Source organism: Halichoerus grypus, chromosome 11 (assembly GCF_964656455.1).
Source record: "Halichoerus grypus chromosome 11, mHalGry1.hap1.1, whole genome shotgun sequence".
In the NCBI taxonomy this organism is placed as follows: Eukaryota; Metazoa; Chordata; class Mammalia; order Carnivora; family Phocidae; genus Halichoerus; species Halichoerus grypus.
Genome location: NC_135722.1, coordinates 10,431,411 through 10,571,280, shown reverse-complemented (window position 1 = coordinate 10,571,280; position 139,870 = coordinate 10,431,411). Strand labels below are relative to the sequence as shown.

General features: G+C 51.3%; 6 protein-coding genes and 1 long non-coding RNA gene across 9 annotated transcripts; 5 read left to right on the top strand and 2 right to left on the bottom strand.

Annotated features, from left to right (window-relative positions):
• The first annotated feature begins 24,156 nt into the window (after positions 1-24,156).
• On the top strand, positions 24,157-39,096 carry LOC118547213 (membrane-spanning 4-domains subfamily A member 8-like). The gene is made up of 7 exons (XM_036110554.2): positions 24,157-24,212; positions 24,956-25,178; positions 33,835-33,957; positions 36,327-36,386; positions 37,436-37,573; positions 38,693-38,806; positions 38,992-39,096. Exons 2-7 carry the CDS (start codon positions 24,960-24,962, stop codon positions 39,094-39,096), a joined length of 759 nt encoding a protein of 252 aa, XP_035966447.1. The 5' UTR covers positions 24,157-24,212; positions 24,956-24,959.
• Positions 39,097-48,710: 9,614 nt separating this feature from the next.
• On the top strand, positions 48,711-64,838 carry LOC118547262 (membrane-spanning 4-domains subfamily A member 15). Of its 2 annotated transcripts, XM_078059143.1 has the most exons (7): positions 48,711-48,730; positions 57,433-57,685; positions 60,107-60,229; positions 61,277-61,333; positions 63,251-63,343; positions 63,677-63,790; positions 64,722-64,838. In XM_078059143.1, exons 2-7 carry the CDS (start codon positions 57,461-57,463, stop codon positions 64,836-64,838), a joined length of 729 nt encoding a protein of 242 aa, XP_077915269.1. In that variant the 5' UTR covers positions 48,711-48,730; positions 57,433-57,460. The 2 variants fall into 2 exon arrangements, with proteins under 2 accessions (XP_077915269.1, XP_035966517.2); XM_036110624.2 differs by lacking the exon at positions 48,711-48,730 and having other exon boundaries at positions 57,461-57,685.
• Positions 64,839-74,211: 9,373 nt separating this feature from the next.
• MS4A10 (membrane spanning 4-domains A10) lies at positions 74,212-87,054 on the top strand. Its single transcript, XM_078059121.1, has 8 exons — positions 74,212-74,241; positions 74,605-74,823; positions 75,264-75,383; positions 76,709-76,756; positions 78,239-78,370; positions 79,468-79,578; positions 81,897-82,015; positions 86,930-87,054. The coding sequence occupies exons 1-7, from the start codon at positions 74,212-74,214 to the stop codon at positions 81,996-81,998; spliced, it is 762 nt and encodes a 253-aa protein (XP_077915247.1). The 3' UTR covers positions 81,999-82,015; positions 86,930-87,054.
• A 19,714-nt stretch (positions 87,055-106,768) lies between these two features.
• Positions 106,769-108,024, bottom strand: LOC118547264 (uncharacterized). The gene is made up of 2 exons (XR_004923025.2): positions 107,755-108,024; positions 106,769-107,516 (listed from the first exon to the last, which is right to left on the bottom strand). It is a non-coding gene; the product is annotated as an uncharacterized LOC118547264 (long non-coding RNA).
• Positions 108,025-112,800: 4,776 nt separating this feature from the next.
• Positions 112,801-118,899, top strand: CCDC86 (coiled-coil domain containing 86). The gene is made up of 4 exons (XM_036110631.2): positions 112,801-113,623; positions 116,251-116,380; positions 117,831-117,905; positions 118,060-118,899. The coding sequence occupies exons 1-4, from the start codon at positions 112,869-112,871 to the stop codon at positions 118,174-118,176; spliced, it is 1,077 nt and encodes a 358-aa protein (XP_035966524.2). The 5' UTR covers positions 112,801-112,868; the 3' UTR covers positions 118,177-118,899.
• PTGDR2 (prostaglandin D2 receptor 2) lies at positions 118,775-123,602 on the bottom strand. 2 transcript variants are annotated; one of them, XM_036110630.2, is made up of 3 exons: positions 123,463-123,602; positions 122,621-122,747; positions 118,775-121,415 (listed from the first exon to the last, which is right to left on the bottom strand). In XM_036110630.2, exon 3 carries the CDS (start codon positions 121,405-121,407, stop codon positions 120,211-120,213), a length of 1,197 nt encoding a protein of 398 aa, XP_035966523.2. In that variant the 5' UTR covers positions 121,408-121,415; positions 122,621-122,747; positions 123,463-123,602; the 3' UTR covers positions 118,775-120,210. The 2 variants fall into 2 exon arrangements, with proteins under 2 accessions (XP_035966523.2, XP_077914074.1); XM_078057948.1 differs by lacking the exon at positions 122,621-122,747.
• Positions 123,603-131,067: 7,465 nt separating this feature from the next.
• On the top strand, positions 131,068-138,058 carry ZP1 (zona pellucida glycoprotein 1). Its single transcript, XM_078059120.1, is given in 10 exon segments — positions 131,068-131,195; positions 131,382-131,629; positions 132,835-132,956; positions 133,244-133,364; positions 133,367-133,489; positions 133,492-133,554; positions 133,684-133,824; positions 135,562-135,726; positions 135,809-135,998; positions 136,087-138,058. Coding segments are annotated over 10 exon segments (1,515 nt in total). The 3' UTR covers positions 136,301-138,058.
• Positions 138,059-139,870: the final 1,812 nt, after the last annotated feature.

Here is a 139,870-nt window from a genome sequence, read left to right as displayed (position 1 = left end):
AATCAAAAGAAATAAAGAAAAGCCCAGTCCCAGGTAGCTACACTGTAAATTCTACTAAAAACATTTTTAAGAGAGAGAGAGCATGTGCACATGCATGCAAGTGGGGTATGGTGGGGGAAGGGGCAGAGGGGAGGGAGAGAGAATCTTAACCAGTCTCCATCCTCAGTGCAGAGCCCGACATGGGGCTCAGTCTCACGACCCTGAGATCATGACCTGAGCCGAAATCAAGAGCAGGATGCTTAATTGACTGAGCCACCCAGGCACCCCTCTACTAAACATTTGAAGAATTAGCACTAATATTTTACAAATTGTTTCAGAAAAGAGGAGGAGAGAATACTTCCTGACTCATTCTATGAGGCTAGTATTACCTTGATACCAAAACCAGACAAATACATCAAACAAAAGGAGAGTATAGACCAGGATCCATTATGAGTATAAATGTGTAAAACCTCAAAGAAAAAAACGTTAGCAAATGGAATCCAGCAACATTACAAAAGTGTCACACATCATTACCAATTAGGATTTATCTTAGGAATTCAGAGCTGGTTTAACATGAAAATCAAATGTAATACATGCTGATAAATAGCATGTTCATAAAATAAGAGACAAAAAAACACATGACTATCTCAATAGGCATAGAAAAAGCATTTAACAAAATCCAACACCCTTTCATGATTTAAAAAAATTCAACAAACTAGGAATAGAAGGGAATTTCCTCAACCTGAAAAGGGGCATTTAGTTGTGGGGGAAAAAAATCCACAATTAACATCATACTTGATGAAGAGATACTGAATCCTTTTGCTCTAAGATCTGGAACAAGACAAGGATGTCTGCTTTTACCATTTATATTCAACATTGTACTGGAGGTTCTAGCCAGATAAATTAGGCAATAAAAAGAAATGAAAGTATCCAGGTTGGTTGGTCAAGGAAAAAGTAAAACTAACTCTCTTTGTAGCCAATATGATCTTGTGTATATAAAATGCTAAGAAATCCACACAAAAAAAAATCTAGTAGAACTAATAAACAAGTTCAACAAGTTGGTAGGATATAAGATCAATATATGAGAAAATCAATTGTTATTTCTATAAATGAAAGCACAATTACAATAACATCAAAAAATAAAATGCTTATATAATTTATATTCAGGAATAAATTTGACAAGAGGAGTGTAAGACCTGTCCACCACAAATTAGAACACATTATTGAAAGAAATTAAAGAATATTTAAACAAATGGAAAAATCCCATGTTCTCAGAAGATTTAATATTAAGATGGTAATACTCCCCAAATTAAATCTGAGATTTAACACAATCCCTTCCAAATTCTCAGCTGATTTTTTATAAGCTTATCATAATATTCATATGAAAGTGGAAAGGACACAAAATAGGCAAACCAATCTTTAAAAGAGAAAACAAACCACTACACACATATTAGAAAGACCAAAATCTGGAACACTGACAACACCAAATACTGGTGGGAATATGGAGCAACAGGAAGTCTCACACATTGCATTGCTGGGAATGCGAAATGGTACAACCACTTTGGAAGGTAGTGGTTTTGATGGTTTCTTACAAAACTAAATATACTACCATGCAATCTAGCAATCATATCCCTTGGTGTTTACCCAAAAGAGTTGAAAACTATATCCACAGAAAACCTGCACACAGATGTTTACAGAAACTTCATTCATAATTGCTAAAACTTGGAAACAACCAAGATGTCCATCAGTAGGTGAATGGACAAATAAACTGTGGTCCATCCAGACAATGAAATATTATTCAGTGCTAACAATAAATCAGCTATCAAGCCATGAAAAGACATGAAGAAACCTCAAATGCATATTACTAAGTGGAAGAAGCCAATTTGAAAAGTATACATACTGTATGATTCCAACTATACAACATCTGGAAAAGGCAAAACTATGGATATGTTTACTTTTTATGGAGTAAAAAGATCAGTGGTTGCCAAGGGGCAGGGGACATAAACAGACAGAGCACAGAGATTTTTAGTGCAGTGAAAATATTCTGCATATTATAATGATGGATATATGTCATCATACATCTGTCCAAACCCATAGAATATACAACACCAAGAGTTAACCCTAAAGTAAACTATGGACTTTGGGTGATTATGATATGTCAATCCTGATTAATCCTTGGTAACAAATGTACCATTCTGGTGACTCGTGTCAACAATGTGTGGGGACAAGGGATATATGGGAAATCTCTGTACCTTCTTCTCAATTTTGTTGCAAACCTAAAACTGATCTACAAAAAAAAAAAAAGGAAAACAAAGTTGGAATACTCATGCTTCCCAATTTCAAAAGTTACTACAAAGCTATAGTAATCAAGACATCGTGGTACTGGCATAGGATAGATGTAAAAATCAGTGCAGTAGAATCAAGAGTCCAGAAATATATCTTGAATAAATCTGAAAAGGATTTGTTACAAAAACAATTCCATTTACAATAGCATCAAAAATAATAAAATACTTGGGAATTAACTTAACCAAGTAGGTGAAAGACTTATACAATGAAAACTAAAAAACACTACTGAAAAAATTTAAAAAGACATAAGTAATGGAAACATATCCCACATTCATAATGGGAAGAATTAATGTTGTTAAGATGTCAATACTACTCAAAGAAATCTACAGATTCAATGCAATCCCTATGAAAATCTCAATGCCATTTACACAGAAATAGAAAAACCTAAAATTCATATGGAATCTCAAGTGATCCCAAATAGCCGAAACAACCTTGAAAAAGAAGAACAAAGGTGGAAGACTAATACTTCCTGATTTCAAAACTTACAACAAAGCTACAATAACCAAAACAGTGTAAGTACAGTCTTTTCAACAGATAGTACTGGGAAAACTGAGTCTCCACATGTAAGAGAATGAATTTGGATCCCTACCTCACACCATATTCAAAAATTAACACAAACTGGATCAAAGGCTTAAATGTAAGACCTGAAATAATAAATCTCTTAGAAGAAAATATGGGGCAAAACTCCATGACATTGGATTTGGCAATGATTTTTTGGATATGATACCAAAAGCACATGCAACAAAAGTAAAAACAGACAAATTGGACTTCATGAAAATTAAAAATTTTGTGCATCAAAAGACAATACCCACAGAGTAAAAAGGCAACACATGGAATCAGATAAATATTTGGAAATCATATATCTGATAAGGGGTTAATATCCAGAATATAGAGAGAGCAACAGAAATTAACAATTCAAAAATGGGCAAAGGACTTGAATAGACATTCCTTCAAATAAAGTATACAAATAACCAATAAGCAAAAATGCTCAACACCACTGAACATCAGGGAAATGCAAATCAGAACCACAATGAGATACCATCTTACACCCATTAGGATGGCTACTATCAAAAAATTAAAAACTAGAAAATAACAAATACTGGCTAGAATGTGGAAAAATTAGAACACTTGTGCACTCTTGGTGGGAATGTAAAATGGTACAGCTGCTATGGCAAACAACATGGTTGTTCCTCAAAAATTTAAAAAGAGAATTATCATAAGATCCAGCAATTCCACTTCTGGATATATACACCAAAGAATTGAAAGCAGGGTCTCAAAGAGATATTTGTACACCCATGTTTATAGTAGCATTATTCACAATAGCTAAAATGTGGCAACCCAAGTGTCCATCAGTGGATGAATAGATAAGCACAATGTGGTATATCCATACAATATAATATTAGTCAGCTTTAAAAAGGAAGAAAATTCTGACATATGAAACAGCATGGCTAAACCTTGAGGACATTATGCTGAATGAAATAAAGTAGTCACAAAAAAGCAAATACTGTGTGATTCCATTCCATATGAGAGAGTTAGAGTGGTCAAAATCCTAGAGACAGAAAAGAGAATAAAGGTTGCCAGGGGCTGGAGATGGGGGAGTGGGGAGTCACTGTTTAATGGGTCTAGAGTTTCAGTTTTACAAGATGTAAGGAACTATGAAGATGGGTGTGGTGGTGATGGTCGCACAACATCATATGTGTATTTAATACCACTGAACTGGGCATTTAAAAATGGTTACAATGATAAATACTATGTGTATTTTAACAGAGTTTTTTCATTGGAAAAAATCCATCAATATAATACACTACATTAATAAAATAAAGCATAGAAACAATCACTAAATAGTGATGGAAGGAGATTGATTATAATGACTGATAATCTTATCTCCTTACCTATATGGTTTGTCTAAGTCCTTCCAAAATAGGTCATTAAATTCCCCCCACAAAACCTGCATATGGTTAAGTCAGCCTCAAACTCTGCCTGGAGCCAGCAGGGCAGGTTCGCAGAATTCCTGTAGGATGGTTGTAGAAGAAAGTGACGGAAAATGAAGCTGGAGAGGCAAATTGAGGCCAGATCCTAATAGGGCTCAACCACCCCACTAAAGAATTTGGAATTTAGCCTGTAAGTATTGGGTGCTACTGAAGCATTTCTAGCAACAGGGTTTCTTTGTCAAACTTTATGGTCATATACGGTAGTTCCCCCCTTATCCATGGTTTTGCTTTCCAAAGTTTCAATTACCTTCAGTCAACTGCATCTGGAAGTGGATGACCCTCTTTCTGATGGTAGCCTAATGCTGCCTCACGATGCCTACTTCATTCACCTCGCTTCATCTCATCACGTAGACTGTTCCCATTAGAATGCCTTCTGCAGTGACTCCCCCAAATCCCGTAGTCTAAGCCAGACAATTCTCTGCTCCATGGGTTGTTCAGCTATTTCTCCTTCTGACCTAGAATATGAAGTAGAGGACCCAAGAGGAATCTTAGCACTCACCACAGGCCAGCTCAAGGTCAAAGTCATTTTCTGAAGAGTAATATTTTAGTTTAATGCAGTGGTTGTAATTCACTGAAACACTGATGGGCCAGAGGTCTCTTGCACATTTACCTCCCCCCCCCAGGACAGAGTGGGTGGTTTCGCCTGGTCACATTCTAGGTTTACATATTTGTTTGTTTGTGATTGCTGTTGTTTTGTCTTGTTTTGACTCAGTGGCTCATGATGAAGCTCTTATTTTATGGTATAATAGTGATCAGTCTGCTCTCACCCACTCATCCCAGGTCCTTCACTGTCGGAATCCAATGTCTCCAATCAAAGGACCAGCATGACTCCAGTCAAGAACAGAACATAAACTTAATTAGTGAAGAACTGTAATTTTTTTCAAGAGGGCTCATGGAAAAGACATGCTAATGAAGTCCTTACTGGTACACCTTCTCCCTACTTCTTCAATAAAGGATGCAATTTGATCACAAGTTGATTCTACCCCTTTTAAAAACGATCTGAGTTAACATAGACAAATACAGCCAGCCCAGGGGACATGGGAAAGTAAAGTTGAATACCCACTTTGTCTCTGGTTGGAGGAGATTGGCCTGAGTGAAAGGACTCCTTCATCCGAGAGAAGGAAATACTCTGACTTTGGAGGCAGGCATGATGTCAATGCAGCAACTGCAAGACTTCATTTCACTGTGCTTTTATTTCCTCACCTGTAAAACAAAAATAATAGTTCCTAGCCCACAGAGTAGATGCAAATATTAAATTATAATACATCATTAAAGGACTTAGAAGAGCTCCTAGTTTATGCTACTCCCTCAATAAATTATTATTTGTCATTTATTAGCTCTTATCATTATATCTGTAGCACGATGATATAGAAGGCTGGATGGAATTTTTGTTTTCCAAGCATTAGTGACCAGAGTCCTCCTGTGAAAGCAGAAAATGTGTTCAACATTCTAAGTCCAAAAAACCACTTGAGAGCTTGCTGGGGCGTGCTGTTGTGGGTCACATTGTGCCCCCCAAAAAGATATGTCGGGGTCCCAGTCCCCAGTACCTCAGAATGTGACCTTATTCGGAAATGGGGTCTTTATAGAGGTAATCAAGTTAAAACGAGACCATTAGGGTGGGCCCTATTCTAATGACGGGTGTCCTTAGGGAAAGGGGAAATTTGGACACAGAGGCACACATACACACTGCGAAGACCACGTGAAGACTTGGGGAAACATCATGTGAAGACAAGAGGATGTGCATCTGCAAACCCAGAAATGCCAGATTGCTGGGAAATCACCAGAAGCGAGGAAAAGGCAAGGACGGATCCTTTCCTAAAGGTTTCAGAGGGAGCATGACCCTGTCAACGCCCTGATTTTGGACATCTGGCCTCCAGAACAGGGAGACAATAAAGTTCTGTTGTTCTAAGCCACCTGCTTTGGGATACTTTGTTACGCTAGCCTATAAAACTAGCACAGGTGCCTTTTCATTGTACTGAGCACTATATTGCCCCCTCTCCCAAAGGGTGTTAAGTTTAGGAAGGTTTATCCTCTCACCTCGGCATCCCACGGTAGGAGTGTGGCATTTGCAGGGCTCTACTCTCTGAAGCTGAAGGAGCAGAGAAGCAGCTGTAAGGTTTGTGGGTCTCTACAGGAAGAATCCCATTCCCAGCTGAGAGTCGTTGAGACCTGGATGGAATTGGCTGAGCTGCTCCAGAGCAACTGGGGCCAGAGCTAACAACATTCAGAAAAGGCGTGGCTATGTAAGCATGCAGAGGGTCATGGACCAGCCCGGGAGTTTGGAGTTTGCAGGATGTAAAAAGAAGGACCCCACCACTGCCAGCAGTCCCTGGCATTGGGGACCCTGGAGAAAGAAGAGACCGGAAGCCCCAGGGCTCCCGACAGTTGCTGCAGCATGGAGAACCTTACCTACCAAAGCACTTCTGTAAAGTTCTGCCGCTGACATCAGCAGGAAGATGAAGCCAAGCTGCAAGAGAGGACACCTCCACCCAAAAGAACTGCTCAGAACTGAATGGCTTGGCATTGTAGACAGTAGAAGCCTCCATGTACCCACCTAGATTGAAGATAGAACCTCCAGAAAGAGGACCATATCCTGACATGGGATTATATGCATAGGGAGTAATGCATGTAACAAACAGGGAAGACGATCACCTCTCCATGAGCAGTCATGGTTCAGTATCTCCTTGGTGCCAACGAGGTGGGGGTGGAGGGTGGTCCTCCGCCCTCCCACCAACCATCCTACAAGCCGATGGAGCCAAAAGACTGGCCCACCCTCATTAGGGCAGGGAGCAAACTTGGACTCAGATGTGAAACTCAAGGCTTAAAATGGCCAATTCTGAGCCTTAAGAGCTTAAATGAGGATGTTTTAATAACCAGAACTGAAACACTATAATGGGAGGCCCATCCACTGGCCTCCACTCAGTATAAGAAATCCTCATTGGTTCCAGTGTATGAATCTGAGTGCCCTTTCCGGGTCCCACTGCCCGGCCTTCACACAGCAGCTTCGCACTACCTTGCGTGGTCACGATTCTCTGCCTTCTCGTGAGTTCTCCTCTCACATGAATAGGTATTCCTAAAAAAATTGGAATACGTTGGCAAACTTAATTCTACTTTGTGATACCTAACACAACATTTCCTAGCCCATGCGTTCCTGCCAGTGGGCAGTGGCCAGAGGAGGAATCAGCAGCCACACAGGCCTGCTCATTAACAATTCATGGGGGAAGAACTTAAGTGTAGTGTTGGCCACCGATCTCAAGCTCCTAAGAGTGAGGGCAATGCCTCTAGACATTTTAGCTCACATTCTGCTCACATTCTGACTAGTTATTTTTTTTTAACTCCATTTGCATACTTTACTGCCCCCACTGATTCCGGATGGTATGCACAGTTGAAAGCATTCATGAGTTTCTGTAGTTTTACAAACGTCCTTTAGCATCTTCCCATAAAGCGTGTCTCAATTACTATTAACAGAAAAAGGTTGTCCAAACCTAGGATAGACTTTCAGAAGTATTTTGCTGCCTGTCATGATGTTAGTTCTTGCCGATAGGCCTGCTTCCACTCATCCTGAAAATGGCACACTGTAGCCATTCTTCAGCAAAGGGAGTACCATCCCATAGTGGGATTTCTGCAAAATTCTGAGCATGTCATTTTTTGTCACAGTGAGTGAAGGAGGTGACAAGTCAATAAAAGCATTTAGAAAAGATATCCAGGAATGCTATTTCTATAATGTTCAGGACAGTCTCAGACAATGATGAATTGTCTGTCATGACTTTTGAATGTCCCACCAGACATTCATGAAGAAGATAAACTTATTTATAATTATCTAAGACCAGAACTTAATGAACAACTTTCAGGCTTTATCCTATGTCAAAGTGCCCTGGAATGGAGCTGCCATGTACTTTGTTTTGCTTGGGACTTCAGCAAGAGTGACTAACCATGTGAAATAACAGAAAAGGCCAGGGCACCTGTGGGATTTAAGTCACCAGTAGGACACTCCTGTATCAGCCTACATTTCTAACTGTCTCATGCAAACATGTCACAGAAGAGATCTAAGACAGCTTTAACATAAAATGAATTATCAAATTGGAAAAAACACATGAAATACAGGGAGCTAATTTAATTTCGTGTAATTTTTTTAAAAACAATAACAAAGATTGTTCTCAAATTGGTTCATATTATGGCCATCTGTGGTGGTGAATTTTATGCATCCACTTGAGTGGGCCACGGGAGGGCAAATGATGTTTATCTGGTGAAGCATCCTTGCTGGGTATGTTGTAAGAGTGTTTCCAGAAGTGAATGGCATTCGAGTTGGTGAACTGCGTGAAGCAGACAGCCCTCCCTGGTGTGGGTGTGCATCATCCAATCCACTGAGAGCTTGAAGAGCATGAGAAGACCCAGGAAGGTTGAATTTGCTCTCTGCCTGACCGACTGAGCTGGGACATCGGAATTCTGCCCTTGGCACTCCTGGTCCTCAGGCCTTCAGACTCTGACTGGTGTCTACACCATCAGCCTCTGACTCTGAGACCTTCAAACTACACCCCCAGCTTTCCTGGGGCTCCAACTTGCAGACAGCAGATGATGGGACTTCTCGGCCTCCACAGTCATGTGAGCCAATACCTTATAATCAATCTCTTTATACATATGTCTGAAATATAAAGAAATATAGACATATGCTCTGTTTCTCTGGAGAACCCTAATAAATCATCCTATATGCATATTTTAATATTTTATGACACATGATAAAAAATCTCTCTGGTGAACATCCCATATTGAAGTTATGTATCTGGTTTTCCCTGTTGTTTTTCAATTGCATTCTGATGTTATCTGCAGGGATCCTCCACCAAAACTTCTACAAAGCCTCTTTTATAACCATTTCTTCTTTCAATCTGCCCTTGATACCCCATTGCCTTTTTTTTTTTTTTTTGATGTAGTGTTCCATGATTCATTGTTTGCATATAACACCCAGTGCTCCATGCAGAACGTGCCCTCTTTAATACCCATCGCCGGGCTAACCCATCCCCCCACCCTCCTCCCCTCTAGAACCCTCAGTTTGTTTCTCAGAGTCCATAGTCTCATAGTTCATCTCCCCCTCTGATTCCCCCCCTTCATTCTTCCCCTCCTGCTATCTTCTTCTTCTTCTTTTTTTTTTTTTTAACATATAATGTATTATTTGCTTCAGAGGTACAGATCTATGATTCAACAGTCTTGCACAATTCATAGTGCTCACCATAGCACATACCCTCCCCAATTTCTATCACCCAGCCACCCCATCCCTCCCACCCTCCCACCACTCCAGCAACCCTCAGTTTGTTTCCTGAGATTAAGAATTCCTCATATCAGTGAGGTCATATGATACATGTCTTTCTCTGATTGACTTATTTTGCTCAGCATAATACCCTCCAGTTCCATCCACGTCATTGCAAATGGCAAGATCTCATTCCTTTTGATGGCTGCATAATATTCCATTATATATATATACCACATCTTCTTTATCCATTCGTCTGTCGATGGACATCTTGGCTCTTCCCATAGTTTGGCTATTGTGGACATTGCTGCTATAAATATCGGGGTGCATGTACCCCTTCGGATCCCTACATTTGTATCTTTGGGGTAAATACCCAGTAGTGCAATCGCTGGATTGTATGGTAGCTCTATTTTCAACTTTTTGAAGAACCTCCATACTGTTTTTCAGAGTGGCTGCACCAGCTGGCATTCCCACCAACAGTGTAGGAGGGTTCCCCTTTCTCCGCATCCCTGCCAACATCCATCATCTCCTGACTTGTTAATTTTAACCATTCTGACTGGTGTGAGGTGATATCTCATTGAGGTTTTGATTTGGATTTCCCTGATGCCGAGCAATGTTGAGCACTTTTTCATGTGTCTGTTGGCCGTTTGGATGTCTTCCTTGGAAAAATGTCTGTTCATGTCTTCTGCCCATTTCTTGATTGGATCATTTGTTCCTTGGGTGTTGAGTTTAAGAAGTTCTATATAGATTTTGGATACCAGCCCTTTATCTGATATGTCATTTGCAAATATCTTCTCCCATCCTGTTAGTTGTCTTTTGGTTTTGTTGACTGTTTCTTTTGCTGTGCAAAAGCTTTTTCTCTTGATGAAGTCCCAATAGTTCATTTTTGCCCTTGCTTCCCTTGCCTTTGGCGATGTTCCTAGGAAGAAGTTGCTGCGGCTGAGGTCGAAGAGGTTGCTGCCTGTGCTCTCCTTTAGGATGTTGATGGACTCCTGTCTCACATTGAGGTCTTTCAACCATTTGGAGTCTATTTTCGTGCGTGGTGTAAGGAAATGGTCCAGTTTCATTCTTCTGCATGTGGCTGTCCAATTTTCCCAACACCATTTGTTGAAGAGACTGTCTTTTTTCCATTGGACATTCTTCCCTGCTTTGTCGAATATTAGTTGACCATAGAGTTGAAGGTCCATTTCTGGGCTCTCTATTCTGTTCCATTGATCAATGTGTCTGTTTTTGTGCCAGTACCATACTGTCTTGATGATGACAGCTTTGTAATAGAGCTGGAAGTCCAGAATCGTGATGCCACCAGCTTTGCTTTTCGTTTTCAACATTCCTCTGGCTATTCGGGGTCTTTTCTGGTTCCATACAAATTTTAGGATTATTTGTTCCATTTCTTTGAAAAAAATGTATGGTATTTTGATGGGGATTGCATTGAATGTGTAGATTGCTCTAGGTAACATTGATATCTTCACAATATTTGTTCTTCCAATCCATGAGCATGGAACATTTTTCCATTTCTTTGTGTCTTCCTCAATTTCTTTCCTGTGTATTTTATAGTTTTCTGAGTACAGATCCTTTGCCTCTTTGGTTAGATTTATTCCTAGGTATCTTATGGTTTTGGGTGCAATTGTAAATGGGATCGACTCCTTAACTTCTCTTTCTTCTGTCTTGTTATTGGTGTATAGGAATGCCACTGATTTCTGTGCATTGATTTTATATCCTGCCACTTTACTGATTCCTCTATGAGTTCCAGCAGTTTTGGGGTGGAGTCTTTTGGGTTTTCCACATAAAGTATCATATCATGTGCAAAGAGTGAGAGTTTGACTTCTTTGCCAATTCAGATGCCTTTTATTCCTTTTTGTTGTCTGATTGCTGAGGCTAGGACTTCTGATACTATGTTGAATAGCAGGGGTGATAGTGGACATCCCTGCCGTGTTCCTGACCTTAGGGGGAAAGCTCTCAGCTTTTCCCCATTGAGAATGATAGTCGCTGTGGGTTTTTCATAGATGGCTTTTAGGATATTGAGATATGTACCCTCTATCCCTATACTCTGAAGAGTTTTGATCAAGAAACAATGCTGTACTTTGTCAGATGCTTTTTCTGCATCTATTGAGAGGATCATATGGTTCTTGTTCTTTCTTTTATTCATGTATGGTATCATATTGATTGATTTGTGGATGTTGAACCAACCTTGCAGCCCAGGGATAAATCCCACTTGGTCGTGGTGAATAATCGTTTTAATGTACTGTTGGATCTTGTTGGCTACTATTTTGGTGACGATTTTTGCATCCGTGTTCATCAAGGATATTGGTCTGTAATTCTCCTTTTTGATGGGGTCTTTGTCTGGTTTTGGGATCAAGGTAATGGTGGCCTCATAAAACAAGTTTGGAAGTTTTCCTTCCATTTCTATTTTTTGGAACAGTTTCAGAAGGATAGGTACTAATTCTTCTTTAAATGTTTGGTAGAATTCCCCTGGGAAGCCATCTGGCCCTGGGCTTTTGTTTGTTGGGAGATTTTTGATGACTTGCTTCAATTTCCTTAGTGGTTATAGGTCTGTTCAGGTTTTCTATTTGTCCCTGGTTCAGTTTTGGTAGTTGATACATCTCTAGGAGTGCATCCATTTCTTCCAGATTATCTAATTTGCTGGCATATAGTTGCTCATAATATGTTCTTATAATTGTTTGTATTTCTTTGGTGTTGGTTGTGATCTCTCCTCTTTCATTCATGATTTTGTTGATTTGGGTCATTTCTCTTTTCTTTTTGATAAGTCTGGCCAGGGGTTTATCAATCTTGTTAATTCTTTCAAAGAACCAGCTCCTAGTTTCATTGATCTGTTCTACTGATCTTTTGGTTTCTATTTCATTGATTTCTGCTCTGATCTTTATTATTTCTCTTCTCCTGCTGGGTTTAGGCTTTATTTGCTGTTCTCTCTCCAGCTCCTTTAGGTGTAGGGTTAGGTTGTTATTTGAGACCTTCCTCTTCCTTGAGAAAGGCTTGTATTGCTATATACTTTCCTCTTAGGACTGCCTTTGCTGTATCCCAAAGATTTTGAACAGTTGTGTTTTCATTTTCATTTGTTTCCATGAATTTTTTAAATTCTTCTTTAATTTCCTGGTTGATCCATTCATTCTTTAGTAGGATGCTCTTTAGCTTCCATGTATTTGAGTTCTTTCCGACTTTCCTCTTGTGATTGAGTTCTAGTTTCAAAGCACTGTGGTCTGAAAATAGGCAGGGAATGATCCCAATCTTTTGGCACCGGTTGAGACCTGATTTGTGACCTAGGATGTGATCTATTCTGGAGAATGTTCCATGGGCACTAGAGAAGAATGTGTATTCTGTTGCTTTGGGATGGAATGTTCTGAATATATCTGTGAAGTCCATTTGGTCCAGTGTGTCATTTAAAGTCTTTATTTCCTTGTTGATCTTTTGCTTAGATGATCTGTCCATTTCAGTGAGGAGGGTGTTAAAGTCCCCCACTGTTATTGTATTGTTGTTGATGTTTCTCTTTGCTTTTGTTATTAATTGCCTTATATAATTGGCTGCTCCCATGTTAGGGGCATAGATATTTACAATTGTTAGATCTTCTTGTTGGATAGACCCTTTAAGTAGGATATAGTGTCCTTCCTCATCTCTTATTACAGTCTTTGGTTTAAAATCTAATTTGTCTGATATAAGGATTGCCACCCCAGCTTTATTTTGGTGTCCATTAGCATGGTAAATGGTTTTCCACCCTTCACTTTCAATCTGGGGGTGTCTTTGGGTTTAAAATGAGTCTCTTGCAGAAAGCATATCGATGGGTCTTGTCTTTTTATCCAATCTGATAGCCTTTGTCTTTTGATTGGGGCATTTAGCCCATTTACATTGAGGGTAACTATTGAAAGATATGAATTTAGTGCCATTGTATTGCCTGTAAGGTGACTGTTACTGTATATTGTCTGTGTTCCTTTCTGGTCTATGTTGCTTTTAGGCTCTCTCTTTGCTTAGAGGACCCCTTTCAATATTTCTAGTAGGGCTGGTTTTGTGTTTGCAAATTCCTTTAGTTTTTGTTTGTCCTGGAAGCTTTTTATCTCTCCTTCTATTTTCAATGACAGCCTAGCTGGATATAGTATTCTTGGCTGCATATTTTTCTCATTTAGTGCTCTGAATATATCCAGCCAGTCCTTTCTGGCCTGCCAGGTCTCTGTGGATAGGTCTGTTGCCAATCTAATGTTTCTACCATTGTAGGTTACAGATCTCTTCTCCCGAGCTGCTTTCAGGATTTTCTCTTTGTCTCTGAGACTCGTAAGTTTTACTATTAGATGTCAGGGTGTTGACCTATTTTTATTGATTTTGAGAGGGGTTCTCTGTGCCTCCTGGATTTTGATGCCTGTTTCCTTCCCCAAATTAGGGAAGTTCTCTGCTATAATTTGCTCCAATATACCTTCTGCCCCTCTCTCTCTTTCTTCTTCTTCTGGGATCCCAATTATTCTAATGTTGTTTCATCTTATGGTATCGCTTATCTCTTGAATTCTGCCCTTGTGATCCAGTAGTTGTTTATCTCTCTTTTTCTCAGCTTCTTTATTTTCTATCATTTGGTCTTCTATATCGCTAATTCTCTCTTCTGCCTCATTTATCCTAGCAGTTAGAGCCCCCATTTTTTATTGCACCTCATTAATAGCCTTTTTGATTTCGACTTGGTTAGATTTTAGTTCTTTTATTTCTCCAGAAAGGGTTTCTCTAATAACTTCCATGTTTTTTTCAAGCCCAGCTAGTATCTTTAAAATCACCATTCTGAACTCTAGTTCAGACATCATACTAATGTCCATATTGAGTAGGTCCCTGGCAGTCGGTACTGCCTCTTGTTCTTTTTGTTGAGGTGATTTTTTTCCATCTTGTCATTTTGTCCAGAGGAGAATAGATGAATGAGAGAATAAAATGCTAACAGGGTACCAATGTCCCCAGAAAATATACTCTAAAGAAATCAGAAAAGACCTGAAACCGGGGGAAAAGAAAGGGAAAGAAAGAAAAAAGAAAAAGATAAAAACAAAGAAAAACAGAACAAAACAAAAAAACAGAATCTGATCAAATATGATCAGGCTGGTGCATAGATCGGTGCCACACACTAGATTTTGGGTGTATTTTGGTCTGTTAGAAGAAATGCCTCCCAAAATTTTAAAGAAAGAAAAACTTATATATGTACAAAAATAAGGGTTAATACGATGAAGGGATGGAATATGACTGTAAAGATGAAAATTATAAAAGATTTTATAAAAGGAGTTGATAAGAAGTTGCTTGAAAAAAGAAAGAAGAGGATTAAAAAAACAAAGAAAAAAAGGGAGAGAATGTGATCAGGCAGGAGACTAGAACAAAGCCATACACTAGAGATTTAGGGGATATTTTGATGTTAAAGAAACTGTATCTCAACGTTTTAAAGAGAGAACAACTTATGTATATATGCCAAAAATAAGGGTAACTACTATGAAGGGATAGAATATGACTCTAAAAATGAAAAATAAAAATGTTTTTTAAAAAAGGATTGATAAGATGTTGGTTGAAAAAGGGAAAAAGAAAAATTTAAAAACAAAAAGACAGTTAAAAAAAATTTTTAACTTTGAAAGACTAAAGAATCATGGTAAAAAAGCCATGGATTCTATGTGCAGTATTCCCCTAGCATGGGAGTTCTGCAGTTCTCATTGATCGGTAAACTTGGTCTTGGCTGGCTGTTCTCGCTGATCTCCTGGGGGAGGGGCCTGTTGCCGTGGTTCCCAAATGTCTTTGCCGGAGGCGGAATTGCCCCGCCCTTGCCGGTCCGGGCTAAGTAATCTGCTCGGGTTTGCTCTCGGGAGCTTTTGTTCCCTGCAAGCTTTCCGTACAGCTTTGGAGGCGGAGAGTGAAAATGGCGGCTTCCCAGTCTCCGCCCTAGAGGAGCCGAGAACTCGGGGCCCCGCTCCTCAGTGCGCCCCCAGAGAAAAGCCGTCAGTCACTCCCGTCTCCCCGGTCTCTGGCTGCACTCCGTGCTCACCCAGCTTGTGACCGCGCATTTCTATCTCTGGCCCCCAAACCCGTGTGGAGTCTCCAAACCCAGCAGATCCCTGCAGTGCGCTCCCGCGCCACTCCTCCCGGGGGAGGAAGGGGAGTCTCCCCGGATCTGCCGCTTGTTGGGTCCCTGCTGGAGGAGCAGTGGCCCGACTGTGCCGTGGATCACGGTTTATGGCAACCCCGAGCTGAGAGCCCACGCCTGGGCTCCGTCTCTGCAGCCGGCTTCCCCGCTCCAATCCCTGGGAGCTCTGCCGCACTCAGGCACCCGCGGTCTTTCTGTGACCCCGAGGGTCCTGAGACCACACTGTCCCACGAGGTTTCCACCCCCCGCTTAGCCACCAGAGTGACGTCCCTCAGCGGAGCCGACTTCTAAAAGTTCCGATTTTGTGCTCCGCGGCTCTATCACTTGCCAGAAGCGGCCGACGGAGGCCCCCTCCCCCGCCATCTATCCTCCCAAATATCAACTCGGATTCACTTCTCCGCACGTCCTACCTTCCAGAAAGTGGTCACTTTTCTGTTCAGAGAGTTGCTGCTATTCTTTTCTTCGATCTCCTGTTGAGTTCGTAGGTGTTCAGAATGGTTTGATCCCTATCCAGCTGAATTCCTGGGACCAGACGAAATCCAGGTCTCCTACTCCTCCGCCATCTTGCTCCGCCCCCACCCCATTGCCTTTTGAAAGCGATGGCACCCAAGATCATATGAACATTTGTCTCAACGTGTGGCAGGATCTCTCATAGTGAATACATATCCCCATCCCATGTCATAATACAGGGAATCAACATTGTGTTTGCCCTGCTTAATGATGAAACTATTCCTCATTCTCTCTACATCAGCACTCTGTAATTGGCCTTGCCCTGGTCTGCCTACATAGATTAACATTTTATCCTTCTTTCTCCTATCTTGAACTACAAAGTCTGTTCTTTTTTGATTCTCTTTATCACTTAGAGTAATAATTCTCATTCATACCTCTCTGCTCCTTTCTTTTTTGTTTGTTTTTTGCATTTCTTGTATAGATGGCTTCTGATTTTCTTACTTCTCTTAAATCCAAACTTATGATTATAAAAATATTCAAGCATCTAACTGTTATGTCTTCTAATATATTCAGCCCTGAAATTTACACAATGAAATAGATATCTTATTATAAATGTTTTTGCATGCTTTATGTTACAGTGAAGGCCTTACACTGGGCTGGAAGATAGCAGGACAGTCCTGGTTTTGCCACTAACCAGCTGCACCATGGTAAGCAAGTCACTGCCTTTCTCTGTGTGTTAGTTACTTCGTGTGTAAAATAAGAGGGCTACACCAAAGAATTTCTAGGTTTTCTCCCAAATATATCACTCAAAATGTAATGTAAGATAACATGCTGGATAAAGGACTTTATTTTCTAATTTCATGTTATTCTTTTGACCCTTTTAGGAATTATTTTTGTAAGTTTTACATACAATGCTTGCTCTTCTGTGGCTTTATCTAAGCTCGCTTTTTAACTAGTGTTTTTAATACACAGTACTGGTGAGCAGTCTTTGACTTTCAAAGAAGTGTTGTTCATCACCTTAGTTATGCAGTAATTTCCCTCTCCATAATATAAACACTATGTTTCCCGGCTGTGGGTGAATCATTCCAGTAATGTTTGCTTATGCGGAATTCAAAATAGACGGAAGTATTAGAAGCCACAGGAACATCTGGACTCCCCAGATACCACTGAGTATTTAACAGTCGACATTTCTTGTATATATGTACAAAGAAGGAACTGATCTACAGGAAGGAGAGCATTCTAAGCACATCTTTGGGAATTAACAGGGCAAGAGAAAGCCCATCCTTGTGTTCTAGAACATGAAAAATTGACTTAGCTCTATATCCTGATATTTGAGATTGAATTTCATGCAATAAAACTGCACTCCATAACTAAAAAAAAAAAAAAGAATATACTACAGTCATGTGTTTGTCTTTTTTTTTTTAATTATTTTTATGACTACAAAGTATTAGTGTGTTGTCAATTTGCAAGTGTTTGTTTTTTATAACTAAGAGAGAACCTGAGGCCATCACTATTAGATTGTCTCTTTCTCTTATTAAAAAAATTTTTTTAGGCAAAGAAGGCTTTGTGCTTTTAAAAATGGAATCCTATTTAAACTTTTATTCCATACAGTATTTATACATTTTAAAAAATATTTATTTGGGATGTCTGGGTGGCTCAGTCAGTTAAGCGCCTGCCTTCAGCTCAGGTCATGATCCCAGGATCCTAGGATTGAGTCCTGCATCAGGCTCCTTGTTCGGTGGGGAGCCTGCTTCTCCCTCTGCCTGCCCTTTCCCCTGCTTGTGTGTTCTCTCTCTCTCTGACAAATAAATAAATAAAATCTTTTAAAAAATAAAAATAAAAAATAAAATTTATTTATTTATTTGAGAGAGAGAGAGCTCATGCATGGGGGGTAGGGGTAGAGGGAGATGGAGAAAGAGTCTTAAGCAGACTTAAGCAGACTCGCTAAGCATGGAGCCCAACACAGGGCTGGATCTCAGGACCCTGAGATCACAACCTAAGGTGAAACCAAGAGTCGGACCCTTAACCAACTAAGCCACCCAGACACCCCTAGATAGTAGTTTATTTTACAATTTCCAAGTGTAATCTTTACTTTCAAACCACAGCTTTATTACTTAGTGTTTCACTTGGGAAGTTTCTTTTCTAACTGGAAAATCATTATAAGATTCAGTTATCTGACAACAATTTTTCTAGCCTATTTAGCATATTTGTACAAATTCTGGAGTGTAATTCACGATTTGGCTCTCTTTGTAAACAGTGACTACAAAGTCTGTATTTTAATTTTATCCCAGCCTGGAGAGATTTTCTTAAATATTTTTTTTTCCTTTTTCTTCTTGGGGGTTTTTGAAATCCTCTACCCTTTTTTGTATAGAAGGGCTAAATAATTTCTCGAAGCCAATTGAAATGGAGCTCCAATGTCTTGAGAGACTTTACACCTGGACTCTGCAATGCCCTCCAAGGGTGGTCCATCAATCCCTTCAAAGGAAACCTTCTAAAGGAGATGTTTCCTTCATCACCCTTCATAAATCTAACATAACCTTGAAGAACAGGTACCTTTTACAACTGTATTGCTTCAGCATTTGAATCTCTTACATTTCTTTGGGGGCAATGGAATCTAGGCCTTTCTTTAAACTTGAGAATTCTAGAATTCTATAAACCTAACTGATTAGCCTCTGTATACTTTGGCTCTCTTCAATGTTCTTTTCTTGGAAAATATGCAGGTCCTGCAGATATGATGCTGGCATCCTAGCATCCTCCTGGATTCCCCACTCCTAGCTCTCAATCCATAAGGGCTTTCACTAGAGGGAAAAGAATTTGCTCAAACAGTGGAAAAATATTTTTTTATTTTTATCCAAAGAGAAAATTGAAAAAATGTATCCATTAAATTTTGTAAAAAATCATATTCACACAGTTGTTCTGAGCTTTCCATGAGTCAGGCCTTCTCCAAGAGAGGAAAAGTCATCCTGTATTTACTGGGAGCCTTGTGTTAATCCACATGAGTAGAACTCCAAGTTCAAAAGTAGAGTCATAAGTATCATGCCTGCCTCCATTTTTGGGGGGGGGGGGAGACCAAAGAAGGAGACTTGCCCAACCACATCCATTTTCTGCTCTTAGAGCAGTTAGGTAAATGGTGAATATTCCAGTGGGGTAATTTGAGGACATTTAATATAGGGGCTTTCTGCAAAATGTGGGTAGGGTATAGAGAAACCACAAGTGATAGGATAATATCCCAAAGTTGTTAAGATCAGGAGCAAATCCTAATCCTGGAAGCCCGAATATGCAAGTGAAAAGTGTGGTTCCCCAGACCCAGGAGAAGAAACTCACAGGGCCACTTGGACAGTTGTGACCCATGGTCAAGGGACCCACCAGCCCTTGGCGAAAGCACAGGGAGGAAACAGAGAATAAATCATTTGCCTTTTCTCCCCTCCAATTTCCTAACAGGAAGTCCTGTGGTTGGAGACCAATCAGAAGCCAGAGAGCAAGGGTGCCTGTTGATGAAATCCATATAAATATTACTCTCCAGGGACACAACAGAATAGAGAAGGATGGAGAGGAGACCTGGAGAGGCAGGTGAGAGATAGCCAGCATAGCCCTCTGCCCGGCTCTGTACCCGGGGAGGCCGACCTATGTGGACTGCCTCATCTATACTCCCTTGTTCTTGTCCTTCTGGTGGTGTTCAGCCAATGAAATTGAAAAGCTGGAGGACGGAGAGAACAGAGTTTACCCTCCCCTTTTCTGCTCAATTTTGGCAGTAGCTGTGACAAATTAGGCAGCTCACATCCTTGGCTATGCTCTTGCTTCTACAGCTACACAGTCCCTGCCTCTTGCTCCTTACAGCTTTAAGGGAAGTAACAGATGTGTCAACATCCCCTTTGGCTCCCATAACTCTGCCTACACTTCTGTAAATAGTCCCTTCATTAATATACAACTAAACACTTTAAGACTGCCTTTTGTTTTCTTTCGGGACCCCATACGGTACAACAATGCACAAAAGTATGCACAAAGATACACATAAGCCATCAGCATACCCAGAATGGGTGGAATCAGTGTAAGGAGACTGAATCTTTTTTTTTTTTTTTATTCTAGTATATTAATATAAATATACTTAGTATAATTCTATATTAGTTTCAGGTATACAATATAGTGATTCAAAAATTCTATACATTACTTAGTGCTCATCATGATGAGTATACTCTTAATATTCTTCACCTGTTTCAACCATCCCCCTCCCCACCCTGGAGCCACCTCCCTTCTGGCAACCATCAGTTCTCTATATTTATATTTGTTCCTTTGTTTTGTTTCTTAAATTCCACATATGAGTGAAATCATATGGTATTTGTCTTTCTCTGACTGACTTATTTCACTTAGTATTATACCCTCTAGATCCTATCCATGTTGTTGCAAATGGCAAGATTTCATTCCTTTTATGGTTGAGTAATATTCCACTGCACATATATACCACATCTTCATCCATTCATCTATGGATGGACAACTGGGTTGCTTCCATAGTTTGGCTATTGTAAAATAATGCTGCAATAAACATAGATGTGCACATATCTTTTTGAATTAGTGTTTTCATATTCCTTTTTTCTTAAGTTTATTTTTTTTAAGTAATCTCTACACCCAACATAGGGCTGAACTTACAACCCTGAGATCAAAAGTCACATGCTCTTCTGACTTATGCAGCCAGTCACCCAGTGTTTTCATATTCTTTGGGTAAATACCCAGTAGTGGAATTATAGGATCATATGCTAATTTTATTTTTAATTTTTTGAGGAACCTATGTACTGTATTTCACAGTGGTTGCACCAGCTTGCATTCCCACCAACAGTGCACGAGGGTTCCTTTTTCTCCACATCCTCACCAACACTTACTGTTTCTTGTGTTTTTGATTTTAGTCATTTTGACAGGTGTGAGGTGATATCTCATTGTGATTTTGATTTGCATTTCCTTAATGCATCCATTGAAATGATCATACGGTCCTTATTCTTTCACTTGTTGATGTGATGTATCACATTGATTCATTTGCAAATATTGAACCACCCTTGCATTCCAGGGGTAAATCCCACTTGATTGTGTGAATGAATTTTTTAAATTATTGTTAGATTCAGTTTGCTAATGTTTTGTTGCTGATTTTTGGATCTATGTTTATCAGAGATATTGGCCTATAGTTCTCTTTTTTTGTAGTATCTTTATCTGGTTTTGTGTCAGGGTAATGCTGGCCTAAAGAGACAACATTTTAAGGATACTCAGTTCTCTCTAGGTCAATAGGGGAAGGTAATTCATTCACTACCTTTTCCTACCAGGTGATGGGTATTAAGGAGGGCACATGAAGTGATGAGCACTGGGCGTTATATGCAACTAATGAATTGTTGAACACTACATCAAAAACTAATGATGTACTATATGTTGGCTAATCGAACATAATAAAAATAAATAAATAAATAAATAAATAAATAAATAAAGTTAAAAATAGAGCTACCCTATGACCCAGAAATAGCCCTACTAAGTATTTACCCCAAAGATACAAACATACTGATCTGAAGGGGCACCTGCACTCCAATGTTTAAAGCAGCAATGTCCACAATAGACAAACTATGGAGAGAGCCCAGATGTCCATTGACAGATGAATGGATAAAGAAGATGTGGTATATATATATATATATATATATATATATATATATATATATATATACAGTGGAATACTACTCAGCCATCATAAAGGATGAAATCTTACCATTTAAATTGAAGTGGATGGAACTGGAGGGTATTATGCTGAGCAAAATAAGTCAATCAGAGAAAGACATCATATGGTTTCACTCATATGAGGGTTATAAGAAACAATGCAGAGGATCATAGGGGAAGGGAGGGAAAAACAGAATGGAAAGAAATCAGAGAGGAAGAAAAACCATGAGAGACTCTTAACTATAGGAAAGAAACTGAGGGTTGCTGGAGGGGAGGTGGTGAAGGGATGGGATAATTGGTAATGGGCATTAAGGAGGGCATGTGATGTGATGAGCACTGGGTGTTATATGCAACTGATGAATTATTGAACTCTACATCTGAAATTAATGATGTTCTATATGTTGGCTAATTGAATTTAAATTAAAAAAAGAAAATGTAAAAAGCTAAATCACATAGTGTATTATTCTTAAAAACCAAATTAATAGTTTGGGTAAAGAAAGCATTGTGTTAGGAAAAATGTACTTTGACACCAAACACTTAACTGTTGGAGGGAAAAATAAAGCTTATTTGGATTATCTATGAATTTTTTTTCTTTTTTTTTTTTTTTTTTTTTTTTTTAAGATTTTATTTATTTATTTGACCGAGAGAGACACAGCGAGAGAGGAAACACAAGCAGAGGGAGTGGGAGAGGCAGGCTTCCCGCTGAGCAGGGAGCCCGATGCGGGGCTCGATCCCAGGACCCTGGGATCATGACCTGAGCCAAAGGCAGACGCTTAACGACTGAGCCACCCAGGCACCCCTATGAATTTTTTTTCTAATTAAACCATCCAAGTACTAGAAGAAAACACAGGTGAATTCCTATTTAATCTTAGTGTTGGGAAGGCTTTTTAATAAAGACTCAACTCCATAGGTCACTTTCTTACCCTGTTTTGGCTGCTGTAACAAAAATACTATAGACTAGGTGGCTTAAACAACAGGTTTATTTCTCATGGTCTGGAGACTGGGAAGTCCAATATTAAGGCATCTGCAGATTTAGTGTTTGGGAAAACCCACTTCCTGGTTCATAGATGGTCCATCTTACCCTGTCTTCACATGGCAGAGGAGCTAGAGAGCTCTCTGAGGTTATAAAGGTACTAATCCCATACATGACAGGAACAGGAAGTATGAATCTCATTCATGAGGGCTCCACTCTAATCACTTCCCAAAGGCCCCATCTCCATATATCATCCCTTAGGGAGTTACATTTCAATATATGAATTGGGGAACAGGGTAGGGATACAAACATTCAATCTATAACAGTAACAAAAGGTTGATAAATTTTACTACATACATATTTTAATTTACATAATTAAAAACTACTCTAAACAAAGTCAAAAGACAGTTGTCAAACTTGGAGAAAAGATATTCCCAGATGAAGAGTTAATATACCTAATATATAAAGGATTCTTGAAAACCGAAAGACAAAGATCCAGAAATCTGATAGAAAAATGGGTAAAGACATGCAGTTTGGTTCCATCTATCTTTTCATCCTTATTACTTTCAAAGTCCTTCTCCCACAAAATGCTCTGCCACTCTCAGCCATACCCAAAATATATCCTTTACCTCGCTCCTCCATCCTTTGCCCTCCATACCCTCTGCCTATAATAATGTCCTTTCTGTTGACCATTTTACAAAGTTCTAGCCATCCCATCAACTTCATTTGTTCATTTAATAAGCATCGTTGAATGCCTGTTATATGAGAGTAGGAATACAAAGGTGAATGTGATGGGCTATTCCATCGAGATACTCATTGCCTAGTGCAGCAGTTCTTGTTCATTTTGCCTGTGCAAGTCACATGATATACACCATGGATACATCACAGGTGTTTTCTGATTTCTTATATGGTCTGGCATAGATAAAACTAAAGTTAATTGCAATTCTCACTTAACATGCTCTGACTCCCTTTTTCTCATGCAGTTTATTGATTTCAAAATTCCACCTTCCCCTTCTTCAAATCCAGTAAATCAGTTTCTCCTCTTCTTTGGGACTCTTGTTTCTCTAACCGTAGCATTTATGTCATTCTGTCTTGTGTTACAGCCATGTACATTACCCCTGAGTGCCCGGTTCATTCCACGTCTCCAAGAGCATCAAGCACAACCCTTTCTTCTCCACGCAGATACCATTAAACACTGCCCAATTGAATTGCATTTAACTGCTGCCTTGGCCAAAACAGGAAGCAAATATAGGAGGGGAAGCTGAGCTCTAAGCAGTTGGTGACCTGGCCTGCACCTAGGAGAAAAGTGAAAAGGACTTTGGATCCTTCTGAATATATCATCCAACAGAGCCTAGTTTGTTCATTCTTTCAGGAAATCGGGTTGCCTACAGCAAAGAATTGGGAACAGGAGCAAGACAGCCTTAGCTGCTGGCAGAGCAAAGTGAGTATGTATAGTCTAATGGTTTTTATGAATAATGGAGGGATGGTGATAAGATTTTTCTGCCAAATGAGATATGATGAATCTGGGTGTGGGGTGGGGCACGTGGCAGGGTTTATTGTACAAACTTTTTTAGGGTCTGCTCCAAAAAAGAAAATAAATTTTAAAAACCAGACCAGAATTCATAAGTAGCCTAGAAAATTGGACACCCAAAGTCCATAACAGCCACTAGCAACAGGGCTTCTTCTGAGGAGGATGATCCCCATTTAACTAATATTTATGTGACTGGGACCTTGGGAAATTCATGTCCACTCTCCCAGCCACAGCTTCCTTTTCTAGAAATTGAGAGAATTGGACTCACAGTACTCCAAAAGACTTTCCACCTCTGAAGTTGTGTAATCAGATGGTACTACTATATGCAAAGTACCATGCTAAGTACTATGAGAGATTCAAAAATGAGAAAGACACAGCCCTTGCCTTCTGGCAGAGTTTAGCTTCTTTGAGCCTTACTTTTCTCACTTATAAAGCTCATCCAGTGTGAGGATGAAAGGAGATGTGTTTGTAAAGCTCTGACTGCCTGGCACTTCATAAGTGTCCCATAAATGGTATGTCATAGTATCTCTAAAATGAGACTAATCAATGGCATTAATAAATGGGTTAAGATGCTCAAATGAGCTACTGGAGGCAGAAGTGCTTTTTCAATATAAACATCAGTGCCTATGTGAGAGACTAGTCTATCACATTTGTGTTTTAGCAGCATGGATCCGATGGCTTCAGCAGGACCCATGGACAATTCCGTGTTTGTGCAAGCACCCCACAACAGCTATCCTGCAACCCAAGAAGGCATGTGTCAGGTGGCCCTGTATCTAAGCAACCAGCCCCAAGTACACCTACTTCCTGTGAACCCACCGGGTTTGAAGCCATCTGTGAGTGAGCAACCTGTCCTGAGAGCTTTGAAGGAGGGCAAAGCCTTAGGGGTAAGAGAGATTTCACTCTGCAGGCCAGGGGTCACTGGCTGGAGTCAGACGAGGGGGGAGGCTTGGCAATACAGAAACTCCAAATCCAGCAAGCAGCATTGGAGCTGACCCAGCCTTGCCAAACTCAGGTCTACCAGAAATCTCAGCTGTGCAACATCACCAGGGTCTCAGTATGGGGCCTTGTATTTTCTGCCTTAGGCATTTTAAGAAAGAGGAAGAAGAGTAACCAAAAAAAATGTGGTAAATTTGAATGTTAGTCCTTTCTTTTATTTATTCTATTTATATTAAATCATCAGAATAGACAAATCCATACAGAGAGAAAATAGATTAACTGTTGGGGGTGGGGTTGCCAAGGGGAGACTGAATGGGGGCAGTGTGAGAGGTAAAGGGCATGAGGTTACCTTTTTTTTTTATTCTTTATTTAAATTCAATTTAATTACCATATACTGTATTATTAGTTTCAGGGGTAGAGTTTAGAGATTCATCAGTTGCATATAACACCCAATGCTCATTACATCACGTACCCTAATGCCCATCACCCAATTATCTCTTCCCTTCACCCAGCTCCCCTCCAGCAACCCTCAGTTTGTTTCCTAGAGTTCAGTGTCTCTTATGTTTTGCCTCCCTCTCTATTTTCATTTTATTTTATTTTTCCTTCCCTTCCCCTATGTTCATTTGTTTTCAACGTTGGTCTTGTTGCCAGTGTCCATGTTGATCCATGTGGCCTCTGGAAAAAAGTGGGAGTACCAAGCCACAAGGTGGAGTCTAAACCCAGCATGCTTGAATGGAATCTTTAGCCATTAGGGGAAAAAAGCAGCTTAGACAACCAACAAAATAACCGTTCACAGTAGTTTTCTCCTGAAAAGCTGTCCTGGACAGGACCAGGAGAGGCCCATTTCATTGCATAGCTGAAAAATGACAATCACGGATTCCAATCCAGACGGCCTAAGCTCAGATCTTAGCTCCACCCCCACTCAGTGCTCATGGGGGTGTCAGTTGATACAGCCTGTATAGAGGGCAATTCGTATCTGCCAAATATACAAGATACTCAATAATTCCATTTCTGAGCCTCTGTCCTGCAGATATGCCTGATGTGTATGAGCTTATTTACTGCAACATGCTTTGTGATGACAACAGAATGGAAACAATCAAAATATCCATCAATATAATACTGGCTAAATCAATGTATTATTCAAAGGATAGAATGATGTACAGCTCTAAAGAGAACAAGGTATCTCTTTGTGTGATGATATGGACATCCCCCAGGATATATCTTTGATGGAAAGAAAAGATAGGGGGCAGACATTGTATACAGGCTGTTACCATTTGTACAAATTTAAGGAAATAGCCAGGCGGTGGGGGCAGTGGCGCCGGCCAGGTGCGCAGTGAGCGCACGGAGGGGCGCGCACCCAGCAGATGTCCCATCTGGGGCCAGAGAGCGCCAGATTCTATTCATTGGTGGAGGAGTAGGGGACCCTATTTCAACTGGTCCCCGGAATTGAGCTGGTTATCTACCAGACCACTCTGAGCACCCACGAAACCAGCCTGAGATGTAAGAAGATCTGGATCTCTACAAGCAGAATATTGCAGGCGGTTGGTTTTGAGGTACGAAGTGGGGAGCCGTGATTCCGTGGGCAGATATCAGAGGATAAACGGCAGTGGGAGGGAGCCTGGCTGTGGGGATCCTACACCGCCGGTGAGCGACAGCCTCGCACGCTGCCGACACCGCGGCGGTGAAAGGACTTCAGGGCAGCCCCCGGGGCGGAAACCTGGAGCAGCGGGGTCGTGCCTGTGAACTGGGAGTGGCTGGCGGTCTTAGAAGCATAAAGGGCAGAGACAGGCCCCGACCTGGAGGCAGGACTGGGAGCGCTGTGGAGGGGCGCACAACCCAGGCCGCTGCAGTTTATAGCAGCACGGACAGAAACGGAGACGGTGTGGCCTGGAGAGCTCACTGAAGAACAGACTGTGGTCTCTCTGCTCTGAGGCAGAGGGTTGGAAACGGTCTCTTCTGCTCTGACTCGCGGAAGTGACGCGGAAAGCCGCCAGGGAAAGCCTCCAGAGAACAAAAGCCCCAAAAACTGATTCCCGCTGAGCCCATCCCCCACCACAGGGGAGCAGGGCAACTCCGCCCAAACAGGGTTGCCTGAGTAACAGCACGGCAGGCCCTTCCCGCAGAAGACAGGCTGGGAAAACAAGAGGCCAGCAACCCTAAGGTCCCAAGAAAACAGGTGCATCTTGCTTGGGTTCTGGTCAATAATTTGGACTCTATACATTCCCTCAAACACCCATCAACAGAATGACTAGGAGGAGGAGCCCCCAAAATAGAAAAGACTCAGAGATTATGACTTATGCTGCAGATTTACAAATGGATGCAGATATAACCAAGGTGTCAGAGATGGAATTCAGGCTAGCAATTGTGAAGACAATGGCTAGAATGGAGAAATCAATTAATGGCAACACAGAGTCTCTAAGGACAGAAATGAAAGCTGAATTGGCAGAACTTAAAAATGCTATCAATGAGATCCAATCCAATCTAGATAATCTAACAGCTAGGGTAATTGAGGCAGAAGAACGAATAAGTGACCTGGAAGACAATATAATAGATAAAAAGGGAAAAGAGGAGTCTAGGGAAAAACAACTCAGAATCCATGAAAATAGAATCAGAGAAATAAGTGACACCATGAAGCATTCCAATGTCAGAATAATTGGAATCCCAGAGGGAGTGGAGAGAGAGAGAGGACTAGAAGATGTATTTGAGCAAATCATAGCTGAGAACTTCCCTAATCTGGGGAATGAAACAAACATTCGAGTCCTAGAGGCAGAGAGGACCCCTCCCAAGATCAAGGAAAACAGGCCAACACCCCGGCATGTAATAGTAAAACTTGCAAATCTTAGAACCAAGGAAACCATCTTAAGGGCAGTTAGGGGGAAGAGATTCCTTATGTACAGAGGGAGGAATATCAGAATAATGTCAGACCTATCCCCAGAGACCTGGCAAGCCAGAAAGGCCTGGCAAGACATATTCAGGGTACTAAATGAGAAGAACATGCAGCCAAGAATACTTTATCCGGCAAGGCTGTCATTTAGAATAGATGGAGAGATGCAGAGCTTCCACAACCAGCAGAAACTGAAAGAATATGTGACCACTAAGCTGGCCCTGCAAGAAATATTAAGGGGGATTCTATAAAAGGAGAAAGACCCCAAGAGTGATATACAACAGAAATTTACAGGGACAATCTATAAAAACAACGTCTTCATAGGCAACATGATGACAGTTAATTCAAATCTTTCAATAATCACTCTCAATGTGAATGGCCTAAACGCTCCCATAAAACGGCACAGGGTTGCAGATTGGATAAAAAGACAGGACCCATCCATATGCTGCCTACAAGAGACTCATTTTGAACCTAAAAATGCATCCAGACTGAAAATGAAGGGATGGAGATCCATCTTCCATGCCAGCGGACCTCAAAAGAAGCTGGGGTAGCAATTCTTATATCAGACAAATTAGATTTTAAACTAAAGTCTGTAATTAGAGACACAGAAGGACACTATATCATTCTTAAAGGGTCTATCCAACAAGAAGACCTAACAGTTGTAAATATCTATGCCCCCAATGTGGAAGCAACCATCTACATAAGCCAACTGTTAACCAAAATAAAGAGTCATATTGATAACAATACATTAATTGTAGGAGACCTCAATACTCCACTCTCAGCAATGGACAGATCATCTAAGCAGAAAATCAACAAGGAAACAAGAGCTTTGAATGATACATTGGACCAGATGGACCTCATAGATATTTACAGAACATTCCACCCTAAAACAACAGAATACTCATTCTTCTCGAGCGCACATGGAACTTTCTCCAGAATAGACCACATACTGGGTCACAAATCAGGTCTCAACCAATGCCAAAAGACTGAGATTATCCCCTGCATATTCTCAGACCACAGTGCTTTAAAACTGGAACTCAGTCACAAGAAAAAAAATTGGCAGAAATTCAAACACTTGGAAGCTAAAGACCACTCTGCTCAAGAATGTTTGGGTCAACCAAGAAATCAGAGAAGAACTTAAACAATTCATGGAAATCAATGAGAACAAAAACACATCAGTCCAAAACCTATGGGATACTGCAAAGGCGGTCCTAAGGGGGAAATACACAGCCATCCAAGTCTCACTCAAAAAAATAGAAAAATCCCAAATTCACCAACTAACTCTACACCTTAAAGAACTAGAGAAAAAGCAACAAATGATGCCTAAGCCACGCATTAGATGAGAAATAATTAAAATTAGAGCAGAAATCAATGAATTAGAAACCAGAAACACAGTAGATCAAATCAACGAAACTAGAAGTTGGTTCTTTGAAAGAATTAATAAGATCGATAAACCACTGGCCAGACTTACCCAAAAGAAAAGAGAAAGGACCCAAATTAATAAAATTATGAATGAAAGGGAGAGATCATGACTAACACCAAGGAAATAGAAACAATTATTAGAAATTATTATCAACAACTATATGCCAATAAACTGAGCAATCTGGATGAAATGGAGGCCTTCCCGGAAACCTATAAGCTGCCAAGACTGAAACAGGAAGAAATTGACAACCTGAATAGGCCAATAACCAGTAACGAGATTGAAGCAGTGCTCAAAAACCTCCCAAAAAACAAGAGTCCAGGGCCTGATGGATTCCCTGGGGAATTCTACCAAACATTCAAAGAAGAAATAATACCTATTCTCCTGAAGCTGTTTCAAAAAATAGAAACAGAAGGAAAACTTCCAAACTCATTCTATGAAGCCAGCATTACCTTAATCCCCAAACCAGGCAAAGACCCCATCAAAAAGGAGAATTTCAGACTGATATCCCTGATGAATATGGATTCCAAAATCCTCAACAAATTCCTAGCTAATAAGATCCAACAATACATTAAAAGGATCATCCACCACGACCAAGTGGGATTTATCCCCGGGATGCAAGGGTGGTTCAACATTCGCAAATCAATCCATGTGATAGAACACATTAATAAGAGGAGGGAGAAGAACCATATGGTCCTCTCAATTGATGCAGAAAAAGCATTTGACAAAATACAACATCCTTTCCTGGTTAAAACTCTCCAGAGTATAGGGATAGAGGGAACATTCCTCAAGTTCATAAAATCCATCTATGAAAAACCGACAGTGAATATCATCCTCAATGGGGAAAAGCTGAGAGCCTTTCCCTTAAGATCAGGAACACGTCAAGGATGCCCACTCTCACCACTATTATTCAACATAGTACTAGAAGTCCTAGCAACAGCAATCAGACAACGAAAAGAAATAAAAGGTATTCAAATTGGCAAAGAAGAAGTCAAACTCTCTCTTTTCGCAGACGACATGATAATTTATGTGGAAAACCCAAAAGACTCCACCCCCAAATTACTAGAACTCATCCAGCAATTCAGTAATGTGGCAGGATACAAAATCAATGCACAGAACTCAGTTGCTTTCTTATACACTAACAATGCAACTGTAGAAAGAGAAATTAGAGAAACGATTCCATTTACAATAGCACCAAAAACCATAAGATACCTCGGAATAAACCTAACCAAAGAGGTAAAGGATCTATACTCTAGGAACTACAGAACACTCATGAAAGAAAATGAAGAAGACACAAAAAGATGGAAAAATATTCCATGCTCATGGATCGGAAGAATGAACATTGTTAAAATGTCTATGCTACCCAGAGCAATCTATACCTTCAATGCCATCCCGATCAAAGTTCCAATGACATTTTTCCAAGTGCTGGAACAAGCAATCCTAAAATTTGTATGGAATCAGAAAAGACCCCGAATCGCCAAGGAAATGTTGAAAAAGAGAAACAAAAAAAATTGCTGTGAGTGGGGTGTTAAAGTCCCCTACTATCATTGTATTATTATCAATGTGTTTGTTTAGTTTTGTTATTAGTTGGTTGATATAATCCACTGTTCCCAAGTTAGAAGCATAAATATTTATAATTGTTAGATCTTCTTGTCTCATAGACCCTTTAAGTATGATATAGTGTCCCTCTTCATCCTTTACTACAGTCTTTGGTTTAAAATCTAATTTGTCTGATATAAGGATTGCTACCCCAGTTTTCTTTTGATGTCCATTAACATGATAAATGGTTCTCAACTCCCTCACTTTCAATCTGGAGGTGTCTTTAGGTCTAAAATGAGTCTCTTGTAGACACCATATGGATGGGTCTTGCTTTTTTATCCAATCTGATACCCTGTGTCTTTTGATTAGAGCATTTAGCCCATTTACATTCAGAGTAACTATTGAAAGATATTAATTTAGTGCCATTATATTGCCTGTAAAGTCCCTGTTTCTGTATATTGTCTCTGTTCCTTTCTGGTCTATGTTCCTTTTGGGGTCTCTCTTTGCTTATAGGATCCCCTTTAATATTTCTTTCAGGGCTGGTTTAGTGATCACAAATTCTTTTAGTTTCTGTTTGCCCTGGAAGCTCTTTATCTCTCCTTCTATTCTGAATGAATGGATTATCCTTGCTGGGTAAAGTATTCTTGGTTGCATTTTTTTCTCATTTAGTACCCTGAATATATCATGCCAGCCCTTTCTGACCTGCCAAGTCTCTGTGGCTAGGTCTGCTGCCAGTCTAATGTTCCTACCTTTGTACTTTAAGTACCTCTTGTCTCAGGCTGCTTTCAGGATGTTCTCTTTATGTCTGAAATTTGCAAACTTCACTATTATATGTCTGGGTGTTGATCTATTTTTATTGATTTTGAGGGGAGTTCTCTGTGCCTCCTGGACTGAATGCCTGTTTCCTTCCCCAGATTAGGGAAGTTCTCAGCTATGATTTCCCCTAAGATAGCTTCTGTCCCTCTCTCTCTTCTTCCTCTGGGACACCAATAATTCTAATGTTGTTTTGCTTTGTGGTATTGCTGATTTCTCAAAGCCTCCTGTCATGGTCCATCAGTTGTTTTTCTCTCTTTTCCTCAGCTTTTTTCCATAATTTTGTCTTCTATGTCACTGACTCTCTCTTCTGTCTCATTTACCCTAGCTGTTAGAACATCCATTTTAGACTGCATCTCAGGTAAAGCGTTTTTTATTTTGGCCTGATTAGATTTTATTTCTGCATTAAGAGATTCTCCAGTGTATTTTATGCTTTTTTCAATCCCAGCTAGTAATTTTATAATCGTTATTCTGAATTCTAGTTCTGACATTTTACTTATATCCATATCAATTAAATCTATGGCAGAGTATTACATCTGGTTCTTTCTTTTGTTGTGAATTTCTCCCTCTAGTTATTTTGTCCAGGGAAAAACAGATGAATGAGAGAATAAAATTAAAAATATCAACCATGACCCCAGTGAAATACACACTAGGCAAATCTGAAGAGGTCAGAAACCAAAAAAGGGGAAAAAAGAGAGAATATAATCTCACAGCTGGACAAAACAGGATGATCTACTTGGACCTAGGTGTATTTTGGTCTGTTTGTTAGAAGACACTAAATCCCACAATTGTAGAGAAAGCAAAAATTATATATATATATATATAATTGAATACAGTAAAAGGAAGCCTGAAGGCTTTTCATCCTGCTTTAGAGGATTAAAAAAAAAAAAAAGCAAAAATGGCAGTGCCCCATCTCCAGCCCTGGAGCTGAATGATCTCTGCCCCCACTCTTCAGGGCACCCTCAGGGAAAAGCAGTCAATCCCTATTGTGTGTGCCAAACTCTGTAGACTCCTGGGGGGCACACCCACACCAATCCTCCTAGGGGAGGGAGGGGATCTCACCAAGGCCCTGCTGCTTTCTGGGCCCCTGCTCCAGGAGCAGTTGCCTGATTGTGGCAGGGTCTCCCAGCAGTTGTCACTTGGGGACACTTGTAGCTTGGAGAATAGTCACCCAATCATGCCACAGTTCGAGATTTATGGCAACACTGAGCTGAGAGGCCACTCAAGGGCTCCCTGATTGTAGCCAGGTTCCCACTCCAATGCTTGGGAACTCTGCCACTCTCAGATACCCCCGCTCTTTCTGTGACCCTGGGGATCCTGAGACCACACCGTCCCACCTAGGATTCTGCCCCACTTCACCACCTGAGCACCTTTCAGGCAGGGATATCTGTCACAAACGCAGACTTCTAAAAGTTCTGATTTTGTGCTCCACTGCAATATCATTTCCCCTAGCCAGCTTACACAGGCTCCCTCCTCCCATGGTTTATCTTCCGATATATCCCCTCACATTCAGTTCCCTGGACCTCCTACCTTGAAATAGTGATCGCTTTTCTATCTGTAGAATTGAAGCAATTCTTTTCTTAGATCTCAGGTTGAATTCACAGGTGTTCAGAATGATTTGATAGCTATCTAGCTGAATTCAAGGGAAATGAAACGCAGGTCCCCTACTCTTCTGCCATCTTCCCTCTCCCTCTCCCTCCCAGAACCATCTTGTGTTATTGGTATTTACATTTGAAAAGAATAATGGAAGGTTATATACCAAAATGTAAGTGGGATGTTTTCTCTGAGTAGAAAGTAATTATGGGAAGTTTTTATTTCATTTTTATATTTTTCATATTACTTTTTAGACTAGGAAAATAAAAGATTTATTAAAATAAAAAGGAGGCACAAAGGGGAGGCAGGATCCAGCCTCAGAAACAAAGGCTTCAGCCTGTGGCTCTCCTGACAGGCCATCCAGATCCTGATTGGCCTGATACACATCGGCCTCGGTTCCATCATGGCCACCATACTCTCTGGACACTACATAGCTATCTCGCTCTTTGGAGGCTTTCCCTTCTGGGGAGGCATCTGGGTAAGTAATGTGAGTCACCCCACCCCACGAATGAGTTCCCAGAATATGCCAACACACTCAAGGCCACCTTGTCAAGTTGTGTGGCTTGCACCTTGCAGCAGGTTCCCAGCCAAGGGAACAAGCAGGGTGTGAATCCAGCCCAGGCCTTGTTTACCAAGCATGTTAGTTTGCTAAGGCTGCTGTGACAAACAGCACAGACTGAGTGGCCTACACAACAGAAATGCATTCTCTCACAGTTCAGAGGCTGGAAGTCCAAAATCAAGATGTCACCAGGGTTGTTTCTTCTGAGGCCTCTCTCCTTGGCTTGCAGATGGCCACCTTCTCTCTGTGTCTCCATGTGGTCTTAGTGTGTCCATGTCCTAATAATCCCCTCTTCACATAAGCACACCAGTCATATTGGATTAGAGCCACCCTAATGATCTCACTAAGACTTAAAGGCCCCATCTCCAAATATAGTTGGATTAGAGCCACCCTAATAATCTCACTAAGACTTAAAGGCCCCATCTCCAAATATAGTCACATTCTGAGGTACTGGGGGGTTAGGACTTCAAAAGATGAATTTTGAGGGGACACAGTTCAGCCATAACACCAAGTGACAGCCCTACAAGGTGCCATTCACCCAGAGTGGGCACATTTTCTAATTGGCTCACCCCACAGGTCAGGGAACTTTCTTCTCATTCATCAACCCAGGAGTGGCACCTTTTTCCAACTCATACAACAATGTCCATGTGTAAAAAGATGTATTGGTAATAGCTTTCAAGTGTTGTTCAACATAGGCCCACAGCCTGAGCTCCAGGAGAAGAACACTTGACCAGTGGTTGAGAGTGACTGCCCAGACACAGAACAGTCATTAAGCAACGGGCACTCAACCTGGAGTCCACAGATGGGCTTCAGAGTCCCCATTTTGGCAAAATATTTGGTATGCTAGATATGTATTTTTTTTCCTGGAAAAGTCCATAGCTTTCATCAGATTCCCAGGGTGATTTATGACTCCATAAAAGGTTAAAAACCACAGATCCTTTCTCTTCTCCAATTTACTGCCTTTTTGATTCTTTTGCATTCTCCCTAGCATCCTCTAAGCTACACACACACACACACACACACACACACACTCCCTTCTCCCTGTCCTCCCTCCCACATCCTTTTTCTCTCTGCTGTTACAGTCTTTGTCTCTGGACTCACACACCTATCTATGATTCAAATGCAACTTTTCTCACAAATAGCAAAACTCCAGAGTAACCTAGATAATCAAAGTCCTCCCCTTATCCCATGACATTTAAATAAAATCGCCTAGTGTTATCCCCCACCCTCATACCCACATAACACCTGCAAAATGGCAGGCTCATGTTCTTGGGAGAATCTTTCTCTGAGTACCTACTCTTTCTTGTTTCCTTCTGGGTCTCATTTACTGAGGCTGTGGTCCTCTCTCTGCTTTGCATGGACTCAGACTTGGAACTCAGCCCCTTTTCCTCTCCCCCAGCCCTGCGTTTGTATAACCCATTTTAATGGAGTTTGGGACAATGGAGTGGCTAACACCATGGCCACAGAATGGCTTGCTATTGAGCATTGGATGCTAATGAGTACTTTTAAGTGCCTGGAAATTTCCCTGGCATCTTCCCTTCTGCCAGGTTGATCAGCTCTCGTGACCATCCCCCCCTTTTATACCTGCAGGGCAGTTTTGTTCTTGGTTGCCTTTTTGACTCCAGGACTATGTATTTCCTAAAGATCATTAATGTCCTTTTCCAAAACAAAGGCCCATATTCTTTGGCACCTTAAAAGGACCCAAAGGGACCTCAGAAGGCCAGCCTCTTGTTCCCTTCCCTCCCCATCAAGTCTCTATAAACAGAAGGGTATAAGAATGAGATTTATTTTTCCACATTTAGGAAAAAAATACCATTCCCTTTAAAAGGCATAGGAAGCTAGAGTAACTTTTCATTATAAAACCATTTCCACCCCATGGCACATGCATCTACCCTGAGTGGGAGGGTGTGTGGGATAAGGGTTAAGAACACAGGGTCTGGGGGTACCTGGGTGGGTCAGTCGGTTAAGCATCTGCCTTCAGCTCAGGTCATGATCTCAGCATCCTGGGATCCAGCCCTGCGTTGGGCTCCCTGCTCAGCGGGGAGTCTACTTCTCCCTCCCCTTCCCTTCCTTTCCTTCCCTCTCTCCCTTCCTTCCTTCCCTCCCTCCCTTCCTTCCTCCCTCCCTTCCTCCCTCCCTTCCTTCCTTCCTTCCTCCCATGTTGACTTGGAGGCCCCAGCACAGGAACCTAGCGTGTACGAGAGAATGTGTGTGACCAGAATCCTGGAAGCCGGAAGATGGAACCCTAACCTGGGGACTTCTTCTAAACCTCCTCTCTTCTGTGCCAGTTCATTGTTTCAGGATCCCTCTCAGTGTCAGCAGAAAATCAGCCAAAATCTTCTTGCCTGGTAAGTCACCTCCTGACACAGGCTCTCCCAGCAGAGACCTATAGGAGACACACTCTGGGGAAAAGAAGGTTAACACACAATCCCTCCCTCATCCTTGCACTTACATCTAACCAGACGCAGGGCACTGACACACGTGCTCACTCATACTCACATGCAGGACCACACGAACGTGGCCAGAGTCATGGTAGGAAGGAGTACAGAAGATTCTGGGGAGGGAAGGGCAACACAGCCACCTGAATTAAGGCAGAGACAGAACAGTGTCCCTAAGAGGTGCCTACAGGACGAGTCACAAAGCTCCTGGGGGCTCAGGCTCCACTCCAGATGAGCAGGCACTGACGGTGCCTGGGGCACACAGAGCAGGCCTCCAGCCATTTCTGCAGAGAAGCCAGGGGAAGCTCAACCACCTGCTTCCCTAAGGAATCCAGCCAAGCGAGCTCTGCTAATCACGTGAGCAAGGTCCCCTAGCAATAGACCAAGAAAGTACCTTTTTTTCTTTCACAAGCAGGTTGTCTAGGGTGAAGGGCGTCAGGATGGCCAGGTCCCCGTGCCAAATGAGACCTATTTGAAAATCTCCGAAGGGAAGCTCAAAATTCTGGGCATGTCTTTCTGCACATGGCCCAGAATCATGGAGGATCAGAGCCTGTCATATCCCAAGACACAGGGGCTGAGCTTCCTACCTATCTCACATGGGATAAGCAGGTTGAGTGTTTCCCAAAGATTTGTCCTAGGGACACTTGTCCCATGAGATACTCTGTGAAGATGAGTAGGTAAACTTGGGGAAACCTCTATTTAGTAGTCCGCTCCCTGGAAGATCCATAATCCTTGTTAAAGGCTCTGATAAGTCTTACAGCAAAGACCTATTTAACTTTGTTCAGCCCAGCTTTTTTTCAAAGTTAATTTACCCACACACTTTTTTGCACAGAACATCTCTTTCCTTGCTACAGAATTAAGGTTCTAGAGATTCACATTAAGAAGCACTTGTTTAGTCTCTGTTCATCTCAGCCACAATAATTTTCCTCTCCCACCCTGACCCTCTGTGTCTTCTTCAGCTGAATGGCAGCTTGGGCTTAAACATCATCAGTGCACTCTGTTCTGTGGTTGGAATCATACTCTTCATCATGGATATGAGTCTCGTCCCCACCTATGCCTACTCTCTCTCTTATTCCCACTATGCCACCTGGGGTGTGGTGAGTACCCCGCTGAACCAACGTTCCTCTGAGTTCTGATTTAGCTAGGTTTACCAAATTATTAGAAGGCCCAAACCAAGCTTCTTCACCCAGCACTGTAGAGAAGAATCAGAACAGTGTGTAAAGCCACCGACCCATAGCTTTTCTTAGTCTTAGTTTCTACCTTTATAAAACAGTATCTACCTTATAACATTATTGGCAGAATTAAATGCAATTATAACACACATGTGCCTCCAGCTGCTCACATTCTCACCTCCCTGCCCGTGACTATGGACAAGGGGTCAGCAAAAGTTTTCTGCAAAGGGCCAGAGAATAAATATTTAAGGCTTTGCAGGCCCTCTGGTTTCTGTTGCAACTACTCAACCCTATCCTACAGTGGGAAAGCAGCCATAGAAAATACATAAGCAATGAGCATGGCTGTGTTCTGATAAAGCTTTACTTACACAAATAAGCAGCAGCCAGGATTTGGCCCATGGATCATAATGTACCAACCTGTGCTGACCAATAGAAATATAACGTGAGTTGCATCTCTGATTTTAAATTTTCTAGTCACCACCTAAAAAAAAAAGAAGAAAAAGAAACAAGTGCAATTAATTTTAGTATTTTATTTAACCCAATATATCCCAAATGGTCATTTCAACATGTAATCTGTGTAAAAAATTATCAATTTGATATTTTGCATTTTGGGTACTCGGTCTTTGAACTCTGGTGTGTATCATGCACATCTCACTTTGGGACTAGCCGCTTCCCAAATGTCCAACAGCCACATGAGACTCGTGACTCTGGGACTGACAAGTGAGCGCAGCTGCAGACAAGTCCTTGTAGATTCAGTCCCTCCATCTGCCCGGCAGCCCATCCTCTCCTTCCCAGTCACATGATCGAGGTGTTTTCCTAAAAGATGACTACCCTTCCCCTTAGAGAAGGAAGTAGTAGTGCCAGTAGTAAGTGTTCAAGTAACGATTCTTTTACAAACACACTTGACCCTCACAAAAACCTGGTGAGACGAGGTTAGGGGACTTCCTCAGAGCCACAGGGACAGTCCCCTGCAGAGCCCCACTTGGAGCCAGACCTCGGACGCCTGGACCAGCACTCCTGACGTCCTACTCGCTCTGGTTCCAGACCCCTGGCATGGCTATTTCTGGTGTGCTGCTCATCTTCTGCCTCCTGGAGTTCTGCGTAGCATGTGCCTCTTCCCGCTTTGGCTGCCAACTGGTCTGCTGTCAGCACAACTACGTGAGTCCAGAGGCTCCTCGGTGGGTGGGAAGATTCCCCAAAGAGGGTGGAGACTAAAGGGATCTCCATGCTTCCCCTTCCTGCCCAGGAGCAGGAGAAGTCTCGCAGGGCGTAAAGGCCTCCATGCCTGCCTGGTCCTTCTCGCACCCTTACTAGTGCACCTCCTCTGCACCCGTGTTTTCCAGGTGGGTGTGGTCCTCCCGAATATCTGTGTGGCAAACCCAGGGGTCATCCCAGAACCGGTGAACTTGCCACCAACTTATTTCAACGAGGTCCAGGGCTCCAGATAAGCAAAGCCAAAGCTTCTAGAAGCAACTTTCAAAGAGACCAAAAGAAGACCTCCCCTTTCTGGGCTTCTGAAACCCAGGATCCCCCTTCCTTGACAATCTAAGGGAAATGTTTCTCTAACTGCATGCATCTTGACTTCATTCAATTCAGCGTGGTAAATCTTGCAGTTCCTCTATTAAAAAGGAGACAGAAATTTAAAGTGGATTTTAACAAAGAGATCCTCCTGTGTGAGCTCATGGGTTGGAAGTGCCAATGTCTAGACAACCCAACCTTCACTCTTTCAATCATTCGTTTGTTGATTAAATATGTACCGAGCATTTGATATGTTCAAGGAAGTTTAACATTGGGGAACACAACAAAGTCCCTGACTTCAAGGAACTTCTGGCCTCACAGAGAAGACAATTATGCAAGCAATTTTCTCTAACACAGGGCAGAATGTGGGGACTCACAGAGAGAGAACAGAGAGGGCTATGATTTATTCTGACACTGATCGGGAAAGCAGACAACAAGCCTGGTTGAGGAAGCAACACTTGAGTGGGGCATTAAAGGGGTTTTTTTAGTGCAATAAGGAACCACACTGTTGGGGAGATCTTGGGACAGAGTGAGTCATCCACTACCATGACCAATCCTTTTATAAGTCCTTTTATAAGCACAAGTACTGCTGCATCCACTGATGTAGCAGTGCTCGTGAATAAACATTGTCTTAAGATAAGGTATCTCCCAAAGTTATGAGGCTAATATATCTTTATTTATAAAAGGATAGAGACTAATTCAAAGAGAAATGGCTATGTCTATAACTTCTAGATCTACCCACATTAATCTAAATATTGTTATACGTGATGGCAATTGGCTTCGAAAAGTTTATATGCTGGCAGATAATAGCAACAATCTCTGACATCCAGGTGCCATCAAATTTCCCTTCACTACAGAAGCCCTGCAAGGACTCTCTGTTGTTGTCACTAAATACAGAACATGATTTTACTCTTGTAAATATTTTTAGCCTCTGACTTTATCCAAGAAGTTTCTTCTAAATGGCTTGCGGTTTAGAGCTCCATCTCCTGGGTGGCTCAGTCGTTGAGCGTAGCCTTCGGTTCGGGTTGTTGTCCCAAGGTCCTGGGATCGAGCCCCACATCAGGCTCCCTGCTCCGTGGGAAGCCTGCTTCTCCCTCTCTCACTCCCCCTGCTTGTGTTCCCTCTCTCGCTGTGTCTCTCTGTCAAATAAATAAATAAAATCTTTAAAAAAAAAAAAAGAGGTGTGCCTGGGTGGCTCAGTCGTTAAGCGTCAGCCTTCGGTTCGGGTCGTGGTCCCAGGGTCCTGGGATCGAGCCCCACATCAGGCTCCCTGCTCCACGGGAGGCCTCCTTCTCCCTCTCCCACTCCCCCTACTTGTGTTCCCACTCTCGCTGTGTCTCTCTCTGTCAAATAAATAAATAAAATCTTTAAAAAAAAAAATAGAGTTCCATCTCCTGCATCTGTGTCTTCTTTGACCAGGAATCCTATGGATGCCCATCAGCTGGTCAGGAATGACTGAGATTCCAAGACTGCAGGTGCGTTTTCATTTGCTAGAACTGAACAGGTCTTAGGAAATCATGGACAATAAAAATGTAATATGGGGCATGTAATATCCTAGTTTTAGACCAGCCCTTCACCCAACTGTTTTGTAAGCTGAGATGTTAGTACGTTGGGCTCCCCAAAAGGGACTGGCCTGGTTGGACCTCTCTTGGAGGTCTGGATGGGCAGAGCAAGTCTGGCCTTCTTTCTGCCCCTTCCTTACTGCTGCCTCTCACCGCCCCATCTGATTCCACACCTTCTCACTCAACAGAACTGAAACCCTCGACTATGATCTCCCACTTGGTTCTCAGAGTCTCCTTCCTGACTTGTCTGACCTGTGAGTTAACTCAGACACTCCTGATGAGTCTCACCTCCTACAGTGCAGGTTGTCTTGGAGAGCATATCTTCTCGCACACCTGGTGCTTCTCTGGACAGGTGGCACTTGCCACCTGCCACCTGTCCTGCCACCTGAAATCACTCTGGGGCTTGGTGGAATAGAGTAACTTTCCTATCCTACCACCTGCCCTATTAGTCCTGGGTGCTAGACCGTTCATTCCAGATGGCCCCTTCACCAGCCTGAAGTGACAGCATGCTGCCTCCCGTGGACAGCAAAGTTTGTCCTTGCTCTGCACCGTTCCACAAGATGTTCATCTGCACAACTCCATTCACTCCCAGCCTCCCCAGAACAGTGGAGCATAGACACTGGAAGAAACCTTGGAAATTTACCACCATCAGCCCAGCCAGGAGCACAAGCAGGACTAGAACCAAAACTCCAAATGGCCCATCCAAGGCTTCTTGCAGAAGCAGGGACACATCATAGAAAAATAGGGTGATTACAGTCAGAGACACTGTCTCTGCCTCCTGAGCTGCCACCACACTCCTGGCTTTCTCCCCCAACTCCCCATCCAGTGACGATTTTGCTGTCCCCAAATTCACCAGTACCCTCCAGTAGCTCTTTTTCCATATTTATCTCACTTGACCTCTCTAGGATTTAACCCAACAAACCACTCTCTCCTTAAAACACTAGGCTAGTTCTGCACCAGCTTCTCCAGATGCCCTTTTCATTCTCCTATGTGAGCTCCTCTCTCTCTCCTTGGCCCTTGAGCATTGCTCTCCAATATGGCACTGCCCTTGGCCCCTTTTCTCAGCCCAGGTACTCAAGCTCGTCTCCTGGGAACCTAAGATTCAAATCTGAAGGGAGATGGAGATTCAAATGTGCTAATCAGGGCATGAAAGCGCTATAGAGTGTTTATACTGTTTTTCAGTCAGGCCTTGAGTCCCAGGGCTCATCACTCCCCAGTTGGGGATTTCTGATGAAAAAGGTCGTTCTATTTCCTAGTTGATATGCCTGCCCCCATCTCCTCCATCGGCAAGTTCAATTGCCACCTCCACAGGGAAGCTGTCTTAGGTTCCCATGGCCAGAAGCATCCAAGGAAAAGCAGGCCTGTGGTGGGAGCAAGAGGGAAGTGTACAATGTGACCTGGCAGTGATGATGTTCAGGGTTTAACCTTGAGGGGTTTTTTTTATCTTGACTGAAAAAAAAATCTGATTTTTGTGTTATTGTTGAAAAAAACAGTAGAAGTGTGGCTATGTGTCCCAGTAGCGACTTCACACTTGGAACATTTATAGCTCCTGCCAAACACCCTAAGACCTTCGGGATTCCACTGGGGAGGTATACTTAGTCTTTGGAGGGTGCATTACAACATCAGTAGGTGTGTCGTGTCAAGGAAAGACCTGTTTCCCAGGACCCCAACCCCAGTGTCATGTTATAGCCCATACTTCCCTGACTTTTCCTTCCCAGGACTCTTACTGCCCACAGTTTACACCATTCATATGGAGTCAGTCTTCCTGGGTACAGACACAACATCTTCAACAGCTCCTAGCTCTCTTGCCAGTCTCAGGATAAGACTTAGCACATAGCAGTGTTACCGAACACTTCCTAGAATGAGAAGTACCCTCTTGCTTCCAGGAATGAGTCCCTTACATACCCACTCACTCAGTCCTCCAGTGACAGGAAGTACCTACTGGATGCCCGGTGCTGGATGCACAGTGGTGAACAGAGCAGATGTAGTTCCTGCCCTCCTGGAGAGGACACACCTGAGTGTGTGACAGGCAAGTCACATGATCGGTTAAGTGATGAAAGTGATGGGGAAACAAACATGGTGTTCGTCTAGACATTACTGGGGAAGGGGAAGAGGGCAGAGTTTCTGAATGGAAGGCCCCTCTAAAGAGGAGATGTGAAGAATAAGAATAACTAGCCATACAGAAAGTGAAGCAAAAACCAATCCAGGCAGAGAGAAGAAGCCGTGCAAAGCTGTCCTTGTGGGAAAGAGCTTGGAGTGTCCGGGAAACTGGAAAGAAAGCCAGTGCAGCTGGAATCTAGTGAAGGAGATGGGGAATGTCTCAAGAAGGGGCTGGAAAAACAGGCAGGGACCACAGAGGGCACTGGATTTTATTCTAGGGCTAAAAGCCATTTTAGAGCCATTGGGTGGCTTTATGCGGGAGAGTGATGTAATCCGGTTTACAGTTTGAAAGATCATTCTGCCTGCTTTGTAGGGAAGGGATAGGAGAAGGGTGAAGGCAGGAAGCAGGGGGTCCCAGAGGAGATTTAGTGATAGTCCAGGACAGGAGCTGGCAAACTAAGGCCTGTGGGTGAGCCATATCTGGCCCACCACTTGTTTTTGTCAATAAAGTTTTATTGGAACACAGCCAGGCCCATTTGTTTGCTGGTTGCTTCTGTGCTACAACAGCAGGGTTCAGTAGCATGACAGGGACCATACAGTCTGCAAAGCCTAAAATATTTACTATCTGGTCCTTTGCAGACAAGTGTGCTGACCCTAGAGATAGATGGTGATGATGATACAGTTATTGTCCTTCGTGTACCAGAATCATGATGTTCCAAGCTATTCACTCACGGTGGGAAAGAATTGGCTATGACCCACTTATCTTCTCTTGCCCTTGGCAATCAGACTCTCCCAGTGAAATCAATTAAGATGGGAGCTGTAAGCACATGACCACAGTTAGAGGAAGTGCATGGGGAGATAGGTTCCCATTAACAATCCACTGAATGCCTGGACTAGGTAGTTGACAGTGGAGACAAAGAAGCGGGTTTGGGACATGGCTTGGCAGGGAGATCTCTAGGGTTCATAGACTGTGTGGGATGGGTGGAAGAAGAGGGGGAAATTGAGGGCAATGTCAAGGTTTCTTCCTTAAGTAACTGGGTGAACAGCCGTTTACTGGAATGGGGAAGACTGGTGTAGGAAAAAGATTCAGGAGAAAACCCAAATTTCAGTAATATTGTCCTCAAAAGTTTATAGGAGCATACCATTCCAGAGGTGGCCAAGAACTTAAAGATAACCTCTATTTGATACTTGAATATCCTCTATCATTGCCCCTATATGTATAATATCAGCATCACCTGGGAGCCTCTTGGCCCTACCCCAGACCTGCTTAATTAGGAACTCTGAGGGTGGGGTCAAGCAATCTGTGTTTTAGCAAGCCTGCCGGGTGATTCTGATGCTCGGTCAAGTTTGAGACTGCTCCACAGAACCTTCTCAAATGACTTCTCCTTCTCATTTTGAGCACCGTACATGGTGCTGTATATTATGCGTGTCTCCAAAGGCAGCCCACGCCATCCTTAGACAACTCTACTGAGAAACTCTGCAAAAGAATGAACTACGTCTAAGTTGAAATTCAGATAAGACACTCCCCAAGTTATCATCTAGAAGATAAAAGGGTGACCCTCCCCTTTGGAGTTGAGTCCAGAGTGCTGGATAAGACTCAGTCCCAGCCTATCTATTTCCTGCCGAAAGCTCCCATCGGCCCAAGTCCCTCACATTCCCTTTGGCTTCCTCTTCCCCCCACTTCCCACCCAAGTGATGCTACTGTCAAGTACACCTTTTTATTATTATTATGTTATGTTAGTCACCATACAGTGCATCATTAATTTTTGATGTAGTGATCCACGATTCATTGTTCACATATAACACCGAATGCTCATTACAACATGTTCCCTCCTTAATACCTATCACCGGGCTACCATTCCCCCACCCTGCCTCCCCTCTGAAACCCTCAGATTGTTTTCAAGTCTCTCATGGTTCGTCTCCCCCTCTAATTTCCCCCCCTCAGTTTTCCCTTCCTTCCCCTATGGTCCTCCGTGCTATTCCTTATGTTCCACATATGAGTGAAACCATATGATAATTGTCTTTCTCTGCTTGACTTATTTCACTTAGCATAATCCCCTCCAGTTCCATCCATGTCGATACAAATGTTGGGTATTCATCCTTTCTGATGGCTGAGTAATATTCCATTGTATATATGAACCACATCTTCTTTATCCATTTGTCTGTTGAAGGGCATCTCGGCTCCTTCCACAGTTTGCTATTGTGGACATTGCTGCTATGAACATTGGGGTGCAGGTGCCCCTTCTTTTCACTACATCTGTATCTTTGGGGTAAATACCCAGTAGTGCAATTGCTGGGTCATAGGGTAGCTCTGTTTTTAACTTTCTGAGGAACCTCCACACTGTTTTCCAGAGTGGCTATACCAACTTGCATTCCCACCAACAATGTAAGAGGGTTCCCCTTTCTCCACATCCTCGCCAACATTTGTTGTTTCCTGCCTTGTTAAGTATACTTTTTAAAAAAAGATTTTATTTATATATTTGTCAGAGAGAGAGAGAACAAGCAGAGGGACCAGCAGAGGGAGAGGGAGAAGCAGGCTCCCTGCAGAGCGGAGAGCCCAATGCAGGGCTCCATCTCAGGACCCTGGGACCATGACCTGAGCCGAAGGCAGACGTTTAACCAACTGAGCTACCCAGGCGCCCTCAAGTATACTTTTTATGTCTCATAAATTTAAATCAGCAACCAGGAGTCAATAGAAAGAGACTGGACAGATGCCAGGGCCATGAAGGCAGGAGCAACAAGATTGGACTTTGCCCAGGTAAGAGGCCAATAAAACTCTCTAAAGGACTCCCCCCAGGGCCTGTCCAAACGCTGCCAGAAGTCATTCACCATCAAAGACTACCCCCCACCCTCCACTACAGAACACAGCGCAGGGATGTGGGTGCCCGTGCAGGATGTAGGTGCCAGGCAACTGGAAATGCCATGCCATGGAAAACAGTCTTTCGATTATTACAAAGTTACACGGACGCTTACTCTGTGACTCAGCAGTCTCTCTCTTGAGTATTTATTCTAGAGAACACGAGATTTCTTTTCACGCTAAAACCTATACACAAATGTTCATGGTAGCTCTATTTGGAAGAACCAAAAACTGGAAACGATGCAAATGTGCTTCATTGGAAGAACACTGGAGGTTCTGTGGGCACATCCATCTGGTAGAATACCTCTCAGCAAGGAAAAGGAGCGAGCCACGGACACGCACAACTTGGGTCTCAAAAGCATACCATGAGTGGAAAAAGCCCATCCAAAGGGGTGTATCCTGTAGGAGTCCATTTTATGATGTTTTCTGGAAGTGACAAAACTAAGGAGCAACATGCGGGAGCTTCTTCGTGGCAATGGGACAGCTCTGTGTCCTGATCGTGGTGATGGGGACAGGAATCCACACATGTGATCCAATTACATACAACTATACACTCCGAAAAACAGGGTTAAACACTGGGAAAGCATAAATACTCGAAAGGAGCCTGTCTTCTAGTATTAAACAAATTTTGAATTAGAAACACAAAAGCGTATTTTATTTTTCTCCTTCTAACAAGAAAAAACAACTCTTTCCACTGAAAATGCACTAGAAACAATAACCACTCGGCTTGATGGATACCCCTGATGCCCAGATTGTAGTCTCTAAACATTTCCTGTGAAAAAGAAGCAGGGCTCCTTGGAGAACAGACTAAGTGTAGAAACACGTTGTGCCAGAAAGAGGAAACCTCCAGCGGCCACAGGGCTCAGCTCCCAAGGACGCCGGGGCCGGTTTGAAGGGGCTCCCACCGGCCAAGAAAGGCACAATTTGCTCATCAAGAACAAGGACAAGCAATCAGAATCACAAAACAGTGCCCACGCTGAGCTGAAACTCGTGGCTTCATCATGATTATTTTTTAAAAACCGGTCACCTTGGGGCGCCTGGGTGGCTCAGTCGGTTAAGCATCTGCCTTCGGCTCAGGTCAGGATCCCAGGGTCCTGGGATGGAGCCCCGCATCCGGCTCCCTGCTCTGCGGGGAGCCTGCTTCTCCCTCTCCCTCTGCTGCTCCCCCTGCTTGTGCTTTCTCTCTCTTTCTGTCAAATAAATAAAAAAATCTTTAAAAAAATAAAATAAATAAAAAATAAAAACCGGAAACCAAAAGCCACACCCACTATTTCTAAAAACTGGCAACTAACAGGAGAGAACCGAGCATTCGAGAAAGGAAAAGCAAGGACAGGAATCACTGCGCTCTGTCCACAGCGGCCCAGTCATGAAAGGAAGCAGGTCGGCAGCGGGGGCGACAGCAGGGAGCCGTGGGAAAGGACTGGCTGGGGCTTCGTACCGGCTCAGTCTGGACTTTGCATTTTCCCTGCTCTTTCTCGTTCTCCGAGGGTCAGCTTGTTCGGCCCCTGGCCTCTGGTCGCTGATGTGAGACAGGAAAAGGCCACCGTAAAGACACAGATGGCTTCAGTCCGCTGCCCTCACAACAGGACTGCGTGACAACCTCAGGGCGGACCGCAAGAAGTCACGTGCTTTCGCTCGCAGGTCCGTGGGTCGCAGGGCAGTTCTCCTGACCGGATCTGGGCTTGGCAGCGCTCCCGCGTGCGTTCGCCCTCAGCGGAGGGTCAGCGACATGGCCCTGCCCGCCTCGGCGACACCGTGTCTCAGGCGCGTGGGCCCGCGGTGGGGCCGACGGGACTGACCTGGCGTTGCTCCACGCATCCGGTGCTCCGGCAGCCTAGCCCGGACATGTTCTGTGGCCACTGCCGATTTCCAGGCTGGAACAGAAGCAGCCAAGCCTCCTGAGGCCTCAGGTCAGACCGGGCACGAGGTTGCTTCTGCCTGATGGCGCTGGCAAAGGACGTGCCCAGGCAGCCCAGACTCAAGGGCCTGGGGGAGCAGACCCCAGTTCTAGAATGGCCGTGGATACATGAAGGGGTAGAGAACGGGGGCCATTTTTCAGTCAACCTGCCGCCTGTTCTGTCCCTGGTTTAGGAGACAGCTGGCCCCGGCTAGGCCCCTCCAGCCACAACCTGCGCCAGCCTGAGCCCACGAGTCCCCTGTCGTCTTCCTGCCTTTGCAGAGGCCTCTGGCGCGATAGTGGTGCCAACCTGAATCCAGAAACAGAGGCACGAACTCTGTGTGTGTGTGCTACTCGAGCACCACCCTCTGTGCACACGCACACTCTCTAACATACACACGTGCTCACACACTTCCACAGACACTCACACACGTTCGCACACGCACACTCGAGTGCGGTCACTGGTGCCCATCCACACGCACACATCACACGCGCTGACACCCACACACTCAGGCTCATGCACGCCCCACATGCTCGCACTCACACATCCAGACACGTTCACACGCATGCTTCTGACATCCTCCCACACCCGAACCCTTACACACCCACTCTTCTCTCACTGAGACGCCGTCACGCTCAGGGCCTCACGCTGACACCCGCATGCCCACACCTGCACACACGCTCACTCCTACGCTCACACACGCCGTGCACCGGGCCCCTCTTCTCTAACGGGGCACGAGTTCAGTGGGAGGAAGTCGGGCAGCCTCCTGGTTACCGTCGAAGGGTCCCTCCTCGGCTGCAGGAAGGTGAAGGCCAATGTGGATCCCACTCGCAGCTCTGGTGCTAACCGGGGGACCCCAGCAGGCCACCTGCTTCTCTGGGCCTCGGTTTCCCCTTCTGGGTGCTGAAGGAAGGAACTCAGTGCTCTCCCACCAGCAGCTGCCTCAGCCCCTCGGCCGGGCCAGGTGGGTGGAGGCCTCAGAGCCAGGAGGGGCTTGCGAACTTCCCAGAGGCAGCAGCTCACCGCAGAGCGGATTTCCAAGCCCCACACGAATAGGAAGGCTTTCACATGAATATGTGTGAACTCAGGAGAGGCAGCTGCGGGCGAGCAGAGTGCGCGGCGCGGGCACAGCGGCGGAGGCAGCCCGGTGAGTACCCACCGCCCTTCCAGGTCCCTGGGGCGCGCTGGGAAAGGGGGCAGGGGCATTGGATCCGGCAGGGATGGGGACCACTGGGCCAAGAATGCTGTGACCTGGGGGTCTTATCCCACATGGCACTAGGAGCTGGGAGGACACCTCCCAGGGCCTCCCACTGAGAGGCACCTGCCGGCTCAGGACCCACCAGTGGTGGGGGAAGGAGGGGCGTCTGTCTTCTATCCTCAAAGCCAGTCTGCGATGACTCAGGTATCCCCTAGAGGCCCTAGGGCCCTTTGCGGAGCTTGTCATCCTCCCAGGGAAATGGAGTCTTCCTTTCTGACCCCAAGTGGGGCAGAAAGGTGATTCCAACCCAGATATAGGCACCCTGCCCTTTTGCTTCTCCAAGGGAAAGAGACGGACATGCAGGGATACTGAGCTGGAAGGGGGCTGAGGGACAAATATTGTCTGGATCCCCATTCATAGATGGGGAAAGGGAGGTCCAGCAAGGGAAAGGGGCTGCCCCGGCTCGCAGACCCTCAGGGAGGTGTGGGCAGCCGAGCAGAGTGGAACCCTGCTGAGGGCATGGGACAGTCGGGAGGGTGTGGGGAGCGGGGAGGGGGGCCTGCCCTCCTCCATCATGTGTTGTGCATCTGTCGGCATCCTTTGCAGGCCAGGGGGGCAGGTCTGAGCTGCCCTGGAGGGCTGGGATTGGAGGAGCCTGGACGGCCTCCTGGCAGCCCAATGTCACAGAGTGAGACTTAGAAGGAGCACATTCCTGCCTGGTCAACAATGGTCAGGTCGGGAAGCATGGCTGGTAGACAGGGGAAGTGAATGGGGCATCCCTGAAAGCCTACAGCACCTCACTTGCCACCAACTTCAGAGCCACCCATTTGACAGATGGGGAAACTGAGACCCAGAGAAGTTAAACAACTTGCCCCCAAGGTCATGCAGCAGATTAAGCTCATAGAGTGGTTGGGTGCATTCTTCCCAGGCTAACCCTGGGACCTATGATCTTAACCACTAAGCAAAGCTGCCTCCTCCCAGTTGTGCAGGGCCCCCACCCCCCGATGTGATCCTGCACATTTTATCCTTAGAGCCTCTCTCCTCCAGCTGGTAACACCTCCCCCCGCTGTTCCAACTGTGAATGAGCGAAACTGCTTCTGCCTCCTTGTGAATTAAGATGACGCCCTGAGATGCTCACAGGACAAGTCCTGGCTGCCTGGGGGGCTCAGCCCAGCATAGGTCCGTGAGTTAGTGCAGTCGAAGACCAGGGGACCTCGGGTCAGCCCAGGGAAGCCAGTGCAGTCAGTGCCCTGGGGCTCGCTAGGCCATCTGGGAATCGGGGCAGTCCCATGGCTTTCCTGGCTGCTCTCAGGTGAGACGAGCAGCCCCAATTTACTCACCCAAGTGGCCAATCCTGTGCCATGTCACTAGATTTCGGGACACTGGTCCTCAGACCAGCACAGGGCAGGGAACAAGGGGACTTGGTGGGCCTCCCCTGCTTGTCCCACCAGCTTGCCCTCCTCCAGCCTCCCCCCGGTTGGGTAACTGTGGTTTCTGGTTAATGGGAAGGAGATGAGGGGCCAGGGAGACAGGCACCTGAACACCGCTCCAGTAAGCTGGCTTCACCCTCCTTGAGGCCGCCAGTGTTCAGACCCACTCTCTGCAGAGGGGTTTTACCAGGCCTGTGGAGACACCCCCATCTCCTGGGAAACTCCCACAGCTCCAGCCTTGGGTCCAAAATGCAGGGCATGCCTAACAGTCTCTCCAAGCCTCCCTAAAGCCAGCTCTCCGTCTTGTCTCACAAATAGCAATGTGTCCCCTCCCTTACACACACAGTGCCCAGATCACTCTAAATGTCCTCTCTCAAATCCTCCCTCAATCTCCACTCCCAACCCTGCAGATGAGGGTGTCAAATCATGTAGTAGGTCCTCAGCCCCCTGCTTTGCAAGTCCCCCTGCGCCCCCTCCCAGGGCCATCTGTGGTATAGCTCACCCTAGCATCATCTCAGCTGAGACCTCTGTTTTGTTGTTGGTTTTTTTTTTTAAGATTTATTTATTTATTTGGGGGGGGGAGGGCAGAGGGAGAGAATCTTCAAGCAGACTCCCTGCTGAGCACACCTGACGCAGGGCTCAATCCCATGACCCATGAAATCATGACCGGAGCCGAAACCAAGAGTCTGACGTTCAGCTGAATGCACCACCCAGGTGCCCCCCAGCTGAGACCCCTGTTTCAACATTTTTGACAAGTATGCTCAAGGGCAAGATCCACAGCCTGTCTCACTCGACCACACTGCTATTTCTTTTTTTTTTTTTTTCTTAATTTTACTTAGTTAACATACAGTGCAATATCGGTTTCTGGAGTAGAATTCAGTGATTCGTTACTTACATACAACACCCAGTGCTCATCCCAACAAGTGCCCTCCTTAATCCCCATCACCCATCTAGCCCATCCTCCACCCACCTCCCACCATTAACCCTCAGTTTGTTCTTCTTGAGTCTCTTACAACTTGTTTCCCTCTCTCTTTTCTTTCTTTTCTTCCTTCCCATATGTTCATCTGTTTTCTTTCTTAAATTCCACATATGTGTGAAATCATATGGTATTTGTCTTTCTCTGACTGAGTTATTTTGCTTAGTATAATACTCTAGCTCTATCCACGTCACTGTAAATGGCAAGATTTCATTTTTTGATGGCTGAGTAATATTCCATTGTGTATATATATACCACATCTTCTTTTTTTAATTTTTTAATTTTTTTTTAAGATTTTATTTATTTGACAGAAAGAGACACAGTGAGAGAGGGAACACAAGCAGGGGGAGTGGGAGAGGGAGAAGCAGGCTTCCCGCTGAGCAGGGAGCCCGATGCAGGGCTCGATCCCAGGACCCTGGGATCATGACTTGAGCCGAAGGCAGATACGTAATGACTGAGCCACCCAGGCGCCCCTATACCACATCTTCTTTATCCATTCATCAGTCAGTGGACATTTGGGCTCTCTCCATAGTTTGGTTATTGTTGATAATGCTGCTATAAAAATCGGGGTGCAAGTACCCCTTTGGATATGTATTTTTTGTATCCTTTGGGTAAATACCTAGTAGAGCAATTGCTGGGTCATAGGGTAGCTCTATTTTTAACTTTTTGAGGAAATTTCAAACTGTTCTCCAGAGTGGCTTCGCCAGCTTGCATTCCCACCAACAGTGTAAGAGGGTTCCCCTTTCTCCGCATCCTCGCTAACACCTGTTGTTTCTTGTGTTGTTAATTTTAGCCTTTCTGACAGGTGTGAGGAGGTATCTCATCGTGGTTTTGATTTGTATTTACCTGACGATGAATGATGTTGAGCATCTTTTCATATGTCTGTTGCCCATCTCTATGTCTTCTTTGGAGAAATGTCTATTCACGTCTTCTGCCCATTTCTTAACTGGATTATTTCTTTTTTAGGTGTTGAGTTTGATAAGTTCTTTATAGATTTTGGACACTAACCCTTTATCTGATATGTTGTTTGCAAATATCTTCTCCTATTCCATAGGCTGCCTTTTAGTTTTGTTGATTGTTTCCTTTGCTGTGCAGAAGCTTTTTATCTTGATGAAGTCTGAATAGTTCATTTTTGCTTTTGTTTCCCTTGCCTCTGGCAACATGTCTAATAAGAAGTTGCTGCTGCCAAGGTCAAAGAGGTTTCTGTCTGTGTTCTCCCCTAGGATTTTGATGGTTTCCTATCTCATATTTAGGTCGTTCATCCATTTTGAATTTATTTTTGTGTATGGTGTAAGAAAGTGGTCCAGTTTCATTCTTCTGCATGTCGCTGTCCAGTTGTCCCAACAGCATTTGTCGAAGAAACTGTCTTTTTCCACTGGACATTCTTTCCTGCTTTGTCAAAGATTAGTTGACCATATAGTTGAGGGTCCATTTCTGGGTCTTCTAATCTGTTCCATTGATCTATGTGTCTGTTTTTGTGCCAGTACCATACTCTCTTGATGACTACAGCTTTGTAATATAACTTGAAATCCGGAATCGTGATGCCTCCAGCTTTGTTTTTCTTTTTCCAAATTGCTTTGGCTATTTGGGGTATTTTGTGGTTCCGTACACATTTTAGGATTCCACACTGCTACTCCTGACCCTCACTTTACTGGTCTGCAAAATGGGCTGAATAACACCTACCTCACAGGGCTGTTATAAGGGTCCATGGTTCCCATACAGATGACAGTTCTTTACAAACTGTAAAGGGTTGGGCATATGAGGAGTCAGCACCACCCCTGCTCATTCAGCCATTCATAACGTGCCTATCGTTGTTGTCGGCAGCCTTCTGCGTCTGTCACAGGCAGCTCTTCCACTGGTGGGTAAACTCCTGGAGACAGGGGACCATGACTTCCCCTCTTTTCCACCTGCCTGACCCTGGCTCACATGCATTAGTGTTTAGGGTGAGCTGGCTGATCGGTTGGTAAGGAAAAAAAGAGTTCTTCTGAGTGTCACAGAGCCGGTGGCATGGGCCAGATGGCCCCCAGAATGCGACAGAGGGGTGGTCCCCGTCCCGAGGGTGCCGAGGTGCTGTCTTGCCTGCAGGGGTGTGTGGAGAGGGGAGATTGTGGGTCTCAGGAACTATGTCACACTTTCGTGCTCGGGGCTGCCACCCAGCCCACCCTGGCAGCAGAGAGCCTATTTTTATAGGTGTTTTCTCTTCTCGGGAGGAGAGCGAGGTCTCAGCTTCCACGCGTTCTCACCTCCTGCCCGGGAGAGATGTTGCTAATTCCAACTGCTCCCTTCTGGGACCGCTCCGCACCCAGGACGGACCCCGGGGAAGGCTCAGCAACTCGCCACAACCCGCCCTGGGTGTCGGGCAGTTTGCAGCCGTCCCCTGCGAACAGACAACTCTCCAGGCAAAGCAGTGAGGTTTTCACCAAGTTGCACTTGTTCTATTGAAATCCTTTGTCCTTTTACTCTAAAATGTTGTCCCTCTTTCCTCTCGGTTGTTACATATGCTTTCCGGATGCCAGTGAGGACACAAGTGATCTCTTTAAATGAACTGCCTTTAGGAGGTGAAAAGTCAGCAGAATGGTTCACTTGTTCGATTCTAAGATGCTGTTCTGTGGACTCTGAGCGTTTCAGCATCCTTAGTCCCAGGAGTGGGGTACAAGTGCTGGCCCCTGCCCTCCAACAAAGGCAGGGTTCAAACCCAGGAGTGAGTGAGGTCCTTAAAGTCAGCAGGAGTCCAGGACCCAGCCCAGTTCTTCCACTGAGGTGCTGTGTGACCGTGGGAGACACCCTCACCCTCTCTGAAGCTCCATTTCCTCATCTGTAAGTACAGCTAATAGCCCAGGCCTGTCTCTCCCTTAGAGCAAGAAGAGAGCTTCCGTGTCCGGGGTTCACACCCCAGTCGGCAAGGACCTGTGGGCCAGGGGGTCCTCCTCCGCCCAGACTCCCCACCTTCCTGCTGTCTCACTCCCTCTCCCTCTCCCATTTCCTTGGGCTCTCAGAACAGGCCGTCATTGGCAGTGTCCTTAGTGTCCGCTTCCCAAATATGTCTGGCAGGGCAGGGGAGGCCAATGCGTGGGGAAGAGAAGGAAACTGAAACGAAGAAAGAGAACAGCAATTGGCCTGGGGTGAGGGAGGTGACAGTAGAGAAGCAGCCCCTCTGAGCTGAGGACCCCTGTCTTAGGTCCATGTCCTCCTTGGGGACATCCCTGAGTTCTGCAGTCGGGGTGGAATCCGTTCCCCCTCGCTCCGCAGACTCTCCCAGCACTGGCTGACCCTGCTCCCCCTTGCGAGGTGCGGGGAGGGCAGGACGTCAGTTCTAATTCATCTCTGTATTCTCAGCTCCTATACTTGGTGCTTATCGTAGATGCTCAAGAATCATCTGTTGAACTGAATGGCAAACTACTCTTGCTCCTCCTATTAGCCTCTAGGTTCCTCGAGGACATGGACGCTGTGTCCAGCCCCCATTTACATTCATTTTGGGAGAGTGTCCCAGTCAGGAGCAGCTAGGTTATGCTGCTGTCGCAAACAGCTCCGTGACTTAACACAGTGAAGGTTTATCTCCTCCTCGTGTCCATGCGCACTGGGAGCTCTCCTCCCTATCGTCCTCACCCAGAGACCCAGGCAGATGGAGCAGCCTCTGTCCAGAACATTGCGAGTCACTGTGACAAAGAGAAAACGAGCCCTGTGGTGTCTGGGTTCTCGGACAACTAAATGCCTCCACCCAGAAGCTGTGTATTTCCTTCCAATCACATTTATTTAGCAAAAACAAGTCACGTGGCCACCTCAAATGTTAAGGCACCCAGGATGAAGGAGCTGGAACGATGGGCAAATAGCAGCCCCCGGGGCGGCAACAGGGGGCACAGGCAGGCTTTGGAGATGGGCTAACTTGGACTTGAACCCTGGCCCCACCAACCAGCAGCCGAGTCACCCCCAGCAATCCCTCTGCTGCTCAGAGCCTCGCTCGTCTCATCCATAAAATAAGTAAAAAAGTTTGCCAGTCCTGTTCCAAGCAGTTTTCGTGTCTAAGAATAATCATTTCAGGGTGAGTTGCTAGGAAGGAGAGCCCCAACAGAGCAGACGCTTTATGGGGAAGTCCGAGCATAATCCGTGTGCAGATCCATCCTCCGCACTGCCTGTCGTCACTCCTCCCAGGCTGGGGGGGGCCATGTTAGGAAGCCCTTCAAAATGACAGATGCCTTCTGTCACCCCCTAAACGCCAGCCGATTTTTACCCTGTGTCCCCGTAGCTGAGTCCTCGGCCGTGCCTCCAGTCATGGAAAACGTGTGTAATAGCCTGTGGGTGCTCTTGGCTCCATTTTCTTTGCAGCAAGTCCAACACTCTGTCCATCGATGTAGGTCAGACACTGCACAAATAAATGGCTCACGGGGCTCCCCAGAAGACACATGTGTTGCGAGCATCATCACCCCAGAACAGGGGGCCTCGAACCCTCATCAGCTGAGAGCCTTTGCAGACCCACAGAGACTTTGCTGCGTGGTCTGCAAGCTGATTCTCCCCCCCGAGAAGAGGGTGTGATAGCTGTCAGAGCACAGAGGAAAATGCACTGTTAAACAGTTAAAAAAATGAACTGTTCATCATGACTGGTTTATACATATTACTTTTAAGAAAACATTTTAGGCAAGTAGCATTAGAACAAATCACACTCTAAAGGATGGCTTTTTATCAAGTTTGTGTGCATTATTTTTGATCTAATTCATGCCAAGCCCTATGAGATTGGTAGCAGTGTCATTATCCCCACTTCATAAGTAAGGAAACTGAGGCAAGGGGAGGTAGCCGTCTTGTCCCCTGTCTCGTGGTAGCAAAGGGGCCAGGATTCAAATGCTGACTTCTATCTCCACAGCCTGCACTGAACCCATTAATGCCAATGGGAGGGCTGACTTTTTTAAGTTCATTGTCTGATCTGGAAGATTCATTCATCCCTTTTCTGTGTCCTAGTAAGCTCACCTTCTGACAGCTGGGTGCTTTTCCCCAAAGTGCTTGCTCGGGCCAGCCACACACAATGCTCCCATAATCCATGCATTTCTCAGCTGCATTAATAGCAAGTGCTTGGGTGGCCAAAGAGAAAGCCTCCACGGGCAGAAGTGACCCAGGGGCATCACTGACACATCTCTTCAGCCCGGGCTGAGGGACAGGAAATGGCAGGTGAGTCCGAACCTACGGGTAAAGAGGGTTGTGCTGCCTCAGCTCTGCCTCGCACTAGCTGTGTGTTCTTGGGCGAGTTACCTGCACTCTCTGGAAAAAGGAGGCGGTTTAAGTACATGCTCCTCCTCAAGGTCCTTTCCATGTAATACAGCACAGAGGTTAAGAGCGGGGCTTCTAAACTGTGGAAAGAGCCAAGATGTCCAGCGACAGATGACTGGATAAAGAAGATGTGGTATATATATACAATGGAATATTATGCAGCCATCAAAAGGAATGAGATCTTGCCATTTGTAACAATGTGGATGGAACTGGAGGGTGTTATGCTGAGCGAAATAAGTCAATCAGAGAAACACATGTATCATATGACCTCACGATATGAGGAATTCTTAATCTCAGGAAACAAACTGAGGGTTGCTGGAGTGGAGGGGGGTGGGAGGGATGGGGTGGCTGGGTGATAGACATTGGGGAGGGTATGTGCTCTGGTGAGCGCTGTGAATTGTGCAAGACTGTTGAATCACAGATCTGTACCTCTGAAACAAATAATGCAATATATGTTAAAAAAAAAGAAGAAGAAGAAGAAGAAGAAGATAGCAGGAGGGGAAGAATGAAGGGGGGGAAATCGGAGGGGGAGATGAACCATGAGAGACGATGGACTCTAAAAAACAAACTGAGGGTTCTAGAAGGGAGGGGGGGTGGGAGTATGGGTGAGCCCGGTGACGGGTATTAAAGAGGGCACGTTCTGCATGGAGCACTGGGTGTTATACGCAAACAAAGAATCGTGGAACACTACATCAAAAACTAATGATGTAATGTATGGTGATTAACATAACATAATAAAAAAAGTTGCAGAATCAAACAAAAAAAAAAGAGCGGGGCTTCTGTGGTCAGAGATGGGAACTCAAGTCTTGGCCTTGCCTCACCTAAGGCCCTTGATCTAGGACATCCTTCACTTCTCGGAGAGAAGCTCCCCCAACGACAGAGATTGTGGTGCCATCCTCAGGGACTGCAGGGAACAGGGCTACACGGGCATGTTGTTTATAAACTGAAAGGCCCCTGCAAATGTGTAAGCCGCAGCAGCAGCTTCTGAGCCTTTGTCTTCCAGGCCCTCCGAGCACCATGTCCGCAGCTCCCGCCAGCAACGGGGTGTTTGTCGTCCTCCCGCCCAGCAATGCCAGTGGCCTCCGCCCACCTCTGGCCATCCTGCCCACCTCCAGGTGCCAGCCTCCCGGGGTCCTGCAGTTTGAGGAGCCGCCGCTGGGGGCGCAGACGCCAAGGACCACCCAGCCGCCCGAGCTGCGGCCCATGGAGACATTCTTGACCGGAGAGCCCAAAGCTTTAGGGGTAAGAGTAGCACCCCCAGACCACCTGAGGCATGCGTGTGTGCAGAGGTGCTGGGCAGGGAGGGTGCCCCAGCACGGGAGCATTCACGCACACCTCGGAGAGGGGCAGGCGGTCCCTAAATGCTTAGTGAGCCCTTGAGCATTCAGCTGTGTACCATACAGACCCATCCCCCGTGGGGCCCGCAGAGAGCACGCCGGCAAACAAAGGACTGGGATGACCCCAAACAGGATAATGAGGCTGAACATGATGGATGTGGGAAGGACAACACTAGCAACGGTGGACAGACAGGTCTCCGTGGGGAGGTAACATTTAGGCTAAAACCTGGATGCTGAAGCCAAGGGTAGATGGGAAGTAAGGGGAAGGGCTCAGCAGGTGGAGGAACAGCTGGTGCAAAGGCCTTGAGGTGGGAGTGAGTGTGGCTTGTTCAAGGACGAAGTGGAAGGTTAATAGGGCTGGAATGTAATTAGCAAAGGAAGGAGGGAGGTGAGATGAAGTTGGAGGGGTGGGCAGAGGCCAGCTCCTGTGGGTCCGTGAAAGATGTCCCATGAGGTCTTTGCCAATCTCAGATGGCTGAGATACTGGTTTCTAGGCGGGAAGAAAATATCAAATAGACAGGTAGACAGACAGACAGACATATTCATCCTCATACATACATATATAGTGTCTTCCGTTTGTCCCTTGGCCCCAGTTCCTCCAAATGGAAGATGTAGACATAACTGAGGCCGTGGTGATGGTGATGGTGATAAGGGTGGTGACGACAGCTGTCATCTGTTGGGAACCCCCGAGAGGGACACGCACGGTGCCGTGGAATGTGCACGCACTGGCTCCTTCCATCTCATCACCACCTTGTGAGACAGGGACCACAGTTCCCATTGGACGGATTAGGAAACAGAGGCTGGTCAGGCCGAAGGCCACACAGGTGCCTAGTGGCATCGTGTACCCCAGGATGGCCTGACCATACAGTTCCACTCTCACTCCCACTGCTCTGCAGCATCCAGCTCTGGCTTGAACAGGTTGAATTCAAGATTCCACGCTAAAGGCTGCACCACGTCCACAGTGCATGAAGGGACTAGAGACAGTGAACAGAGATGCGGTCGTCAGTCCCCATCAGAGCAGACCAGGGAACCCATGATCTCCAAAGGGATTTGACAAGACACATTTAAACTGCTGGAAAACACAGAAAGAGGAAACTATAAATAGGCATTTGGGGGTGTCACCCAGTAGAGGAACAGCATCTCGAGAGATGGCTGGCCTGCCACTTCATCGCTGGGAGACCACGGGCAAGTTACTGAACATCTCTGCTTCAGTCTTGGCTTCCTGGTCTCCAAATCAGAATAATACCTACTTCATCACGTTAGGATTAAAGGAGGGACATGTTGCCCAGTGTAGACAGGCATGCGAGCAGAGGCAGTCGGTGTTCCATGAGCAGGGCCCGCAGCGGTGGGGGTGTCCAGGAGCAGGAGAGGAGCCTGCAGAGGGGAGCGGTGCCGGCAGCTGGAAAGGTGAAAGACGTGCAGCTCAAGAGAGAACGGGAGAGAGGAGTCAAGGTGGCCATGCCCATAAATAGCCAATTTCTTGGCACTCATGTTAGAAAGACATGCATCTTCCACGTGACCCCAAGAAAACGATTCCAGCCATTTACGGTCACAACTGCCCGGACACGGGCCACCATGGCTTGAGCGGTGGTGAGCACCTCCCCGCTGAGGGGGCCTGTTAAGAAGTCAGGAGCTGGAAAGGGCTCCTGGGTTAAGCAGAGGTTGGATGTGGGGGCCTCTAATGTGCCCACTCGGTTCTAGAATTCAATCATTACCAAAAACATATGAAAAACATGTGGCAGAACTTACCAGAAGCACACATATCCCCTTCCTTGGGAAAACCGTCCTCCTTCTGGGAAAGGATCGGTGGGGTAAACCACCTCTAAAAGAAAATCCAGCCCAGATGTCAGCTCGGCAGGAGGCAGCTGCAGCTCACAGCTGGCTTGCATGGATCCGTGATAGATGCTCAGCTAAGAAAGCTGCTCAAGGGGACATTCACTGCAGACTGCAGGGGGCCGGGGCCGGGGTGGGGGGGGTGGTGTGGAATGTGAGGCATCCAGTGCAGGGACTGCTGTGTCATTGAAATGAGAGCTAAGAAAACCAGGTAGCATGGGTCAGAGCACTAAGCAGATGCAGACTCATAGAGACATGGAAATAGGGGGAAGGGAGGGTGGTCTCGCGGATGTGGGAGCTGGCTTCCCTTCTTAAAACAGTCTTTCAGGGTTGCTATGAGGATGTCTCTTCAAAAGAGCAGAATCCGAGTTTATTTCCGAGGGGCGGGGAGTTCGCGGGGGCGCGCAGGGCCCTGCCACCCTCTCCCCGCGGCCGGCAGGGGGCGGTGTGGAGCCGGCCCGCCAGCCTGGTTGAGCCGCGCGGGTTCCCGCAGACCGTCCAGATCCTCATCGGCCTCATCCACCTGGGTTTCGGCAGCGTGCTGCTCATGGTCCGCCGCGGCCACGTGGGGATGCTCTTCATCGAAGGCGGTGTCCCCTTCTGGGGAGGAGCCTGCGTGAGTGCCGGGGCCATCTGGGGCTCACCTCTCCCCTCTGCGCCCGCCCCCCTACATTCTTTTGGGCACAGCCATCCGAGCGAGGCAGGGGCCTGAGTCTAAATCTAACTCCTAATTGCAAACCCTAATCATAAATCTAAACCAGACACCACTCCTGCCTGGGAAAATCTCCCAGCAAAGAACCTGCCACAGAAAAGGCTCCCAAAAAGAATGGGATGCAGGGGATGAGGGCAGAGATAAAGGACAGTAACCACCTGTATTACCTGGATACTAAATTCACCCTGCATCCAAACCGCAGCCTGCAGAAATCCTTCAACTGCCCTTGTGGGTCCCAGCCCCCCAAGAACTCTGTCCACTGGGAGTCTGACCAGCTCTGAAGCCCCCCAGTCCATTCCTCTACCCATACCCCAACCAGCTTAGTCAGCCCCCACCACGGCCCCCCGCAGCAGAATCGGGGAGCACATGGTTAGTGGTAAATCTCCAACATCAAAGAACACTTCAGGGTTCACACAGCCCCGTCTGCGCCTCCGTCTCCCAGCTGGCCCGGGAGAGTAGAGGCTTGGGAGTGAGGCCAGTGGAGTCTGAATCCCAGCCCCACTGCCACTGCGTCTCACCATGGAGTCCCTTAGGCAAGTTAGGCAATCTCCAGCCTCAGCTTATTCATCTAAAAAGCACAGTCTTGGCCCTACCTACCCCAGAGTTTGAGGACATCCAAAGCTAATGCATGTGCGAGCTGGTTACCAGCCCTTGATTCTGCAGCAAACGGTGACTAACACTTTGTAACAATTCCCCCTTTAGAGGGAGCCAGATTTGCATGACACGTGAATGATGTCACTGAACACATGCACCTTGCCAGCTATGGCCCCAGTTCCCCAGGCGGACCCCCTAGTAACCAGGGGACACCCTTACAGAGAGATCCCAGGAGGCAGGGGAGGTGACAGCCAAGAGGCTGCTGCCCTCTCCCTGGTCCCGACAGAGCCCAGGCATGGCATGGCCTGCCCAGTGCCCCTGCCAAAGCCTCACCAGGGTCCCCTCTTCCTCACACAGTTTGTCATCTCTGGGTCGCTCTCAGTAGCAGCCGAGAAGAGCCACACCAGCTGCCTGGTAAGTGGGAATGGGGGACCCAGGGCCACGACTGATTCCCCTCTACTCTGCCCCTCCCGTCTGTTCACTCATTCAACAAACATTTCCTGGGGGCCTGCTGAGTGACAGGTGCCGGAGGACACCCAGACAGCCCCGACACGGGACAGGAGGAACCAAGATACACTTAGCAACACAGGGCAGAAAGTGAGGGTCCACAGACCAAGCGCTCATGGTCATTCAGAGAAAGGAGAGATCAAAAAGGTCTCTTGGAAGAGGACACGGATAAGCTGCACCTTGGATTTAGAAATACGGAGGGACAAGCACGAGAAGGCAGGGAGGGGTCATGGGCAGGGGAGCTGCGGAAACCATGTGCGGCTCCATGTGACCAGGGCAGAGGTCTGCGAAGGCAAGTGGAGAGATGCACTGGGTCCACGTGGTGGAGGCTCGGACCCCTCTGTGGGCAGTGGGAGGCAATGGGGGCTTTGAATGGGAGCGCATCCAGCACGCTCCAGCTCAGAGAACACAGCAGCGAAGGTCAAGTTCCTGCCCTCCTGGAGCTTACACTCTGGTGTCTGGTAAGACACCCAAAACCAAGTAACAAAGTAGTTACAGAGCAGGAAAAGTGCCACAAGGGAAGAGTCGTTCTGCTCAGCAAGGACAGTTTGAGTTCCCAGGACAGATGTCACTGAGCTCGCTGTTCAGAAGGAGACAGTCACAGAAGAGCCTGGGGACCAGCCTCCCAGGCAGGAAGACAACATGGGGAAGAGCCTGGGCAGGGGGACAGAAGAGCCAAGGCAGATTACAAGAGGTGAAGGAGGCAGAGAGGGAGGACACAGCTCAGAGGGGGAAGGGAGGGAGAGGAGTCAGGACCTAGAGGACACTTTGGGATTTATTTTAAGGGACACTGTTTAAGGGAGACCACTGAGAATGGAAGGGGGGATTCCTTGTCCTACTTGCATTCTTGGGAGCTCTCCAATGCTGGGCACTGGGTGGAAAATGGATCATAACCAGGATTGGACTCGGGGACCCCCCAAGCCGTAAAGTCCAGGAGTGCAGGGACCTGACTTGTCCCCAAGCTCACAGGACCTGGGACAATGCCTGGCCGAAGCAGCTACTCAATAGTACTTTGTTGGCTCTGGTCTCCATGACCTCCTCAATGTCATTAAAAAAAGAAAGAAAGAGAAAAGAAAAGAAAAATAAGTGTCAGGGATCTTTGAACTTGAGAAGGTCCTGCAGTCCCAGCCCCCCACGAGTGGTCTCCAATTTAAGGCCAGGGCTGTTTAGCCACAGGTTCCCACTACTAGATCAAAAGAGCATTAGGTTCTGGCTGCGACGGGAGGGTGAGCCCTGAGTGGTCGCCTGGACAACCCAGAGATGCCCTTGCCCTGAAGCCCTAGGCCTCCCCGTGAGGGTCTGTCCTGCCTTCAGCTCAGGGCCCTCCGCACCTGCCTCTCGTTGTCCCCTGACCAGTGCCCCCCAGGGTCTGTAGCACCTTGCTCTGCCCACCCCCACCCGGAAGCTCACGGCAATGACCCCATCACCTCTCCCAGCTGGGCCTCAGTGTCCACAGCAGAAGGCCTCCCCGACTCCAGCCCCTGGGACAGCTGCACCTGCAAGGTGCTCGGCGCGGGGGTGGGCGCAGTAAGGGTGGGCCAGGAGCCTGCGGCAGACCTCGCCCAGAGAGGCCACGGAGGAGGTCTGTCCGCCCTCAGCAGCTTCCAAGACGACAGAGGTAAGGGAGGCTGCAGGGCCAGCCCCTGAGGCCCCAGGGGAGAAGGAAGAGGGGTCAGGAAGTACACCGCACACATGGCAGGGTGGCCCCTGTGCCCTGGCCACCGGACACCATGGCAGGCAGGGCTGCTGCCTCCTTCCTTTCTCCTTTCTCCTCCTGGCCTCTTCCCTCCGCTCCTTTCCCTCCTGTCTCTCGCCCTCCTGCAGGTGCGGAGCAGCCTGGGGACGAACCTTCTCAGTGCCATGGCGGCCTTTGCGGGGACAGCCGTTCTGCTCTTGGATTTTGGTGTCACTAACTGGGTGTGTTGTCAGACGCCCCCAGGAGTGGGAACACTCAGAGCATGTTAGAGCCACATCCAGGAGGTGGGGGAAGGCGGGAGTGTGCGGAGCGGGGAGGCCCAGGGCTTGCCAGTCCTGAGAGACCCCATGCGGATATTGAGCCCCTGACCTACTCCAAGAGCGGGCCTGGGGGCGGGGGCCACGGAGGGCAGCCCAGTAGAGGGAAGGGGAGGGCCCAGGACGGGCACTGCCACGCCTGGCTGTGTGACCTCGGGCCAGTTACTGTCCCTCGGTGGCCCTTTCCTCCTGGGCTCTGGAGCGCTGGGCTTGCCTTGACTGCGGGTGTGTCCCCAGGATTTGGGCAGGGGCTATCTGGCCGTGCTTACCATCTTCACCATCCTCGAGTTCTTCATCGCGGTAATTGCCACCCACTTTGGGTGCCAAGCCACCCGCGCTCAAGCCAACACGGTGAGTACCGCCCGCCCCCTCCCCCCACGTCCACACAGAGGTCCCAACCGCGGCCTCTGAGGAAGGCTGTTGGCTGGAAGGCTCCTCTTCCAGCCTCTTGCTTCTTCCCTCGGGCTAGCAATTGCGAGGGACTGCGCTCCCATGCGCCCCCCACTCTCCTACATCGTGCATCGGGGACCCCGTGAAGTCTTTGGGGGAAGATGGAACTATTCTCCTCGCGGCCACAGGGGGCGCCAGCACCAAGGGGCCAGCTGCTCTGTGCGCCTGGACGCAGAGCGTCGGGAGGTCGGGGCGCAGGGGCCCCGGGGCGGTGCTGTACCCGGATGAGCGGGACCCTCCAGGAGTTCACAGGCCTCGACGCGGACAGGGGCAGCACCAAGGGCAGCACAACTCGGGGAAATTAGCTTAGCTTCCCCAAATCTGGAGGACAGCGAGGACGAAAGGAGGCGGAGGAGGGCATTGGGGGACAGTAAAGGCGGCCTCAGGCGGGAAATGCAGGCCCTAGGGTGTGGGTGCTGCTCGGGAGGTGGCTTTTTGCAAACTGGAGGTGAGGCCACTGAAAGGCTTTGTGCGGAGGAGTGCGTGCTCCCAGGGAGCGAAACCAATCCGGAGGGGTCGCCTTAACCCTTGAACCCCCGAGAGGGAGCCAGGGCAGGGGCAGCCCAAGGAGAGAGAACGCCAGACCTTTAGCTCCTAGAGAAATGCGACTTCTCTCTGTTTTGTTCACTGCTGTACTCGCAACGCCTGGGTCATAGTTGGTCCCCCGTAAATATTTTTGAAATATTCGTCGAACAGGTGAGTCGGCCAATTCACTAACGGAATTCATTACGAGGGCGCTGTTCTCAGAATGCCCACAGGGGGGCACTGTTGCAACACCGCCCGGAGGCGCCGGCGCCCTCCACGACTGTCGGGGGTTCTCTTTTCTTTGCAGCCTGTGATTTTCCTGCCCAACGCCTTCAGCACTGACTTCAACATCCCCAGCCCCGCAGCCTCTCCGCCCCCCGCCTACGACAATGTGGCATATATGCCCAAGGAGTCATCAGAGTAGAGGTCACTCCGCGGGCTTGGAAGCCAGGCTTTCCCCTGGGGGCCCAGCCTCTCCCCGCCCCCACCGCGTTAACCTAGGGGCAGCCCATCCCCCCACCCCATCCTCACACATTGTGGCACCCAAATGAAGCGTTCCCCGGGGACATCTGTCCCACACATCTCCCTCGGTGGCTTCTTTCCTAAAAGAGCTAGTTGATGTCAAGGGTGTGTGTCCCTCAGCATCCTGGGCCCTGTCACCCTGCTGGGAATGTCCCCACCTGCCGCTCTGCATTTCTCTCTGCTCATGGGGAGGCAGCTCTGGCCTCGTTGGCAGACAGGTTCAATGTCCTCCCTCAGGCCTTGGGACGATCTTTAATCTCAGGAGCCCAGAATTCTCCAGAAAAGAGTACGGAGTCCAAGTGCTGAGGCCACACAGCTGGCCGTGGCCTGACCTCGGGTCTCCAGGCCCCAGGACCAGCTCTGTGCTTTGTCATCTGCTGCTGTGCCATGGGCCTCAGTTTTCCTGGAAACTCAAGCATTAACTAGATGGCATTTAAGGCCCAGCTCCCCAGGATTCCCCAAAGTCCTGTTCTAAGTCAGGCGATATCCCCCCATGCCCCTGGAAAGGCTCATTTTCCTTATCTGTAAAATGGAGTCGGTATTGGCTCCAGCCCTGCCCACCTCCCAGGGTTGGGGAGGCTTCAGGGGACTGCTGAAGCCAGCCCGGGGCACCCCAGTCAGCATCCACGGGTGCACAGCCATGGCGGCCCCCTCCCCACCTCCCCCTAGCCTGAGGAGCAGAGCTGCCCCTGTAGGTTACCCCTGCGGGCTGCGTCTGGGGCAAAGGAGACACCTCTACCCCATGTCAGAGGTCCCGGTGGGTGGTGGTTTCCACACCACAGAGGGAAATAAACAGTGTGGCTTACAGTTTGAGCTGGTCTCATTGCAATGACTTTTTCTTTTTAACCTTGGGGGTTTCGAAGGCTTGTCCCATATTTATCAGAAGACCTGGGTCCCGTTGTCACAGAAAGGGGGCATCTCTGGGAGCTGGGGTCTGTGTGGTGTGATCCTGGCACTTGGTCTCTCCCCACCTGAGCCCAAACAAGCAGGCATCCATAACCCCGTTCTACAACTGAGGACACGGGAGCTTGAAGAAGTCAAATCAAGTGCCCAAGGCCACCAAGCTAGTACGAGGCAATGCTGGGATTTGAACTCAGCTCCAGCTAACGTCAGAGCCCCTGTCTCACCACACGCTCCCCAGGTCCAAAACCAAGTGCTTTCCACCAACCCCTTCCCCTCCTTCCTCCTGCTTCTTCATCCCAAAGACTGGGATGGAGCTGCATTTCTCAGCACCCCCACTTCTTCATCTAACAAACTCCTGCGCCTCCTTCAAAACCCTGTTTTAATGTTGCCCTCTCTGTGAGATCTTCCCAAGGGCAGGTGGTTGGCTAGTGCCATTCAGCCATCTGCCCCCTTTAAGGAAGCTCTGGTTCCCAGGCTGTGTGAGTGCAGAGTTGGAGTGGGGTTACAACCAGCTTCGACTCTCAAAAGCAATAGACGAGATTGGAGGACTCGGAGCCGAGAGTTTTGCCCAATTAAATTTTGTGAGTGTGAAAATGCAGCGTGTTCCAGTCCCTCCCAGCTTAAAAGGTCTGTCTTGACCCCGGAAAGCCCTTCCACCAGGGCTTACTTTTCTCTTCTTGATGGAGTCTGCTTCCTCCCCTCCATCTCACTCTGCCAAAATCTCTCTCTCCAAGGCTGCTGCCCTTGACCTCATCGTCACCAAGATCAATGGGCTTTTAAAAAGCCTTGTATGAATAATAACAGCTCCATCAATCCCTCAAGTTCACCTACCCTGGACTCGTCTGTGCACCCCACGCTCTTCAGCAGGTGCTTATGGAGTGTCCACTGGGTGTCCAGGCTCCGGGATACTGGCCATGAGCCAAAGTCCCTGCTCTCGTGGAACTTACATTGGCCATCTGTCACCACCCTGACTGCTCCCAAGTCTGCCTCCCCCCTGGCGTCTCCCGTGAGCCAGCTTCAGCATCTGCTCTCATGTCCCACTGAAAAGGAATTTACAGCTTCTGCCCCAGCACAAGCCATTTTCCCTCCTATGTTCCCTGTGTCCGTCAGGGCCCGGGCAGAAGCCGAGGGCCACTCTTGGTCCCCCACCCTCAGCCTCACATATAATCACCCCCACCGGTTCTCCTTGCTCTTCTCAACTCGATCCACTCTCTCCAACCTCCTCCAGCACCTTTGGACCACTGTCATTTCTCACCTGTGTCGTGACATCAGCCTGCTGACTTAGCCTGTGTCCCCATCTGTCAGCTGGCCCGGCCCATCTCTAGGCTAGACAACAGCCAGAGGGAATTATTGCAGGCACAGAAGTCATCGTGTCACTGCTCTGCCACTCGAGGCTCTCCTTTGCCCTGAGGCTGAAGTCCAGACGTCCCGCAAAGGTGACAAAGCACCGGAGACAAAGCCTGCTCACCTCTCTTGTCTCCTCCCACCCTCCTGCACTTGAACCATGGCTGTCCTGAGCCTGGGGACTCCTTCTCCCTGGAGTGCAGTCCCCTGGCTGCCCCCCATTCTCCTGTCTGTCCCACTGAACTCCCAGCCACCTTCAGACCTCAGTGTAGATGCCGCTTCCTCCAGGAAGGCTTCCGTCTCCTCATCCTTCTCTCCCCTGTCTAGTGAGGTGGCCTCTGCTGGGCTGTATCCCACACCCCCCTATCCAAGGTCATGTCTCTTCTCCGCCACACAGTTGCTTGCTTCCCTGACCATCTTCCCCACTGAACTCTCTCAGTTTCCTGTTGCTGTGGTAACAAATGACCACAAACTTAGTGTTTTCAACAACATGTCTATCACCTTACGGTTCTGGAGGTCGGAAGTCCTAAAATCAAGGTATTGGCAGGGCCGCGTTCCTGGTGGAAGCTCCGGGGGAGAAGCTGTCTCCTTGCTTTTCCAGCCTGCAGGGACTGCAGCATTGGTTGGCGTGTGACCCTGTCCTCCCTCCTCCAAGCCAGCAGCCCCGCCCCTTCCGGTCACTCTCACTCTGCTCCCCCTGCCCCCCTTGGGGAGAGACCCTGTGATTATGCCGCCGGGTAGGCCAGGATAATCTCCCCCTCTCGGGATCCTTCACTGAATCACACCTACCCAGTCCTTTGACTGTGGAAGGTACCAAGTCACAGGTTCCAGGACTAGGACGGGGCACATCGCTGGGGACCATTATTCTGCCGGTCACAGTGTCCGAGCTCCTCAACGGCAGGGCAGTCCCTCCTCCACTCCTGGACCTCCACACATAGCGGTGTGCCTGGCCCATCCTAAGTGCTCAGGAAAGCTTCTGTGAATAAGGGAGTCCATTAATGAACAAGGGTGCACGGTGGTGTGCACACACGTCCGTGCGTGCGTGTGTGTGTGTTATATGTTGTATGGGACTGAGTGGTGGAGCAGAAGCCTCTAACCGCATGAAAAACCACAGCTTCTGGAAAAATGTTCATCCCACGATTAAGGAACTAAAGGTGTGGGCGATGAATAGGGCAAAGCACCTGCTGACAGGTGCACACACTGCGGGAGGTCACTGGGCACGAGCCATCCTGGAGACTGCAGTGGGTGGGTGTGCCACCAGGAGAAGTGGGCCTTCCAGAGCTGCTGATGGCCCAGCTTACCGCTCTTGGAAGGGCTGCCCAGCCCAGCAGGCCTGAGAGAAGGTGAGTGACCTTACAGTGGGCGTGACAGCTAAGTGAGCGTAGGGCAGGTTGCTCTCCACGTGGCTGTGTGTGTGACCTGGGGCAGGCATGACTGCTGGGTGTGAGGGACCCCCGTGAGTGCATGGTGACGATAATGCCGGAAGCATTTTAATATTCTAACTCATGGAACTCTTTAGCAACTCCCCCCAGAGGTATTGTTATCCCCACTTTGCAGAGGGGAAAACCAAGGCCAGGGGGTCAAATAATGCACCCTAGGTCTCACAACCATGAAGTGGTAGAATCAAGGTTTGAACTCAGGCAGCCCAGACCCAACATCAGCTCCGAAGCGCTCTGCTGTGCTCAGCAAGCTGACGTCGGCAGCATGGCCATCAGGAGCGGCCGCTGGGCTCTGTCTGCATCCCAGCCCACCCTCGGCATGGCGAGGTGGAAGGAGAAGCCAGATGGGAAAGGAGCCCGGGGAGGGAACCCCCAGAGCCTCCACCTCAGGATCTGTACACCCCAAGAGCGCAGCGCCATGCTCAGGGGCAGAACGGGGACAGGGTGCCCGGGCCCCACCCGATAGGCTGATACAGTTTGTGGGCCTGGATCCTGAGTCACACAAATCAACCGTAATAAGATGCTCCTGAGACCATCAGAGAAACTTGAACACTGACCAGATATTTGAAGGCTAGTAGGTAGCAGAGGTTGGGCAAGAGATGTTTCTGTGCCACGGAGGAGCATGGTTATGTAGACACACTGCGCACCGCACTGGGCGTCACCCCCCCCCCCCCGCCCGCCCCGGGACACCAAAACTCCAACGCGCTTTGTTTAGTTATGACATGTGACCATAGTCTTTTTTTTTTAAGATTTTATTTATTTGACAGAGAGAGAACACACGCAGAGGGAGAGGGAGAAGCAGGCTTCCTGCTGAGCAGGGAGCCCAACGTGGGGCTCGGTCCCAGGACCCCGGGATCATGACCTGAGCCAAAGGCAGATGCTTAACCCACTGAGCCACCCAGGTGCCCCTGATCATAGTCTTTTTAAAGAGTCCTTATCTTTTAGAGATAAATACCACGATGTTTACAAACCATGGGATGCCCGAGTATTGTTCCCCGATGGCGGAAGTTTGGGAGCTGACACACAAGGTCCCCTGTGAGCCCCTGACCCCTGCAGCCCGGGCGATGGACCATTCTCTTTACTTTTGGAAATGTGTGAAAGGATCCAAAATTAGAAAGATATTTTAAAAGGCTCAACCCGGGACTCTATGAAAGATTTACAATCAATCATCTTCACGCCATCTGTCCCGCACTGTAAACGGATGGAATTGTCAACAGGTGCGGTTTGCCAAAGGAAATTTGCAGCTGTAAAGAGGGTGCAAAGATTTTCACCCGCCTGGGTTTGGGGGGTGGGGAAGATGCTGGCCGCTCACGCTGCTGGGCATGAAGCAGAAGGTGGGGCCAGGAGGGAAAAGATCCAAAGTCTAACATTAAAGGATGTTCTGATCTTCTGGTGCCGGGTCTGTGGGGCTGAGGTGGATCCGGGGGACAGAGCATGGCCGGAAGCTCTGAATGGAGGTCCCAGGGCCAGGTGAGTGGTCCCCCACAGCAGGAACAAGGAGGGGAGTGTCTTCGGTCGGATTCTATCATAGCAGAGCCTGAGATGAAGATCTTGGGCAACGGGTGTATGAGGGAGTGCTCTCGAGAGAAAAAGAGCAAAAAGCAGGGCAGGGCAGGTGAAGCAAGCCAAGGACAGAGAGGGTTTCAGCTGACTGCGAGCTTCAGCCTGATCCCACTGTCAGCCGGTGCTCAGGAGCGCATGCTTGGTCCCACCTTGAAGCCAGGGGACTGTCCCTTCATGCCCCACTGGCTGCAGGCTGGGGGGGAGGGGCTGTAACTAAACCCCCAGGAGGGAGCAGTTACAGCCCTTAGCCCCAAGCATTACAGCAGCTGGTAAAGGGCGCCCCACCTCACCCAATAAATGGGAAGTGGGGGGCACCAAGAGCATCTACCCCAGGGAGGAACTCACTACCTAGAGCCCATCCTGCTGCCTGCTGGGAGGGGTCATAGCGACTTCCATTCCAATCCCAGAAACTCACACACACACACACACACACACACACTTTTATGAGGAAGCAGAGCCCCAAAGAGGGGAAAGGACTTGCCCAGGACCACACAGGGCCAGTACTAGAGTCCAGGCCTCCTGACTCCACCCCAGAGCGAGGCCTCCGTGTCCTGCTGGCCCCTGGGCTCCTTGCAGGGGACCTTCCCCTGTTTTTTAACTGGCAGCCACTAAAACCACACCCTCTAGGGCTGGCCCACCAGTCCCCCACCAGCCCCTTGTCACATGGTGTGACTCAGTATCTCTCAATTCCTGCCTGTCTCTGCTTGACACACATGCACACACACATGTGCGTGCACACATACACACGCGCACACGCATACACACACATGCACGCACACACACGCGCACACATACACACGCACGCACACTGGTGCGTGCACACGCATACACACATGTGCACGCATACGCACGTGCACACATATATGCGTGCACGCATACACATGTGCACGCATACACACATGTGCACGCATACACACGTGCACGCATACACGCGTGTACACACATATACACGTACACACACACACACACACACACATGCATGCACACACACCCTCAGAAGCTACCCTGTCCTCTAGGCCTCCCCAGCACAGACTGATCAGGGCCTCAGGTTTTCTGTCTGCTTGACCACAAACCTCCCATTGTCAGATCTCACTCGCTATTGCTTGGGTCCCCATGGTGTTCAGCTCAGACCCCACAGATGAATCTCAGACCACCCAGCACACTCATACACCCAGTCCTCTCCTTTCCTTGCCACACCTACCCCCTTCCCCCAGGAGCCCCAAACTCTCGCACCCCTTCCCCCCATGATCACCCCTGAGGGCAATAAGGACAGGATGGGTCAAGTCCTTTTTTTTTTTTTTAAAGATTTTATTTATTTATTAGAGAGAGAGTGAGCGAGCGGGAGAGAGCATGAGCCAGGGGAGGGGCAGAGAAGCAGACTCCCCGCTGAGCAGGGAGCCCGATGTGGGGCTCGATCCCAGGACTCTGAGATCATGACCTGAGCTGAAGGCAGATGCTTAACCGACTGAGCTGCCCAGGCGCCCAGGATGAATCAAGTCTTAATAGAGGAATGGATGAAGACCAAGTGGAGCCTGGGTGGTGGGATTCCAGGCATGTGACAGGCTGATGTTTGCGGAGCGTTTGCTATCTGCGAGGCCCTGCGCATTGCAGACGTTATCCCATTTAATCCTTATAACACCCCACCCCCTCCTCTGTGCCTGGGAGAGGCATTAACACCCCGCCCCCCAGGGGACAAGGAGATAGTGAGATGTCATCAACCTGCCCAAGGTCCAGGCTCCCGGGAACACAGCCAGGATCTGAGCCAGCCTTGCCCATGTCCAGCACTCATGATGTGATCCACTCTGCTGGGGGCTGGAGGGGGCTCCCCAGCTCAGTCCCTGTTGGCCCTGCCTTCCAGGAGCTGAAGGACCAAAGAGAATCTGGGCCCTGGCTGGTTCCCCTGGGGATGCCAGGCTGGCTGAGGGATGGGGGAGGGGCCAAGGCCAAGAGGGGAGGGTCAGCCCACCTCCACCCTGGGCAGCCCTGCACGGGGTTCTGGGGGAACAGAGGGCGGAGGGCGGGGGCAACAGGGCATGAGTCTTCTAAGGACTCGGAGGTCACGCCCTCCTCGGAAGGTGGGAACCTCACGGCAGACAGGCTGTCCCTCTAGTTCTGCAAGTCCCGCCCTCAGCACCCCTCCCTCCTGGTGGCAGGATGGCTCTGCAGCAGCTCCCTGTCCCATGAGAGACGTGGCCCCTAGAGATCACAGTCCAATCCCTACCCCCACCACCATATGCACAGAAGAAAACCAGTGGGAGGGCAAAGAAGGCCAAGAAACCCCTAGAACCAGAAGTTTGTTAGTTTAAGGCCACTTTGCCCAAAAGCGTTCCCCCCAGAACCACTGTAGAATCAACAGACTTTGAGAAAAAACTTCCACAGCCAATTAAGTTTGGGAAATGCCCTTAATATTAAAATAGAGTACTCCTCTGCAGGAATTCTCAGGACCTTTACTATGCTAAAGGTGGGGGGGGGAGGGGAGTTGATATCCAGAGTTTCCCATTCTTATTTGACCATGGAACCCTTCTGTTGCTGATCTGTTGGGACCAGTGTTCCATGGAACACACTTTGAGAAAGGTTACTCTGCATTCTTGAATACAGCTCCCAGCTGGATATTTAAATGCTTCCGGCTGTCACATTCCGGAAAGTGAAAGCCCAGGCACGAGGCACACCTCCAGTGGCCGAGTGCTCACTATCTCCCTGGGCAACCTATTCCATCCAAGACCCCTCTGCTAACAAGTCTTCCCTTTTTTTGTGCTTCCCAGCGGTGTCCAGGCTCAGGTCCATGCTCTGTCCGCCCAGGTGTACCAGAGAAGTCTAGCTGCAGCCTGTGGCCACTTGGTTAGGCCTCTGCCTCCAGCTGCCTCCATCAGTCCCGCTGGCTATGTCAGAGCGGCCCTGAGATGCTGGGAATTAAGAGGACAGACTTCCAAGCATAGCCGGGCCAGGTCACAGAAAAGAGAGTCATGCATCAGCATGTCTCTGGGCTCAGCTGCTGGAGCCTCCCTCCCTCCCACTAAATCGGGACTGTCACCACAGGCCAGTGGAGACATTTATCAGAGGGCCCAGCAGCCTGTCAGACCTCACACAGTCCCAAATCGCAGGATCTTTCCGGCTGTGTGACTTTGGTCCAGGCCCTGGACCTCCCTGAGCCTCCACGTTCTCTTCTACAGAATGGAGCCAACTTCCCGGGGATTGAGGGAGGTCAGCCTAGTGCAGAGCCAATACTTACCAGCCATGAGGCCCCCTGTCTGGCCCTTTGGCTCTTGGACCCCGTCCCTTCCTTTCCTCCCTATTTGGGATTTAATTATCCAGGCCGCCTGTCCCACCCAGGCTCCCGAAGCTCTTTCCCCCTGTTACTGTCACCACCACCATGCAGGAAACTGCAAAATGGGGTGTTCAAACAAGACCTCCTGAATTGGAGTTAAAATTGAAGGGAATGTGGCCCCCCTTTCTTTTTACCAGAAAGAGTAAGAACAAGCCACTCACTCCGCTCGTTAACCCCATCCCCATGGAGAACTGTTTCCTGCTCGATTTCCATAAACTGGCTCCCCTTTCCTCCCAACCCCATCCCACCTCGGTTCTCCTGGGAAAGATCAGCTTTACTCACTAAGTCACCAGGCAGCCCCCAAGCCCTATGTGCCCCAGCTCAATGTATGACGTAGTGACCACGCCCCTCAGCAAGTGGGGCTTTCAGTCCCCTGCAAAGTTTTCCCTTAGCCTCTTTCTCATGCCTGTTAAAACATCCAGAACATCTCCTTTCATTCACTGAGGCAGCAGTGCCTAGGGGACGTAAGCCCACACACTCTGGAGCCGGTCTGCCAGGCTTGAGTCCCAGCCCAGTCATTTCCTGGCTGTGTGACCTTGGTTAAGTGGCTTAACCTCTCTGGGCCTCATCTGCAAAATGAAAGCAAGCACAGTATTTACCTCAGAGGTTTGGGGGAGTATAACATCAGATAATGCACATAGATGCTTATCCCACTGCCAAGAACAGAGAGAATGCGTGTAAATGCTGACTCATTGGTAAATATGGACTTCCTGGCTCAGTGGTGGCTCATAGTAGGTCCTCCACAGAAGTTTCCCTCCTTCCCCTTCCCCATCAGCCCAAACCTGGGAGGCACCATCATCGGCGGTTTGGGTGTGTTCTGTCTCGCAATGGCTGGGAAGTTTGTCTGACCCTTTTTTCTACCCCAGACGGAACAAGGTCCCTGCAATGCCACAGAGGCCTCGAGTGGCTGATTCTCCCCATGCCCACGAGCCAGGTTATTCTAGGTCAAATCCAGTTCAGGGGTTACTGGACAAGGCAGCCTGTTCCGGAAGGCCCTGGCTCAGAGAACAGAGGCGACAGTCACTGAGTCTCACCCAGGCACAAGCCCCAGAAATGGGATGGGTTCTGACCCAGCCTCTCTGCTTCACCTGCAGCCAAGGTCCTTGGCCTGGGTCCTGACAGCAGAAGCCTATGGAGCAGCCAGAGTGATTCCCAGACCGGAAGTGAGGGAGCTCCCACCATGGCAGGCCCACGGCCCCACCCAGCTTGGCCAGACGAGCCTGCCCCCGCAGCTGAGCCTGCCCGGCTTCCCGCCTCTGGCCTGGCACCAGAAGCAGCCCAGGAAGAGACGCAGCCTTCTCAAGAAGCTGGGCGTGAGTGGCCTATTTCCCGAGACCCTGGTGGGGGTAGGCGGGGACCTGGAGGACTGGGGAGCCCTGAGTGGGGAGGCAGATGAGAAAGCCTCCAGTCGCCCTGCTTAACACTCCTGCTAGAATTGAAAAAGCCGGGAGGGGTGGGAGAGGCTGTCTACACCTGCACCAGCACTGGTTTGGTGTCGCTTATAGGAAGTCCTCAACAGAAGTCCCTCCCCTTCCCTCCCCCTCTCCCCACACCTACTCCTAGGGGGCCCCGGCCCCACCACAGGGGGAGAGAAAATTACTCGGTTCCCATCACCTTTCGGAGGAGCCAGTCCTTCCTTGCAGACCCACCAGGATCCCTTGGAAGGGGCCAGGTGGAGCCGGCTCGGCCAGTTGGCTCAGGGCACCGACGCCCAGCCCCCAACGGTGGCTCCCTGTTCCCTCCCGGCCCCCAGGCCTTCCACGTTGTCATTGCTCTACTGTACTTGCTCTTTGGGAGTTGCCTGGTCTCTACGGTCAAGAGTCTTCACCTGGTGGTGCTGAAGTCTTGGTATCCATTCTGGGGGGCTGCCTCTGTGAGTAGGTGCCAAAACATGGGCCGGATGTGGGGGTCAGCAGGCAGGCTTGGGGGACCCTGGCATTTGGGGCCAGATGCAGGTGGGTCAGAATGAGCTACTAGGAGGGAAGCCCCTTTCACCAGTCCCCCTGCCTCTGCTTCTGTGTCCTCAGTGCTTCCCACGAGGCCCCTTCGGGCCTGCATCCCAGGGGGGCACTCCCGGCCTCTCTGCACACTCCTCTAATCCAGCAGGTGCATCCAGCAGGTGGAGGGCAAGCATGAGCCAGGGACGGCTCCATTGTCCTCAGGCTTCTGGGCAGACTTCCAGGCTGCCTGCCGATCCAGGAACCTGTCCCTGGTACCTAAGGCTCTGTCAGGCTGGCTCTGCAGGAACACAAGCCTGTGAGGCATGGCTCCTGTCCTCTCAAGGCCATCGGCCACCAGAGCACACAGTTTCCCGAAGGCTCCCCAAGGCATCCTCCCCAACCCTGGGTCCCCCCGCCTCCCCGGAGTCCTGCATACACACTGAGTCCCAGCTCCCACAGTGCCCTCTCGGGCAGGTGTCCTGACCTCCCCACTGCCACTTCAGTCCACTGTCCCTTCTCCGAGCTTTGAATGCACAGTGATGGGACTGTCTCCACATGCAGTGTCTAGTCATCCTGTGGCCCCGGGACTGGCACATGCAGCCACTCAGCTAACGGTTGAAGGAATCATTGCAGAAATACACCAGGGACCTCAGCATGAAGAGCTAATATCCTCCAAACTGCAGGATTCAGGAATGGAGAAAGGGTTGGAGTGGAGAAGATAGTGCAGCTGACCCCAGAGGGATGGTTTAGGCCAGCAAAATGGGGGGACGAGGGAGGGGCCGGGAGGGCATCTGAGCGCAGGGCGCAGCTGAGTCCCAAGTGTGGGGGTTTGTGCGCCCAAGGAAGACCAGCATGGCCAGAGCAGCCCCGCGATGGGCCATGTGGTGGGCAGGGGGAGCTCCTTCGTTGGAGGAGTGGTTCACCACTCCTTGGCCAAGAGGAGGTTTCTTTGGAGCCCAGGCACAGGGGCTGGGAACCCCAGGCAATCTGTTCCCACCCTGTCCCTCCCTGAGGCACTGGTCAGCGTTAGGGAGTTGGCTGAGGCCTCGAGTCATTGGGTCCAGTCCCACTTTTATAGATAGGGAAACTGAGGACCAGAGAGGAAGAAGGGCCTGTTTGAGGTTGAGCAGCAAGTTGGCAGCAAATTCAGCCAGCCACCGGGGTTTGGGTTTTCTTAGAGAGTAGCCGGAAGAAAGCAAACTTGTGGGTTTCAAGGAACCCTGGCCTCTCTTACGACTGTCTCAAATCTGGCCTGCAGTTCCTCATTTCAGGGATCTTGATAGAGCTGCTTTCGAAGACTTATCTGGTAAGTTGGAGCACTGAGGTCACTCCAAGCCCGGGTTAGCTTGTGAAGAGCATCTGTGTGTGTGTGGTGGAGATTCGGGAGGCAGTTCTCCAGGATTGGCTGGGAGCAGGCATGAGTCTTCTGGACAGCAGAGGGCATCCAAGCAGAAGGGTCCCCAGGTCCTCAAGGTCTGCCCCTCACCCCCTGCCCTTCCTGGGCCCCAGTTCTGTCCTCATCAGCAGGTCGGCATGGTCTGCAGGCCCGGGCCCACAGCTGGGTTTCCATGTGCTTCTCATCTCTGAGGGACACGACCCTGCACTGTGCTGTCCCCGGCCCAAGCACCTTGCCCACTCCCGGATGCACATTCTCTCCCGGCTTTGATTCACTCCTGATCGTTCTTCAAAACTCAGCAAACACGCCCCGTCCTCCTGGCGGTCTTTTCTGACCCGCCATGGCTGGCCTCTGTGTCCTCCAAGCTTGTCCCCACAGCTTACCCGTCTCCTTGTCTCTCTCCCATACACTAAGCTGTGTGGCCACCCGGTGTCCGAGCATCTCTCTGGCTCAGGTGGGCTGGAGCGGCCCGGGGTGGCCTGGGTAGGCCCAGAGAAGACACTGACGCAAGACTGGCCAGACGGACGTTGGCGATGGAAGGACCATCCCTACCCCTCCTACTTCATGGCCTCAGCCCACCCTCTGCCCCGGAAGGCCTGGCCGCGTCCACATTTGTGCCCCTCTGGCTGGGCGGGGCTGTGACTGTCCCCTGCCTTCTCAGGAGGCATAGAGAACAGGATGGGGTTGTGCCCTTTGCCCAGCAGAGGCAGGAGATGCATGGCAAAGACCTGCCCATTCCTCCTGGACTGGGCCCCTTTCAGAACCAGAAGCTTCTCCCTTCCTACGCCCAAGCATAGGGAGGCCCTACTGCAGAGAGGTCTGCTCTGGTAAAATAAGTTGGAGGTTCCATATGTTCAGACTCTTTCCCCATTTATACGGGTTTGCTCTTGGTAAGAGGCTCTTAGAATAATGCTTAACCCAAGATGGTGATGAATGGAGGCCGTGGTGGGTGGGGAAGGAGGCAGAGTGTGTGAGGATGGGGCACCTTCAGGACTCCTCCTGCTCTTTCCTGTAGGGAAGGGGATGGGTGAGGGGCCATTTGGGGGTCCAGTCCCTGACCAGGCAACATATTTGATGCCAGGATGATTGAGACCGGCTTTGAGAGGGAGACAGTGGTGGGAGCATCCTTCTTTAGTACAAAGTCTGTGGATCGGGAGGCAGCCCTTTGGTTCCCCCAGTCCTGTCCCATAGAAGGTGAAAGCTGCTTGCCACCCCCCAACCCAGTGGTCAGCTAGCTCAGGAAGTCATGCTCGAATGAGGAGCCTCAGGCCCAGAGACAGGCAGAGTCTTTCCTGAGGTCACAGAGCAAGCACCTGGCAGGCCTAGACACAGGACCCAGGTCTGGGTCTCTAACTTTTGGACAACGATCGTGACTGTTACTTTTGCTTGTAGAAGACGCTTTGCCTGATAGCACATGCCATCAGCTTCTTCTGCGTGCTAGCTGGCCTCTTTGTCATTGCCAAAGATCTCTTTCTGGAGAGCCCCTTTGAGTTCCCGATCTGGACACCGTACCCCAACAGCACAGTGAGTACCCCGGCCCCGAGGGTCCTCTCACTCCCAGGAAGGTATGGCCCTGGGCTTGGCCAAGAGGAGGTTTCTTTGGAGCACAGGGGCTGGGAACCCCGGGCAATCTGTTCCCACCCTGTCCCTCCCGAGGCACTGGTCAGCGTTAGGGAGCTGGCTGAGGCCTCGAGTCATTGGGTCCAGTCCCACTTTTATAGATAGGGAAACTGAGGACCAGAGAGGAAGAAGGGCCTGTTTGAGGTTGAGCAGCAAGTTGGCAGCAAATTCAGGACCACGATCTAGAACTGCCAACTCCCTGGTCAAGGCTCTTTAAATATCATAGCCCCAGTGACCCCATTATGGGGGAGCCTCACAGCAGCCTTGCAGACTGGGCCGAGTCTACTTTGTTACCCCCATTTTAAGGGCGTGAACACTGAGGTCCAGGGAGGCTACATTAGTAGACCAAGGCCACACAGCAAGTCAAGGGTGCAGTGAAGACTCAAAGCTGGGCCTACAACTCCGAGCCCAATGCCTTTGCAGCACAACCCGGCGCCCCTGGAGCAGAAGGTGGGCCGGACACTCTGCGTGGTGGCCGCAGGCCTCTGGGCCAGGTTCCTGACCATGGTGGTTGGCTCTTCCTTATCGGCCTCCACCATGCACACACACATGTGGGCACACAGGCAGGCCTACTCACACACACGCACACGCACGCACGCACACACACATGCTCCCTTACAAGTGCCCGTGCCGTGTGAGATGTCCCCACCACATGGTGGCCCTAAGCCCAGCTCCTCCCCAGCTATAAAAGATGCTTCTTCTCTGAGCCTCAGTGTCTCCATCTAAGTGGGGCTGGCTGAGACGACACTTAAGGCCACCAGCAGTTCCACCAGAGACCCACAAGATTCTCCAGCCCTCCAACGTTAGGCAAATACTCACTGAGGACCCAGGGGTGCTAGGCGGGGGGTGTAGAGCAGCGACTGAGAAGGGCCCAGTCCCACCCTGCCCTCCACAGGGCACACCAGCAGCTGAAGCCCCCACTGCCCCCTGCTGTGCCCACCTGAGGGGTGTAGATACCCAGCGAGGCCTCGCCCTGTCTCCCTCTCCCCCACACGCTCCAGATCCACATCCAGAGGCTGGAGCTGGCCCTGCTCTGCTTCACGGTCCTGGAGTTCTTCCTGCTGGGCTCCACGATGGTCACAGTGTGCCTGGATGACTGCTCGTCTGCAGAGGTGAGGCCTCCTGCGATGAGAGATGGGTGGGGACATGAGGCTCGGGAAGGGGAGGCGGCAGGCAGGGGCAGGTGAGGAGCGAGTCCCTCACTCTTTTGTCGTGTGGCTGAGCATTTACTCAGCAGAGCCACACACAGAGCGGGTCCAGTAGGGGAGACAAGGGCCAGGGGCGGGAAGGCTGATTCAAGGTGGAAATTTCAGGACCACCCAAGAGAAAACGCCCCAGGAGCTCAGAACAGCCCCTGCTCTCTGGCCCTGAGGCCCCGGGAGCTCTCCTAGGGAGATGGGTGGATGCCCGAGGCAGGATTCGTACTTGCAGGCAGGATGGGAGAAGGGACCTCCAGCAGAGGCAAGGTCATAGACAATGGCTTGGGGACGGGACAGGGAAGGCCAGGAGAGCTATGGCGTTTTGTGGGGCTTGGCTATGGAGGGAGCAAGCAAGGGGGGTCATATGGGACTGAGCATTTCAGGCTTATGGGGCACTCCTGCTATTGAGCACTTTAGAAAAATATAACTTGAAAAAAACAAAAAACCAAAAACCACCCCCCCATATCTTGATTTAGCTTAATTTTCTCGATAGCCCTTCAAGGTGGGTACCTACTTCCCCATCCTACAGATAAGTAAACTGAGGCTTAGAGAGGTCCTGTCCCTTCCCAAGGCCAGTCAGCCCGTAAGGAAATCCAGGACTCGGTCCGAGGTGTGTCTAACCCACAGCCAGGCCGGTCCGCCCGTGGGGTTGGCAGAACGGCAGGCTGGGGCCAGATGTATTTTGGAATAGACTGGCCTCTCCCCACACCAGTGACCCTGACCAGACGTGATTTTCTAGGCTCGCTTCTGTAAAGGAGGAAAGTTCCTATTAGAATCTGAACTTGAGAACAGATAAAAACACGGGCTCCAAATTCCCCGTGATCCTGCGAGTTCAACTCTCCTATTGTTTTCAAGTGGGTGCCGTCTGTCCACAGCGATTACACGGCACAAATAGGAGTGGTGGCCCCGAGCTGGTTGTCCTAGTCAGGGCCCGGCTGCCTGGCAGGAAATCTTGGTAAGACGTCAGAGAGCTGGGAGAGGCCTTGAGTCCCTGAGGCCAACCCCGCAGCTCAGGATGGGGAGACTGAGGCCCCCTACCTGCTGCAGGAATTAACGAGACTGGCTCCCACTTACTGCCATCTGCTGCGCTGAACGCTGCGGGCGTCCCGTTGCCGTGGCAACAAATTATCGCCAATTTGACAGCTTAAAAAGACACAGCCGGGGCGCCTGGGTGGCTCAGTTGGTTAAGCGACTGCCTTCGGCTCAGGTCATGATCCTGGAGTCCCTGGATCGAGTCCCGCATCGGGCTCCCTGCTCGGCGGGGAGCCTGCTTCTCCCTCTGACCCTCCCCCATCTCATGTGCTCTCTCTCTCTCTCTCTCTCATTCTCTCTGTCTCAAATAAATAGATAAAATCTTTAAAAAAAAAAAAGACACAGCCGTGTGGTCTCACGGTTCTGGACGCCGGCAGTGTGAGTGGGTCTTGCGCGGCTACCATCGTCGAGCCTTGCTGGCAGGGCTGCCCTCCCACCGGAGGCCGTACGGGAGGGTCCGTGGGCCCACCCAGAGAAGCCAAGAAAATCGCCCATCTCAACCTTCACCTGATGAGCAGCCTTTGCCATGTGGCCTGACATATGCACAGGGTGGGGGACGAGGACACAGACGTCCCTGGAGGCCATACCGCCCTGGTTCAGACCTCCTGGCACCTCCCAGCCACTCTGGGATGCAGGGAGGCAGGTTCTGCTTTCCCATTTTTGGAGGAAAAATGAGGCTCAGCAGGGTTACGTGACACCCCACAGTCACATGAGCAGGGAGGGGCCAAGCCGCGCCTCCCCCAAAGGCCTCTGTGTCCCCTTCTGTCTGAGAAAACAGGGCCAGGGATGGGCTTTGCCGCAGCCTTGTCATAAACCAGGGATGAGGACAGGACAGCAGTCCCTGGGGACACTGGGAGCACACCCCTAGAGTGTGCTCTGGCTAGGAGGGCCCCTGGCCCAGCCCCGACAGGGAAGCCGACAGGGGGAGTGACTTGCCCAAGGTCCCCTGCACACTGGTAGCAGGCCCAGAATGAGGGTCGGTCCACTGTCTCCCAGCAGACCTCTCCCCACTCCCTCCTCAGGGACAGGGAGCGAGAGAGAGGCCCAGAGCAGCCTTCTGAAAGCCCCTCCCCGAGCCTCGGGGTCCCCATCTCCATGGGAACCTTGACACGTCCACAAGGGAGCCAGTGGGCAGTGCTTTGTAAATGGCCACTCACCGCATGAATGTGAGCAGAGGGACGGTGGCTCCTTTTTTGCAGAAAGACGACTTGTCCCTTGTTCCTGACACACCGGTGGAGTTCAGGCGGCGGCCGATGAGTCCTCCACCATCCTATGAGGATGTGACTTTAGGTGGCATATAAGACGAGCAAAAGCAGAGGTACGGAGGCCCTGGGCTCCCCAAACCATCGGAGTTCACCCCCCGGTCCCTTCTTCCCGCACAGACATGGACCAGTTCCGAGAGGGCGGCTGCAATAAAGGGGCAAATGGTGCCGTTGCTAGAACGGTCTGCCCTGAGCTGGTGGCCAAGGTGGGGACGGTCCCCATCCCCTCAGGCACAGGAGGGACCCCTCTGGGCCCCCAGCCCCTCCATGACACTTCAGCACCCGAGTGGCTGGCCTGGGCTGCGTCAGCTGGGCCAGAGCACGGCCGGTCCCACCCACCCGGGAGCAGACCGTGGCCCCCACTCCACGCCCTCTCCCCTCCCGGTCTGCTTTCTCCAGTACTGTTGGGACACACGGGGAGCGTGTCCCTGGGGGGCTGTGGGGTGAGTCAGGGTGCAGTCTGGGTCCAAATCCCTGGATTCGGGTGGGGGGATGGCAGGGGCGTTGAGTCAGATGGAAACTGGGACCAGTTCTTCCCAGCAAACTGTGAATGCATCTCCCGGCCTCCCTGGGCCTCAGTGTCTCCATCTGTACCATGAGGGAGCGGGTGGATGAGGCCATCGCCCCCGCAACCCCCCTGGAAAGCTCTGAGATAGGAGTCAAGTTCAGGATTTCCGTTGTGAACCTGCAGGCTCGGGGTCCACACCAGCTCTCGCCAAGTAAGTCAAGTGAGGGAGAGCCGCCTTTCTCCGTTCCCGAACGTAGTGGTCCCAGGACAGTCTGGGGTTTCCGTTATTTGTGGACTGGGCTTCATTCCTCCTGTGTTTCCATAAATGGGTTTTTCTTTCACAATGTATCATTTGGGAGGGGTACTTTGTATCTGCAATAAACAGGAAGCCAATAACTCTCCGTAAAAGGAAGCTAAGCACAAAAATAATGTAAACACGGTGAAAACAAAACTAACTTGCTGCCCACTGCTGTAATGTCAGCTACAGCTTCTCCATCTCTCCGTCATCTGCTCCAGACACCCTGGCTTCCTTGAGGTTCTACAGATGCTGCAATCACACCCCTGCCGCTGAGCCATCCGCTTGCCCTTCCTCTGCCCGGACTCTCTTCCCACTCACTCTGTGATTCTTTATTGGGCTCCTGACTCTGGGCCAAGGCTGGTCCCATCCGTCTGTGATGTAGGTTCAGTTACTATCCCCCTTTCACGCAGGCTCAGAGAAGTTAAGCAAGCTGCCCCAAGGCACACAGCTGGTAAGGAACCAGGATTGGGACCTGAGCATTCTCACTCCAAACTGAAATGCTGCCTCCTGACAGCACCCGAAATGGTTATAGGATGGGCCCTGCTCTGCGGGAGCTGTGCACTCACTGCTCAGATGAGACTAGTCCGTCCGAGGGGACCACACGGTGCTCATGGCAGAGTCAGCCCTCAGAGCTCATGGGCACCCCGTCCTCCCAGACAGGCTGTTTGCCGCGTGGTAGCCCAGGTTCATGGTTGTACGGACCAGCAGCCTTCGACAAACCCTATGTGTAGAGATGCCCTCCTGATCAAGGGCACTCTGAATATTCCCAGGGTTCAAGGTTGTCTGAATTCCCCTATTGTCACCTCCCTTGTTGCCACTCCTGGCTGTCACCTCTGGTTTCGGTCACTGGCTTGTCCATAGCCTCTTTTCTCCGCTTCTGGTTCTGCAGGCTGCAAAGTAGAAGCCGCTGGGCTCGGGGGGGGGGCCTCAGGGAGCCAAGAGCCATGCAAATGTTTGGGACCAATGGTTAGGACAATGTTTAGGACAAGGGACATGAAGAAAAGAACTTCAGCTTGGCTGTCTAGAGACCTGGGTGCAAATTCTAGCTTGGTCATCACTTACTCGGTGACCTTGACTCAGCCCCATGCCTCACTGGGTCTCAGTTTCCTCATCTGTAAAATAGGACACTGTACTAGGATGGTGAAGTGCTTGGATAATCAATCAAACAATGAAAAGGATAGTACAGTGATTAAATAAGTGTCAAGTTTGTACACTTGCTTCCTCTTTCTCCATCCGTACCCCTCGTGTGCACGCACATACACACACGTACATCCGTATATTCGCTTTTTTTGTAGAACCATTTGAAAGTAAGTTACAGATACCATTACCCTTCATCCCCATATTCTTCCACCTGCATTTTTTTCCAAGAATATGGTCATTCTACATAATCACAAAAGTGTTATCGCACTAAGAAAATTAAAAATAATTCCATAATTCTAATATGCTGTCCATATTCAAATTTTTCCCATGGGACCAAAAATGTCCTTTACTGTACTTTAGGTTTAATCTGGATCCAATCAAGTTTCATGCATTTTATTTGATTGTCACATCTCTTTGTTTTCTTTTAATCTAGAACAATCCTCCCACCTCTTCCTCATGAAAAGAACAGTTTTCTGTGAAATGTCTGCTTGTTTCCTCCCGGTGCCCTTCACTTGCCCCCCATCTTCCTCTTTCCTCTCACCTGGCAGTAACCCTGAGGCTTGGTTCGACGCAGGGTGAAGGCTGGGGAGAACTCCCCGGCAGTCATGCTTGAGCCTTCTCACTGCGTCACGTCTCAGACCCCAGGGCCCGCTTGTCCCTCAGTTAGTAATCCCGGGCATGGGGGTCACTGTCACAGCTCACCACTGCTTCTGTCAGTCTTTATACCAGCCTTTTCCTACAGTGTTTTTTTTTTTAAGAAAACAAAACAGGGGTGCCTGGGTGGCTCAGTCGGTTAAGCGTCCAATTCTCGATTTTGGCTCAGGTCATGATCTCAGGGTCGTGGGATCGAGCCCCGCATCGGGCTCCATGCTCAGCACAGAGTCCGCTTGTCCCTCTCCCTCTGCTCCTCCCCCTGCTCGCTCGCTCGCTCTCTCAAATAAACAAATAAAATCTTTTAAAAAAGAAAAGAAAACAGGGGCGCCTGGGTGACTCAGTCGTTAAGCATCTGCCTTCGGTTCAGGTCATGATCCCAGGGTCCTGGAGTCGAGCCCCGCATTGGGCTCCTTGCTCAGCAGGAAGCCTGCTTCTCTCTCTTCCACTCCCCCTGCTGGTGTTCCTGCTCTCGCTATCTCTCTCTCTGTCAAATAAATAAATAAAATTAAAAAAAAAAAAAAAACAGAACAGTTCACATCACTTATTAAATAGGAAAATGTTGAAATTAGTCTTTCTGTAATTGTTGAAGGTGTAGTATATAAATCTCAAATATAGTAAATACTAACTGGATGCACAAATGAAGAGTAACTGGAAACCTTGCCGGAGTCATATGGTCACCAAGCCTGTAAAGGGATTCGTGAGCTTAGGGGCTGGGGGACACTGGCCTCCATGACCCTTGGGGTCCCAGTGAGCTCCAGCACGCTGGGTTTCTGCGACAATGAGGCAACAGGAGGAAGGGGTCACGGCCCACAGCTGGCCTCAAGATGCTGCTGCTTAGTAGGGTTGTGTGGGTGGCCTTGGGGCAAATAAACCAGAGTGCTCAGTCCCCTGGGTCCCCATAGATAGTGAGGCCTTTCCGTCCCCAGTGAAGACACCACCAACTACTGCCAAGCCTGGGGAGGGTCCAGCCTTGTGAGCAGTGGGCTCCGGAGAAATGAGCACACCCAGAGCCAGGGGTCCTGGTCGGTGGGGGGGGGGGGCGGGGAGAGAGATGCACAGGGGATGGGAAGGTCATTGGACTAAGAACGTCCTGTACCTCTGACTCATTGTGGAAACGAGCCTCCATTTCCCATCTGTAGAATGGGAATGGTCATTCCTCCCTCACAGAGTGGTTGTGAGGGTCAGAGAAGACTGCGGTTGTTAAAGTATCGACTCCATGCTCCCGGAAGCGTAGATGTGGGGAGGAAGCAGTGTAGGATGTGAGAACATGGCGATAAATTATATCAGTGCGTGTGGGGGCAGGGGGAGGTAACTCCTCTTCAATCTCCATCAATCTCTTGCATTTCTTTAGGAAGAAAGTCTCCATTTGGGACTGTCGTATGTTTAACACCTTTCTAACGCGAGCTGATGTCTCTCCACCGAGACATAGCGGGCCTCGTTCAGCGGGCATCAGGCCAGAACTTGACCATGCTGCTCCTTGTCCTGGGTCGGCTGTCTTCTACTTACAGCAAGTGACACTGGCCTCCCAATTACAGTCGTGACACAGTGCACGCTTAGAAGACACGTGTGTGAGTTAAAACAAAGGAATGATGGGCCCGGATGCAAGCGGGGATGAGAATGCTCTAAAATCATAGTGATCATTGCACAACTCTGTGCATATGCTAAAAATCACTGAATTGAAAAAAAAGAAACTTTTTAAAAAGAAGGTCCATTTAAAGAAACCCATTAAATAAATAATGGCATAAAACACAGATAAATATATACAAACTGTGAAGGTAGAGCTTGCATGATTGAAGTCTGGGAAGACAGACAAGTGGACCCGCTCACCACACCCCGTTGACAAGAAAGAAGCAGGTTTGCCCTCTATGGTTGAGCTGAAAGTTCACTTGGGCCCTGGAACCTGGGATTCTACCTCCGGGTCTCACAGAACTTTCGTACCAGAAGAATCATTATGGATGATCTCACTAAGCCCTCATGTGACAGATGGAGAAACTGAGGCCCAGGTGTATGAAAGGTTATCCAGCAGGGCTTAGACTGAGGTGAGGCTGGAGCCCAGGTCTGGCGCCGTTGCCCACTGCCCATGACATGCTCCCCTTCCTTCCCTGGGAGCCTGGGGGATGAGGCCAGCAGCTGTCTGCACCCAACTGAACGCCCCCGCCCCCTGCAAATTCCCCCGACCTACAGTGTCCTCCGCGCTACAGGACAATCCTGCAAACTCTAACCCCATCCCTACCCAGGGAGCATCAAGAGAAGCCTCAAAGCCACTCCCTTCCTCCCTCCCACACCCCCCCAGGGACTCCCTGTGCTCAAGGCAGCTCATGAAGGCACGAGAGCATTGTGCTCATCCTTCCCTCCCTCCTTCCTTTGCAGGTGAAGATGGATCCGCACTGTGCTGTGTCTGAAGGCAGACCACCACGAGCAGCCAGAACACAGCCCCAACCTCTCTGATGCCGGGCTCCAGCGGGGTCCCACCAATAAATGTGTAACTGGTGGAAGTGCTGTGAGGACTGATGCGGACCTGATCGGGAATACAGGGGGAGGCAGAGAAGGAGTCAGTCCTCTCCTCTGGAGGTTGTCTTAGTGGAGGCCCGAAGCCTGCCCAGCGCTGACCCGGGGAAGGGCTAGGGTTAGCTGACCAGAGCTCTCCCCAGGCCACAGCCTTTAGCCACCTGCTCAGCTCTCCCCCCCTCCCTCCTGTAGCCACCACTCCCTCCCTGCCTCCCCACTGCCTTCCCAGCACACCTGCTGCCTCGTATGCATTCTGTAGCAAATGACCTACTGTGTGCCAGGCCCCTGCCGGACGGAGCTGGACCCGTTCCTGTCAGCTCTCAGCCAGAGAGTCAGAACCAGCGGGAGACACACGGGAGACTGACTGCAAGGAACTGGCTCCCGCGCTTGGGGGCTGGGCCGGCAGGCACACAGTGGGTAGGCCGTGCTGGGGCTCCCCGGCGCCGTCCGCAGCTGCCCTCCACGGCTGGAGCTTCTTCCCCGTGAGGGAAGCTTCACTTCTGTGCTTCAAGCCTTGCACTGACTGAATCGGGCCCGTCCGGACCGTCCAGGAACACCTCCCTTACTTACAGTCCCTCGATTACGGGTGCAATCACATCGGCAAAACACCTCCCAGCAACGTCTAGATTGGTGTCCGAATAACTGGGAACTTGAAACAGAGGTGGAAAGGCCCTCCTGCGGGGTGGCTCTGGGCAGTGAGAGTAAACACAGGACCACACAGTGACCTCAGGACCGGCAGGGTGGGTGTCCTGGGAACAGGGGGGCGGGGCAGTTAGGGAGCTGCAGGAGGACGGGCTGTCTGTCTGTCTGCGCTGGGCCTCAGAGGGAGGAAGGGTGCTCCTGGTGGCAGGAACAGCCCGGGCGAAGGCATGTGACAAGGGAAACAGGAAGCAGTTATGAAATTACTAATGGAATTTCCAAATACCAGAAACCCCCCCAACACACACACAGGGGTCAGCATCCACAGTCAGCAGGTAAGATAAAAATCATTGCTACGGACTGAATGTCCATGCTCCCCCCCCCACCACGCACCCCCAGATTCCTATGTTGAAACCCTGATCCTTAGTGTGGGGGTGTTAGGAGGTGGGGTCTTTGGAAGGAAATTAGGCCCCAAGGGTAGTAGGGTCTTCGCGACTGGGACGGGTGTCCTTGGAAGAGGCAGGGGAGAGCTCGCTCCCGGCCACGTGAAGATTCGATGAGAAGCAGACGCTGGCAGGCCAGGAAGGGGGCCCTCCCCAGAACCTGACCACGCCGGCACCCTGCCCTCGGACTGCCAGCCTCCGGAGCCGTGAGAGATAAATATTTGCTGTGGGAGCCACCCGGCCTGAGCAGACTAAGACAGTCTTAGTCACGGGGTCAAAAAGTTCAATAATACAAGACAGGCCAACTGAGGGGGCAGCACGTTCCATCCCGTGGAGGCTCACTCCAGGGGTCTGCTCACGGAGGCCACTATGGCCAAGGTTGGGAAACCGTGCTAGAATGAAGCCTGGGCTTCCAGAGCGTGCCGTAGGCCATAGGGAGCCACTGATTTATGTTCTGGGAAGATCTTTCTGAGACCGTCGTATGCAAAGTCTGGAGAATTCCCTGCCTCAGTGGGAGCCAGCCATTACGCCTCTGGCTCATCTGCCCAGGTGGAAGCCCCTGTGCCTGGCACTCAAGGCTTCAAGGTTGGTAACTGGGAGCTTCTTGCCTGTTCAGTCCTGCAAGGGCGGGTCAGGACCCTCCCCACAGTCAGTGTCCCGCCCTGCTCAGAGAGGCTAAGTGACCTGCCCAAGGGGGCGCAGCAGGCTTGAGGCAGAGCGGAGTCAGGCTGCGTGTGGCCCTGAGGGGGGGAGACCTCAGACACTCTGCGGGGCCCCACTGGCCAGCAAAGCCGGGGCCAGTCCACCTGGACAGGTAGGAGCGTGCAGCTACGTGGGGACGCGGGAAGGTGACATACACAGTGCAGAGAGCTGAGAAAAGAAGAGCAATACAGGGGGGCCGCTGGGTGCGTGGAGGAGGGTGGGGCACTTGCGGGGCGCAAGAGCAGCTGTGGGCTGAAGACCGCAACAGCAGGAGGGCAAAAAAGGCCCAGGAAGAGTGTGTCTGAGTGTCTTGTGTGTGTATGTGGGGGAGGGGGTGCCCGTGGGGGTGCTTGCCCCGTCGCCGCCCCTCTCCATCCCAAGCCGTGTTGGCGGGCGCCTACTCAAATACAGTAACTTCCTCGGAATGATTTCAGGGAAAGTTCCTGCCCTGACCCACGTGACCCTCCCCCGTGGACTTAAAGGGGCATCGTGGGCAAGCGTTAGGGAATGTGATCAAAACAGACATGACCGCCAATGACTCAGGAGCTGGACCCCGGCACGAGGAGGCTCCTCACCCCGCCCCTGTCCTTGGAACATGGGTTCCATTTGACCTTCCTGCCCCCAGAAGCTGTTCCAAGGCCACAGCCTTGAGATGCGATGTGATGTTGAGAACACCTGCACAGTGTATGCGACCGAGTCCAGTTAGGGCCTCCTGATAAACTTTTAAGACCTGGAGGGTGGGTGTGCCGCCCAAGGCAAGCCTCGTCTGTAAGTTCTCTTTGCTGGTGTTAAAATTATCACCCACCAACCTGGAGTGGGCTGCCTCTTTCTTGGGTCTCCCCCTGCTCCTTGCACATGGGAAAGCTCCCCAGAAGGTTGTGAACCTGCAGCTAGTAAAACATTCTTTTTTTTTTTTTTTTTTTTTACTTGTCTTGAGTTAAATCTGACTGAGAGTGAAAGAGGGTATCAGTCAGGACTGGGTTTCTGCTCAGCTTCACTGGGTCACGTAGAAAGTTCAGGGATTCATCCTTGGAATAGTGGCTCCTGCCCAAGTGTCCACCGAGATGCTGCCGACCCCCGAGATGCCCCTCACACCCTCGGTGTGGGGTGCACTTGCCCCGCGAGCCTCTCCCCCACTGCCCTGCAGGCTGGGGTGCTGGGGATCTCTCCCTGGGTGGCCACCGTCCCTGAACCCTCACACCACCTCCGTTGTCCCCAGACCTACCATCTCCCCTAGGAAGAGCCACTGGAATTTCCTAGCCGGGCACCCACCCCTCCCTCCCTCCTCCAGCCCCCTTCAGACGGCTCCATCTGATGGGTCAAACCTGCCCCCAGAGATCTGTGTGGAAGCATGTTCAGGGCAGCGCTTAAAACTCCACGTTGCTATTGCTGCCCCTGTTCTCTCTTCACTCCATCAGAGAGAAGAGCCTGGACCTCTCTCTGGACCTGTCCGAAGACGTGTCTGTCCTTTCCAGGAGGAGGAAGGAATGAGGCTGCAGTCTGGAGGATGGAGGAGAAAGGCACAGTCTGTCTCTCCGGCAGGTCACCCTGCCCCGTCCGCCTGGCATGAGAAGCGGTCCTGTCCGCCTCTCCCTCTCTGTGTTGGCCGTGGGGAAGCCCTGGCCCCTGCCCGTGGCCTTCAGACAGCAAGGTGCAGGGTCAGGACTGCGAGCCCTGCATCCAGTATCCCCATCGTTCCAGTGCTGCAGAGGAGAGGCTGAGGCCCACAAGTGGGAGCGGGCTGCGCCAGGCCCCCATCTGGCGGGCATGGGGCAGAGCGACGCCGTCCAGCCCCAGCCTGCTGCCCTCCCTGTGGTCAGGCCCGTCCCCGCTCTGCATCCTGTGGCCTCTGCTGCTTGCTTTCTGCACCATGTTTTCGCTTCCATTCCAAATCCTGGAAAGACTGCTTCAGAGCAGTTCCAGGGCCAGACCCTCTGTCTCATCTAGGGGGACATGGCTGAGGGGGCTCGGAGGAGGAAGGGAACAGAGGGCTCCCCAGCAGCCACATTGATCTGGGCCCCTGTCACCTGTGATTCCAGAGGACAGCTGACCAGCCCCAGAGGAGTGGCTGCTTTCTGGAGGAGAGGGGGAAAGCCTGGGGGAGGTCTCTGCGGCCATGGCTGTTAGAATCACACCAGCCTCCTCTCCTTTCCAAAACTGTCTCGCTCCGGCCACATCTGGTGTCCCTCCAAAATGCCCTGTGTCGCCACTGCGCTGTCTGGTTCTTCTGCCTGGAAAGCTCCCAGGCCCACGTACTCCTCCACGGAGCCTGCCCCCATCCAACCCACACACACTCCTCGTCCCCCACTGCACACTGGCTCGCATGGTGGCCGTTCATTTTTAAGGGTCTCAAACTCACAGCCCTTCAGGAGCCAAATAAGTGGCATAAATGAAGAAAGAAAGTGTAAGTCAAGAAGAAACGAGGTTTCCCTCCTAAAGTCACTTACTTTGCAAACAATTAGGTTAAGACCTTGTTAGTCAGGTAAGGCCCATGAATCAGGGAGCTACATCCAGGCCCACAGACGCTTGCCCCTTGGTCTGTGGGCATCTTGCCCGCTGGACTGCAAGCTCCTTCGAGTGGGATATCTGTCACTGTCTGTATAAGAACCCAGACCACAAGAGTGGGACACCGCTCTCACCAAATCTCGGCTGCGGTCTGGGTACCGATTAGAAGCCCCGGAGGGTGACGGAGCCTTGTTGGCAGAGTTGCTGAATTTCCAAACTGGTGTCTTGGCTCCCCTGGGAACTCTCTGCTCCCCTTCCTTGGCACCCATCCCCTGGGAGCACTGCAGCAACCTGGCCAGCCTCCCTGCTCCCTGGGCATCTGCAGTTGCACGTGCAGTAAGATCATTATTCTTCTCTCTGTGGTAGCATGAGCCAGGGAGCTCCTTGGCGCCCCAGAAATGGGCACAGGGCTGACAGCATCACACAGAACTCTGACAATGCTAATCATTCCAGCCCAAACCCGTTATTTTACAAACGGGAAACTGAGACCCAGGGAAGGGATTAACCCACAGCATGTTAGCGGCAGAGCTGACTTGAACTTCATTATTGGACTTGAACTCATTATTGATCCCCCAACAAGCTCCTGAGGACCAGACACTGGGGCTTATCTCTCCGTGTGTCTTCCAGAGATAGCACAGGAAGGAAATCCCAGCAAACGCCTATTCTCTGTGAACCTTTGTCAGCATCCCTTGAGTTCCTGAAACACTCCATCTTTGTCCCTTTCCTCATAACGGACACGTGGCACTCACAGGGTACCTTCTCCTGCCCTGAGATCCTCCTGGGTCCTCTACCCTATTTATTAATCACCTTTGGGGGTCAATGATTTTCTAAGAAGATTGCCCAATCTCTTCGTTTTTAAACTGAATCTGGGCAGTTGCTGTTCCTGAGGTGTTAACTCTGCTAGACTGGGACCTATTGGGATTTTTCCAACTTTGTATCTCTGGCACTTGATAAATATGTTGGAATTAAAGCGACATCTGCTAACTTTGTCCTCCTCTCGGCTGGTGTCTGGGGAAGCCTGATGGAGGAAACAGCTGTGTGGCTGGGGTTTGGCTCGGATCCCCTCCCCAACTTGGATGGGCAGAGCAGAGCCGGCAGGATCTGATTCAGCACCCACAGGGCCCGGGCAGGAGGATATCCTCCCTGCACACAGATGAGGAAGCCAAGCATCAGAGGGGCTACATTCCTGGTCACAAGGGAGCATATTTATTGGAATTCCAGTGTGGCTTTTAGAACGCTCACTGATTAACTTAGCTGAGCCCCAGTCCTGCTGAAAGCTTATATCTTAGTTGGGCTGCTACAACAGAAATACCATAGATTGAGTGGCTTAACCTACAAACATGTATTTCTCCCCGTTCTGGAGGCTGGAAGTCCAAGATCAAGGGGCTGGCCAGTTCAATGTCTGGTAAGAGCCCTCTTTCTGGTTCATAGACTGTCTTCTTGCTGTGTCCTCACATGACAGAAGGAGTGAGGGAGCTTGCTGGGGCCTCTTTCATAAGGGCATTAATCCCATTTGTGAGAGCAGAGCACCTCCCAAAGGCCCCACTTCCAAATACCATCACATGGGGGGTCAGGTTTCAACACGTGAATTTTGGGGAGACACATACATTCAGCGTATGGCACTTATATTCTGTGGAAATATTGGCAGAGTCCTGGCAGGACCTCAGACATGGAGCATCTGGGTGGTGTAGTCGGTTGAGCAGCTGACCCTTGATTTCGGCTCAGGTCATGATCTCGGGGTCATGAGATCGGGCCCTGCGTCGACTCTGCACTCAGCGGGGAGTCTGCTTCTCTCTCCCTCTCCCTCTGCCCCTCCCCTGGCTCACATGCTCTCTCTAAAATAAATAAATAAATCTTAAAAAAAAAAAAAGGAAACATTCGACACGGAAGTCACACACACCCGGACAATGGACATTTTCTCCTGTGTCAATAACAATTACACTAGGAATGTATACTTAAGACTGTCAGAATTGGAAGTGGCCTTGGGCCTCATTATCCGGTCCAACATCTCCATTTTCCAGATGAGGAAACTGAGGCCCACGAGGGGAAGGGTCTTGCCAAAGTCACACAGGAAGTCAGTACCTTTAGTCGAAGAAGAAGCCAGGTCTCCCCTACTCCCAACAGTGCTCCTTCTGCTGTCACCCGCCAACTCCCATTGAACTCGCGGTGTGTTCCCTTCTGCCGGCTCCCACACCTCCCCACTCTGGCAGCGCCCTCAGCTCCTCCATGGTCATGGCCCACAGAGGTGGTGAAGAAAGTCTAGCAAAATAACCCCACCCCTCTCCCCCAAAAAAAGACCCAGAAAGAGTGAGGGTGGCAGCAAGTGAAGGAAATGGAACAGGGGTTGACCTTTGAGGGGCAATGGTGGTGTTTGCAATGCGCTTGGTGAGACCATGAACTTGGGGCTCTGGACGCCTCCAGCAGGCGGAGGGTGGGGATGCCGGCCTGACCATCACCTGCTGAGGTCCTGACATGGCCTTGAGCAGACATGAGGCTGGCAGGTGATCGGCAGAGACCCGTTTATAAAAGGAAACTCACAGGCTTTTATGGGGGATGCAGCCATTTCCACGGAAGGCAGATGGGCATCTGGGAGGCCCTCTGAGGCAGGTCTACGGGACCCAAGGGCTGATGACACTTTCAAGCCTCACAAAGGCTTAAAACTTTGCATCTGGCAGGAAGAAGAAGCTAACACCCATGCAGCTGGAAACTGCTAGGCGCTTTGCGCTTAGCGTGACAGTTCACCTTACCGGATCCTCTGGGACAGATATTGCCCTCCATTTCCGAGGTGAGGAAGCAGAGAGGCCAGCTGACTGGCTCAGATGTGGGAGTTGAGACATCAGTGCAGAAGCTCATGGCCAGGAGACCTCACTGGTCCACAGCAATGCAGCGGGGGGCCAGAGGCCCGGAGGGAGGGATGGATGGGCCTGCATTCTGCAAACTGGCCTGAGTGGAGGGATCACCTGTGGGAGGAGGACGTAACTCAAGGCTGGGATTCCCAGGCACCTCCCCAGGAGAGGCTGACTGGGGAGGCCAGGCCAGCCGTGAGGCCCCGGTGTCGGTGATTTTTAGCAAGCACCCAGCTGATTGTTGTGATCGATCAAGACTGGGCAGCATCTCATGGGAGCAGGAAAAAGGTAGCAGGTTGTCAAGGTGGCTTGAGCCGGGGCCAGGCACTGGGAGGCTGCAGGCTGGGGCAGAGAAGGGGCCATGGTGGGCCGGGGGGAGGTGAGGAGGCACCCCGGCTGCTGATGGAGGGCCCCACGGTCAGGTAAATGCTCAGAGCTGCAGTTCTCAGACTCCAGGGGCCTCCCAGCTCTCTGTTCCTGAGCTCACTCATAATTTGAGGTGTTCTGGGTTTCTGTTGTTTTTTTTTTATAATGTCTCCCATTTTTGCTAAGGGAGGCAGCATGAGGCAGTAGACTGAACACAGGATGTGGGGGCTCAGAAGGCACGGGTAGACCCCCCTATTTACGTCCGTCTGACCTGAGCAAAGTGGATGTGGTACTCCCAGCCCTACACAACTCAGGGGATGCTTAGTAATTAAGCAGGGGAACCTACCTGGATAAGTGGTTCACGAGCTGTAGACACAGGTGTGAACTGTGGAGTTGGTGGTGTTATTAACTAGCCTGGCCGAGCAGGAAGGTAAGGGCCAGGGGTAGCAGGGGATGGGAGGGGTGCCCTAAAGCAGGAAAAGCTCAGGGCCTGTAGCCAGCTGGCCTGATTCGGAGGCCAGCTCTGGTCTTTATTAACCGTGTGATCCAGGCAAGCTAGTTCTGTCTCCCGAAAGCGAAATGGAGATTGGGCTTGTCAAACTGTGACTGCTTGCTGGTAAGCGTGAGCCCAGGGCGGGTGGTCACTCCCGGGCCACACACCCCCCCCCGTACCTGCGTCCCCGCCCTCGTCCCCCAGCCCCGCGCAGTGACTTCTGTGTGTTTTAATGTGTTTGTTTGTGAACTGTTCCGAGTGCAATATTTCATTTACACAGACGGCATTGTGACGGCTCGTTCTGTTTCTGACTTTTTATTTCCTACTCAGCCCTGTTTAAGATGCATACCTATCGCTCTCTGCAGACATGTAGCCCTTTGCTTTCAACTGCTACAAATGACACATTCACCCATGTGTTACCAGTGACCTCTCCTGGCCATGAAGCTTTTCAGCTGGGGAAACTGGGACCCAGGAATGGGGATGTGCTCGGGAATATTTTGCCTCATCCTCGGATGACCTATGTGTGTGCCCAGGTGCCCGGGGCGAGGATGTCTGAGCCGGCAGGCTCCAGGACCCCAGCTCCAATTCCCTCCAGCAAGCTGGAGGCAGCCCAGCCCCGAGCCCAGCTGCCGTCGGAAGCCGGCTCATCAGTGGTGACAAGCCAGGAGCAGCAGCGAGCGATATCCCCTGTCCCCGGGACCCCAGGGCTGCCATGGCGGAGCCCAGAGGAGCCCTCCCTGCTGCCCCAGACCCTGGAGACTGCCCGCCTAAGCAGGGAGGACCTCTTCTTCCGGGGACAGCCAACCACCTTGGGAGTAAGTGGACCACTCAGTCCCCACAGACCCTCCCTCCAGGGTAGACCCGAAACAGCCACCACCAATCCTAGCAGCTATGTAGTGGGCAGGATTTATAGGGCCAAAGGCCTATTCTGGTGAGAAAGTTAAAGGAGCAGGAAAACAAGACAGATCTGCAGGGTTGTGCCTGCATGGGCTCCAGCTCGGAAAAATAGGAAAGACTGGGGCTGCCACCACGTCCTGGAGGGTGGCTGCTTGAACCCAGAGTGAGCAGGGTGACATCCTCCTCAGGCCACTCTGGGGTAAGAAGTCAGCTTCCCTCTGGTTCCCCTTGACTTTCCTTTTCTGTGTCCCACACCTGTCTGTGGCTCTCTCTACCACACCTGAGTGGGTCTTGGTCAGTGGTCAGCAAGTGTGAGCCGAGGGTGTCTGTCGGGCACGAATGTCAGAGCAGCAGCTGAGCCCGATGGCTGAATCCCAAATCATGCGGTCACCAGTGGGGGCTCACTTACCTTGTTGCAACGGGCGGTGAAGGATAGAGCAAGCAGAGGGAGCCTGGAAGAAGCTACCCCTCTTGGGTGATACTCAGAGATGCAGCATGTCGGAAGGCAAGGTCACAGTGCTGCTCTCAGGGTCAAAGAAGCCTCGGAGGGGGCCGGTCACAGCTTGGAACAAATGACCACAAATTTGGGGCAATCAGCCTAGGCTGAGTCAACCCAGCATTCTGGAAGGCGAGGTTGAAACCACCAGGATGCTTACACAGATGTCACACATAGCGAGCAAGGAGCACAGACCTTGTGCTTGGGCACACACAAGCTCAGAGTCCAGCTTGGAGACCTCAGGCTAGGGACTCGCTTCCCGTCTGCATCACAGTGACGAGGGTGCCAGCCTCCTGGGCTTCTGACAGCTTCATGATTGGATGCATAGAGTGCTTAGCACACTGGGAGCCTGGCACCTGGGAGGTAACCCACATATTAATTGATAATCTCTCACGAAAGAGGACCAGGCTGGATGCCCAAGATGGTCCTAACCCAAGGCTTCGAGAGTTCTGCAAACCAGTGGTGCCCAGCTGGGGATGGGGGGGCCCTGGCTCTGCCCCTAACTGGCTGGGTGATCTTGGCAAGGCACTCATTCTCTCCAGTGCCAAGTCAGGAGGTGGATGAGGAGGTTTGTCTAAGATCCCTTTGGGCTGTGACATCTGGACAAAGATTTGCTCAGCCCCACCACTTGGGTCCTTAAAAGAGCCCTTCCAGGGACCACCAGGGCTTTAGCTCACCTCCCATGCCCCACAGGCCCTGCAGATCCTTATTGGCTTGCTTCAGATCAGCGGTGGAGGCATCCTGGTTGCTACCCCAAAGTTCGTGGAGTTTCCCACCACTTACTGGTACTTACTGGCCGGTGGAGTGCTGGTGAGTACCTCGGAGACCCTGCCCGGTGGCGGCCAGAGCCAGGCTTTCTGTGGAGCCAGGGAGGGCTACGGGGAACTCTGCTCCCTCCCTGGGCCCTTGGGGAAGAGTCTGAGTCTGAAATGGGGGTGAGGACGCAGCATGTGGAACTGTCCTGAGCTCCAGTGGAAGCTCTCACTCTCCCCGCTTCACACACCCATGCAGGGCTGGGTGAGGTAGCTGGGCTGCGGTGTGGTCAGCCAGAGGCTGCAGATGCTTCACTGCACGTGGGGTGGGGGGGGGAAGGGAGCGGTGGAAAAGGGCCCCCACCCCAATAGGTTTAGCCCAAGCAAGAAGAAAGGCAAGGTTCCTGGGGTGGGATGGGGGGGTCCCACATCTGGCACACAAGTCAAGAAAGAGACCCTGCTGTGAAAAAGCGCCCCCCCCCATGGCTTCAAGTCAGACACCTGCTTTCTAGACCCAGATCTATCACTTCCCAGCCCCATGACTTATGCTGAGACAAGGAAAGAAGCTGCCCTAGTCTCTTCACCTTCATATTAAGAGACTGGTCTTTCCTGAAAGTGTGGCGTCCGGACCAGAGGCCAGCATGCCCTGTGAGCCTGTTAGAAATGCAGAGTCTCGGCCCCACCCCAGACGAACTGAACCAGTGTGCGTTTTATAACAAGTGCCTAGGCTACTTGTATGCTCCGATCACTTGAGAAGTAGTGGATGAGGTACCTAGGAATCTTTAGTGGTCACCTTCTAGAATTCTGTCCTACCAAGCTCTGCAGAGCCCGGCGGGAGACCGCATGCCCTTCTCTGTTGCCGTAACCCTGTCCCTCCCCGTTAATTGGCCACATTGTGATGAGCCATAGATGTCCACCCTCAGGGTAAGTCCTTCACAGATGGCAAACTCCCCAGGGAACTTTCCAGCACAAGGGTCTTGCTGGGAGGGGGGCCACCCCAGGTTCTCGGGGGCCACGAGTCCTCCTGCCTCTCTGCAGTTCTTCATTACAGGCGCGGCCACTCTGATCACCACGGCAAACTGCACGATTCCCAGGGTGAGTTTCTCAGCCCCCACCCCTGCCTCTACCTCTGGGCACGACTCATCCTGGAAAACCTCCTAGGCAGGTGGATCCTCGTGGGAGCCTTTCCACAGGATGGTGGGGAGGGTGGCCCTCAAAGCTGCCTGCCTTCTGTGAACACCTGATTACCCACCGATGCCTGTTGGGGGAAACGTGCCAGTCCTCCATGCTGGCCACCACGTTGGCCCTGATGGGACAGGTGGAAGGCAGACCCATCCAGCATTAACCACGCTGGGCCCGCTGGGTCAGAACATTGGAGGAGATTTGTCCCCTGAGAAACCCCAGAGCCATGATTTTGAGTCTAGAGCACTGGGATGGTGCGCTCATTTCCTAGGGCTGCCGAAATGGGGTAGCACACACTGGGGGGCTTGAAACACAGAAATTCATAGCCTGCCAAATCCAGAGGCCAGACACCCCAAATCAAGGTGGTGGCAGGCTCATGTTCTCTCTGAGGCTCTGGGGGAGAATCCTTCCTTGCCTCTCCCGAGCTCCCGGTGGGGGCTGGCACTCCCTGTCATCCCCTGGCTTGTGAAACAGCATTTCCCCTCTGCCTCCTTCATCAGGGGGCATTCCCTGGTGTCTCCTCCTTTCCCATAAGGACACCAGTCTACTGGATTAAGGACTCACCCTCACCAAGTATGACCTCATTTTAACCTGATTACATTGGCAGAGACCGTATTTCCAAATAGGTCCCCAACACATTCATAGGAAAGAGGGGCCATATGTGGGCCATGGCCACCGAGCGGTCCTCTAGGGCCAGCAGCGGCTCTTGGTATCTGTGGCCCATAGGGTTCCACAGTCAGAGCAGAGATGTCTTTCTTACCTCTAGTAATCAGCTCCTAGTCCACCCAGGGCAGGTCAACAGTTGTCCCCAGAGCAAAAGCCCTTGAAGGAAGCCTGTGCTATGTGGCACATGAGGCCAGGACCCTCCCCTGCCGGCCAGGTGGTGACCGATGCTCTGATCTCCTGGGCAGATGAAGGTCAGCACAGGGATGAACCTGGTCAGCTTGCTGTGCTCCAGCCTCGGGATATGCGCCTTCGTGGTGGAGCTGACTGCCGGCAGCAGGTACGCCCAGGTGAGTGCCTCCGCCCCAACAGGCAGGGCCAGTAGAGGGACCAGAGAACGGGCACCTGCCCTTTTGTGCACCGTGGAATCCTGGAAACCACTCCCCAGAGTTACTGGTTACCAAAGCCAGAACTGGGGAATGGGATTGATTGCTCTATCCATTATGAGCTCAAGGTCACATACCTACAGAGTGCGGGAGGCAGAACTTGACCTAGATCAGTCCGCTCCAGGGTTTACCCAGGTAACTGGGCTTCACCAGTGAGTGTCGCCTTCTCCTGATTGGGGTCCAGGGCAGATCAGCAGGACGACCCACAGATACATCGTGTGGTCACCACCATGGCCCCCCATGTGGCAAGAATAGAGGGTGGGAACACTGGTTGGAGTCCCGTCCGCTTATGTCCTAGGAAAGGACCAGGCAGGACCAGGCCAGTCTTCACAATGGGGTCCAACACACCACGTGGGTGCGGGAGAACAGAAACACACCATCCGCTGCCACCCTGTCCTGACCCTACTGCCCATAACCCCAGACCTTCCCCCACAGTCCCAAGACTCCCCATCCTGCCCGTGACCTCAAGTGTACCGGAATCTTCACATGGCCCCATCCACGCTTTCCTTGCCAGGAAAGTACAAATTATTCCTCCTACCCCCTGCCCCAGACCCTTGTGTACTGCATCCGCCTTCCCTCTCTCCTCCATCCTTCCCATCTTCCTAAGTTCCGAGACCCCACAGCTCTAACTGTGCTCCTCCCTCTCTCCCCTTCCACAGCCAAGAATCTCTCACTGTCTACACCACCTCACCTCTCATCCGCTCCCCAGCTCTGGTGTGGAGGTCACCAGGGATCTAATGCCAAATACACTGGGGACACTCTTCTGTGTATTTGCTTACTTGACCTCTCTACCCTTTTTGCTGTGGGAAGTCTGTCTGAGTGGCTGATCACGGATTTGGAACTGGACAGCTTTAACTTACCAGCTGTGTGGCTTTGTTTTTCTCTTTCTTTCTTTTTCTTTCTTTTTTTTCTTTCTTTTCTTTCCTTCCTTTTTTTTTTTTTTTTGACTTTTTAATCACTTTACTTTTTTTTTTTTCAAATTTGTATTTAAATTCTAGTTAGTTAACATATACTATAATATTGGTTTCAGGAATAGAATTTAGAGACTCGTCACTTACATGCAATACCTGATGCTCTTCGTAACAAGTGTGTGGCGCTGTTTTTCTGAACCTCTCTTTCATCGTCTGTGAAATGGGGCTAAAAATAGCATCTACCTAAGAAAGTGATTGTGGTTTAAATGAACACGTAGCAGGTGCTCAGTCGATGGCTGATGACTGCCGCCTCCTTGGAAGCTTCTCTTCCTTTACCCATCCCCATACCAGTCTTCAGCCCACTATCGAGTGCGTGCTTTCCTGGTCAGATCTGCTGACTGACTCCCAGGGGTGCAGACTGAGGGTCTTCCTGCTGCCGGTTTCCCAGGTGCCCCAGAAGAGTCTCTTGGTCCTGCTGCTTCTCTGCTCCATCCTGGAGCTGGGCATCACTTCCTTGACCACCTTCCTGGGCTTCCGAGCCACCTTCTGCTACACGTGGCCAGTGAGATCTCGGCGGGACAGGACAGGAGCACCTACACCCTGTCCCCAGAGCCTGGATGGGGTAAGCAAACGGAGGAGGGACAACATGAGCATTGGGGTGGGGGGAGGGGACAGACCTCTCCCCTGTACCCCGTGTGCAGTGGCCAGGGTGAGCCCCACTGACTCTATACTGGGGGGCTTCTGTGCAGTGGCTGTAGTGAGCCCCACTGGTCTACACTGGGGGGGGCTCCTGTGCAGGGGCCAGGGCGAGTCCCTCTGGATCTACACTGGGGGGCTGTGTGCAAGCCCAGGGTGAGCCCCACTGGTCTACACTGGGGGGATCTGTGCAAGGCCAGGGTGAGACCCAATGGTCTATACTGGGGGGCTCTGTGCAAGGCCAGGGTGAGCCCCACTGGTCTACACGGGGGGGTGCTCCTGTGCAGTGGCCAGGGTGAGCCCCTCTGGATGTACACTGGGGATCTCTGTGCAAGGCCAGGGTGAGCCCCTCTGGATGTACACTGGGGATCTCTGTGCAAGGCCAGGGTGAGCCCCAATAGTCTATACTGGGGGGCTTCTGTGTATTGGCTATAGTGAGCCCCACTGGTCTACACTGAGGGGGGGGCTTCTGTGCAGGGGCCAGGGCGAGTCCCTCTGGATCTACACTGGGGGGCTCTGTGCAAGGCCAGAGCGAGCCCCACTGGTCTACACTGGGGGACTCTGTGCAGTGGCCAGGGTGAGTCCCTCTGGATGTACACTGGGGATCTCTGTGCAAGGCCAGGGTGAGCCCCAGTGGTCTATACTGGGGGGCTCTGTACAACGACCAGGGTGAGCCCCATCGGTCTACACTGGGGGGGTGCTCTTATGCAATGGCCAGGGTGAGCCCCAATGGTCTATACTAGGGGGCTCTACAATGACCAGGGTGAGCCCCACTGGTCTACACTGGGGGAGCTCTATGCAAGGCCAGGTGAGCCTCTCTGGATCTACACTAGGGGAGCCTCTGTGCAAGGCCAGGGTGAGCCCCACTGGTCTACACTGGGTGGGGGGGATTCTATGCAGGGGCCAGGGCGAGCCCCTCTGGATCTAAGCTGGGGATGCTGCTCTGGGATTCCTCCAGGGTGATGCCTCTGGGAAGCTGAGTCTCTGCTGTAGAGGATGCCTACAACAGCTCATGCCCCGGGCCCTCATGACAGTCCTCCAGGGGGCAGGAAAGGGATTATGATGCCCGTGCCTCAGTTGAGAGTGAGGCTCAGAGTCTGAGGTCACAGCCAGCTCTAGAATCCAGATATGGCTGCTGGGCAACCTTCTTTCCAGGGGATGCCACAGCTGTAAGCAGAACTCAGCGCAAAGCCCATGGTCTGAGGGTCAGGCAACTGTTGCCTGGCCTGCTGAGGGGGAGGCCTCGGTCAAAGGGGAGCAGGCTGGGAAGGATCTGAAAGGATCATGGGATCGCAGGGGCTTCAGGGCGAACTGAAGGCAAGTAGCCTGGCTCTTACTTCCTCTCCCGACTCCAGCACCTGGACCCAGCTGAGGACGTGCCCGTGGCTATAGCAGCCCTTCCTGAAAGCCCAGCATAGCAGGTGCAGCCCCCAGCCACTGCCTGAGCCCAGAGCACCTGCTGTTCCTGGGAGCTGAGCTCAACATGGCCTGTGAGGACTCCTCTCCAGTGCCCGGCCTCTCCGAGGCTCTGCTGTCTCTGTATTCCTGTGTCTGCGGGGTTGGACCTCCCAGCTTCACAGATCACTACACACACACACACACACACACACACGCTGGCATGGAGACAGGCCTGCCCTCGGGGTCTTGGAAACCTCCCCCAACATTGCTGCTTTGTTATCAATAAAAGGTTGACATTCATCTGGGGTCACATCTGTCTGGATGTAGTGACTAAAGTTGCATGTCTTGTCCATGTGTGTGTGTCTGGGGACCCTGGGCATATCGTGTCCACATGCAGTAGACAAGCAGGCACGATTATCTGCCCATTCCTCACTTAAACAAAATCAGGTCGTTATCAAGCCCCTGCTGCTAAATGAAAAGCCATTAAAGAAAAATATTTTTGTAAACATGAGTGGCAAATGTACAATACATTCCATCCATCGCCACCCAAAGACACCAGGCAACTCTCAGAAAAACGCCCAGTGAAGACAAGCATATAGGTAGGAAGCCCTGAATATAAATACACTTAAAAAAACAAAAGTATCATTGTTTCATTATACCTCCCAAGGAAGGAAAGCGTTTCAGATGGATGGTGGGTGGAGAAGGAGAGAGGAAGTCCCTCCTGAGATTTCTTCTTCAATTTCTTTCCTGATTTGGAAGCTTGGTGAGTCTAAAATCTGATAGGATAGGGCCAGCGGGCTGGAGACTCAGGAGGAGTTGCTGTTCCGGTCCAATCTGCCAGCAGATTGCCCTCTCTCTGGAAGAGAGTCAGTCTTTGTTCTGTTTAGGTGTTCAACTGATTGGATGAGGCCCACCCACATTATGGAGGGCAATCCATTGATTAAATGTTAATCTCTTCCCCAAAAACACCTCCAAAGAAACATCCAGAAAAGTGACCAAATATCTGGACACTGGCTCAGCTAAGTTGACACATAACATTAATCATCACTATACCCACTTACCCCAGGCCAAGGCATCCCACTTCCTATGGTGCTATAACCCACTCTCCTCAGAAGAAGCCAGTAGAAGTCTCGGGAGGTAAAATCTGTGATCTCTGACAGATTTGCTTGAGAAGAATCCTTGTGGAGCAAATTCTCATGGACAAAATATATGAGCACCCCTCTGTGCCAGATTCCCATACAGGTCCTGGGGAGACAGGGGAAGACCAGGCAGGGTAGTCTCCCCCAACAGAGCTCAGCATCTAGCTGAGACCACCAGGAGCTCAGCCATTCCTGGCGCTCGGGGGATTCCAGCATGGAACAGGAGCACAGAGGAAGTGACATTGAAGCTGGAATCTGGGGAAGGACTAGAAACCCCCAGGCAAAGGAAAACAGGGGTCCTTCAGGAGAGAAACACGTGCTGAGGGCTCGCAGGAGATCAGGTAGTCAAATCAGAGGATAACATGGGAGAGGTGGAGGCTAGCTCTTGCCCTAAATATTCACTCCCCAAATCCTTCCATAAAACAGAGCCCACGTTTGTTCGGCTCACCTGATTTGCATCTGAAAACGGTGTGAGGAAAAGAGCGTGTGTCTGATGTCAGGGATTCTGATGGACCCAGTGATGTCATCCATAAGGTTAGCAGCATCCTGCCCCAGCAATGACATGGGCACCAGGCTCCATCCCAAATCTCTAGCCGTGCATCTCAGTCCCTCCTCCCTACACATTGTGACACAGGTGCCAATTGGCACCCCATTTCGCACTAGAAGAAACTAAGGCTTGGGGAGGTAAAGTCACTGCCCCCCAGTCACACGGCCTGGGAGCACAGAGCTGAGACCATCGGACCCTGCAGCCAGCTGCACGAACACTCAGTGTATCTCTGATTCCAAAGGATCCAAGACTGGTAGCGAACTGGCATGAACCAGATGCCTCACCCTGGCAGAGAAAGTACCGTTGATCTGTTGATAGACATTCAGAGAGCATCGCTCCCTGGTGCCCACCTCCGTCACGTGACAGCAGGTGGCACAATGCACACCCCAGTACCTGGGAGGTGCCAAGGTACAGGGACTACGTGTCCTTGGGACAGGTCTAGCTTACACCTGTCTTCCTGGTGTCCCACCTAGATAAAGGCTCCCATTTGGGTGATAAGTTATCAGTTCACAGTAGCCCCTGGGAAAGTTGTTCCTGACATTCGGAAAGCCCCGGAAACATATGACGAGAGGCCACCAGGAGGTGGTTGGCATCAAGTACTGAGCTTGGGCGGCCACTGAGGTTGCTGGTCCCAGCGGATCAGCGCTGCTCAAGGCTGCACTTAGAAAGATACTTATTTGCAGAATGGAACAGAACTGGTCAAAGAAGGAACAGCCAGGAAGACCATAGGACAGAGACACCAAGCTGGTGCCTTCCTGGGCTCTTCCAGGACATGCACTGACAGTCACTCCTCCAGGTGTGCTCACCCCGACCACAGCACGAATCATGGCCTCTGGGAGCTTCTGAAGTTATCCGCCATGTTTTCTTAGGCTTACCAACAGGACAATGTGACCTGGCAGAGACCGTCCTGTCTGCAGTGCGGACCAGAAACACTTGGCATGCTTTAAATTAATCATCTTCCAGTATTTGTTTAATGTCAACTTAGGATGGGAAGAAAATTGTTTCCCCACAAATAAAAATGGAGTCGTATTTCATGCAGCAAACAGAACTCTAGTTTCTTTGGAACAGTCTTTCCTCTCCTGGTTCTCCTCTCGGGCATGTAATAGAGAACCAGCACACATCCCTCCGTCGCCAGCAGCAGAGTGACTTGCTAGGGGAGCAGACAAGTCTCTCTGTATTGTTCTCTCTGTAGGTTCTTTCTGTTTAGGAGACATTTAAAGGCTTGCAGCTACGATCTTGGTAAACAGCCCTTTGTTGTGCGTTAGCTGGTTTCAGAATCTGCAATGACCGGCAATGCCCACTCCAGGGCCCCCCAGACGGGCCAGTGGACGCAGCAACTTGCAATGTACATCACAAGATTACGCCCTAGCCCCTACCCTCCAGGACATATGCCCATGCTAGGGAGGAGAAGGTTTTCTTTCTATTTAAGGGTATTACCTATGTAAGTACTTACTTACCTGTTTAAGAGTATTTTGACAAAAGGACACGAATTTCCTTTCCACCAGCTCTGTGAGAATCTACAGGTGGAAATCCAAGTTAACAGGCAGATTTCTGATAAATCCCTATAGGGTTTCAGTGTTCCTCTAAGTCAGTGCCTGGGGAAGCTGCCTGCCTGGACCTGCTTCCTCCAAGAAGTCCTCTCTGATATTCCCTCATCCTCAGGAACCTCAGCTGCTGAAACCCGATCAGTTTTAGCCCTGGGCCTCATTTGCCTACCTGGGTTGGCTGCCTCACAGGTTTCAGCTGGACTCAACGCTGTCTCGAGGACAGTGTCCCCACCTTACACTTGTTTGTGGACCCCATGACACCCAGAACATGCCAGGCAACAAAGTTTGCTTGAATCGATTCTTATTTGTTGACTGATTCTACATTCCTTTAGAGAAAGTCCAGAAACATCTTGAACATACTCTTTAGTTTACACCCAAAGCCCCCCCACCACTCATATACATTTAACGATTTTTTTAATTTAGAGAAAATGTTGGGACTCTTACCTATTCTTAACTATTAACTCAATTCCGTTAACTATTCTCTGTTCTCATCTCTTCTCTATCCTATTCTCTACTACAATTCTCAAGAAATTCCCACCACAGGGCGCCTGGGTGGCTCAGTCGTTAAGCGTCTGCCTTCAGCTCAGGTCATGATCCCGGGGTCGTGGGATTGAGCCCCACATCGGGCTCCCTGCTCTGCGGGAAGCCTGCTTCTCCCTCTCCCACTCCCCCTGCTTGTGTTCCTGCTCTCGCTATGTCTCTCTCTGTCAAATAAATAAAATCTTTAAAAAAAAAAGAAAAGAAATTCCCACCACAGTGTGAGCTAGACATTGTCCAGAAATTAATGTTACATTATCATAACAACTAGCCTGTGGAAAGTTAACAGAATTCTCCTGAGGAATCATTACCAAAAATTGTGCCCACTTGAAGTTTCATCTTCATTAACTCATTCATTCAATAATTATTTATTGCACAACTACAAAGAACCAAGTGTTAGTCTGGACTCTGAGAATACAGTAACAAACACAACAGGAAAAATATCCCATCCACAGGGCAACAACATTCTAGCCAATGGGAAATAATAAACAACGAAGCGAGTAAAATATATTAATTTATTGTAACTAAAGAACAAGGAAGGGTTTGTCCACCCAATCTGCCTCCAATGAAGTCATGGGGCTGATGGGGCGCCATCCCTACCAATCACATCTGCTCCAAGAGAGGGTGCAGTAAAGGCCACAAGACTATCCCCCTTGAGATAGACACCTGAGTGTAAGCCAATACCTTCTCTTCCAGTTACCACGGCTGCGTAACACACAACCCCAAAACCCAGTGATGTAAAACATCCACTTTATGATGCTCACAGGTCCTGTGGTGCAGAACTTGGACAGGGCAAAGCAGGGAGAATTGTCTCTGCTCCATGATTTTGGGGACCTCTGCTGGGAAGATGCAAAGTTGAGAGTGACCTGACAGGTGGGGGCTAGAAGCATCTGGAGGCATCTTGGCTCATGCCTGGCAGATGATGCCCCTGTCAGCTGGGACACCTTCCTTGGCCTCTCCATGTGGCCAAGCACATGGAACTCCCAGCTGCAGTGCCCGGCTAGAGTGTGCAGAGGTGGGGTGAGCCAAGAGTTCCCGGCCATGGGGCCCGCAGACCCCATCCTCAAACAGAGACCTTGCTGGTCCAGGCTTCAGGAAAGGGGCTTCGTAATTTGCAACTGGGTCCCCAAGGCAAAGTCTCTGGGGGTTGCCATGGAGATGAGGCTGCCATCTTGGTTGGGGGAGGCATCACACCCTGGAGGAGATAGCACACTGAGGAAAGGCCAGAGCCTAGGAAAAACAAACTTTAGGGGAAATGAAAGGAGAGGAATTAGCGAACAGAGAGGAACGGAGGGGAAGTGAGTCACTGTGAAACCCTGCAGTTATGTAGTTCTTGGGAACTGAGAGTCGTGAGTGTGGGCATGGAAGTGTCTGTCTATCTGTCAAGCTCTCCTTCCATACATAAGGGTGAAGCCCCCTACTGACACCGGGGCCTGTAGCTCGGCCCCCTAAACCCAACCCCATAAAGTAGAGAGGACTCACCGCCATGGTGCCACAGTCCCATTTTGAGTAATGTCCTGAGCTCAGGTTCTGCCACTTCCATTCTGCAAGTCATGTGACCTCTCCACGATGCTATTTCCTCACCTGAAAAATAGGGAAAATGATTTCTGCTCAGCCTTCCTCGAAGGGAAGTTTTGAGATTCAACTGTTTAATATCTGTGCCCCAAGACCGTGTACGCGCCCTCGGGCAGGGAACCACAAGCTCCCCGTTCCCTGCTGTACTCTGAGCTCGGGCCACAGGGTAAACGTTCAGTAAATATTTGGTGGGTAAATAAATGACAGGGTGATGGTGAACTTGGCCCTGCCCTTTCTGGGAAAGTAAAGCAGGAAAGCGCTTCCTGAACCACTGATTCCCCTGCAGGACGCTGCTCCTCAAAACGTGGCCCAAGGACCAGCAGCAGCAACCCCTGGGAGCTTGTAGAAATGCAGACTCTCAGGCCTACCCCAGAAGCTACCAAGTCTTAATGTCTGGGGTCAGAGCCCAGACTGTGTTTCAACACGCCCTCCATATGATTCCGATGCTTCCCAAAGTTTGAGAAACATTGCTGTTGGACACAGTGGGGAGAGCGAGAGATGGGGTACGAGCTGCCATGGCCCCCTCCCCAGGGCCTCTCCCTCCCGCCTGGCACAGGTGTTCATTCCCCAACCCACCCCACCCCCCCGCCCCTTCCCTGACCTGCCTGGGGCAGGAGGACATGCTACGGATGCTGGCAGAGGGAGGCGGTCTTGTCTTTTTCGGGGGGAGCTGGTCTGCCCCTTGCTGTTTTAACAAAACCTGCAGATAGCATGAGGGGGATCAGGAGATAAGCTTTGCAGGTACGTGAGAACTCTGCAAAGTGGTCCCTTCCCAATCCAGTCAGCTTCTCTGTCCCCTGGCAATGCCCCGTGGGACAGCTGGGAGGCCTCACACCAAGGGTCCCAGGTGCCCCCCCACACACCCCTCTGCTGAGGTCTCTGCCCCCCTCCTCCTGAGGACCTTAAAGTCAGCACGAGCTATTAGGAACAGAGAGAAGAGATGAACCTACAAGATAAAGGCTCCTGATAAGAACTGATGCGATAACCCTTGCACTGTTACACGTTCTCAGAAGGGTGTGATCGGAGGTTCCTAGAAGCAGAAGGTCACACATGCAAAGGGGGAGGGGAGCAGGGATTGAAGGAGGACAGCTGGATCTCCAGCAGGTCAAAGCCAAATGCAACAAGGCCAAGTGACAAAGCCTGCACCTGTCCAGGAAAACCAGCAGCCCGTGTCCAGTTTCCAGGGGATGGCACCTGGAACCAGACGGAGGGCCTCAACTGATGGCTGGCCCTTGGGAAGAGAATGGGGACCTGGCCACACCGATAGGAATCATGGAGTAGGCAGGTGACAAATGCCCTCAGCTCTCTGTGGGGCAGTCAGCCCTGGGTACCTGAGGGAGCTCTGGACAGCACATTCTGGAAGGGTTGTAGAGAACCACTGCTGTCTTTCCCAGAGGTTTACTGTGTTGTCATGAGAGGGACAGAAGGAGGAGGGAGACGTTCAGCCTGGATAAAAGACAATTCCGGGGAAGCTTCAAATACATAAGAGACCTCTGAGTAGAAGAGAGGGCAGCCTGGACTCGTGGGGCCCAGCGAAGGGCAGCCCAGCCGTATGACACCTCCACCCCATTGGGGCCCTGTCCTCACTCCAGCCACAGCCGGCGACATCCCCTTGCCAGCTACCCACCTCCCCTGTCCTTCCACACCCGCAGCTCCCCCTGCTTCCAGTCCTGGCTCGGTGATGGGAGAGCAAGAGTGTGGGTGTGGCATCAGGAAGCCCCAAATCCCAGTCCTGTCCTTGCACCCGTGTCACTCTCCCCTTGTGTCACCCTGAGCCAGAGCACAACCTCTCCCAGCCTCGGATGTCCGTGTCGGGAAAACGGGAATGTTCTCCTCTCACCTGGCACAGGTGCTCGTTCTCCAGCCCACACCCTGCAAGGTGGCATCCCTTCCCTCGCTCCCTCGTTCGGGAAGTGGTGACAAGCCAGGAGCAGCCACCCGTGATATCCCCTGCCCCCGAAACCCCAGGAGAGGCCTGACACCTAGTGACTGCCCGGTTAGTGACGCTGGTGACCCCAGCACCCGTTCCCTGGCCATCTCTGACCTCCACGCTGAGCAGAGGACTGTACGGGTACAGGCCCCCGACATCAGGAGACAGTCACCCCTCTTGCTGCGGCACCCTTGGCAGGATGGAGGACCAATGGCTCGGAGAAGAACACTTGATGCATATCTTCGTGGGCGTGTGGTTTTCTTCAGTCAGCAGATCTCACCTTACATAATAAGTAAGCCGGGTAGTGCTGGTCCGGCAGGCTCTGCCCGCCGTGTGTGGTACACAGAACCACAGGCGGCCCGTGGGGCAACGTGACGCCCAGCACCTCCCAGTGAGGGCACAGACCAGGATCAGCATGAGGAACAGGCAAGCAAGGCAGCTAAGCATCCCAGCTCTGGAACTATAATCCTAGCACCTCAGTGTGTAGCTGTGCGATTTAGGCGAGCACCTTAGCCTTTCTGTGCCTCGATTTCCTCAGCCAGATAACAGGGAGACTTCCTCTTAAGAGTTGTGGCTCTGAGGTCAGACAGCTGATGTGGATCGTGCCTCCCCCACTTATTTGCTGTGTGACCTTTGCAAGTGTCCCAGCCTCTCTGTGCCTCAGTTTCTTTATCTGTGAAATGGGAGTAATATCAACAGCACCTGCCTCACAGCATTGTTATGAGGACCGAATGGGTCTGGAGAGAGAGACAGAGAGAGCCCTTGAAAGAATGCCTGGCCCAGTACTGCTCGCCCCAGTGTTTGAGGCTGGGTTCCGTGCACGAAAGGACTTATATGCAAATAGTCTGTTCAGAAAATGACCCCAGCAAGCACCTGTAAGGGAGTGGGAAAGTGAGGCAGGGACCAGGAAGAAGCCAAAAAAGGGCGCATGAACGACCAGGTTGCCTTCGCAGACAACTGGGGCTCGGTCCTGCTGGGGGCCTCTGCGGAGGGTAGAGAACCCCTCAGCAGCCCTTCCCCACCCCCATGGGCAAGGAGGCTGAGATGGGCAGTAGAATGCAAAGGAGTCCCAGCAGTGACTGTCACATCAGGCTTTTCTGAAAAATTCAGGCATCTCCCCTGGGCCCCTGAACACCACCGATAAACGATACTGACTCACCGAGCTCAGGAGGGAGTGGAGGGTTCAGGGCCAGAATTCACCTGATGTCTCCACACCGATTCAAACAATGTCTATAAAACACCTCCCTTCCTCACACCACCCGGGCAGGGACCTGAGACCGCCCTCCGAAGTATTTTAAGCAGGGCCCACTGGGATACAATCCACTTGGCCTTTGCCAGCATCCCCTCCAGCTGAGGACAGGAGCTCAGGAAGCAGGGAGCGGAAACTGGCCCAGAGCAAGGCAGTCGTGGTACAGCCGTGCAGTCTCCTCCAGCCACCCTGGCAGTGCACATCGGGCTTGGTTCTAAGTGGCAGGCCATTCAGGCCTCCAGGCCGCAGCAGAGAATTTAAGGAACCAAGAGTTGGGGGCTGGGAGAGCTGAGCGAGGAGGGGTCCTAGCTGCTTCTGCAGTGGGGAGCTGAGCTACTGGGAAGGGGCCCTGCAGGGCCTTCCAAGGCCCAGGAACAGGAGGGCATGAGCCTACAGATGGAGCCTCTGAGAAGGGCCCGGAAGGTAGAGGCTGACACGTGATTACTACACAAGGGCGCGACTATTCCTGACTACATGAAGGGACAGTGGGGAAGCCGTACCATCACCTGACCCTCAGGCAGGTGACTTCAACAGGCTGAACTCATGAGGATGTATCTTGGATGCCGTGCCACCAGCCAAGGGGCCAGAGGTATTAAGGGATTCTCAGCCCACACTTCCATCCTCCAGCAACCTTTGCCTGCGTTTTCCTCCTCCTCACCTCCTCCTTGATCAGCACTCCAGACTCCCGGGGCCCAATCTGACCTTCAGTCCTGCTGCAGTGTCAGTAGAGTGACTCAGCAGGTGGGGGCCGTGCTCTGGGTGCTGAGGGCCTGGACGTCTGCCCCGCCTTCTTTCTCTGTCGCCTGAACACCCTTGGACCGCTTCCCAGGCCCTCTCATAACCCCTCAGCTGGAGAAACAGTGGTTTGTCGATGAAGCCAGTGGGACAGTTGGACAGGGGTCCTGGGATCCCTGAGGGCCATCCCCAGGCAGTTCTAAGGAAAGACTTAGGAAGTTAGCAACTTCCAAGACATTCTTTGGTCAGATACATGCTGTGAGCGAAATCAAAACTTCCTCTTGGGTCTCACGCAGAGGAGTGGGGAGAAGGCAGGCTCCTCACACGCTGGGGCAAGGAACTCTGCCTTGGCTGAAAAGAAGGTCAGTGGTGATCTGATCGCTGTTTCCAGAACTGGGGCTGAAGGTCCAGGACACAAAGGTAGTGCATCTTACCAAGGGGTAAGCACCTCAACTTCACGCATGAATGGTGAAAATGCTGAAAAGGGAGAGCTGTAGATGTGATACTTAAGCACAGGACTGGGAGAAGGGAAGGAAAGGGTTACCTTTAACATGTAACTCAAGACAAGAGATTTCCCGATCCCAGGATTCGCCAGGTAGCATAAACTCTGGCAGTTATGAGTACTCCGACAGGACCATTTTCGATACACTAAGCTCGTGCAAAATTACCCATATTACCAATGAGAAGACTGAGGCCCAAAGAGAGCGGGACCCTTGTCCCACAGCAGTGAGTTAGCGGCAAAGTTTCCATGGACCTCTTTCCAATCTTCTCTCCCGGAAATGGGACCCCCACCCCCTTCCCTTCTCCTCCTGCACACTCTTTTTTCACCAGGGCGAAAGAGTTTGCACGAAAGGCCAACGTAGACCTCAAGCTAGAGCTCCCCGGCGAGTAAATGCGCCGAAGCTCTTTGCGCACGCGCCTTGTGAGCCCGGCCGCCTCGGGCCGTCGGCCCCGCCTCTCCGCCCATCACCAACATGGTCTCCCCGGCAACGGCCCGTCCTGCCCCGCGCAGGCACGGCGGCTCCTGACGTCATAGGACCGCGCCGGTCGCTCCAGAGTCGGTGGAGGCTGCACGTGGGTTGAAACTTGAAACTTTCAGGCCCGGCCATGGATACGCCGCTCAGGCGCAGCCGGCGGCTGGAAGGCCTAAACCCTGAATCCCCCGAGACCCCCAGCCCAGTTTTGCGGGCGAGACGGGCCCTTGTGGAGTTCAAGTCGGACCCAGAAGAAACGAGGGAGCCCGAGTCTCCGAGTGCGCGGCAACCCGGCCTGGAGTCCCCCGGCTGTCAGCTGGAGACAAGCCCGGAATCACCTATTCTACGGCAGGGTGCAGGTTTGGGGTCCCCCGGAAGGGAGCCGGAGCCGGGCCCAGGGTCCCACCAGGTTCAGCAAGATCCAGCCGTGGAGTCGGGTGCACTTCCGGAGTCGGGTCCACAACCCCCCGGATTTCAGCCAAAGCCAAGTGGGCAGTCAGCAAAGTTCTCCCAAACCCAAGAAGAACTGGACTCGGAGTTGGCCCTGAGTAAGAAGGAGCTGGCCTCGGGGTCTCCCCGACATCAGCTGCAGCTGGGCCCAGGATCCCCTGAGCCTTACGCGGCTCAGCAAGCGCCGGGTCCGGAGCCCTCGCGACCACTGCAGGAGCCGACAGCCCAGTCACCCGGCTGCCCCCAGGGTCAGCACGAGCCGAGCAAGCCACCTTCGGCCGGGGAGACGGTGAAAAGCGGCCTAGGGGCAAAGAAGCGGACAAGTTCTTCAGCCCAGGCCCCAGCGTCCAAGAAGTTGAAGGAGGGGGAGGAGGTTCCTGTAATCCCTAAGGGAAAGCCCAAATCCGGGCGGGTGTGGAAGGACCGCTCCAAGAAAAGGTGAAGTTGGGGAAAGCTAGGCAGGGGTGTGGTTCTCTGTGGTGTTGGGGCACCAGTGCAGCCCAGAGACAGGCTCAAGGATGGAGAGAGCTCACATTTGGGGGGTCTCACACAAACAGGTAATTATAATCAGGATGTGGTAAAATGCTCTGGGATCCCAGGGAGGGTGAGACCGTGCCCTCAAAGGTTATTTCTGTGATGCTTTCCTCCTCAGAGTACCTGTGTACCTCTCGTAGAGCACCTCATTTGTGTATTCATTCAACAAGCCTTACCTCTGTCTGCCCGCTTTCCAGTGAGGGAAGCAGAAGCAAGTCAACCAGCCCTTACTTGGTAAAAAGCTGTGAGGTCTTCACCAGCTAGTATCTGTTACGGTTATTTGCCCTTGTGTTAAAAAGTATTATGGAGCACTGAGCCTGTAGAACACTGCTAAGCATTTTGGTGAGGACCGGCCAGCGCGAAGGCCTTGCAGACAGAGGGACCAGCGTGCCTCGGGCAGTTAGTCTGCATGCAGCACTGTGAAGCAGCTGGTGTTAGGATTATCCTCACTTTACATATGGGGAACTCAAGGCTGTGCAGAGAAATCAGGGAGTTATCAGACCAGAGGACTTCAGGGGTGAAAGCAGAGAGACCAGTAAGGAGGCCTCGGTTGCAGTAGAACTAAAACACGTTCAGAAGCTGCAGGTAGGTCTTGTGGATAAGGGCCAAAGGGCCACTGAATTGATGTTCGGGGTCTTTGAGGAAGCAGCTTCGGCGGGTGGTGAGCAGAGCCCAGAGACAGTGGACGCAGCACCTGCAGCAGAAGGTGGGACATGGAGGGCGGCGGTGGGCTGGGAAGGCCCGGCTGCAGCCCCCCCCCGCTTCCGTGCTTAGGCCAAATGCCACCTGCACAGTGCCCCTTGGGTGTGCCATCTCCCTCCTCTGAAGGGCAGTGTTTAGTGAGCAGCTGCCATGTGCAGAGCATTGTGCTAAATGCCTCTCCAGCCTTGTCTCAATCCTCCCACCCCCCTTTGGAACAGGAACCATTCTTGTCTCTGTTTAACGTGGGAAGTCGCTGAAACTCCGGCTACTTTGCCCAAGATCACCCAGGTAGTAGGAGGCAGATCCCGGCCTTGAAACCCAGGCCTGTCTGCCTTCAACCTCCAGGTAAAACCGATGCTCTGGAACTGTGTCAGCCCCGTAGCGTAGCCGCCAGGCACATGGGGCGATTTCAGTTTAAGTTGGTTAAAATTTAAAAACTGAAACATTCAGTTCCTCCATCACACCAGCCACATCTCAAGTTGCTCAGCTGCTCAGTGCCTCTCCGGACAGCGTGAATATCGAGCCTTTCCACCAGTACAGACGGTTCTGCTCGGCAGCGCTGCTCTGGACGGAGGCAGCGGTGTGCCCTGTGGCTCTGTGTGTGTCCAGGTCCCCACGGCCTTGTCCCTTTGGGTTTCTCATCGCGGCGCTGGGGAGGAAGTCTGTGCTTAGGACGCCAGGTCTTCAGCAGGAAGTCCTAGGGGAGAGGGCGAGGGAGCAGTCGAGGGCCGTTCTGGGGTCAGAACCAGGCTGAAGATGGACAGGCCTTCAGCCCTGGGGGTCAAGGTCCAGGCTGTGTGTACCAGACTCCTGTGGAACAAGGGGAGAAAATGACCCAGAAGAGCAGTATTGAGGGAAGTGGTCTCTGCCCTGTGCACCGCAGCCTTCAGAAGCTGGGGCGAGCCCGCCGACCTGCAATGACCATTTGGGGCACCATATACTGGAAGTGGATGAAGAAGAACTCTTTCAGAAGTCAAGAAATTGGTGGAGGAGGCAAAAAGGCCACTATGAGAGGATCTGCGAAGGAGAAAAGGCCCACGGGGCAGCCAGCAAGGCTGCAGATAGCTCAAGGAGAAAGACCTACGGAAAAGGGGAGAGTGTGGTTCGTGACCCCCACCCCGTTCTCCTCACCTGCTCAGCAGCACTCACAATCGTACTGGTCTAGCTTCGTCTTGCTCCTTGACATTCCTTTCTTTCCTGGAATATTTTCCCGCATGTCGTAGATAGATCATTCCACCCATATGCAGTATGCTTATCTCTTACCAAGATAGTCCTGTTTCTCCTGGGACTGTAATGTCACTGTCACACTTAGGAAAACAGGACATCGCCCGATATCCTCTCATGCCCACTACGTTTTCACATACCCCCGCGCTGTTCTGAAATGGAATAGGCCGCCCCTGGAGGGAGTGAGCCCTAGCTCCAGAAGCATTAGCACCCAAGCTGAGCTTGCTTGGCGGAAGCAGCAGAACCTTATGGAAAGGCTCTGTGGTCTGGACTCTGGTCACAGGGGTTTCAGTCTTGACAGCTGTTCAGGTACAAGGTGACCTGGTGCTGTTATTTAACCTCTTTGAGCCTTGGTTTGCTCCTCTTTAAAATGGGAAGAACAAGAGTACCATCTCAGGGACATGTAACTAGGGCTTAAGAAATGGCAGCCGGCATGACTGGGGCCCGTTTCTGCAGACCCAGAGGGCTGCTGCCTGGCGAACGGGCAGGGGAGGATGTAATTCTGCCTGGGTTCTGAGGAAGAAGGCCCAGAGCCCAGAGCTGAGGGGGGAGTGGGCATGGGCACCTCCCACGGATGACACGAGCGCCCATTGTCTCCCTTCCAGGTTCTCCCAAATGGTGCAGGACAAGCCCCTGCGCACATCCTGGCAGCGGAAGATGAAGGAACGGCAGGAGAGGAAGCTGGCCAAGGACTTCGCCCGGCACCTAGAGGAGGAGAAGGAGAAACGCCGGCAGGTGAGGGGCCAGCCAGCCAGGCTGAGGCTGGAGCTCAGGGGGCTGAGGTGGTGACTGCTGGAATAGGCCTGGGGGGGGGGGGGCTGCTGGCCCTAGGGAGGCAGGGAGCCTGGCCAGAAGTAGAAGTGCAGTCTGGGACCGCAGGGCGGGGAAGCCCAGTGCAGTGTCCACTTTAGCCCAGGGCTCTATGAGAGACTCAAGGATGGGGAGGAGCCCAGGACGAAGCCCCCCACGGTGGCCCTCACTGCTGATCAAAGCATTTGGTGATATGGGCTTCAGGGTCCTCGCTCAGGTAGGAAAGCTTTATCCCCAGTACTGTTGCCATCATTCTCCAAGAGACAGCTCCCACACATCAGCAAAGTGGATACCCCACACCTTCCTCATGCTCTGCCTGCCCCTCATCCCCAGGCCGGAAATGCCTGCTTAGAGGTCTCCCCCCAACCCCTTCGGGCTCCAGGAAGCCCCAGCAGGCAGCACACGAGAGTATGAGGTCTGTGACCACCCCACCAGGACTGGGGTTATCAGAGGGATGTCACTTGCCTCGTGATCCCAGGGGCACAGGCCCGAGCCTGGCCACCGAGGGAAGGGGCTGGGCCAGGCAATTCAGCCATCTCTCCCCCGTTTTGAGGCACCCCAGTGCTGCTGTGTGCCGAGTCCTTATCTTACTTCCTGTGTGGCCTGGACTACCTCTTGAGCAAGACGGACTTCTTGTCGCCCCCCCGGGAGTGCCCCCAGCCCAGCCCTTCCCCTGACAGGAGCCCAAATCTCACTTCTCCTTTCTCCTCCCCAGGGGCCCAGGCCACCCCTGCTCCCCTAAGTCCTCAAAGCCCGGAGAGGCCCCTGACCATGCAGCGGCCTCAGAGCTGCCATCCCTTCGGGCCCCACCCGGGGCGGCAGTCAGCGTAGCCGGAAGGCACTGGACTCCCCATCCCTGAGACAGACTCCAACTAGATCCATCTTTGAAGTGTTCCCACCGGGCCGGGTACCCCTCCAAGGCCAGTGCATGCATGCATTCATTTATTCCTCAGGACAATCCGGAGTCATCTCTTCACTTTCAATATGGGGCCTTGAGGCACAGAGAGGTTAAGCAACTTGGCCAAGGTCACCCATTTGGAAGCAGCAGAGCCAGGATTTGAACGGGGCCCAGATAGCCTCTTCCCCGTAGCCTCCACCCCTTACCCCCGGCAGCTGATGGGGCGGGGGGCGTGGGGGCCATTGTGTCTTACCTCCCCCCACCCACCATCCCCCTATCTAAGCTGCACGACCAGGTGCCCCCCTTCTCAGCTGCAGTCACTGGCAGGGGCATATCTCCTTGCTGGCAACAATCGAGCTGGGGTGAGAGAGTCTGTCCTCTCCCTGGGAACTCAGCCAGCTTTTACTCCCCTGAGGCCTAAGAGACCAGGGCTGCCCCGGCTCCCAGCCTCAAATCCCCGTCCCCTCTGTGTTCCAGGAGAAGAAACAGCGCCGGGCCGAGAACCTGAAACGCCGCCTGGAGAATGAGCGGAGGGCAGAGGTTGTCCAAGTGGTGAGTGTTGTCTCGCTCGGGGGATCTGAACCGCGGCCAGGCTGGGCGCTATGCTCGAGATGCCTCGGCGCCCCTGCGGGGTGGCCTCCCTTTCCCCGGGGCACAGGGCAGAGACGACAGCCACACTAAGGCCCTCTCCTCACACCACCCCCAGATCCGAAACCCCGCCAAGCTGAAGCGGGCGAAGAAGAAGCAGCTTCGCTCCATTCAGAAGCGGGACACACTGGCGCTGCTGCAAAAGCCACCCCAGGGGCCAGCAGCCAAGATGTGAGCACGGGACAGCCCAGAGGCCTTCTGCGGCCAACCGCTGTGTCAGACTCGCACTCGTCGGGCCACTGGGCCACTGGTCACACGCCTCAGCGGGACGCGGCACTCCAGCGCTGGCGCCACCCCACCCCGCCCCACCCCAGAGGGGCTCTGAGCCTTCGGGGGCTCTCAAGCCCAGAGGGAGCCTGCGGCCTGGCAGAGACTGGAGGAGGGAAGAGGTTCAGCTCCGACCCCCGCCTCCTTCCTCCTCTCTCCTCCTTCATCAAGTGCCTTGCAACCATGAAGGGTAAATTCTCTGGTTCCTTGGGAGCTGACAACCGGAGGGTGACTCTCTAAAATGTGTATTCCGGCTCAAGGTCGTGGGTCCGACCCAGGCCAGGAGGCTGCAGTCAGGAACCAGTCCCCCTCACACCATCCCAAATGCTGCTTGGGGTGTCTCTGTAGCCCACTGGCCCTGTCGCCCGGCCAGCTGAACCCGGCTTCCCCGACTTTTCAACACCGAAAGGTTTCAGGCAGTGAGGTCCGCCCCGCCCCCCAGCTCGCTCTCGCCTGTGCCGGACTCTGCGGAAGCCCCGCGGATCTGATTCACCCATGCCATCCAGTCTGTAACAAATATTTATTGTGTACAGGCACAGTTCTAGGTATTGGGGAATAGAGGCCCCTGCCCACAAGGAGCTTTCGTTCTGTTGGAAAAAAACATAATAAACAGGGAAATGGTACTGTGTTAGACAGTGGGAAGTGCTACGAGTGAAGCCGGGGAGGGTAGCAGGGAGCACGGGGAGCTGTGAAGGTGGACATCGGCTCGGTCAGCTGCGCATCCGTTTGTCTGCTGAGCACGGGCTGTGGGCAAGGCCCGGCACGGTGGCAAACAGTAAGCCGGCCAGCCCGGCCTTCAGGACCCCAGCCAGGAGCGGCACAGGCAGCACTGGACCGAGATTCCACTGTTCCACGCACCAGTTACTGGCCACAGCTCTGCGCCTGGCCCCGGGACAGACCCAAGTGCAGTGGTCTTTGTCTTCTAGCACGTGGCGGGTAGAGACGTGTCAGGGCATGGATGCGCTATCAGGAGGTCCGAGTTAGCCCTGACTGCTACAGATTGGGACAGCCGCCCAGCTGCTGCGTGGTTGGGGGGTGGGCATTGGAAAGATTTGGGGATTACCAGCATTGCCCATAGGGTATTCCATGGTAGAATACCAGGCCCATACAGATGTCGGATCCATGAGGAAATGTCACGTGCTGTGGTCTCGGGCTGCTGTGCACAGTCACATACTAAGAAGACCTTCAGCAGAGATGCCCACTGCACGGGATTAGCCCAGGCTGGCCACGGCACCCCTTGCTCTTTCTACCTTATAAACTCCTTGGTTGGTGCTGGGTCAGTAGGGTAGAGAGGAGGCCTCTTACAGGCAAGACCTTCAGTACCTTGGGTATGTTGCGGGTGGGGGGGGGGGGTGTTCTTTCACTTACTAAACGGTAATTGAACTGCATGGTGCTCAATGGTGAGTATGCAGACCCTATACTTTGGGTAAGTGGATTAATCTCCATGTACCTCAGTTGGATCATGGGTAGAAATTGGAGCTAATAGAACCTGTCCCTCAAGATTGTGGGATCAAGCGTCTAGTTCAATAAACGTTGGCTAGGTGACTACATGAAGAGTTAGACTGGACCAGTACTTCCCAAACCTTTCAGTTTTCTACTCCAAACGCACGTATCACTGGTTTCCTGTAAAAATACCTCCCTCCCTTCCCCTCCCGCCATCTGGTAAAGCTGAGCTCACTCCAGGAAGGTGCATCCCGAGTACCCTAGTTCGAGAAATCTTGTGGTTTTAACCCTGCCTTGGTCCCCATGGGGTCCGCTGACCAGCAGCGCGGACTTCGCCTCCTGGGAGCTTGCTGGAAATGCAGAATTTCGGCGCCCGCCCCTCCCGCCGCCGACGGTTCTGAAGGGAACGGAGTCACGGCAGGCGATTTAAAAGGCAGACGCCGGGTCCCGGCCTGACTCCGCCCCCGGGACGCCCTCGCGCTCGATCGCCGGCCGCCCTCTACCCCGACGTGGTGCTCAGCGCCCGGTTCAGGGGGCCCCTCTCGTCCTGGGACCGGGAGCGGGCCCGCTGCGCGGACGCCGCACGGCCGCCCCGCAGCCAGGCGAGCAGGCGCGCGGGCCCGGACGGGGGCGGCCGGCGGGCGGCGGGGCCCGGGCGGGGGCCGGAGGCGCGGCGGCGGCGGCTGCCCGGGCCGCCCAGCTCGCTGTCGTCCAGCAGCACGCTCTCCAGCACGCTCCGCAGCGAGCGCCGCAGCTTGTGCAGCACGTCGGGGCAGGTGAGCACGTAGAGCAGCGGGTTGACCACGCTGTTGATGAAGGCCAGGCTGGTGACGAAGGGCAGGCCGCGCCACACGAGCGGCCGCAGCGCGGGCTCGGCGTGCGCGCGCGCCTCCAGCAGGCTGAACACGTGGTAGGGCGCCCAGCAGAGCGCGAAGGCCGCCACCACGGCCGCCACCAGGCGCACGAAGCGGCTGGGCCGCCGGCGGCAGCGGTGGTGCAGCTGCACGCTCACGACCGCGTGGCTCGAGGCGATGATGGCCAGCGGCACGACGAAGGCCAGCAGGAACTTGCTGACGGCCAGGGCCGCCTGGCGCGAGTTGCACGTGGCGTCGCGGTCGGGCCCGGGGTTCAGGAGCAGCACGTTGTAGTAGCACATGATGCGGCCGTCGAGCCGCGGGATGGTGTCCCGGAACACGAAGTAGGGCACGGTGTTGAGCACGGCCAGGGCCCAGAGCCCCAGGCAGACCCTGTGGGCCGCGGCCACCGTGCGGTGGTTCTGCGCCCACACGGGCCGCACCACCTGCAGGCAGCGGTCCAGGCTGATGGCGCTGAGCAGGAAGCCGCTGGCAAACATGTTGAGGAAGAAGATGGAGGAGTACAGCTTGCAGAAGGTGGTGCCCAGCTCCCACGAGTGCCCCACGGCCAGGAAGTAAGTGAAGAAGGGCAGGGTGGCGGTGGCCAGCAGGTCCGACAGCGCCAGGTGCAGCACCCAGGTGGTGACCACGGTCTGGCGCATGCGGCAGCCCACCACGAAGAGGATGAGCCCGTTCTCCGCCAGGCCCAGCAGCGAGGCCAGCCCGTGCAGCAGCACCGAGGCGTGGTCCATGTAGCGGATGCTGGAGTTGCTGTGCCTTTGGATGCGGCTCATCTGCTCCAGGATCGGGCAGAGCGGCTTCAGGGTGACGTTGGCCGACATGGTGAGCTCTGCGGTGGAGAGAAGGAGGCGCTGAGGTAGGCTGGGCAGGGGCAGCCGGGGACCCTCCCCAGGAGATCGGAATCTGTCCCGTGAATGGTATGGATGACGCCGAGGGGGATCAGTGAAGTTGAGCAAAGACAGTAAGGTGGGGGGAATAGCATCCCAGCTGCACCCCTGCTCACGGCAACCTTGGGCGAGCCATTTAACCTTCCTGAGCTTGTTTCCTCCTCTGTGACGTGGATGTCAGTCGCAACAGGACCTAGATCCTACAGCTGTTGGCAGTGTTCAATGAGTTTACATATATAAGCATTTAGAGCGGAGCCCGGCGTGCAGGAAGCACTACAGTATCCGTGTTGTGATTATTATTCTGCAGGTCCCCTGGGGTCACATGGAGAAACAGAAACAAGGCCAGGCCATGCAGGACTCCTTTCCCCATTCCCAGGGCACTGGGGCACCTACAAGTTCCCACAACACTGGCAGGTTGGGTGTGTTGACCTTGAACAGTGGAGCCGGCCCCTACTTTGGTAGTTGGAGAGGAAATAAGATAAGAGCAAGGAGAGAGCTGGGCATGAGGAACTACCAGACTGGGGCCCTGGAGGCCCAATGGGGCTGGAGGACTGTTCCCCTGCCCAGGGGGCAGCCGAACCCATCTGCCTGCCCGGGAAAACCCAGCCTGCTTATTTATTTGCTCAGTGATGCACTCATTGAGCAGATAGTCATTGAGCAACTTCTCAGGTAAGGGCTGTGGAAGCCAACCTCTGGCAGATGTGCAGCCAACCTCTGGCAGATGTGCAGCCACCCCAGATGTGCACACCCACAGCCTCATCAAAAGCCCGAGGCCACCTGAAGTGAAGCTGGTTGAGATGGGCGAGGGCTGAGGGGGAGGGGTGGGAGGCTGCCGACAGGAGGTAGGGGACAGGGAGCGGGGCTTGGGGACTCAGATTGTCCTGGGGCCCCCCTGTGCGCCCGAGACCCCGAGAGGCCCTTTACATAGGTGCTCTCTTGCTCAGGACTCGAGAAGAAAGGCGCTAGAATTTCACTCCATCCCATTTTACAGGGGAGGAAACTGAGGCCTTAGCCACGCACGTAACACCGACAAGTGGAGCTGCAACAGTTTAGCGCTCAGCCTGTTCTCTTTCCCACGCCTCTGCTGTAAGCAAGCGTTGATGGAGGAAGAAGGGAGGGAATTGGGGGGGTGGTCCTCAGCACTCACATTTCCAGGGGGAATGCTGTTGGCCAGGGTGAGAAAGTCCACACTGTTCTCCAGGTACCACGGTCCTTTGTGAGGTGCAGCCCCAGGACATCAAACTAGACTTTTCCAAGCAGACGAGCCCTTGGAGCTGGGGATCACAGGGAGGTGGGTGGAGAGCAGTTGGGCCCGTGCTCCCCGGGAATGCCCATGCTTCCCAAGCGTTAGAGTTTGCAGAGCAATTGGACTCACAGTGACCCTGTGAGACCCCATTTTTCAGAAGAGGAAACTGAGGCTCAGAGAAGCATAGCAATGTGCCCAACGTCGCTCAGCTGCAGTGGTGCCGCTGGGACTTCACCCAGCAGACAGATGAGTGCCATCCCCTCTCTGCACTGAAACGTTCCCTGCAGTCCAGCAGCCTCTTGGCCAGGTCCCTTGGGGATGCTCAGAGAGCACAAACCCGCTGTCCCAGGGAACCCATCGGGTTTGGGCTTTCTGGCTGCATGGAGCCGGCACCCAGCCTCCTGGGATTCTCAGGGAGCCCGGCAGCTAGGGTCCTGCTCTGGTGGGGGTTGGGGCAGAGAAGGCAAACTTTTAGGGTCAGTTACCCTAAGACTGCTCCTCTAATCCCCCCCTTCCCCGCGCCCCAGATTGCTTGTGAGTATGGAGAGAGGCTTCTGTGGTTCACCACTGTGCCTGGCTTCTAGTGCCTTCCCTTCTGCGAGCAGCTCGTCCCCTCCAGTCTTTGGTAAACCCACTCCTCTGCCTAGTCGTTAGGAGCCTGTCCCCTGGCGAAACTGTGCCTTCCTTTGTGGGTCCAGAGAGGGCACTGAGGCTGCCCAGCCCCTGGGCTATTGCTCGCTTACCTGGGCACAGAAGGAGCACAGGATTCCTGCGCTGGGGACAGTCAGCTCCGGGTGGCAGCCTGCGGAGGAGGCACCGCACGGGGCAGGCGGAGGCAGGGGAGTGAGGCTGAGGGAGGAAATGGCTATCCGCCCCAGAGTGAGTGTCTGTGTGTGTGTGTGTCTATGTCTGTGTGTGTTCAGGGGTGGGGTTGGGGGAGGCGGGGACAGCCAGAGGGTGAGTTGCCCCAGTGGTATTCTGTAATAGTCGTCTCCATCAGTGAGAAAGGGACAAAATTGCTGGCAGCCCCTGCCCCCCTCCCCTTCCCCCCCCGGAGATTTTGCAGGAGCCCCGGATCCCTGCAAGGGCAGGTGGGGGAATGGGAGCGTGCCTCCGGGGCTGCGTTTGAGGGCGACCGCTGTGTAGGAGAGGTCCACGAGGGAGAGGACATCTCGTGCATGGGTCCACTGTCCTGGGGTGCCCTCTCCTGACCCCATAATCCTCAGGCAGGCAGGGTGCAGGCAGTGGGAAGAGCAGAGGCCAGGCTGTCCCCCTGCAGCCCTGGGGGGGGGGGCAAGTCCTTGCCCCTGGTTTTGCCGTCTGCGAGCCGAGCCTCAGCGCCACACCTTCATTCACAGAGTGCCAGGCACACAGTAGGTGCTCGGAGAAATCAGTCCTTTTCTCTTCCGGGTAGGGACGGGTAGAGACTGCAGGGCAAGGGCTGGGCAGCTTTTATTTAAAATGCGCCCGGAGCCCTGCAACGAGCTAATGGAACTTTATGAGTTTGCATTTAATGGTTCCCCAAGTCTTTGCTGAGCAAGCGTCCTAGGGTCAAACTCAGCATCCTTGCACCTAAGAAGTGCTCAGTAAAACACGTGTAAAAACTCCCATATCAAGGCAAGGGCCCCCCCACCCATGGGACTGACTCTACAGGACTCTTCCATTTAGACACAGGCTCCGTCGCAGGGCCTGGCACTTAATAATCTTGCGGGAAGCCTGCGATCCCGAGTGAAGAATGTCTAAAATACTGTGACCTTGTGATGGGGATAATATTTTTCTCTGCAGCCCAAGATGGCAGATCAGTAAACGACTTGATTATCCAAAATATTAGCGCGGGCAATTCTCCTTTCCTGTAGGTCACGGAGGGCCTGGTCTTCCAAAGACAAGTGCCTGCACCCCTCCCTAAGAAACAGGCAGATGTCTCCTTCCTGCTTTGGGGAAAGTCCCCCCATCCCCACCCACCCCCAGCCCCAACGTGCTGGCCCTTGGCCATCCTCCAAGGGCATGCCGGCAGGGTAGTGTGGTGGGTGAGCTCAGGGACTCTGCGGCTGGATCCAGCACTGCCACTCCCAAGCTATGTGACCTTGGGCAAATAACCTCACAGCAGGAAAGTAGGGATTTTAAGAGGGACTCCTTCTGCACAGCCCCTGGTCAGAGTGCAAGGATTGGTGTGCACAGACTGCTCCTGGGGCTAAGAAAGAATCCCCCCTTCCCTCCTGTAGACACATTTTGACAGGGGAGCATCAGGCTTGAGCCCCCTCCCTCGGGACCTCAGGCCTCCCTTGCCTCCTCCAGGAGGTACCCTTGTGCAGTGAACATCCTGCACAACCTCTCACGGCGGCCCTGCTAAGGGGCTTCTTACCTGAAACCCTGCCTCCTCAGACCTTTCCCCCAACCCCTGTTTCCAATCCTGTAATCACAGTGGTGGCTCCTCCCAACCCTCCCTGAGGACAATTTATGAAAAGTTGCTAAAACAAACAAAAAAGTAGTCCAGATGGGCAGGGCCCTAAGATTTTCTAAAGAAGAAGACAGTGACGTTTGTTCTTGCGGGAGGATGGCGGGGGGGGAGGGGCCTCGACTGTCCTCCCACAGTGGAGACGGACCTCTCGGCACGTATTCCCCAGTGCCACAGTCCCTCGGCCCCTAGGCGTGGGACGCTGGGGCTGGTGGGGGGGAGGCAAGAGCGTCAGGAGCCAGGAGCCAGGAGCCAGCGTCTGCCCCTCGGAGAGAGCCTTGGAGCAGACAGGAACAGAGGGAGCCTTAAGGGGGCTCGCTGGCTGGAAGCAGAGGGCAGGAGCCTCCAGTGACCAGGCGTCAAGAGCTCAGGCCAAGTTTAGAAATTAGAGGACCCTTAGGGGAGCCCTCCCCAGGGTCGGGCTGGGATCTTCAGGAGGAGGATGCCAAGACTGCCAATGGGCCTTCACGGAGGGGAGAGTCCGGGGGAGGGTGACCGGGGCCTTTGGGAAGGGCCTAAAACCATACAGACCAGCGACTCTCAGCTGAGTGCACATCGGGACCTCCCAGGGGGGCTGGTCACACCCAGGCTGCTGGGCCTCTCCCCCAGCGGGTCTAGGGTTCAGCCTGGGCATTTGCATTTCCATCAGGTTCCCTGGCAGATCCCCGTGCTGCTGGTTCTGGGGGCACAGAGGACGCTGACCCACTGGAAAGGAGAGTTGGGGTCCTTGGGCCTGGGGTGCTCGGAGGAGGGGGCAGCAGCTCTACCTGGAAGAGAGTGCTTAGCTGAGGGGCTTCCCCCAAGGCCTCCCCTCCCTGCTGTGGGGGTCCGAGGAGAGAGTGAGCCCAGCGCTCGGCTCAGAGCCGGGCGCCGAGTGACAATGCAAAAACCAGCTGCCTGTTACTTAGTGCGCTGCGTTTGCATGTCAACCTCTTCCTTCTCAGGGACTCTGCGCTGTTATTCTTAGTGCGCTGCGTTTGCATGTCAACCTCTTCCTGACTCCAGACGTTGCACTTGCCTTTTCCAGTCGCATATTTGCCGAAAACCTTATTTTGGAAGCCCATGAAGGCCCTACCATAAGAGGGCACAGGATCCCACAGAATCCCAGGAGCGTCAAGCCCCCTGCTCCAGAGTCGAAGTAGGTTCATCACTTGTTGCCCTCCGCAGTGATGCTGACATGGACGTCAGCGAGGTGTGCCTTGCCAGACAGAACGTGCGGGAGCCAGGGAAGGGAGAGAGCCTTGCTCACGGCTGGCGGTGCCTCAGGGGCCCACCTGCAGGGTTTAGAGATTAAGGAGCCTCAGGCCCAGGGAAGCTGGTGTCCCTACCTGAAGAGTGGGGATGTGGCTGCCCACAGGGACTCTTCAGCCTGGCTTCTCTGAGCACTGGGATGAATCCCTGGGGGGGGGGGGGGGGCCCATCTTCAGCCCAGCCCTGCCCGCCTGTCCAGGGACCCCCCGCCCGCACCCCCCGGGCACAGGCCCGGTCCCTAAAGCACAAGCTTCTCTGTGGCCTGAAACTCGCTGTCACAGCCAGCAAGAGCAGAAGTCGGGTCCATCTCTGCGTCAACCTCAGCTACCCCAGGCAGGAAGACAAATTGGAGCCTAGCAGACCACCGCTGGGTCTCTGTGGCCTGTGGGAGCTATGCAGACCTCACTCGGATCCAGCGCACCGCCCGTGAGTGCCTGTACCTTTCCCCATGTCCCCAGCTTCCCCATCCTCTTCACCTACCCCAGTGCCTTTGCATGGCTACTACCTGGAATGCCCTTGCCCCTCGCCTGCCCATCCTGCAGCCCCACTTTCCCAGACCCTGAGTGTCTTGGGCTCCCAAGAAGATGTTTAGCACATCACCTGTGTTTAACCAACGGTCCAGGGAGTGGGCCCCAAGGGAAAGTGTCCTCCAGCTTCTCCCCAGTTTCTCCCCAGTTTTCTCCCTCTGCTCCTGCCTTAGGAAATAGGTTTCTGTTTTTCCTTTCTGACCTTTTTACAGAAGTTAATCAAAGAGGAAGTGAGACGCACAGCAGGAAGCAGGGAGGACCTGCCCTAAAATCCACCAACCTCCTTACTCAGGAGGTCCTGGCGATGCCCACAAGCAGCAGAGAGGCAATGTGACAGGACCTTGTCTTTCCAGCCTGGAGAGGCCCCGTCCTCCCATGGCACCCTCCTTCTGTCCCTGACCCCCATGAGCAGGTGAGACAGGGCGGAGAACTCACTTAGTGAGCCCTTCAGGCTCACAGCACCCCAGCTAGGTTGATCTTGTTCTTAATTCCATTCTATAGATTAAGAAATTTGAAACCCCATTTTATTTTTTTTTAAGATTTTATTTATTTATTTGTCAGAGAGAGAGAGAGCAGCAGGCAGAGGGAGAAGCAGGCTCCCCGCTGAGCAGGGAGCTAGATGTGAGACTCGATCCCAGGACCCTGGGATCATGACCTGAGCTGAAGGCAGACGCTTAACCGTCTGAGCCACCCAGGTGTCCCAGAAGCCCCATTTTAAAAAGATAAAAAAGAAATTTAAAAGGTTAGAGATGAACAAACAGGTTTAGAAAGAGGTGAAGTGGGAAGCCAAGACCCCAAGTCAGGTCACTCTGATTTGACCCTCTTTCCTCAGAAGTGAAAACAATCCGTGGCTTTTATTGCTCTTGTGTCCAAGCGATGCAGACTCTCTCCATGCCGTCTGTGGGTCCCCTTATTTATCTTCACAGCAAGCCTACAAGTTAGGCACTGTTACTGGCCCCATTATACAGATGAGAAAATCGAGTCAGTGAGTGGGTAAGTGATTTTTCTAAGGTCTCTGGTGGTGGGGTGGGGGAGCCGGCGTCCTTTCCAGGCTGGTGCCTGTGGGATTTTGCAAGAACTGGAATCATAACCAAGGGCTCAGGGCTCCGCCTCTCAAGCCAGTTTAGCACAACTTTTCTCAAGGCCATCCTTCTGCCCTTAGCCATGAGGAAGTTCCCTTGCTCTTTTCCTGCCTGTCCAGGGCCTTGGGAAGACACCCTGCCGTCATGCATATGGACCTCTCTGTGTATCTCATTCCGTCCCACCATCATCATGCCCATCCCTGCTTTACAGAGGGGAGAGGTCCTTTCGCCTGAGCAGCAAGTGCAGGATAGAACCCAGGCTCTCAGCTCCTCCGGCCGGGGCTCTCTCCGCCATCTGAACGGTCCCCCCTTCCCCTCGGGGACAGCTCTCTGTTACAGTAGGAGGCAAACACATGTGGAGGGAATGATGGAACAGGGAAACCACCACCCCTGGGTGAAGGTTTGCTGAGGGGGAGCAGGACAGTCGCATACAGGAGTCTCCAAGGGTCTCCCCATCAAGGACTTCCCGTGTCCGAAGAGAAACAGTAACTTAGCAGCAGACTGGGCTCTTCCTGCCTGGGATGGGCTGAATGGTGCCCCCCATTCGTATGCAGGAGCCCGAACCCCCAGCACCACCAAATGCGGCTGTATCTGGAGGCAGGGCCTTTAAGGGGTGATTACGTTACAGTGAGCCTGTAAGGATGGGCTCTCATCCAAGCTGACCGGTGTCCTTACAAGAAGAGAAAACATGGACCCACAGAGCCAGGGGAGATGTGCACACAGAGGAAAGACCACGTGAGGACACAGGGAGAAGGTGGCCATCTCAAGCCAAGGAGAGCAGCCGCAGAAGAAACCAAACCTGCTGACACCTTGACCTTGGACTTCCAGCCTCCAGAGCTGTGAGAAAATAAATGTCTATGGTTGAAGCCACCTGTGTGGCCATGCTGTTTTCTCACAGCAGCCCTAGCAAATTAATGCACCTGCCAAAAGGGCATCACCTGAATCGAATCAAGAAGAAACACCAGGTCAACCCGCGTGAGGACCATTCTGTCAAGTTACCGGCCTCTACTCCTCAAAACATCAAGGGTACGAGGAACAAAGACCGATAGAGGGACGGTCCCAGGCTGGAGGAGCTCAAGAAGCCTGCTCTTGGTCTCACACTGGATCCCGGTCTAGGAAAAAAACACTTTTCTCCTTTGCTGTAAAAGTCACGATTAGGACTGTTGGTAAATTGAATAAGGTTTGTAAATTGGGCATTTGTGTTATACCAATGTTGATTTCCTGGTTTTGATCATTTTACTTGTATTTTAGGAAGTACACAGTGCAGAATTCGGGGGTAAAAGGAGAACCATCTGCATGCGGCTCTCAAATGTTATGGAAGAGAGTGTGGATGTGGGCGTCTGTGTACATAGGGAGAGCAAAAGAGCAAAAACAAATGTAATTGAACAAAATTCAATTGAGTACATTTTAAACATCCTACTGGCTTTATGAATCAGGCAGCGTCCTGCAGATAGGAAGGCGCTCAGAGGAGCTATCCAGAAAGACTTAATAGGTAGAAGGAAGCGAGAACAAGGAACTTCTACAAGTAACAATGGGGGTTGGTTCATTGCAAGGTCACTTTCCTTTAGGGGATGGAAAGGGTCTGTTGGTCAGATTATTGGCTAAGGCTAATCAGGCCATTCCTTTTTTTTTTTTTTTTTTTTTGGCTGGCTTAAGATTCCATTTCTGGGAGAGCCAAAACTGTAATTAAGTCTTGGTTTGATGACATGGGGCTTAGCATAAATGATGCTATTTTGGGGCCTGTTGCCTTGTTTTTAACAACAGTTAATATGTGAGAGATCTGGGTGAAGGGTGTAGGGAAATTCTTTTCGCTAAGTCTAAAATTATTTCAAAAGAAAAAGTTTAAAACCCACCTCACCAGCCCTTACCCCTCCAGGGACCCCAGTCGGCCTGAAATCCCCTGTTTGCAGCCCTATGCCTTTATCACCCCAAATTCCCTCTGCCTCAACACGATACCCCCACCCCTACCCTCTGTGCCCCCCATGCTTCCGCCACCCCCACCCTGGCCCCATGCCTTAACTTGCCCTGCACCCAGGGAGACCCTCCAAGCTCCCCCCACCTACGCTCTAGTCATGGTGAAGTTCAAGCGCTAAATCATTACCACGTGGGACTTGTCACAGCCATTCTTTGTCACTGTGCGTCTTTCTGTCCACCCTGCGAGCATTCTCCCCAGTTCACTAGCAGGGAAATGAATCCCAGAAAGCGAAGTGTCCCGGCCACGGCTAGAAAGAGAAGAGGTAGGGGTTGGGTTGGAGCCAGACTCTTGACTGAGCTACATGCCACCCAGCTGCGACGGCTGACACTCAGCGGCGTTCGCTGGCGGAGCTGGACCCTGCCAGGCCTCCCCCACAGGAGGCCGGCGGTAACGAGGCCTTGGGTGAGGCCTTGGGGCTGCCTGGCCCATGGGAAGCACTGCTGCCTATGAGTAACAGGGCACCTCTCCGCCGTTGTCATAGCAGCAGCCCGCCTGCAGACAGGCTTCCTCTCAAGGGCATCCTTCTGCCCTTGGTATGACTTTATTTCTCAGAACGGTTCCAGATTTAGCACAGAGGTCCCATGGGCCCTGCACCCAGTGTCCCGTAGGGTGACCCTCTCACATTCCGGCAGTAGGTTTATTACAGTTAATGAACCCCTGTTGATCCACTGTTACGAACCTAAGTCCGTTTCCTTAGCTTTTACCTCCAGTCCTTGTTCTGCTCCAGGGTCCCATCCGGGAGGCCACGGTCCATTTCTTGTCCGTTCTTGTGATTTGTCACTGGTGACAGCCATGGCCCCGTTAATCACCCTGATCGTCAGGAGGGCCCCGTGAGGGGCTTCCAGTCTGTCTGCTGGCCTGTCACCCCATCTGTCTGCCCGCTCTCAGGGCAGGGGCAGCATCTCGACCTCTGGGGTCTGCTTAGCGCCCCCTCCCCCGAAAGCCCTGTTACCTAACCAGGCCCGCTGCCCACCCCCCATGGCCCCTGCAGCTTCTGGTGGCCCCAAGGCCCCGGTGCAGGCAGGAGGCCCTGGAGAGCCGGCCTGGATAGGGAGGGGATGACGAGGGACTTGGAACCCGCCCTTCGGCCCCCCTGCAGCTACCTGTACCAGAAGCTTCCCTCCTTTCCACCTCCCAACCAGGATCACCTGGCTGAGCCCCGCAGAGCCGGCCTCAAGGCCCAGCTGTGAGGCGGGAAGTCAGGGTGAGGGGCCGCTCTCGGGGCAGCCCGTCAGGGTCCCTGGCTGGGAGGGGGCCTTCCCTGGCCTTCGGGGCGGGAATTTCACTAGAGCCCCTGGTGGCCAGGCAGGGCTCCTCCAGGTGGGCGCCCTTTGCCCCTCGAAGTTCCCACTTGCCACCTCCCCCATATAAGTCCTGGGCCTCACCTGGGCGGGCGGGGGCCTGTGGGGGTTGCTGTGGTTTGTGTGACGGCAGGAGCCTCGGCCGGGGTCTGGGATTGCCACGTGGCCCTGCTGCTGGTGAGCGCTCTGGGGCTGGGGCAGCAGCTACTCCCCGAGCCTGATCTCTCCGGCCTGGGGTACAGCCAGGACTGTGGGGTCAAGAGTCTGCAGCTACGAGTGCTCCCCCGGTCAGGCCAGACGGTCTGCTTCAAGGTGGTAGGTGAGTGTGGTCGAACCGTGGTCCCCACTTCCCCGGGCTGCAGTGGCAGGCGGGGACCCTTCCCCTGCAGCAGGAACAAGAGGAGAGGCCTCTTGGCCCCCGCTCCCTCACCACGCTGGGGAGGGGGGAGCGGGAGGGAGGGGAGTTGCCATTCTCGGTTTCCCTGGTCACCCAGGGAAGTGTGCACAGGCCCTCTTGCTGAGATGCGGTCTTGATTCATGGGGCCCAGACTCCGCATCTGTGACCGAGCTCAGCTGACGCCCAGGCTACTGGCCCACAGACCGCTCTGAGTGGCAGGGCCCTGGTGGGCCTGGCCTGGTGTGGAGAAAGGTGGGGGGGGTTCAAAGGAGGATTTGAATCTGCAGCTTCTAAGCTCTGTGTTCTTGAAAAACTTACCTGGCCTCTCTGAACCCATTTCCTTATCTGTAAGATGGGAATGAAGACCCCCCAACCTTGCCCCGTGCACTGAACAGGAGTCCCGGGGGTATGCCTGCACCCGGGGAGCACCCTGGTGCTCTGGGCTGACAAGAGGGGGTGCACCTCTAGCATGCGTCCCCCAATGACTGCAACAACCGGTTAACCTGGCAGATAACCTACAACATGCCAGGTTCCCATCATTCTGCCCCTCATCGTGTGCACCTGGCAAAGCTCCCGCCTGGCGCCTCAGCAGCGTCCTCCACAGAATGTGGGGAGCCGAGGTTACGGGAACAGGCGGAGAATACCCAGCCCGGTGCCTGAGATTCCGCTAACCTTTACCCACCCCCCCCCCACATATCTTCATTCCTGCTTGCTGTTGTGTGCTGTTAACCAGGAACCGTGGCTGGAAAGGTCAAAGACCAGCTAAAGCTATTCCCTTACAGACCGTAAGCTGGTAGCAAAGCTAAGACTGAAGCTGGGGGCTCCCACTCCCGAGTGTGGTTTTCTCAGCAGATGCCAACAGCCTCTGGCTTCATCCTTAAACGTTGTTTTTTTTTTTTTTTTAAGATTTTATTTATTGCCACAGAAGGAGAACACAAGCAGAGGCGGATGGAGAGGGAGAAGCAGGCTCCCAGCTGAGCAGGGAGCCCAATGTGGGGCTCGATTTCAGGACCCTGGGATCATGACCTGAGCCGAAGGCAGATGCTTAACCGGCTGAGCCCCCCAAGTGCCCCTCACCCTTAAACATCTCTGATGCTTCCCTTCCCTCTTTCTCTCCCCTGCCCCAGATGAATTTGGGAACCGGTTTGAGGTAAACAACTGCTCTGCTTGTTACCACTGGGTCAGCACCAAGCCCCGGGCACCTGCTGTCTTCTCTGTGGGTTACAAAGGCTGCCACGTGCTGGAGAAGGTGGGGACTGCTCCTGCTCCGGGCCCGCGGTGGGGTGGGGGCTGGCGGGTGGGCACAGCTTGGAGTCAGCTGGACCTCACACAGCCTCAGGCTGGAGAGGGAGCTCACGACCAATCGCTGTGCTTGTCACACCTGCCTTTGGGCTGGTGGGTGGTGGGTGAGGGGGGCTAGGTCCTGGGACCAGCCCACAGATCAGCTCCCTGCCTGACCCCCCCACCTCCGCCTGGGATGCTGGGCGGCCTCCCCTCGCTGCCCCCCTCACCCCCCCATCTCCCTCTCACCTGCAGGATGGGCGCTCCCACCTGAGGGTGCTCATCGAAGCCATGCTGCCCGATGGTCGAGTTGACGCAACACAAGATGTCACTCTGACTTGTCCTAAACCTGGCCACGCCTGGACTCCGACTCCCAACCGGCACCACCCATGGGCTTCTCCCTTCCCACTCCTCAGGCCCGGCCCCTCCGCCCCATCGCAGAGCACGGCTTTGTCCGTGCAACCCCTGCCTTGCCGTCCCTCGGACCTGGACCCACCACCCATCCCAGGTTAAACCCCAGTGGGGCACCCTGGAACACCGGGGGGTTGACGAGCCACCTTACCCAGGTATGTAGGACTCTGGACGGCCTGATCGCCCTTGACTGGGCTCAGGAAGCCAACTCCCTCCATTGCCCTGGAAGTCTGCTGCCCGGCGTGGCCCCTTCTCGCATCCTCACCGCTCTGTCCCATCCCCAGGTGTGCGCCTGACTCCGGGGCGGTGCCAGGTGTCCTCCAGACCCATCCCCTGTGGAGTGAGAAGCTCAGAGGAAGCCTGTCTGCAGGCGGGCTGCTGCTATGACAACGGCGGAGAGGTGCCCTGTTACTATGGCAACACGGGTAGAGCTCTCCACACCTGAATCCCGAAGCGCCAGGAGGGCTTCCTCCCCCTGCCCCCCTCCCCCAGCGCTGCAGCTCATCCCACCCTGTTCCTAGGAGAGCCTGAGCCCCAGAATGCCTGCAGAAGGGACCTTTAGATGGGGTGCCCGCACAGCCCAGCTTGCTGATAACCATCGTCCCAGGGAAGTAGTAATAGTTGTTTTTGTTTGTTTGTTTTAAGATTTTGAGAGCGAGAGGGCATGAGCAGGGGGGAAGGGGCAGAGAGAGAAGCAGGCTCCCCGCTGAGCAGGGAGCCTGACGCGCGGGGCTGGGTCCCAGACCCTGGGATCATGACCTGAGCCAAAGGCAGACGTTTAACCGACTGAGCCACCCAGGCGCCCCGTAATAGATCTATCTTTACATGTACCCCTACCTTTCGGTCTAGAACATCCCAGTTTAAGTTTACTTTTTTTAGTAATCTCTACACCCAATGTAGGACTCGAACTCACAACCCCAAGATCAAGAGTCCCGTGTTCTTCCAACTGAGCCAGCCCAGCACCCCTGGGACAGCCCAGCTGAGAGATAAGTGCAGTGGTGCTTCTACTTCTATAGTTTCTTTTGTTGTCATGCAGGAGAAAATCTGGGTCCTTCGAGGGACCCGCATTGAGGCCCCTGGAGGAAGCGGAGGCCAGGAGTGTGCTTGTTGCTGCCTCTTCCTTTCAGAGGTCACGAAGCCACAGATGAGGCAGGAGATACCCGGGGGCGGGAGCTCTCTGAGGGGCTGCTGGCGGCAGGAGCTCACGGGGGGCCTCTGGTTGAAGGGGGCCCCTGGGACCCGCGGACTCCGGTGGCAGAACCACCCTAGGTGCCTAGGACACCAGTGGGGGTGCCCTGAGGGCAGCTGTGCTTCTACCCGCTGCCTTTGAAGTGCAGGGGCCCCAGCGCCAGCCTCCGCCTGGGCGCCCTGTCAGAGCTAATACATTTGGGTACAAAATTCCACGCTTGGCCCCAAGTGGATGCCCAGGGGTCTTTCTCCCCACCTTACCTGCCACGAGGGCTGGGGCGGGCTGCTTGTGTGCGGGTCCAAATGTCTTTTGCTTTAAAATTCTAAGTACCTACAGGCCAGAGGGTGGAGGGATAGGTCCACTGTGCTTTAGACCCTGGGATTTAGGAGCTGGGGGAGCTAGCCAGAATTCAGGGCTCCAGGGACTCCCAGAGGAAGGGAGCAGTGAGGGGAAACGGCTAGAGCCCATAGGAGTAAGCAGGTGGCTCCTCAGACAAGGCCTTCCGCTCAGGCTGGAATCCCCAATGCCTGTGAGCACCTAGTTTGTGCCAGGCCCAGTCTCCAGCTGCAGGACGTCTTCCCCAGGGGTGCCCTGCCCAGGCGGGAATGCTCCCTCTCCGAGGTAAAGGGAGGGCCCTTCTGGAGGTAAAGGTGGATGGGGTAGGATGGGGTCAGCCTCCCTTGCAGAACACAGGGTGCCGGGCATGGGCCCCCACTAAGAGTGTGTGGTGTCACTTAGGCCAGCAAGAGACCCCAGTCCCAGTGGCCCACCATCTACCACTGCGAGGACCATGACAACACTGGGGGGCTGTCTGGGGCCAGCTTGAGCTGTCCTGGGCAGATGAGGCAGGCAGGGCTCAGGTCCCCCTGGTGCGTGCTCGGTGGCGTCCGGCTGCCGGGCTGGACCGTGCCCTGCTTGCTGCATCCGCATAGTTGGTGTCTGGTTTGCTAAGCGAGCTGGCCTCCATGACACTGTGTTCCTCCCCTGCATGCTCTTGCACCTGACCTCAGGCTTCACATGCGCTGCGTCTTCAATGCCGGTGATTTCCTGCCGCTCCGGGCATCCATCTTCCTGCCACCCTCGCCAGCCCCCATGACCCAGTCCGGCCCCCTGCGGCTCCAGCTTCGGATCGCCAAGGGTACGGGGTCCCTGGGCCTTCTCTTCCTGCCCTGCGTCCCCCCACACAGCCCACCGAGGCTCACGAGCCCCTCGCCCCGCAGATGAGACTTTCTGCTCCTACTACGGGGAGGGGAACTACCCCCTCGTGAGGCTGCTGCGCGAGCCTGTCCCGGTGGAGGTCTGGCTCCTACAGAGGACAGACCCCAGTCTGGCCCTGCTGCTGCACCAGAGCCGGGCCGCCCCCGGCGCCAGCCCCCTCCAGCAGCCTCAGTGGCCCCTCCCGTCCGACGGGTGAGTGGCAGTCGGGGCTCCAGCTGCCCCAGGGGCTCCCCCCACCTGCCGCCCCTATCCCTCTGCGGCCTCCTTCCTTCCTTCCCAGGTGTCCTTTCGATGGTGACAGCTACAGGACCCGACTGGTAGCCTTGGATGGGGCAGAGTTGTCCTTCCCATCCCACTACCAGTGCTTCACTGTTGCCACCTTCGCCCTCCTGGACCCTGGCTCCCAGAGGCCCCTCTTCATGCCTCTTCATGCCCACTCCCCCTCTGTTCAGTATAAGCTGGTCCCCCAAGCGCCCCAGCACCCTGCGAGCTGAAGCAGACGGAGGTCCCAGACGGGGCTTTGTGGCGGGTGATCAGCCCAGAGGCGACCACAAAGCTTCAAGAGGGAGGAAGGAAAGGAGATGCCCCAACCCTGTATCTACACCCTGGTCACAATGTTCTAGAGTGGCTTTGCTTCTGACTCTAGAAACAGCACGTTCAACGTAAATCTGCTTTGAATATTTATAACCGAGCAGCTTCTCTGGTAGGTAAATGGATAAACTTTGGGTATATATTTTGGGTTTTTGTTTTTTTTTTAAGATTTTATTTATTTGAGAGAGAGCACGAGAGGGAAGAGGGTCAGAGGGAGAAGCAGACTCTCCGTGGAGCAGGGAGCCCGATGCGGGACTCGATCCCGGGACTCCGGGATCATGACCTGAGCCGAAGGCAGACGCTTAACCAACTGAGCCAGCCAGGCGCCCCTATATTTAGGTTTTCTACAGAACACACAAATTGCCCCCATAGGCCACAGGCCACCGTATAGCTCGTTCTGCCGAGTGGTGCCCACCTCTCACATTGCTACACACAGGCCTCTGTTATTAGAAATTTTTTCTCCTGCCCCAAACTTAACGCTTACTTTTTTTTTCTTTTTTTAATATGAAGGCCAGTTTATAGCCCAGATGAGGAGGGGTGGGGGAAACGCCACCCCTCAGGCTTTTGCAGCTGCAGGTGGCAGAATAGACACTCTGGCCAGAAGATCCAGACACCTGCTGTGGAAGTTAGCTGCGTAGCTTCCCTTCTCTGGGCCCGTCTTCCCATCTGTGACTGGGGATGGCCAGTCTGTCCACCTTCCTGGCCTGTGCAGGGGGCAACAGGATGTATTCCTCAGGGCTGGTGCGAAAGCATGAGGATTCTTAGCTTGGTGTTGGCTGCAGGAGCCAGGCTGACTTGCTCTTAAGGGGTCAGGGAGCTGGTGCTTCTACCCGCCCCCCCACCTCTGACTCTTCCTCTTCTCACCACTGCCTTCAGCATCGAAGCTCATGTAAGCACTTCAAACTACATGGAAGGGCGGTTCTCTGAATCACACCAACACTGTGTTTAAAAGCATGATTCTGTAGATACCAAATGGAATCACATTCTGTAACGGACTTATCTCTCTGGGGTACTTTTTACCACAAAAGTAGACATCTTGTATTATTTCCTATCACTTTTAATAGATGCCTTGTCTTCCATGTTGCGGTTAAACTGTGATATATTTTATTTCCTTTGATGGAAACCAAATCTATTACTCATGCTGAACACTGGTTATCCTCACTTAAGCATGTAATTCTTTGTATATTATTTTCTCAGAAGAAGTTCTTAGATAGAAGGGGCACAGCTTTTGACCCGGCAACCCTGTCAGGCTCTGTGGGGACACGGGGGTGCCAGTGACCCCACAGATCAGCATCGTGCTACAGCTTTGCCACCCGAGCATCCTCAGCCAAATAGCATTGCTGATCTAAACTGTACCTCTTTGGGGGCGCCTGGCTGGCTCAGTCGGTGGGGCATGTGACTTGATCTCAGGAGTGTGAGTTCCAGCCCCACTTTGGGTGTAGAGATTAATTAAAATCTTAAAAAATATACTTTCTCAAAAAAAATGTTTTTTTTGTTTCTTGGGGTTTTTTTTATTTTTTTATTGTTATGTTAATCCCCATACATTACATCATTAGTTTTAGATGTAGTGTTCCATGATTCACTGTTTGTGCATAACACCCAGTGCTCCATGCAGAACGTGCCCTCCTCAATACCCATCACCAGGCTAACCCATCCTCCCACCCCCCTCCCCTCTGGAACCCTCAGTTTGTTTTTCAGAGTTCATCGTCTCTCATGGTTCTTCTCCCCCTCCGATTTCCCCCCTTTATTCTTCCCCTCCTGCTATCTTCTTCTTTTTTTTTTTTTTTTCCTTAACATATATGCATTATTTGTTTCAGAGGTACAGATCTGAGATTCAACAGTCTTGCAAAATTCACAGCACTTACCAGAGCACATACCCTCCCCGGTGTCTATCACCCAGTCACCCCATCCCTCCCACCCCACCCCCCACTCCAGCAACCCTCAGTTTGTTTCCTGAGATTAAGAATTCCTCATATCAGTGAGGTCATATGATACATGTCTTTCTCTGTTTGACTTATTTCGCTCAGCATAATACGCTCCAGTTCCATCCATGTTGTTGCAAATGGCAAGATCTCATTCCTTTTGATGGCTGCATAATATTCCATTCTTTATATATATACCACATCTTCTTTATCCATTCATCTGTCGATGGACATCTTGGCTCTTTCCACAGTTTGGCTATTGTGGACATTGCTGCTATATACATCGGGGTGCACATACCCTTTCGGATCCCTACTTTTGTATCTTTGGGGTAAATACCCAGTAGTGCAATTGCTGGATCATATGGTAGCTCTGTTTTCAACTTTTTGAGGAACCTCCATCCTGTTTTCCAGAGTGGCTGCACCAGCTTACATTCCCACCAACAGTGTAGGAGGGTTCCCCTTTCTCCACATCCCCGCCAACATCTGTCATTTCCTGACTTGTTAATTTTAGCCATTCTGACTGGTGTGAGGTGGTATCTCATTGAGGTTTTGATTTGGATTTCCCTGATGCCAAGCGATATTGAGCACTTTTTCATGTGTCTGTTGGCCATTTGGATGTCTTCTCTGGAAAAATGTTCATGTCTTCTGCCCATTTCTTGATTGGATTTTTTGTTCTTTGGGTGTTGAGTTTGATAAGTTCTTTATAGATTTTGGATACTAGCCCTTTATCTGATATGTCATTTGCAAATATCTTCTCCCATTCTGTTGGTTGTCTTTTGGTTTTGTTGACTGTTTCCTTTGCTTTGCAAAAGCTTTTTATCTTGATGAAGGCCCAATAGTTCATTTTTGCCCTTGCTTCCCTTGCCTTTGGCAATGTTTCTAGGAAGTAGTTGCTGCGGCTGAGGTCGAAGAGGTTGCTGCCTGTGTTCTCCTTTAGGATTTTGATGGACTCCTGTCTCACATTGAGGTCTTTCAACCATTTGGAGTCTATTTTTGTGTGTGGTGTAAGGAAATGGTCCAGTTTCATTCTTCTGCATGTGGCTATCCAATTTTCCCAACACCATTTGTTGAAGAGACTGTCTTTTTTCCATTGAACATTCTTCCCTGCTTTGTCAAAGATTAGTTGACCATAGAGTTGAGGGTCCATTTCTGGGCTCCCTATTCTGTTCCATTGATCTATGTGTCTGTTTTTGTGCCAGTACCATACTGTCTTGATGATGACAGCTTTGTAATAGAGCTGGAAGTCCGGAATTGTGATGCCGCCAGCTTTGCTTTTCGTTTTCAACATTCCTCTGGCTATGCGGGGTCTTTTCTGGTTCCATACAAATTTTAGGATTATTTGTTCCATTTCTTTGAAAAAAGGGGATGGTATTTTGATGGGGATTGCATTGAATGTGTAAATTGCTCTAGGTAGCATTGACATCTTCACAATATTTGTTCTTCTAATCCATGAGCATGGAACGTTTTTCCATTTCTTTGTGTCTTCCTCAATTTCTTTCCTGTGTATTTTATAGTTTTCTGAGTACAGATCCTTTGCCTCTTTGGTTAGAT

Excerpts from the sequence above, each read along its gene's own strand:
- LOC118547262 (XM_078059143.1), top strand. The coding sequence starts at position 57,461 with ATGTCCGCAGCTCCCGCCAGCAACGGGGTGTTTGTCGTCCTCCCGCCC. Across the intron at positions 61,334-63,250 it reads AGAGCCACACCAGCTGCCTG|GTGCGGAGCAGCCTGGGGAC; the intron begins GTAAGTGGGAAT and ends GCCCTCCTGCAG. Across the intron at positions 63,791-64,721 it reads CCCGCGCTCAAGCCAACACG|CCTGTGATTTTCCTGCCCAA; the intron begins GTGAGTACCGCC and ends TTTTCTTTGCAG.
- LOC118547213 (XM_036110554.2), top strand. The coding sequence starts at position 24,960 with ATGGATCCGATGGCTTCAGCAGGACCCATGGACAATTCCGTGTTTGTG. Across the intron at positions 36,387-37,435 it reads AGCCAAAATCTTCTTGCCTG|CTGAATGGCAGCTTGGGCTT; the intron begins GTAAGTCACCTC and ends TGTCTTCTTCAG. Across the intron at positions 38,807-38,991 it reads TCTGCTGTCAGCACAACTAC|GTGGGTGTGGTCCTCCCGAA; the intron begins GTGAGTCCAGAG and ends CGTGTTTTCCAG.
- MS4A10 (XM_078059121.1), top strand. The coding sequence starts at position 74,212 with ATGGACTTCCTGGCTCAGTGGTGGCTCATA. Across the intron at positions 74,824-75,263 it reads GCCTTCTCAAGAAGCTGGGC|GCCTTCCACGTTGTCATTGC; the intron begins GTGAGTGGCCTA and ends CCCGGCCCCCAG. Across the intron at positions 76,757-78,238 it reads TGCTTTCGAAGACTTATCTG|AAGACGCTTTGCCTGATAGC; the intron begins GTAAGTTGGAGC and ends TTTTGCTTGTAG.
- PTGDR2 (XM_036110630.2), bottom strand. The coding sequence starts at position 121,407 with ATGTCGGCCAACGTCACCCTGAAGCCGCTCTGCCCGATCCTGGAGCAG.
- CCDC86 (XM_036110631.2), top strand. The coding sequence starts at position 112,869 with ATGGATACGCCGCTCAGGCGCAGCCGGCGGCTGGAAGGCCTAAACCCT. Across the intron at positions 113,624-116,250 it reads AAGGACCGCTCCAAGAAAAG|GTTCTCCCAAATGGTGCAGG; the intron begins GTGAAGTTGGGG and ends TCTCCCTTCCAG. Across the intron at positions 117,906-118,059 it reads GGGCAGAGGTTGTCCAAGTG|ATCCGAAACCCCGCCAAGCT; the intron begins GTGAGTGTTGTC and ends CACCACCCCCAG.